Source organism: Pituophis catenifer, unplaced genomic scaffold, assembly GCF_029215685.1.
Source record: "Pituophis catenifer annectens isolate HBS135680 unplaced genomic scaffold, rPitCat1.0.hap2 SCAF_9, whole genome shotgun sequence".
Lineage (NCBI taxonomy): Eukaryota > Metazoa > Chordata > Lepidosauria > Squamata > Colubridae > Pituophis > Pituophis catenifer.
The window spans coordinates 1,475,798-1,581,585 of NW_027256889.1; the positions used below are offsets into that span (position 1 = coordinate 1,475,798).

The 105,788-nt window shown below is 46.6% G+C and overlaps 3 protein-coding genes across 4 annotated transcripts in view; 1 reads left to right on the forward strand and 2 right to left on the reverse strand.

Moving 5' to 3' along the window:
* Positions 1 to 13,653, reverse strand: part of NPAS1 (neuronal PAS domain protein 1) — a 31,018-nt gene extending 17,365 nt beyond the window's left edge. Inside the window, exons 1-5 of the mRNA XM_070949981.1 lie at positions 13,562 to 13,653; positions 11,934 to 12,172; positions 8,422 to 8,436; positions 3,636 to 3,709; positions 1 to 50 (exon numbers count right to left, since the gene is read on the reverse strand). The exon at positions 1 to 50 is cut by the window's left edge and continues 40 nt beyond it. Of these exons, the coding sequence (XP_070806082.1) occupies positions 1 to 50; positions 3,636 to 3,709; positions 8,422 to 8,436; positions 11,934 to 12,172; positions 13,562 to 13,653 (470 nt within the window). The remainder of the gene's footprint in view (positions 51 to 3,635; positions 3,710 to 8,421; positions 8,437 to 11,933; positions 12,173 to 13,561) is intronic.
* An 18,206-nt stretch (positions 13,654 to 31,859) lies between these two features.
* ARHGAP35 (Rho GTPase activating protein 35) lies at positions 31,860 to 80,873 on the reverse strand. Its single transcript, XM_070950176.1, has 7 exons — positions 80,633 to 80,873; positions 61,891 to 65,782; positions 52,866 to 53,010; positions 42,501 to 42,578; positions 41,406 to 41,537; positions 36,939 to 37,044; positions 31,860 to 36,541 (listed from the first exon to the last, which is right to left on the reverse strand). Exons 2-7 carry the CDS (start codon positions 65,581 to 65,583, stop codon positions 36,181 to 36,183), a joined length of 4,515 nt encoding a protein of 1,504 aa, XP_070806277.1. The 5' UTR covers positions 65,584 to 65,782; positions 80,633 to 80,873; the 3' UTR covers positions 31,860 to 36,180.
* A 1,827-nt stretch (positions 80,874 to 82,700) lies between these two features.
* AP2S1 (adaptor related protein complex 2 subunit sigma 1) lies at positions 82,701 to 91,085 on the forward strand. Of its 2 annotated transcripts, none has more exons than XM_070949259.1 (5): positions 82,701 to 82,799; positions 87,482 to 87,631; positions 89,090 to 89,203; positions 89,555 to 89,614; positions 90,407 to 91,085. In XM_070949259.1, the coding sequence occupies exons 1-5, from the start codon at positions 82,716 to 82,718 to the stop codon at positions 90,506 to 90,508; spliced, it is 510 nt and encodes a 169-aa protein (XP_070805360.1). In that variant the 5' UTR covers positions 82,701 to 82,715; the 3' UTR covers positions 90,509 to 91,085. The 2 variants fall into 2 exon arrangements, with proteins under 2 accessions (XP_070805360.1, XP_070805361.1); XM_070949260.1 differs by lacking the exon at positions 82,701 to 82,799 and adding an exon at positions 85,432 to 85,564.
* The last annotated feature ends 14,703 nt before the right edge of the window (positions 91,086 to 105,788 follow it).

Genomic DNA, 105,788 nt, shown 5'->3' on the forward strand with positions numbered 1-105,788 from the left:
TAAAGGAATTTCCCCTCTTGGTTCAGTGCAAAGACGAAGCCATCCAGGGACTGTGGGGAAAAGGAACACAATTCAACTGCGGTTGTGTGTCTGTGAACACAAACCCATCTCCCCGACAATGCAATTCCCTCCTTTTCCCCAGCAGACTTCAGGGAAAGTCTGCTGGGGAAAGTCTCATTAATGTGCTTTTTGGGTTGTTGTGTGTGAGTGGTTTTTATATTTGTGCCTAGTTGTGTGTGGCTTTTTAGATGTTGATTGGGGTGTTGTTGGCTGGCTAAACACCACACACAGAACAGCCTGAAGCACAGAGAGACCTTCCTTGAATATGGGCTCCATCCAGCAAGAGTCCGAAAGCTCAGAAACTCAAAACTTCTGGTCCCGGGGACCGACCCAGATTGGCTCCTGCAACATTTCTCTTGGGACATGTACGTCTTCGTTTATGGCCACTATAGCATCCTTACGCTTCTCATTCTTCTTTTTCTTGCTTTTCTTTTTTCCTAACTTTTCCCATGACTGTCATTTGATCTGTTTGAGAAATCCAATAAAGCTAATAAAAATAAATAAAATAAAATAAATCCAATAAAAAATAAAAACAAAAGGTAGTGATTTCTTGGGGATCCTCCAGAGAGGGGAACTACAGAGAAGCTGCAAAGAGAGAAGATGGAGGGGGGGGGAGGAATAATCAAACCAACACCCCTCCCCTTTCCAAAATTGTTCCGGAAAGCAGGAAATTGCTCTCTTGGGCGCCCCAAAGAGGAAGCCTGAAATGGCCCTTTGAATCTAACCATGGCAACTCATCCCCCACGCCAGGAAATTTGGCTTCTTCATCAACCCTCCAAAGCTGAGCCATGACCCTCCAAAGGCAAAGCCCCCCCACCCCACCTCTTTTCAAGGTATTTTGGGGAAGTTACAAAATCAGCCCCAGAGCAGGAAAGACGGACATCCTGAACTCAGAGCCTGAAGTTTTCCAAGTTTGGAGACAAACTCATCCCGGCACATATGGGGGGGGGGGGGTGTCTTGGCTTTGAAGGGTCACCTATAAGGGCACCTCCTTGCACAAGCAGAATCTGTGAATAAAGACAGCTGGGCACAGAACCAGAGGGTGCTGCTAATTCATTTCTCTGGGATCTGAGTTCAAATCTTCAGAGAGATGGAAGGAGGTGGTTTTTCTACCAATCACTTTGTTGGGGAAATTATCTCGTAAGGGACCTTTAATGCAATAAAATCAGTTGATATCTATCTATCTATCTATCTATCTATCTATCTATCATCTATCTATCTCTATATCTATCTATCTATCTATCTATCTATCTATCTATCTATCTATCTATCTATCTCTACCTATCCCATCCATCCATCCATCTTATCTCTCTCTCTCTCTTTCTATCTATAAATCTATCATCTCTCTTTCTCTCTATCTGATCATTTCTCGCCTTTATTGTTTTCACAAGTAAGTCAAGGCAGCAAACATATCCAACACACCTTCCTCCTTCTCCTATTTTCCCCCACAACAACCCTGTGAGGTGGGGTTTGATGAGAGAGAAGGACTGGCTCAATGTCACCCAGCCGGCTTTCGTGGCTATGAAAAGGACTAGAACTCACGATCTCCCATTTTCTAGCCTGGTACCTTAACCTGCTAGACCAAACCTCCTTCTGCTTCCTCATCTTCAGTCAATTTCTATGGGGCAGCCCCCAATCCCCTCCTAATAAAATGGGAGGGGGGGAAGCCCAGGGATCCCACCCACCCTTTTTTCTGTTCTCCTCAACAACCCACCGAGACGTTCTCTGGTGCCAACCATTTAAATGCTGCGGCAGTGACCTCCGAGCAGACTTGATGGTGGGGGGGAGAAGCAATTTTATCTGTCAGCGGTAATTAACACGTCTGAACATTAATTCCCTGCCGTTCCTCTTCCACGGCTCTACTGGGGTTGTGCCAAAGCATTTCCTCAATGTCACCTGTTGCCCGGGAGTCGGGACTCCTCCACTTCCCTAGAGCAGGGGTCTCCAACCTTAGCAACTTTAAGCCTGGAGGACTTCAACTCCCAGAATTCCCCAGCTGGGGAATTCTGGGAGTTGAAGTCCTCCAGGCTTAAAGTCAGGTGTGGGATTCAGCCGGTTCAGTAGTTACCGCCAGTGGCTGGGCCCACCCACCCGCTCGAGCACTATCCTGTCCTATACAATTGCCATGTTTTTTGATGCAGCACGCATGTCCGCAAGTGCACGTTTTTGCTTCTGGGCGAACCGGTTGTTAAATTATACGAAGCCCACCTCTGCGGTTAAAGTTGCCAAGGTTGGAGACCCCTGCCCTAGAGGCTGGGTGGTGGGTGACGAAGCAAAGGACCCCTCGTGGCCCTGGACAGACCGACTTCCGTGCAACCTACTTCCAAAGCCTGGCAGATAAAAGTAGCCAGAAAACCTCCGATTTCCTTTTTTAAGTGAAAATTTCTGGGAAGGAAGAATTGGCAGAGACGCCCAGAGAAATGTCTCACCACCCGAAACCAGTTCTACGGCACAGGAAAGTCCTCCAACTTACGACCGTTCGTTTTGTGACCGTTCAAAGTTACAACGGCCCTGAAAAAAAGTGACTTTTTCACACTTATGACCGTTGCAGGGTCACGTGACTTCCATTCAGATGGTTGGCAACTGGTTCGAATTACGGGGCTGGCAAAGGATCCAACGGAAAAACGGCAGTGCGAATAGAAACCGCAAACGGCTTCCAGCACCTTTGTAATAATTGGGGAGGGGTCTTTTGTGGGAAGAGAAGGCAAAAGTTTCCTGCCCACCATCTGTTCCCCCAATCTTCCCATACACACCGAGGGACAAATCAAATTGCTTCCCAATAAATCTGCATTAGCTCCCGAAAGGGGCTGGCGGAGGCGGCCGGCGGCACCAGGAGCCTGGGAAGAAATCTATTTCCAAAGGGGCTCCCACCTGGCCGAGCAGCCAAACCAGGTTAAGGCCTCGGTTTCCCTCTGTGCCGAGGCTGGAGCAAAGCCCCTAACTCAATTGGTCCCCTCGCCTGCCACCCCCTCCTCGCTCTCTCACACCTGCATCCAGCGCTGGCTAATTAGGTTCCCTCCAAGGGAGGGAGGGAGGGAGGGGTCCCCCCAAACCCACCATGGCTGAACCAGCCGAGCCCAGAGCCATGTCCTGAATGCAGAATTTCTGGGTCTTGAGAGAGAGGGAGGTGGGGGAGGGGGCTCAGGGGTAGGGAGGGATCGGTGGTCAGCCCCGGTTGCCTGTGGGAGGGGGAAGCTGGGTTGGAGAGTGGTAGGTGGGGGGCACGAATGGACCAGAAGACGAGGGAAATAAGGCCTCAGATCCACTTGCTTGTTTTCCTGCCAGGCCTTCACAATTTGCACACTTGACATGCACAGAGGCAACTGGTCTGGAGACTCATATAGTTAACTGGAGATTTATTTACTTTATTCAATTTGCACAGTCCTCAAGTTATGACTGGATGCTTAAAGATGGTTCAGACTTATAACAGGGGGAAGGCGGGAGGGAAGGGAAGAAGGAAGAAAGGGAGGCAGGGAGGGAGGGGGAAGGAAGGGAAGGGAAGGGAAAGGAAGTAAGTAAGTTGTCATGGGAGGAACCCTGGTGAACCCCAGGTGGAGGACACAGTGTGGACTTACCTGAAGGATGTGGCCTCCTAAGTGCTTTTCAAAGAGCTCCGTCAGCAGCCCGTTGATACTCCTCCGACTGGAAGCTGGAGAGAAACCAAGATCAAAAGGTCAGCGAGGAGGATCCAGTGTGGCAACCTCCCCCTCCAGTGGGCTTCTTGGGGTCGTGAAGCCTGAGAGATCCCTTGCTACGGGCAGGATCTGGCTAAGAGGAATCAAAGCTCCTGGGATATCTGTTCTGCTTGTTCATTCATTCATTCGATTTATATGCCTCCTCCATTGCTTTCCTTCTCCCAGGTAGTCCTGAGAGTCCAAACCTCAGCTCAGAGTTGGGGGATCTTAAAGAACAGATCACAGACTCCCTCAAATTCCCCACCCGTCTGAGATCCCGGATCTGGATCTAGATCTAGACCAAATGTTTCTTAATCTTTGCCCTTTTAAGATGGATAGACTTCAATGTCAAGGATAGATAGATGATAGATATATATAGATACCGGTAGATTAGATTAGATTAGATTAGATTAGATTAGATTAGATTAGATTAGATTAGATTAGATTAGATTAGAATAGATTAGATAGATAATGATAGATGAGATAGAGATAGATAGATAATGATTATCTAATCTATCATTAGATAATATATATAAAATAGATTAGATGATAAATATATAATATATATATATAATCTAATCTATCTAGATGATATATTTATTTATTTATTTATTTATTTATTTATTTATGATGATAGATTAGATATAGATAGATAATGATAGATGAGATAGAGATAGATAGATAATGATAGATTAGATAGGATATATAATGATAGATTAGATAGATAGATAGATAGATAGATAGATAGATAGATAATGATAGATGAGATAGAGATAGATGAGATAGATAGATAGATAGATAATGATAGATGAGATAGAGATAGATGAGATAGATAGATAGATAGATGATTTAGATAGATAGATAGATAGATAGATAGATAGATAGATAATGATAGATGAGATAGAGATAGATGAGATAGATAGATAGATAATTTAGATAGATAGATAGATAGATAGATAGATAGATAGATAGATAGTTGTTTTCGTAGATTTTCACGGGTAGAGGTATGCAAGTTTTGGTGTATTCAGGTCTTTTCTCGTGTAAGATTGAGAGGATCTCGTCGAAACGTCGCCAAAATACTCTCAATCTTACACAGGAAAAGACCTGAATACACCAAAACTTGCAAAGATAGATAGATAGATAGATAGATAATGATAGATTAGATAGATGATATATAAGGATAGATTAGATAGATAGGTAGATAGATAATGATAGATGAGATAGATGAGATAGATAGATAGATAGATAATGATAGATTAGATAGATGATATATAATGATAGATTAGATAGGTAGATAGATAATGATAGATGAGATAGAGAGATAGAGAAATAATGATAATTAGATCAATGATATATAATGATAGATTAGATAGATGATAGATAGATAAATAATGATAGATGAGATAGAGATGGATAGATTAGATAGATAGATAGATAGATAGATAGAGATAGAGAGAGAGAGAGAGAGAGAGAGAGAGATGTGGGTTAATTTGATCCAGGAATATCTAGAGAAGGAACAAATAAGCAGAGCTTTTGGCTGGCATCTGCAGAGGAGGGTCTCTGGCCAGGACCCTCACCTAGCACGGGGGGGGGGAGGGGAGGCGCCAGAGGTGAAGGAAGGTGCTGAATTTGGGGGAAGCCAAGGATAGAGCCGGAGGGGGAAGGAAGGAGGTGGGGGGAAGGACAGGACGCGCCATTGTGTCCTGCACATTCCTGCCAGACGAGAGGAGAATATTTATCAGCCCCGGCATTCACAAGAATCCCGGCCAAGCTGAAAAGCTCGCCAGCCCCTAGGTTAACCTTTCCTCCAGCCCCACCGTCCCCCTCCCCCACAACTGGCTGGGGACCGAAAAAGGGGAAGGAAGGTGGGCTGGAAGGGACCCACACGTGCGGGGAATGCCGAATGGGGCTGCATTGGGCTTTCCACAGTAGCATCCTGAGCTCTCTTTCCTAACGGCCTTTCTGATTTTTTTTTTTCTACAGCCCAACCAACCACCTGTTCAGAAGTTCCACAGAGTTTGTGGGCTGTTTTCACTTCTTATTTATCTCTCTTTTTTTTTTCCCTTAATTATTCATCCTTTGTTTTTATGTGGTTGAGGAGGAGGCCACACTCGGAATCCTGCGTCCGATTTTGGTCTCCAGGCTACCAAAACAAATGTTAAGACTCTGGAAAGAGTGCAGAGAAGAGCGACAAAGATGATGAAACAGGGGGGGGTCTCCAATCTTGGCAACTTTAAGACTTGTGGACTTCAACTCCCAGAATTCCCCAGCCAGCATAGCTGGCTGGGGAATTCTGGGAGTTGATGTCCACAAGTCTTAAAGTTGCTAAGTTTGGGCACTCTTGTGATTAAAGGGGCTGGAAGCTAAACTATACAATAAAAAAAAATTGAAGGAACTGGGAATGTCTGGTCTAACAAAGAGGAGAACTGGGGGGGGGGCATATGATAGCATCTTGTGATATTCGAGGGGCTGTCCCAGGAAAAAAAAAGGGGGGGGTTCCACCTATTCTCCAAAGCCCCCGAAAGCAGAACAAGAAGCAACGGATGGAAACTAATCAAGGAGAGAAGCAACCTGGAATTAAGGAGAAATTTCTTTAATTGTGAGAATAATTCGTCAGTGGAACACCTTGCCTCCAGAAGTTTGTGGGTCCTCTTAATGAACTTCAGCAACTCACTTAACAACGGTGGTCCGGAAGGGCGTAAACATGGGGCTCACTTCCCCAAAAGTTTCCCCAAACTTGCTTCCCAACTGTCTCGCTTAGCAGCGGAAATGTTGGGCTGAATTGGGGGTCGTAAGTCGAGAACTACCTGTAGCCAGACCCAGAGGCTAAAACCCCACCCCAAAAAAAGGGGGAAGACGGCTTGTTCACTTTAGGCAGCAAAACTGATTGGACATGGGGTACAAAGGGCGCCAATCTTTTGGGGAAACTGTTTTTTCAAGGAGAAAAGCAATAAAAAATAAAAATCATATTTTCCTCCTTCTTTCTCTCTCTCTCTCTCTCTCTTTCTCTCTCTCTCTATCTTTTTAAATCGCTGCGGCAGCTTCAGAGGCGCTGTTCAGAACGGCTGCCTCGGTTATCTGTACAAATTTACTTGTAACTAACAAACAGAGACCGACTTGACAGACAATCGGGAACAATACGAGCTCCGCTAATTGCTGCAATTTCCTCTGTCATTTTCTTTAATTCCTTCATTTTTCCTCTCTCGAAATAACCCCACAGGTCAGACAGAATGCTCCTATAATTAAAAGCATTTAATGCAAGAATTAGAAAGCTGCTCACATTATGGGGAAGGGAAGGGGACAGAAGCTGGGGTGGGGGTATTGTTAGCCCCCCACCCACCCTCTTTTCAGGTTTGCAACTTGCCAACTTTTCAAAGCCCTAAAACAGCATTCCCCCCCCCCCAAAAAAAAGAAAGAAAAAGAGAGAGAGGGGGAAAGAAAGAAGGAAGGAAGGAAGGAAAAGAAAGGAAGAAACGGGAAGAGAGGAAAGAAGAAAAAGAGAAAAAGAGAAAAAGAAGGAAGGGAAGGGAAGAAAGAAGGAAAAAAGAAGAAAGGAAGAAAGGAAAGAAAGAAGAGAGAGGGGAAAAATTAACTTGGAAAAGATGAGATTTCTTTTCCTTTCCTATTATTTTTTTTCTCAATTTTTTTTCAGAAGAAGCCCTAAAAAAGCAAAGAGGGCAGAAAAATGTTGGGATGAATCCCCCGGGATGCCAACCCTGCCTGATGATGTCATCTTGCAAAAGTTGCAGATCTGCATGACATCATCGGGACCCACCCCGTTATGATTGGCGTTGAAAGCCAATGAATTTGTCCGTCAATAAAATGCAACTTTTATCCCTGTTGTAACGAGACACAAAACGGCCAAAGGAGATTTTCCTGAGAGCGGGTGGGCTTTATTTGAAACCGGGTGGGGGGGGGGCGGATTTGTCTCCAAACTTGGCCACTTTAAGAGTTGTGGGCTCTGAATGAGGGTTAACATCACAATCTGCTGAGATTATCGTAGCTGCAACACTTCATAAGGACGGCTCGGCCTAATCACTGAATTCTTTCTCCAAACGCCTAATTACGTGGGAGAATAAAGCCGCCAGCAACACTGGGGATGATGGGTCCACAGCTGCAGCCCATTCTTCCCAGCCGGGCTGCCACGGAATTAGCTGCAGCTGAGAGGCCAAAGAATTCGCCCGTCTCCCTTGGGGTTGGTGGAGTTTGGGGGAATCACATCCGCTGCTTAAGCAGGAGATGGGGGAAAGGGAGTAGGATAATGTCAACTGTCCCAGGCATCCTAGGAATGGTTTTGGATGTAATAGGCGACTTCTGCTGGACTACTCAGAAGTTGCGTGTTGCATTCTCTATCCTTGCAATGCTCTGTAAGGGAACTGTGGTGGAATGGGGTCTGGATTCCCGGAGGGCAAAGTGGCAACGGAGCTTGGAAAGACGGCTAGGGAGAAAGGGGGTTCAAGGGCTTCCAGGATATATCTATAGTTATGCAAATAGTTTATTTAGGGCTGTGGTGTTCTCGGAGCTGGGTGGTTTTCTTGCAGATATTTCATGACCCAACTAGGGAACATCGTCAGTGCTAGAAGGGAGTAGGGTATGTGGAGAGGAGGAGGAAGAGGAGGAAGAGGAGAGGAGAAGGCGAACTGTGGGGTCCTTGGTGCTTTCTGAGCTTGCTTATTTTCTTGCAGACGTTTTATGACCCTAACTAGTAACATCATCAGTGCTGGGTTTATGGAGAGGAGGAGGAGGAAGAGGATTGTGGGGTCCTTGGGGCTCTCTGAGCTTGGTTGTTTTCTTGCAGACGTTTCATTACCAAACTAGGGAACATCATCAGTGCTAGGCGGGAGTGGATGGAGAAGAAGGGGAGGAGGAAGAGGAAGGTGTGGCACAGTGTGGCAAGGCAGGCTCCCCCCGTGGCACAGCACAGTCAGCGATGCCATGAAGCATGGAAACCAGCCTGTTTCTCACCCAACCCCTTTGCCGAACCTGGACAAAACCAAACCTTGTTTTGTTCCAGGTTTCCCGCCAGTCCTTGAGGCCTCCTCTGCCTGTCCTGTTCCACCTCGCCCTCCTTCTCCCAGACATGTCCTGCCCCCGGCTCCAGGTGTGACTTATATTTGCATATATTTATTTATTTACGTACATTTATTTATTCATACCCTGCCTTTATTATTTTGACATGTATTTACGACAGTTCAGTCAAATGTTGAACTACGAGCTCTTTGGAGTTTGTAGGCGGGGGGTATTGTGGGATTTTTTTTAATCAAAGGGGCGTGGCTTCATTGTGGGGCTGTGGACGCCATTTTGACTTTTTTGACTGTCCTGGCAAATGCCTCTGCTGTGCGGCACTTCACCAGGTCCCTAAAATGTCCATTTCAGCCCCAACCCCATTTCCTAAGCCTTTGCTTTTCACTCCCCCACATTCATGAAGTGACTCCGGGAAAAGCGAAATTAAAAATAAAATAAAATCAGGCTCCGTTTTCCTTGTCAAATTAGGGGCAATTTGAACAATTGGTCTCCCTCCAGAGGCTTCATGACGCAGCGACTGATCTACCAGCAGGACATTAATCGGGTTTTTTTCCACCTAACAAAGTCTCAGAAAGAGACTGAAACCCCCTAAACGAAAACCTGCTGCTAATTGTGCTAAAGCAATTGATTAGGGCCTTGCCCCCCCCCCCCGACGGAGAGGGTAATTGGGGGGGTGAGGACTCTCTGCAGCCTGTGTGTGTCTGTGTGTGTTGTGTTGAGGACTGCAGTTATGCAAGGTATAAAATGATGTTTTTTGGGTTCGAAGGAAGGAAGGAAGGAAGGAAGGAAGGAAGGAAGGAAGGAAGGAAGGAGAAATAAATAAAGAAATGAAGGAAGGAAGGAAGGAAAAGAAAAAAGGGAAGGAAGAAAGAAAGAAAAGAAGGAAAGGGAAGGAAGCATAAAAGGAAAAGGGAAGGAAGGAAGGAAAAAGAATAGAAGAAAGAAAAAAGAAAGGAAGGAAGGAAGGAAGGAAGGAAGGAAGGAAGGAAGAAATAAAGGCAGGAAAGAAGGAGTGAAAAGAAAAAGGGAAGGAAGAAAGAAAAGAAAAAGGGTAGGAAGGAAAGGGAAGGAAGCAAAAAGGGAAAAGAGATGGGAGGAAGGAAGGAAGGAAGGAAGGAGAAATAAAAAAATAAAGGCTGGAAGGAAAAAAGAAAAAAGGGATGGAAGAAGGAAAAAAGGAAAGGGAAGGAAGCATAAAAGGAAAAGAGATGGAAGGAAGGAAGGAAAAAAGGAAAGAAAGAAAGAAAGAAAGAGGAAGGAAGGAAGAAGAAAGAAATAAAGAAATAAAAGCAGGCAGGAAAGAAAGAAAAGAAAAAGGGAAGGAAGGAAAGGGAAGGAAGCAAAAAAGGGAAGGAGATGGAAGGAAAAAAGAAAAGAAGGAGGGAAAGAAAACCACCACCATGTACTAATGGAGCCAGGATATTATCCTTAAATACTACAAACATTCTCAGAATATTGGCATAATGGCAGCTATGCAGCCCCTGCCCCCTCCCAAAATACATCTCGAAAAACCCCTGCCCACCTCCTCTTGCGATAATGAATCATCCTGCCTGGCATATTTCCTTTCCACCACTCAACCAGTTAATTTAAATTGATTTTAAATTTTGTATTGGTATGTTTTTTATCCTTGGCTGTGCACTGCCCTGAGTCCAATAGGAGAAGGGCGGTATATAAATTGAAATAATAATAATAATAATAATAATAATAATAATAATAATAATAATAATAATAATAATAATAATTTAAAAAAAACCATGTTTCTAGTCCTCATTGCAAAACGCAAACTCATGAAGCTACAGACATCCTCCCCCAACCAAGCCCCACCTTTATGGGGCAAGAACGGGGGAGGGGCAAAACTCCTGAGCCATTTCAGACCCCAACCTTTTTTTAAAACTGGACGCCCAGATGCAGGGAACCGCAGCTTTTAAAAAGTTATTTGAGGCCTCCGTTTGGCAAAGGCAACCTTGACCAAGAGGAGTTCCCTGCAGATTTGGGGTGCCCCCCCAAGACACCCCCCCATGAGCTGGGGAGGAAGGAGAGAGTAAAAGAGGAACAAAATGCCTCCCCCCCTCCTCAGTGCTGGAATCCGCTGTTGCAGGAGGGGAGGGGGCTATGAAGGGCGGCCCCCCCACCCATCTCCCCCCAAACAATAGACAGATGTTATCAGCACCCTCGTTATGTGGCTGGTAATTACCCCACAGCTAATGATAGTAATCAGAAAATCCCACAAGCGTATTCTTCCCAGGCAGTTAATTTATTTAATTACAGACTTTGAAGCCGCATTATTTAAATGGCGATTTATTGCCTGGCTAATCAATGCCATTTTGCCTGGGTAAGGGGCTGCGGGCAGGCGGGCCTGGGGCGGTGGGCCGGGATGCCTCTGTGCTGGAATGGAGCCTTCAATTGGCCGGGTCTGGGCAGGGGGCTGGACTAGATGGCCTCCGGGGGCCCCAGCAAGTCTTCCGTCCTGGACGTTCTCTCCCTGCAACATCTACACATTGGGAAGAAAGGAACTGTACAGGGAACCCTCCACTTACAACCATTCGCTTAGTGACCGTTTGAACTTACGACGGCGCTGAAAAAAGGGACCTAGGACCATTTCCCACGACCGTTGCAACATCCCTTCGTCACATGATCAAAATTCAGATGATTGACAACTGACTCGTATTTATGACAGTCGCGGTGTCCCCTGTTGCGACCTTCTGACCAGCCAAGTCAACGGGGAAGCCAGATTCACTTAACAACCGTGCTGCTCACTTAACAGCTGCCTCAAGACAGGTCGTAAAATGGGGCACAACTCACTGAACAAATGCCTCGCTTAGGGACGGAGGTTTTGGGCTCAATTGGGGTCCTCGGTTGAGGACTCCCTGTAGTTTGGCCATTGCCATCTTCCTAAGGGCTGAGAAAGAGTGGCTGGCTCAGGATCACCCAGCTGCGTCCATGCCGAGAGGAGGATTAGAACTCGGGATCTCCCAAATTGTAGTCTGGAGCATTCCCCAACCTTGCTCTCTTTTTCGTTTTACTTGCAATAAAATTCGGGCTTTCACTCTGCCCCCCCCCACAGCTCCCTTCTGTAGCTCTGCAGCTCAGGTTGCCCACCGTCCACTCCAAGCCCCCTGCCTGTCCCATCCCGTCCCCTGCCCCTCTCTCCCCGCATGAGTCCCCTGCACCCACCGTTGCCCGCCGGGGCCGGGGCCTCTGCCCGCAGGGTCCAGGGGGGGTCGCCCTGGAGGGCAAAGGTGCGCATCTTCAGGTAGGTGATGGTGAGACGGACGATGGAGGCCTTGTCCAGCTGGCTGGTGATGGCGCCGGGCAGCGGCAGGAGCTTGGCCAGTTCGTAAAACTCGAAGTTTTCCTTGCCTCGGCGGGAACGAGCTGCGTTGCGGGATTTTTCCTTCCGTAGAGCCTGCAGGCTGGGGGAAGGGAGGATGGAAAGAAGGAAGGGAGGAGAAAGAGAAGGGAGGGAGAGAAAGAAGGAGGGAGGGAGAAAAGAAAGAGGGAAGGAAAAAGAGAAAAGGGAGAAAGAGAAAGAAGGAAGGGGGGAGGGAGGAAGGAAGGAGAAAGAGAAGGGAGGGAGAGAAGGGAGGGAGGGAGAAAAGGAAGAAAGAGGGAAGGAGGAAGGAGAAAAAGAAAAGGGAGAAAGAAGGAGGAAGGAAGGAGAAATAGAGAAGGGAGGAAGAGAAAGAAGGAAGGGGGGAGGGAGGAAGGAAGGAGAAAGAGAAGGGAGGGAGAGAAAGAAGGAGGGAAGGAGAAAAGGAAGAAAGAGGGAAGGAGGAAGGAGAAAAAGAAAAGGGAGAAAGAGAAAGAAGGAAGGGGGAGGAAGGAGAAATAGAGAAGGGAGGAAGAAAAAGAAGGAAGAAGAAAGGAGGATGGAGGGAGGAAGGAGGAAGAGAGAAGGAAGGGAGGAAAAGAGAAAAGGAAGTGGGCGGGGAGGTGGGAGGGAAGGAAGGAAAGAAGGAAAAGAGAGAGGCAGGAAAATAAGCTGAGCTAAGGGAGAAAAGGTCAGTGGTCCTCCAACACCCATGCACCCCAGTCAGCTCAGTCAGGGATGATGGGAGCTGTAGTCCAAGACTATCTAGACATATACCGGTCCTGGGAATTTAAACACAGCATCATAAATCGCTCACCTTTTTCTACCAAACAGCCGACCAAATGGGCCACCTTGAGATATGGAAAGATAGGAGAGTCGGGGGCTCTTTTTCCCAATGCCCCCCATGCCCCCTTTTGGGTAAAAATACCAGAACTGCCAAAACCGGGTGCCTCCAACTGCCCTTGTCCCTAGAGAAAGCCACCCAGGAAGGCGTACTCAAGCTTCCCTTGCAACTCCCCAAAATAAGATTTTGGGGTGCCCCCCCCCCTCCTGCCTCAATCTGGCAGCCCCGGACAGGGCTTGGGTTCGGGTCCAGCTTCCTCCCGTTTATCTCCCCCTTCCTTTCTGAGCTATGACAGCCCCTCCCCCAACCCGGCCCCTCCAAAGCTGCCCACCTCCCACCCCCATCGTTCCCCCCCGAGGGGTCTGTGCCCACAAGAAGGGTCCCAGCAGCCCTCCGACCTTCCAAACAGCCCTTCGAGGTAGGCTGAGAGAGCATGCCAGGGTCTAAGGCAGTGTTTCTCAACCTCGGGCAGGTGAAGATGGGCGGACTTCAACTCCCAGAATTCCCCAGCTGGCAACGCCAGCTGGGGAATTCTGGGAGTTGAAGTCCGCCCATCTTCACCTGCCCGAGGTTGAGAAAAACTGGTCTAAGGGGACAAAATACAAGCTCTCGGCCACCCAGCCCAATGCCCACCGGATGCCAACTTACCAGGGCACCGGCTGGTTCTTGACCAGCAGCCCCTGCAGGAAATCCCACTCTACGCTGACGCACTTGAGCTCGCTGCCGTAGAGGGAGGCCATGGTGCCCAGCGGGGACCATCCGACTGGCGCTGGACACACGAGGTCACTTAGAAGGTCCTCCGGTCACCGATGCCCTTCAGGGACGCAGCCTCCTGAAAGACCTGGGGGGTGGGGGAAAGTCCCTGTCACATCTCTTTCTCTTAATACAGGTGGTCCTCGACTTATGACCACAATCGAGCCCAACATTCCCGCTGCTAAGTGAGACGTTTGTTGAGTTTTGCTCCAGTTTATGACCTTTCCTTGACCTAGTGGTTAAGTGAAACATTGCCGATGATAAGTGAGTAACCCGTTGTTAAGTGAATCTGGCTCCCCCCACCCCATTGACTTGGTTTGACAGAAGGTTGCCAAAGGGGGATCACGTATAAGTATTTAATTTAATTTAATTTAATTTCCAATTTATATTGGAATTATACTTATAAGTATAAGTATAATTTTATTTCTATACCACCCTTCTCCTGAAGGACTCAGGGCAGTGTACAGCCTATTTAAAAACACAAGACAAACATCAATTAAAAATTAAAAATTATTAAATTAAATAATTATTAAATAAACGTGATCCCAGGATGTTACCACCGTCGTAAATACGAGTCAGTTGCCAATCCGAATTGTGATAGTGTGAAAAACCATCATAATTCACTTTTTTTCAGTGCTGCTGTAACTTTGAACGGTCACTAAATGCTACTGAACTGGAAACTTTGTGGACTTCAACTCCCAGAATTCCCCAGCAAGCATGCAGGGGTTCTGAGCTCCTGATCAAAGGGTGGGGGGGAACCCTCAAGTTTCTAGTCCTTATGCTTGGGAGGGGGAGAGGAAGAGCCGGGTGTTTAGAAGATGTTTTTTTTTTCTTGCTACATTAATTATTATCCTTTTTTGTGGGGAACTGCACGAAGAAAAATATTTTCTGATAACAGTCGGTGGCATTCTGAAATTGCTTAATGACCGGTTTCCAGGCCTCGCTTTTCCCAATTATCTCAAAAAGACCCTCCAGTCGAGATTTTAGAATTAGGCGCCTGTGGAAAGAAATCAGCAATCCGTTAAAATTCCGAGGATGGCTAATCAGCCTTTCTTTTTTAAAAAACAACAACAACAACAACAACAACAACAACAACAACAACAACAATAATAATAATAATAATACACCCCTTGAATTCCTCCCCATCAGAGAGCTGGAGAGTTGCCTTCTGCTTTTCACCAGCGGCAAACTGCAGAATTTGTTCCGTCTTTCGGGAAAATGGCATGGAAGGAGCAGCATCTTCAATTGTTTCGCACTCAGGACCCGTACTCAGCCCTTTTGCCCTCTCTGCTGCCACTTAGGAGTTTCCCCTTTTGCATGGCAAATGTGGGCAAGGGTTTTTTTTTTTTTTTGTGGTTCACAGAGGGAGGAAGAGAGTACAGGCAGTCCTCAATTTACAACGTTTCACTTAGGGACCATTTGAAGTTACAATGGCACTGAAAAAAGGGACACGTGGCCGTTTTTCACACTTGTGACCATTGCAGATTCCTGCGGTCACGAAATTCAGACAGATTGGCAACTGGCTCATATTTATGACGGCTGCGGGGTCTCTGGGGGGGGTGGGGTCATGTAATCCCCTTTTGCGACCTTCCCACAGGTAAAGTTGTTTATGGGGAAGCCAGATTCACTTAATGTCCGGGAGACTGACTTTTGGCAAGAAAGGTGGTGAAATGAGGCAAAAACTCACTGAACAAATGTCTCGCTTAGCAACAGACATGTTGGGCTCATCTGTGGTTGTAAGCCGAGGACTACCTGTATAAACGACGAGCAGCCATCGACAAAACTGAGCTTCCGGGTTCAGAAGACGTGTATCTGAACCCTTTGTGGGGTATGATTGCAAGCTTAAACGGGCTGCACCCGGATCTTCGTGGAATTGTTTGAGTTTTTAAGATGGTTTTAGATCTGTTCTTGCTAACTTTAAGACCTGGGGACTTCGGCTCCCAGAATTCCCCAGCCGGCACTGAAAAAAGTGACTTAAAAGTGACGGTCCTCACACTTATGACCGTTGTAGCGTCCCCATCATCACGTGATCAAACTTCGGGCACCTGGCAACTGGCACGCTGATTACAGAGTCACCTGATCACCGCAGCTGTCTTCCGACAAGCAAACTGAACACGGGAAGCCAGATTCACTTAACAACCGCATGATCCATTTAACAACCACGGCAAAAAACATCGTAAAATCGGGAGCAACTCGCTTAACAACCACCTTGCTTAGCAATGGAGATTCCGATCCCTGTTTATGATCGTAAATTGAGAACGACCTGTAAATCCTGAATCTGGAAACTCAAAGCTCCGGAAATTTAGGATACAAATTCAATGTTTCTCCCAAGCTTTCCCCGAACAATCAGAGGAGCAATCCAGAGACCGGCTCTTCGAGCAGCAAACTTCAAGGCAGAGATGCAATCGTCGCAATAAAATTCACCAACAAGAGTTTGCAGCCCGTCGAGACGCAAGAGTGAGCCAATTTTCCCCAAGCGACGAGGCTGCATCCATCAACAGTTAAATGCACTACAGTGACTCTTGGCTGAGAAGGCCCATTTCTCTCGCCTTTATTCCTGATTACAGAATAACAGAGTTAGAAGGGACCCTTGAGATCTTCTAGTCCAACCCCCTGTTCAGGAGGAAACCCTATAGCATTTCACACAGATGGTTGTCCAATCCCTTCTTAAAAACCTCCGGTGTTGGGAGTACCCACAACTTCTGGAGGCAAGTTGTTCTCCCTTTGAAAACAGGGAGACCCCCAATGGAAGCAACCTACCCTAACCTAATGGGTTTTTAAATACTTCGGGAAGCCAATTGGATTTAATTCTGTTTTAAATTATTTTAAATTTTGTATTGTATGTATTTTAATCTGGCTGTGCACCGCCCTGAGTCCTTCGGGAGAAGGGCGGTATACAAATTTAAATATAATAATAATAATAATAATAATAATAATAATAATAATAATAATAATAACCCTAATCTTAACCCTAACCCTAACCTGACCAAACTGCTCTTCTGAAGTTCTTAATTTGCCACCAAATGTGAGATCACAGATCCAGAATCAACATGTTTTAAGACAGCCAACCCCTGAATTTGCAGCTCCCACCGGAGTAGCTGGTTGCTTTCCGTCACAGATGTGGGGTCCCTTCGCCTATTTACGGTGTGGGTTGGATAACCAGAGGCTTCCCCCCTTCCCCAGCAAGTGGTAAGGCGGGAGGGGCAGCCTTCCTGGCTAAAGGGGTCTTTGCCCCCTGTTAGCACCAGGAAAGTGGGCGACCCAGACTTCAGGGCCAGAGATCTCTGCAGAATGGCAATGGACCGTCGGCCCTTCCTGCTTCTTCATCACTTCAATCGCAAATAAATCAAGACAGGAAGCGCCTGTCACTTACTTCTCAACTCCGAGAGAGAATGACATTCCCAGGACGAACGTTACCTAACGGAGCGAGGCCGTAGGAAAACTGTTCAACATCCTGACACGAAGCCAGGAAGATGGAAAGCCTGTTTGCCACGGACGGCTACACGCTTGCAACCTGCACCTGTCTCAGCCCGGCACGCGTACCAGACCCTTTTGCCAGCCGACGAACCCGCCACGGGCCACCCGTCCTCCCTCCGTCCCCCTCCCCACGCATCCAACGCGCGAGCGCCCACGCATACCGATCCGGAGGCACGCACAACTGCACTCGCACCCCGTCTCCCATACCAATACAAAACCCACGCCTCTTGCGCATATAAAATGGAGATCATCAATAGACACGCCGCCTGGCGCATACCAATGGGCAGCCTCTGGAGCTTGGCTAGCCACCTTTGCAAGCTCGGGCAGGGCAAAAGGGGGCAGGGGGCGAAGGCCCTCCTGGGCTTTGCGGAGTCCTGAAACTTTGCAAAGGCACGCTTGGGGAGGGGGGAGGCAGGGGCAGGAGAGCAGCGGGAGTGCTGTGGGGGGGAAGGCAAATTAGGGATTATAAAGAGAGCCTCAGCCCCCATTTGGAAGGGGGCGAAGGGGAAGAGATGGGGGGTCCACGCAGACTTGCCTTTCAGAGGGTGGCCACAAGGAAGAGGTTGAAACTTAACTGCAGTTGGCAGGATGCTAGGAGAGCTGTCTTGGTACCCCAAATCTGAAAGAATCTGGTTGCATCTTTCCAAAGTCTATTCAAAGACGGAGGCTTTCGCCCTGAAGCTTCTGTCTTTCAATAAAATGTGCCAGTCTGAAAAAAATTCAATGTTTTCCTGATCCTCGGCTGAAGGAGCAAAGAGAGGGGTTGGGTGGAACCTCTTCTGAAGCACCCAGATTATCTCCAAAAAGCACAGAGCCACATTTCCACGGCCCAGGACTTTCTCCCAGCGAACTGATCTCTCGGATCATCTCGTGGTTCCCAGATTTTCAAGGGGGGGCCGGGGGGGGAGAAAGCAAGGGGGGTGCCCTCAAACATGCACCGGGCAACTGCAGGCAGAGCTGACCCAAATGCCTGCAACTCTCTGAAAGTGACCTGCCAAGACACCCACCCCCACTCACTCCCCAAACGGGTCGAAAACCCCACAACCGTGGGGTTCACAGGAGCACTCCTGCTTCCAGCTGAGGATCGTGCCAACCCCACCCCCCCACCCCGACGAGGAGGATTCGAACCCACGCCGTCTACACCCAAAGGCAAGCAGCCTTTGAAATGAAACCTCCCCCCTCCCCCCTCCCAAATGGCTGTGTAAAAGAGCAAAGTAGCAACTCAAACTTACTCGGAAGTGGGTCGCCAAGTGAATGGGGGGCTTTGAAGTATTCCTGCTGCGACCCCCAGCCAGCCAGCCAGCCCTTTTGAAGGATACCTCCTTCCGTGCTCTCTTCCTTCCCCCCAGCCCCCGTCCATCCTCCAGCAGATTGGAAAGAGCAGAAGAGGGACGGAGTGTGTGACCACACAGCTCTCGCCTCTGCAGAATTTCGGCTCACCGGTGGTGACCACGTTGGTTAGCGTGGCTCAAGCCTGACCTCTCAGGCCTTCTCGGCTCCGAATCTCTCCTGTCCATCTCACTCCTCTCTCCTGCACAGGAGTTCCTGCACCAAATTCCTTACTCATCAGCTCCACCCTACAAATATTGGGGCCCAGATGCTGCAGGATGACCTTTTAGGTCTGCAGCCCAAGCCACCTGACCCCACAGGGGTTGAGTGGGGGGAGCAAGCAGGCTGCCTTCTGGCTCGTCCCTCCTTGGGGGGGGGGGCTGGAGAATCGAAGGAAAATGTTTCACTGGGGACAGACTTGCTCCTGTCAAATCCTCAGTTTTTTGGCCCTCTGAAACCGCTCGGCCAAGCAAGACCCCAAACCCATTTTCAATAGTGCTTAGCGGTGCCCGGATGGAGCCCCCCCTCCCCACTCGAAATCACATACAAAGAACCAAACCAAACCCCACTCACAGGACTGGACCTCCTTTGGGATTGGAGAGCTGGGTGGGTGGGTGGGATATATATCTTGCGGAGTTTCAAAAGCCGGCCAACCCCGTTTAACGTAAGAATTTGGGTGAGGTGGAAAGAAACAGCAGGCAGAACTAATATTTAGCCCTTCCAAGGTCCTATTTCAGTCTTGTGGGGCCTCCAACACCCATTTCACCATTCTCCCTGAGGGGCTTCCAAAGGGCCCTTTTTCAATGCAACCGCCTGCAAATCCGACCTTCTGCCCAAAATTCTACAGCCAAACACAAGTTCTTTCGGCTGCCCAGGCGGGTGAAGGAAGCTGAAATGGCACACAAAATTTTTGCAACAAAAAAAATAAAAAGAGGAATTTAGTGCATGCAACCTTGCGATTCAGTTTCAGGATATCCTTCCAAGCCGAAGATCTTTTTTTTTTTTGGCGGGGGGTGTCAGTGAACAATTGGGGATCTTCTCCCCCAAAAGAAATAAGTTTATTTTCCAGAAACAGCTCTAATCAATGGCAGCTCCCGAGGAGCCCCCTGAAAGGAGGAAGGAAGTGAGGATCTGCTTTGATCATCCAACCTCAACCATTTCCACCAATCCTTGGGTGGGTGGGGCTCAATAAAAGAGCCCACCGGTTCGGCGATCTCAAGGTTCCCCTATTTTGAGCTCTCTCCAGTTGTCACCGAGCTGCCACCAAAAACCGCATAACCAGCAGAGACCCATTTTTGCCAACCAGGGATCAGTTCAAAAAACTTGAAACCGAGTCTGCAAATTATTTCTTTCTTTTAAACCTTAAAAATCATTTCCTCCACAGACAGGGAAGGCTATTTCGAACTGGTTTCGCAAAAGCCCATTTCTTTGACCAAGCCGTGCCCCCCCTCCTCCAGACAAGCGCCCCAGACAGACAGCCCCCCTCCCCAATTCACCCCTGGATCTTCCAGAATGCGCCCCCCGTTAAATTGCACATCTGATTCACCTTTATCTGACCTGCTTTTCCTTTGGGGGTCAAGGCCATCCTTTCCCAAGGCCGGGGTCCAGGGTCTTTGCCAGAAGAAACGGTCTTGATCGAGGAGGGGCTGCAGAACCCCAAGTTTTGGCTTCTTCATTCATGCCCTGACAACTCCCGGAAGGGATTGTGGAAAAAGCTGCTTGTCATCCAGAGCAGCTGCGGTAGCAGGCGCTGCCTCAGTTTCCCCCCTCCCTTGGCCTTCAGCGGTGGCCGAAAGCAAGCTGGCACCTGTTGCCTCTGGCAAATTTCCAGCAAGGTAAAGAATGTCTCTGAGGGTATGCAGAGTGCCTTTCCCTGACCACTCAACCAGCCTAATCTAACTCTCCCACATCACCCAGTCAAGGCTGGCGGCTCCCAAATTTGGCCACAGAGTCATTTGCAATTGACCCCTTGACCCAATGGAGGGCATAGAGAGACCTGTGGGCAAGCGCCTGGCACCAGCAGAGAGAGAGAGGGAGTTGTAGCTTCTTCACCCAGTTAAATGCAGATTTCTAGTATGGGCAGGTTGCGTTGGATGCCGACACAGCCTGTGTTCCAAATGCATCCGTTGCCCAATTGCCAGCCTGGCACGGAGGAAGGTGAGGAGACCAGACCGCCCCCTCCCCTTTCCCAGGTATAATCAGCATGGGTGTCGTGTAGACAATGCAGGTGGCGGGATCGCAGCAAAGAGCCTGCAAGTTTACTACCACGCACGCACGCACGAACACACAAAGAGACACGCAAACAACCCCGAGGCACCGCCAAGCCCCGCTCCAACTCACCTTCCTCCGCCGGAGAGAGTCGCGCAAGCCGCGGGGAAGCCTCTTTGCCGCTGGGGGCTCCACCTTGCCTCCGAAGGACCAGCTTCCCCAACCGGGCGCCCGCCAGCTGTGCCAGGCTTCCCGAACCCACCGCTGGATGCCCGGGCATCGCAGAGGCCCTTCGGCCGCTCTCTCTCCTTCCTTCCCTTCCTTCCCTCCTTCCTCTTTCCTTCTTTCCCTCCCTCCCTCCTTCCTCCTCGCGGGCCAGGGTCTCTCTCACCCGGACTGACCCCATCGGCGGGGGGCAGAGCGCCCGACCCGAAGCCCCCCGACCCAGATCGGCGCCCGGCACATCCCCTACGGCCGCCGGAGCTGGAGCCGCATCAGGGCAGGAAGCGCCTCCGGGGGTCCCCGAGCCGCCGCGACCCCCGCCGCCTCCCCGGCAAACTTCCCCCGCCAGCCCGGGGCGCTCCGTCCGCCTCCCCGCAGCCCATCGCAGGCGCGCACTCGCCTCCCCCCCAGCCCCGGCCCCCTCCCCACAAAGGCTGCCGGAGGTGGGTCCTCCCTTCCCTTCCCTCGGGGGGGCTTAACTCTTCCCCCCCCCCGCCGGCTCCTCCTTCTCCCCACCGGCCGCCCCCCCCCCCCGCTCTGCCCGCGACCCCCGACTCTCCCGATGGCGCCCCCAGCCCCCAACTCCGCCCTTCCCGCCACGTGCTCGGGGGGCGCCTCCGGGCGAGACTCACCGCCAGCCGGCGCGACCCCCGCCTCCGCCGCCCCCGCCTGGGGCTGGCCGCCCACCGCTGCCTCCGGGCAGCCGGCGGGGCTCCTCCGTGACGGGTCGGTCGGGCTCGGCAGCAGCCCGTCTCCCCTCCTCTCCCGCCGCCCGGCTGGCGCTTTCCCGGGCGAAGAGCAGCGGGCGCCACGTTGCGCCTCCAGCCGCCGGTGGGCAGCCCGCAAGGGTGGGGGGGGGAGGCAGGCGGGAGGCGCCGGCCAGCCGAGCGGACTGACGAGGGAACAGGGCTGGAGGAAGTCCAACAGCCGCAGAGACCCCCGCCGGCATCCTGCACGCAAGAAGAGAGCGATGCACGTGTGAACGGGGTGTAGGAAACCCACCCGAGTTGGCAGGACAACAGGAAACTAGGGTGGCTTCAAAATCGACCCGGGTCTTGGAAGTGGAGGCGCAGGGGAGAACTTCTGCCTTCACCCAGCCAGCCCCCACCCCCCACTCTTTAGACCCAACTTGCAAAGAAGACTGTGCAGAAGGTGGGGAGGTGGGAGATCCAGGATCCCACCTGCACGGGTGACTGATTGCACTTTGCACCTTCCGTGGGTCTCTAAGCCATGGCTTACGGGTGGGCCCTCATCTTTGGGCCCCCGAGAGTGGTTCCTTGCAGCAGGGAGGCATTGATTAGGTAGGTACCTGGTACACCTCTGCTTTCCCAGTTCTGCCCCCCTCCCCATTAAAGGCCTGCTAAGAGTGGCCCCCATCTCCAAGAGTCCAGTCCACCTGCCTCTGAAAGCAGCCCAGACCCACAATATGTGTGACACTCATACTACACTCTGTGGACTGAGTGAAGCAGGACTTACCTGTTGCAAAGGGATGGCAACAAGGCGTCTCTTGAACCCAGGTCCGACTTTCTGCTTTGAGCCACAAGGCCACTGATTTCCCCACAGAAGGCTGGCCTGGATCGGAATATTTTTAAAAGATATATATATATATATATATTAAAAAAGGCTGGCATGACCCTTTCCAGTCCTCATGATCTGGCAAAGAAAGTCCACATTTTGTTAGAATCTTGTCACATTTGATTTTTTTCAAGGATTCTCAGGCGAACGTCCATCCAGATCTGAGAATAGACAGATTCTTCCTTGGTTAGCAGGACAAAGAATTTCATTTTCGGTTTTATGCGCAGCTCTTCAGATTCACATGCGTTGGCCATCATTCAAAGGAAAGATAAAACATTCATGGTTTTTCTTTCGTTTTCTTTTTCCTCCTTTCAGTCTCCTCCGTTTGATTCCCTCCAGCTCAAACTCCTTCTCTGAGCTAGGCCAAGAGGTCGGTCCACGGAGGCTCACGGGGCACAGGTCACGAGAAAATATATATATATATATATATATATATTCTTTTTCGTAGGCTTTTATGTGCATATTCTTTCTAGCCAGGTTTTACCTATGTAAACTAAGTTGTTAGTTTAACCAGGGCTGTAGAACAACTTAGGAAACTGGGCTAGGATGGCTGAAAACTGAGGCAACCGAGAGGATGCCAGCGTGGCTAAACAGCAGGGTCAAGTAAAGCCATTGGGAGCTAGCTTCAATAAATAGATGGCATGGCAGAGAAGATCAGCCTCTGTCCAAATTTGCACAAACAAATTATCTCAGAAGCAGCCTAGAAGCCTGGGTTTGCAAGAGATCTTAGAGGTCATCTAGCCCAACCCCTCTGCCCAGAGTAGAAATCCTCAGGCTGCCTCAGGCAAATGGCTGGCCCACCTTTGCTCAAAACCCTCCAAGGATGGAGCCCCTTTGACCCCTGGAGGCTCTCAGGTCAGGAAAACCCTCCTTATTTCAAGCTCAGATTCTCCTTTTTCCTTCATAGCTTCTCCCCCTCCCCCTTGGGAGCTTTGGAAAATAAATTTATTTGTTTGTTTAATTTCTACACCCACCATCTCACCTAAGTAACTATAGGCGCTTTACAGAGGCATCATAATTGCATAATAATATGCTGTTTATAACAGCCCAATTACGGCATAAAGTGCCTAGATTAGCCCCAAGGAGAAATGGGCAGCAAATAAATTTAATTTTATTAATTCAGTTTAATTAATAAGACAACCCTATAAATGCAGGAATCAAAACATAGCAGAGAACCAAAGTTAAAAACAAATTAAAATTTACAAGCAAAAAAAAAGAAAGAAAAAAAGAGCCAGTTTGGTCTAGTGGTTTAAGGCACCAGGTTAGAAAGCGGTAGTGAGTTCAAGTCCCACCCTAGGCATGAAAGCTTCCTGGGTGACTTTGGGCCAGTCCTTCTCTCTCTCAACTCAGCCCACCTTGCAGAGTTGTTGTTGCTGGGGGAAAAATAGGAGGAAGATGTGTTGGATATGTTTGTCGCCTTGTGTTATTTGTAAAAAAAATAATAAAGGCAGGATACAAATAAAGAGGAAGGAAGGAAGGAAGGAAACGAAGAACGGTTGCAGGAAATGGGTATGTCTAATTTAATGAAAAGAAGGAATAGGGTGATTGATAGAAGTCTTCCAGTATTTGAGGGGCTGCCCCAAAGAAGTGGGGGTCCACCTATCCTCCAAAGCACCGGAAGGCAGGACAAGAAGCAACGCATGGAAACCAATCAAGGAGAGAAGCAACCTAGAACTAAGGAGAAATTTCCTGACAGTGAGAACAATTAACCAGTGGAACTACTTGCCACCAGAAGTTGTGGGTGCTCCATCACTGGAGGCTTTTAAGAAGAGATTGGACAGCCATTTGTTAAATCAATCCGGTCGATGGTCTGGCCAATGGAGGCTGGTGAGATGGAGGCAGCTGGAGCCAGGATGCGGTCGGATTCAGGCTCCACCCGAAACCCGAAGAGCAGAGGGGAAGCAGAGGAAGGGGTGTCCTGCGTTTATCTCCCCGCCCCCTCCATAATTGGGCCTGATGCATGCAAGTAAGTGCATCTCCAGGAAGGGGTGATTGGCAGCCCAGGACATAGGAATGCTGGCAGATGAGCGGATAATGGACATCTGTCAGCCGCAATAGCCGAGGATGGCCCATCGTGTCATCCTGGGCTTGATTGACAGGTCACGGCTTCGGGAGGGCAGAGATCATCAGCAGCCCCATGGAGGTGAGCAGAGCGAGGGGGCAGATTAGATAGCCCCACTCCTTTGATGCCCAGGGCTGAATTCCTTCCATCCCCTTCCTCTCCCGGTTTGACAAATCAACATGTCAGGCGTGGCAGCTGTCAATTCCGAGGTGTTATTGTTTTTTTTAAAAGAATCTGTCTTTTCTTGATGTGCGGCACAAAAGGGAAATAAAATGGAATTGGCAAAGCTACCTTTGCTCAGATTATAGGAATTTCTTTCTTTCTTTCTTTCTTTCTTTCTTTCTTTCTTTCTTTCTTTCTTTCTTTCTTTCTTTCTTTCTCTTTCTTTCTTTTTTTCTTTTTTTCTTTCTCTTTCTCTTTCTCTTTCTCTCCCTTCCTTCCTTCCTTCATTTTTTTCTGTTCCTTCCTTTCTTTCCTCTTTCAATCTTTCTTTCTCTTTCTTTCTGTTCCTCCTTCCTTCCTTCCTTCCTCTCTTTTCTTTCTGTTCCTTCCTCTCTCCTTCCTTTTTTTCTTTTTCTTTCTTTCCTTCCTTCCCTTCCTTATTCATTTAGCAACCGTTCAAAGTCACCATGGAAGTGACTTATGGCTGGTTCTCACACTTACGACCGTCACAGCATCCCCATGTTCAAATGATCAGAATTTGGGTGCTTGGAAACTGGCAGGTACTGATGACGGTTGCAGCCTCCCAGGGTGTGTGTGTTTGTGTGTGTGTGTGTGTGTGTGACGTGATCGCCATTTGTGACCTCCCCAGCCGGCTTCCAAGAAGGAAAATCCACCGGGGAAGCCAGGTTCGCTTAACAGCTGCAGTGATTCACTTAACAACCAGGGCCAAAGAGGTGAGAAAATGGAATGCGATTCACTTAACAACCATCTCGCTTAGCAATGGAAGTTCCTGTCCCAATTGTGGCCATTTGCCGAGGACTATCCGTTGTTTTTTTTGGGGGGGGGGGAAATTAGTCCTTTTCTCCAAGCACTTTTCAGAGACCCAAATGGGGGTGGGAGAGAAAACGCCCACCCCCTTTAACCCCCCACCCCACATTCCTTCCATTTTGGGAGCTCCCCCCCCCCCCAGCCCCATCGAGCAACCGGTAGGATGGGCCACCTCCAGGTTTTGTATCTACCTTTTGGCTGCTGTAGAGATGGGGAGGGGAGGGTCCCCTTCCTTCCTTCCTTCCTCCCCCCCCGCCCCGCGATGCGACTTCTTGAGTGTATTTGTGCAAGTGGCAGAGCTCTCCTCCAAGCGGTGGCATGCATGCCCAACCAGAGAGGGGAGCGTCCGGTGATGCACGGGGGAGGGGGGGCAGGCTGGGTGTCAGGAGGCCCCCTCCCCATCCTGCCTGAGGGACCCGGCCCAAACGTGACCTGTGGCCCAGCTGGGGAGGCCTTTGACACCGGCTGAGCCGTAGCTGTCAGTCAGCAGCTTCCCGGCCGTGTCAGGGGGATCTCTTGGGGGGCTGTTTGGTTTCCAGACGCTGCCAGCTGCTGACATGCGCTTGACCCCCGTTAACTCTTGCGCTGCTGGGTGGGCTTGGCTGGCAAGCCAGCGGGCAGGAGAGGGAGGAGAGGGGCCGCGGCCGGTGGCAGCAGGAATTTGCTGCGCCAATCACTTACATTTGCAAAGAAGCTGGCTGCATCTTCCTCCATCCCCAGCCGGGTTTCTGTAGCCCAGGATAGTGGAGGAAGTTAGTCCATGTTGGTCTATGGTAGCCAAAAAGTTAGAGGGAGGCTTGCTGTAACACCTTTTTCCAACTAACCCTTTTTCTTAAAGGCATCTGGTTTTGTGAGTTACAGCTCAGAAAGGCCAGTGCCTGTCAGTAAAGAATTAACTGTAGTTGGAAAAGGTGTTACAAGCTTTTTTATTTATTTTATTTTATTTTATTTTATTTTATTATTTTATTTTATTTTATTTTATTTTATTTTATTTTATTATTATTTTATTTTATTTTATTTTATTTTATTTTATTTTATTTATTTTATTTTATTTTATTTTATTTTATTTTATTTTATTTTATTTTATTTTATTTTATTATTTTATTATTTTATTATTTTATTATTTTATTTTATTATTTTATTTTATTATTTTATTTTATTATTTTATTTCATTTCATTTCACTTCATTTTTTATTTTTATTTATTTATATTTTCTTTTGTTTTTTGGTAGTCCTCAACTTACAACAGTTCATTCAGTGACGTTCAAAGTTATAACAGCACTAAAAAAAATGGGATTTATGACCCTCGTAGCATCCCCATGGTCACATGATCAAACTTAAGACACTTGGCAACTGACTCATACTTATGACGGTCACAGCGTCCCAGGGTCACATGATCCCATTTTGCGACCACCTGACAAGCAAAGTCAATGGGGAAGCCGGGTTCACTTAACAACCGAGTCACTAACTTAAAACGGTAGCAATTCACTTAACAAACCTGGCAAGAAAGATCATAAAATGGGGCAAAACTCACTTAACAAATGTCTCACTTAGCAACACAGATTTTGGGCTCAGCTCGAGGACTTCCTGTATTCTCTTATTCCAATTTGGGAATAAAGAAAGAGATGGATGAGGTTACCTGTACACAACAGGTAGCAAAATTGAACAATAGCGCCATCTGCTGGCTATGGAAGCAATTACATGGCACACTACCAGTCCAAGTAATTTAAAAGCAAATCACCTCAAGGGAATTAAGGCTATTGTTACCTCATTTCATTGAGTTAATGGCAGCATGTAAACATCGATTTGGATATTCACCTTTTGCATGCAGGTAATTCGCAGGCAACGCCCATTTTCCTCCTGAAGATTTAAACCCGGAAATTAAGAAAATTAAGAAACTGGGAAAGGAGAGCTGGTCTTGCTTCATGTTTAAACAAACAAAATCTTGCATTAAGCAGGGGCTTAAAAAGCCCTTGTCCCACCCAAGATGTCACATTTACCTTCCAGAACAATTATTTTGCATCTGATTCTCACTAACAGATATGAAAATCCCACTAAAAGGGAGCAAAGCAAAGTCTAAAATTATCCAACCTTTGCAGTGTACTTTGCTTTTCCTTTGCACCAGGTAGTAGCAATGCAGCCTCCTTACACTCAAGGGCATTCTCCTCCTTTTCTAGCAGGAGAAGGAGGGATGAATAACACACTGAGAGTGATTGAAAAACATCAAAGGCTTCTGTACTCCCTGCCTTAAAGCACTTTGCCAAGTGAGTTTCGCCCCATTGTACGACTTTTCTTGCCGCGTTTCTTAAGTGAACCGCTGCAGTTGTTAGTCACACGGTTGTTAAGTGAATCTGGCTTCCCCGTTGACTCTGGTTGTTGGAAGGTCGCAACAGGGGATCACGTGACCCTGGGACCGTCTTAAATGTGAGTCAGTTGGCAGGCATCCAAATCAGAGGTGAAATGTAAAATTTGTTACTACCGGTTCTGTGGGTGTGGCTTGGTGGGGGGGGGGGGGAGAGGTTGCAGAAAAAAATGCTTTGAAAAGCCTCTGACGATCCCAGCTGAGCCGCACGATCATCAGAGGCTTTTTTTTTTTTTACTTTTAAAAGCATTTTTTCGTTGGAAGAGGTTGTAGAAAAAATGCTTTGAAAAGTTAAAAAAAAAAAAAGCCTCTGATGATTGTGCGGCTCAGTTGGGTATGGGGGGGGCGCAGGGATTTTTGCTACCGGTTCTCCGAACCACCCGCCACCATCACTACCGGATCGGGTGATCCGGTCCGAACCGGGAGCATTTCACCCCTGATCCGAATGTATCCAAGGGGGTGCCGCAACGGTACTAAGTGTGAAAAGTGGTCGTAAGCTACTTTTTTCAGTGCCTGTGTAACTTAAGGGAACTGCTGTAAGTTGTAATACTATCTGTACTCTTCTATACTCTCTAGAGAGCATGGCAATAGTCCAATAGAAGAGATGATCAGGTTATGAGTTAATTCAGTTCCGAGACTTGATTCCAGCACAGGAACTGTGAAAATGCATTTAGAAGCAAAAATGGCCATCAAGGAAAGCCCCCCTCCCCAAAGTCAGTGGAGTGTTAGAGCTATCAGCCTTTGACTTACGGAGGTGTCAGGCTCAAAGAATCAGGAACACTGAGTTCAAAGCACTAAAAGTTATTAAATTCTACTTGCTTACAAAAACCTGTCAACTAATGGTCAAAGTTAAATTAGCACTAGATAAGGGTCAAGGGAATTCACGGGAGGGAGGGGGGATTGGCAGACTTGAGTTGCTTGTGGCTGCACGACTCCAAACTTATGACATGTTTAACTCCGCCTTCCAGCTCGGACTCTTCTTCTCCAACTCTGGAGAGACTCCAGTGCCCCTAATCCTTAACCAGCAAAGTCAAAGAGTTGGCTACAAGCCCAAATTTTATCCTGCCCTTCCCGTCAATGTTGTGAAGGAGCCCCTCTGCCGAATTAGATAAATGGGCAGGATGTGTAATCAATTAAGCAATTAGCTACCTGCCCTTAAACAAACCACTTAGCTCACCATGATTTTTGCGGGCAGAGCAGTATATTAATAATAGGGTTGCAGCTGCTTAATTGTGACCGCATCCTTTTCTGGTGCACTGAAGCAAAAGGATCGCGCCCACCTCCATTCACTGGGGGTGGGGTGGTGGGGGGTGTGAGGAGAGAGGGATATAAGCTTCCTAATTGCTGGGTGCAATTCTACAAAGCAAAATATTTAATTAACTAAAAAGCCGGTCACTCAAGCAAATCACTGGGACTGGCTGAGATTAATAAACAGGGAAGGGAATGATGCAACCAGAGAGGGGGATCATAAGAGAGTAGGGTGAGAGGAGGGGCAGCCAGCAAAGGAGCAGGTTTGGCAAATGGTCAGCGGGGGTTAAGTCGGTCAGTAAAAGCAGCCCGAATGGATTTTAGGTGTGAAACTGGAACATTGTTTTTTAACAGCAGCAGAAAGTCCAACAGCTAATTTTAGGGGATTTCACTGAATTTGTAGCTTGCTCGGATTTGAAGTGGGTCAGAAGGACCCCTGCATTCTAACCTCTTCCTCATTTCATCCTCCTAACAGACCCACAAGAGGCAGGCATCTGCTCCCAGATCATGTGGAGCATCCACAAATTGAGAGGTCACCTCAGCTTTCTTTCAAACCAAGCTCACATGATGGTCGCACCCATCCTATTGAAGCCTTGCCTTTTTACATTGTGATTCCTCCCTTGCTCCTGCTTCCTTCTAATTAATTCAATCAATAAAGGAGAATATTTGTAGCTCAGGGTTGAAACGAGGGGTCCTTGGTGTCCTCCAAAGAGTTGGGTGGTTTTCTTGCAAACCTTTCATGACCCAACTAGGGAACATCATCAGTGCTAGTAAAGAGGGGGGTTCTGGCACCGATGATGGTTTGGGTAATGAAAATAATCTGCAAGAAAACCGCCAAGATCAGAGAGCACCCCACAAATTCCCCACAATTAATTCAATGCCCTGACAAGAAGCTTAAAAGCAGCGGAGGGACCGCTTGCAAACGCAGGCCCTTTCCAGTGTTCCTGCTTCAACAGAGGAGGGTCCTGGCCAGTGGTGGGTTGCTACCGGTTCGCCCCGGATCAGGTGAAGCGGTAGCGGCAGCAGTGGGAGACTCTGCCCATCCACCTGGACCTCTCTGCTCGTGCGAAGTGTTACGTGTACATGTGCGCATGCGCCCACAAGCAAACAGGTAGCAATGGGTTTTGAAACGCATCCCTGGTCCTGGCCAAAGATTATTCCCCTCCCCTTTATTTCCTTTCCTCTCCCTCAGATTCTGCAGCTTCATGATTCACAGGGTTGTCATTGGAGTTCACCTGTGCATATTTATCCCAAGAATTTGCTGGCAGTCCAAAGATGTGCAAAAACTCACGTCAACAAGACCAACCCCAGTTAGTTCTAACTTTGGCAAATCAGGTGCGGCTTCCTAAACTTAAAGTGGCTGCTGGTTGAGGCTTTCACTCTTTCAAAACTAAGTTCCCTTTTGACCTTCGGGCCTTTTTGCTTTTGAGCTTTGAACTCACAATGGGAGAGGGGGAGGGTTGTGATATTTTGGATTTTTACTGCTTGTTTGGGGGTTTATTTTAATGCGTTCCACGCTGACCAGAGTTGTAGAGTCTAAATTGGGCAGCCATAAAAATTCTTAATGAAAATAAAATAAACACCCACCTGGAGAGGTAAAGGTGATGCAGAGATGACTTGAAGCTAAAAAATGCAAGCACTCAACACTAGAGGGCAGCACTTACATTGCAGAATTCTTAAAAGTGTTTTTTTCTTTTGAAACTCACTGAACCTCCTGGTAGATGATGCACAACAGAGTTGATAGGAATCATGGAGACAAGGCAGGAGGGGAGCAGAAGCCAGAGGGAGAGGCTTTCATTGGGAATCCTGCACCAAGATAAGAGATCTCAAGCTCTCCCAGTCTTAGGACCACAAGATCCAGGTGGCCACGAGTGTCCGCATCAAAATCTGGATGGGCAAGTCGCCTGCCTGACTACAAACTTAGAAGTCCCAAAGATCGCCTTTTTCAAAAAGGCAACTGGACTTTGGTTTTTCCCTGAAGACGTTTCGCTTCTCATCCAAGAAGCTTCTTCAATTCTGGGTAGATGTTCTGGTAGAACTGAAGAAGCTTCTTGGATGAGAAGCGAAACCTCTTCAAGGAAAAATGAAATCCAGTGGCCTTTTGAAAAAAAGGCATCTTTGGGACAGCTATGATCTGGGTGACTTGAGAATCTCCATAGACACGAACTTTAAGAAGGCTCAGAAGGCGGGACACCCCACCTCGGGGGTCCCAACTGGGAGCCTGGCAACCAAACCGCAGGGTCCAGTTGGACCTTCTAACCTTGCCTGTGGTCTGCAGCTTCCTAGGTGGATTTCATAGACCCGGCTTGAAAGCGGACATGATGTATGGAGGCCTGTTAAGAAGTTCCACGCAATGTAGGCCAGTGTTTCTCCACCTCAGCCACTTTTGAGATGCGCGGACTTCAACTCCCAGAATTCCCCAGCCAGCAAAACGACGGTCCAGCCTGCTGGGGATGGCAGAGGGTTGGCAGTTCCACATTGCTGGAGCACAAAGTTGGAAGTCAGGTTCTTTAGAGCAGGTTCTTCTCCACCTCGGCCACTTGAAGATGGGTGGACTTCAACTCCCAGAATTCCCCAACCTGCGTTGCCACCCATCGTCCGTAGCCCAGGTTGAGAAATACTGAACAGAAGCCCACAAAAAGATGCAGGACGAGCAGAAAAAAAACCCACTTTTTTTTTTAACAAGATTGATTTATTAACTATGATACATATCACATAAGGCCTTTAAGTTTTTACACCATTCCCATTGAGACACATACAATACTCTGTAGCAAATAACATGATTTTTTTTCCTGTTTAAATTCAGCAAAAAAATGGGAGCTTTTCTTTCTTTGCCCAGAGATTTCAACAATTTCATGCACTAATTGGATGGGCTGAGAGAGGAAGGGAAGAGAAAGAACCACAAAGAGTTAAAAAGTCCTTAATAGAAGCATAAAAAGGAAATATAGTCTATCACCAATAACTAAAGGATGTCGTTAGGCTCCTAAAAATACAGAGAAATAACCATTATACTTTTTTTTTCCTTTTTCTTTTTTACATACAGGTCTTTTCGGTAAATTTTGCTTGCTTTTTCTGAAAAGTTTTTTTTTGTTTTTTGGGGGGCACAGGTTTAGCTGGAACTACCACCACGTTTTATCACCGTTCATCATTGTCTTCTTCAATTAAAATGTTAATCCAACATATATAGAGATAATTTTACAGTGTGGAAATACAAGTACCAGGAAAAAACAAAACAAACAAAAAACAAAACAAAAAGCTGAGTGCAGAATTAAATCCAACTTTTCAGAAGTTTTATTCCCATACAATTTGAGAAATGGATGTGGCTTTTTTTTTTTTTTTTAATATACACAGGAAAAAAAAATTAAGATTATTTTAAAACAATAACTTATGCCCTGCTTAAAACTACATTTTGGAATACAATCTATTGTATTTCCATGTTACCGAAAGGGAAGGGAGGGGATTTAACCTAACGGTTAGACTAGGGCCGAACAAGAGGGGCAGCGAGGGGCAACGTACCCCCACAATGGGGCCTCTGAAGAATACTGACCAGATGAGTTGGAGACAAATTGACCTTCTGCGTTAGGGGAAGCCACTGGCTGGTTAGAGAACCGATAAGGGGGGGGGGGGGGGACCAAAGCCAGAAGTGATCCACTTCTAGGAAAATTAAAAGAAAAGCTAAGCCAGACTTTGAACGCCGCTGCTAAGTCACCGAAGGACAAAGGATTCAGACGAGCAATTCAGAACTTTCCTTTTTCGAGACAAGGCTTTCAAAACGGAGCCTGCGTGGGAGTGACCAAACAGGAGGCTCCCGGGAACCAGAGCTGGAGAGCCTCAAGACGCTTCTGGTTTTTCACGGGGCAAGGGGGAAACCGATGGGCCTTAGTAAGAAAGGGAGAACCGCCAACCTGCCGGCTGTCTTGCTGCCAGAGAACCGAGCCCAGCAGTGCGCTCAAAGGGAGCAAGGCCGCAGTGGTGGGGCCAAGGCGTGTCCGTAAATTGTCCAGCGCGTACGGCCAAAGGCGCAGATGCTGCGCCGTCTTGGTGACGGGAGGGGGATGGAAAAAGCCACCCCTTTGCAGCCTCCAGCAGAAGAGGGACCGAGAAAAGCTGGTTTCAGACAAAGAAAAGGCAGCCCAGGGCCCCATTCGTGGGTGACCCATCGTCTGGATTGAGGAAAAACCCGCTGGACGATGAACAGGCATCGCCTCTGGACGGGAGAGGTGCTGCCCAAAACAAAAGGCCCCGGAAACTGAAAAGGTAGGTAGGTTGTTTGGAGGCACCTGGCCCAGTTTAAGGGCCAGCCAATGCCAACTGGTCCCAGAAGAGGGAATGGCGACGGGCGAGGGAAGCAATTGCCACTCTGCAGGGATGCTCCGATCTTGGTCCAGACACCTGGAAAACTGCCCCCCCCCCCGATCTTAAGGCCACAGGCTGACCTGTGCACGGGCAGAGCAGCCTCCAGTCCTTCCTTTCTCCTGCCAATTTGCAGCTCTGGGCTGGGTGTTGACGTCAGGAGCCGAATGGCCTGGCCCCAGACCGAATGCGAGATTACGGGTGGCTGCCTCCCCTAATTTCAAGAGCTGCTAGCAATTGCTAAGGGAGATTTTTTTTTTTTAGCACGCTCACAAAGAAGGCACAGCGGCACTGGACGTGTGCTTAAGGGAAGGCCCGTCCCAGGTGGGAAACAGGCGTCCCCCGCCCACGTCAGCCCTCCGTTTGGGTCAACAGCCCAAAGACTTCAGCTCAGGTGGGATTTCCACGTATTTTCCCACCCAGGAGAAAAGTCAGAAGAGAATTTTTTCCAGCCTTCTCGGCCTCCTCCCTACAAGCTTTTTCCCCCCGTTTCGTGTGTTCGTTTCACATGGCGCATGCATAATGGAGGGGAGGTGGGCCGATGCCGTGTTCCTTGTCAAAAATCGAAAACAAACCGTTTCCATTATTTACACAAAAGGCGGTGAGAGTTATAAAGAGGGAGGAATGCTTGCAAAGAGGGGCTTTCAAAGCACACGATTCTGACACAGATACAACTTTTAAATGTGGTTCTAAAATAAGGAGTACATAATTCAGCTTATTTATAAGAGAGAGAGAGAGAGAGATTGCGGAAGGAAGAGGAGGAGGGGGCTCTGGACACCAGGAAGCAGAATGGAAGTGGAAGAGAAGTTTAAGGGGCTGAGGGGGATGGGTGGGGTGGGAGAAGGACCAGAATTTCACTCCCACCCAATGAATGTAACACAAATATCCTTGAAAGGCTTAAAAACAGCAACAAACCACAGGTTTCATTTTAAAGTGCGAAAAGATAGTGAGGATGGCCGAGGGATCGCTCCCTTGTCCCCCACCCCCCCAGTGGTACCATGGAAACTCCAGTTAAAACTGCCCTATTGATGAGAACAACTCTACCCCTCGCACACTCTCGCACACGCACGAACACACACAGAGACACAAACAGGGCAGTTTACCAGGCACTGCTGATACACAATCCCCTTCACATCCCCCGTGCAGAAACCCCGATCGGCTCTCTCCATTGTGGTTCATTTGCAGCTTCTCCCGAACCAGGAAGCCGGGCCAACCTTCGGCTGGGAAGAGGGGGATGCCCCCAGGGCAAAGGGCTGACAGGGCAGGAGAGAAAATTCTCCTGGGCCACCAGCCTCTTCCGCCAAGGGCCCGCCATGCATCAGCAGTTGCCGCTTGGGAAGGTGCCAAGGGAAGTGGCGGCACTGAAGGGGGCACAATGGCAGGGATTCAGAACTGCCCAGAGGTTTCAAGCGTTTCCCATCAGCCTCTCTTTCCCATGGCAGGGCTGCCGTCTTCCTGGCGAGGCAGCAACCCCTGAACTCCCCCAAGGACTTGGCTCAGGGCTCCCCCGCAGCCCCGTGGTGTGGGTGGCACTTGCACCAAAGCGGCCGGAAGCAAAGCCTACTTTAACCCTCTCTTCTTAACCCATCTTCTCTTCCAGGGCCCTCGTTTATTCGGCTCCTCCAAGAGACTCCAGCGAAACAGCCTTCCGAAATACACCACACTTGTCACTCGCCTTATTTCTCCCCCCCACCCCCGTTTCCAAGGGGTGTGTGTGAAAGAAAGGGACGTCTGCAGGTTTGCCCTGCTCTCTCTTCACTAGCAATGCTTCTCCCCACTTGCTACCAACCAGACACGCACGCACGCAGCCACAACGAACAAGTGTGTTTCTGTCAGCGTAGTGTTCCAAAGGAGTCCAACCCCAGGCCCCACCGCAAAACAGCAAACCTTCTTTGCAAATGGACATGTGCCTCCCCTCCCCTCCTTCTCTCCTCTGCTAAGTGCTAACACCAATATCCCTCCAGGGCGGGCGTGGGAGGGGAGGGGGAGGGAGGGAGGGAGGGGAAGAGGGTGGTGAGAGATGCCGTGGTTTGTCCTAGGGAGACAACACAGCCAGTGAGATGGCCCTGCCTTGCCCTGCCGAGAAACTCTGGCCAGCCACCAACGCTCCAGACTCTTCCTCCCTGACGTTCCGGTCAAGAGGACGTGACATTCCGGCCTTCGCTTGAGTCGAGTGGATCCAGCTCTCCTGAGCCGCTTCTGGGGATGGAGCCAGAGGGTCTAAAGGAAAGGGGCCGAGGTGAGATGTCCAGCACTGCAGGATAGGCCTCCATCGTTCCTGGAATGTGCTCGGGGAGGGAAGGAGGCCCCCCCTTGCTTCACAGTCCTCTCTGTCCACGCACAGATCGAGGCCGAGGAGGGAGGGGTCCGGCACCCCGACTGGGCTAAACCTGCCTCTCTTGCTTGGGTCCGAGTCGATCCCGATGGAAAGGATGCTTGTCTGGGAAGAGGGCTCCAGACTCTCCAACCGCATCCTGCTGCTTGTAAGCCCAGGGGTGCCCTCCCGTGCCAGCCCCGAGGCCGAACCGGGCTCCAGAGGGGTCCGAGGCGCCAGCCAGCCCGCCGTGGCTCAGCCCCACAGAAGTCTGGAACCGAACGGCGGAGGCGAGGGTGGGCCAAAAGGCGCCAAGGTGGATCGTCCCGTCCTCTGCGTCGCAATGGAGGCCTTTCTTCCTGGCCCGGCCTGGGTTCACAGTGTGTGCTGCTCGGCCTGGAGCTGCGGCGGGAGCAGGGACTGGAGGGGAGACTGGGGCGAGGGGGGCGGCGTCTGGGGCGGGGAGGGCTGGGCGATAACAGGCGTGGAGGAGAGGAAAGGGGTGCTGATGGGCAGGGCCGAGGGGGAGTTGGGGGTGGCTCCGGGGGGCTCGACGATGGGCCGGCTGTAGAAGAAGAAAGAGCACTGCTGGATGAAGAGTTCGATGATTGTCTGGTAGATGCGGGTGGCGGTCAGGGCGTCCATGGTGCTGAAATCGGGGCGCATCAGGGTGGGCCAGAAGCAGATGGAGAGGTTCTCGCTGGTCATCAGGTTGGTGCGGTTGTTGTGGCTCACTCTGCAAGGACAAAGGGCGGGGAGGTGGGAGGTGGGGAGGGGGTCAGGCACGGGAGGAGGCAAGAGCTGTCACTCACCCCCATCCCTCCCAGAGGGGACCTCCCGCTTTCCCAGAGCAACCAGCGCTCCCTGCTCTGTGGAGGGGACGAAGTGGGAACGCAGAATCCAAACTGCAGGTGGTTCTCGACTTACAACCGTTCATTTAGTGACCGAAGTTACAACGGCACTGAAAAAAAGTGGCTACCAACCTTGCTTAACTGGGAGAAACGTTGGGGAAGGGGAGCTTCTGCTGTCCCAGAGGGTTTCTCCAATGAGCCCCATGTGTAGATTTTAAGGCCCATCTTGGGGGGGGGTGTCACGGAGCGGGCGAGGGACGGAAGGAGCCAGGGGGCACTTACTTGTTCAAGTGGGAGATGACGTATTTGAAGACCTCGTAATTCTCCCTGGGGAACTTCTTCAGCACCTCTTTGAGCGCATGCAGTTTCTGCTCTCGGTCATTGATCTCTGTTGAGGTGGAGAAAAGGAAGAAGATTGGAGGCTCTTTTCGCCCTCTGAGGTCATCCAAGTGGAATCATGAGCAGCTCCTGCTTAAGGAATAAACCTATTTACTCTGGTCTGTCATCCCCCAGTCCCACGCCCCACGCCCCATATCAGCCGAGGCTGCCCCTACAAAGTGGTCCTAGAGAAGGGGACGAGCTAAGAAGGCAGTTAGTACAAAAGACTTAGGAATGGCGATCAAAACATCTGAGGATTTTATTCAGTCAAATCTGCTTTATATGAACATTATGAGGAATATGTGGCCATTAAAATTAATTTCCTTCCCAAAAAAAAACTACCGTAAGAGGTACCAGATACTATAAACTATATAAATTTATCGCACAACTCTCTTTGCATTTTTCTTCCCCAAGTCCTAAGAACCTCAAATTGCTGGCAGAACTGAACTAGCATGAATAGCAGTAGCCCTTAGACTTATATATCGCTTCATAGTGCTTTTACAGTCCTCTCTAAGCGTTTTACAGAGTCAGCCTCTTGCCCCCAACCATCTGGCTCCTCATGTGACCCACCTCGGAAGGACGGAAGGCTGAGTCAACCTTGAGCCTGGTGAGATCTGAACTGCCAAATTGCAGGCAGCCGGCAGTCAGCAGAAGTGGCCTGCAGTACTGCACTCTGACCACTGCGCCACCGTGGCTCATGAAACTGGGCGCTCCAAGTTAAAAGCCTCACATTTTATGAAATCCGTTCTACTTAAACCAGGAAGGGGAAAATAGCTTTTCAGCAGTCTTCCCAAATGCTCACAGAAAAATCCAGGTGTAATATAGAATAGAGCAGTGATGGTGAACCTTTTTGGCACCGAGTGCTGAAAAGGTCAAGTGGAAACGTCACGCACGCTCGCGCGCTGGTCAGGGCCACACTCCGGGAAAGCCGAACTCCTGGGCTCTAGCATGCATGCACACCCGACGATCAGCTGGCCAGCACACATGCACAGGCCGGTTTTTGGCACTGTCACATGCGTGCAAAGGGCAGCTGATCATCACACACACATGCGTGCCAGAAGCCCAGAAGACAAACAGGCAAGGCGGCGCATGCCAGGCGACATGGCTTCGTGTGCCACTTTGGGCACACATGCCATAGGTTCACCATCACAGGAATAGAATATAGAATAAGAGAGTTGGAAGGGACCTTGGAGGTCTTCTAGTCCAACCCCCTGCTCAGGCAGGAAACACTCTACCATTTCAAACAAATGGTTGTCCAATCTCTTCTTAATAACTTCCAGTGTTGGAGAATTCATAACTTCTGGAGGCAAGTCGTTTTGTTTTGAGTAATGTAATGTAATGTTTTGAGCCACACACAGTCTGGCACAAAACTAGCTGGGTGATCTTGGGCCAGTCGTTTTCTCTCAGCCCGAAGGAGGCGGCAATGGCAACCCATTTCTGAAAAAACTTGCCAAGAAAACTGCAGGGACTCTCCGTGATCAAGGCACAATTGAACAGACGAAACACAAAGCACAGACACAGCCTTGCTTAGCAGCCTAGTATTAGTACATAAGAATTTGCATTTTTATTTACCAAGTCTTTATGACCCTGTTAATTAGTCTTAATAGTTAGGTTCCTTGGTATTCTATTATCTGCACGATAGCATGATGGTGAATTCTTCCACTTATCACATCTGTGCTTTTTAATTTGTACTTGCTAACACTTTACAATAATAGCCCAAGATCCTGACGGTAATAAAGTTAAACCACACTTCTCCAATTTTTGTTTGAAAGGGTTGCGTTAAAGACGTCTGTGGCAGCCGCCGCAATAAATATTACCGGAGGCTGTCTGCCCAAGAAGCCAACTCCTTAAGTCAACAGCAGCCTTTGCTTCGGTTCTGCAGCTTTTTTTAAAAAAATGCACCAACGTCACCAGGGTGAATCCATCACGGGAGAGGATGGCTTTCTGAGCTTAGTTTTTTTATTTCAAAAAAGTATCTTTTAGAGCAACAAAAGCAAAGGCATCTTTTGTCGGGAATCCCTCGGAGACGGCTTCTCAAGCAGAGACGCCAAACTCCACTTTAGATAGACCACACAGTTAAATATTTAAACAGCTCTCAGCGCCGTTCGGAGCTCCGACAATTTTAAGTGCATCTGCAGTGAAATTCAGGATTGTCAACAGCAGCATTGCTGGCTCAAAAAAAAAAAAAAAAGGGGGGGGGGATCTGTTTGGACTTTGGCACCGTCAGGGCAGCTTGAAAACAGAACAGTCACCAGACCAGGGATGCTCAATCTTGGCTTTTTTAAGATGGGTGGGACTTCAACTCCCAGAATTCCCCAGCCAGCCAGCCATGCTGACTGGGGAATTCTGGGAGTTGAAGTTCCACCCATCTTAAAGTGGCCAAATATATATTTTTACTGCTTTGAACCTAACAGAACAATGTTGGAAGCCTTTTCATATATTTTTAGAAACTGGTGTTCACTGGCTATTAATCGTCCCTTATTTGAAAGAGTCAGGGGGCACTACCTGCAATACCAATTTTATTTTGTGTAATTCTGTGACTGGTGGAAGCTGCACCATTTACCCCTGCCTAAAGAAAACTGAAGAAAACAGTTATATGGGTTTGTCTGAATTAAATAGCGCAGGGCTGCAGATCCCAATGGGTATTTCGCCTGCCCCTTGCAAGGCTGGCTGTATGCAAAAAAAATCAGGAAAGTGACTAGCATGTTCTATCCTTATTTGAAACCAGCGCACGATTCAAATAATCACGGTTAAAAACGAAGTGATCAGTAATCACAGAACAAACTAATAACCAACGGGGGATAGAATTAGAAAGCCAAGCCACCAAAACAAATTGGAACCCAAATCAATTAATTTAAAAATAAAAAACGAGGGGAGATAAAATGACTTCAGCCTCCCTCTCTGATTTTACGGCGAGGGAAGCTGGAAGCAACTCAGTGAAGGAACTGCTGCCAGGCTGCAGACAAATATGCTTGTTAAAAAGATTGTCATCTGTCTTCGGCTTTTTGAGATATAGTTCAAAGACAACTAATTTTATCTTGCTATATTTAAAATATGGCAAGTGGCCTCTCATGGGCACAGGTTGGTTGCAGCCCTGCCACTTCACTGAGGCCGCGGCCGCAAGGCACCATTCCTGCCCTATTTTTTACTGTGGCGGCCGAAGGGGGCCTTACGGCTTCTGGATGTGCCAAAATAACCTGGCAGGACTTCTGAAGAAGTCATCTCAGGGAGATCTGCCATGTTTTGGGCAGAAAAGATTTTTGGACTTGTTTCAGTTAGGTAGAAATGTATGAATGCCATGTGTCAATTTAGAACTTAGAATAACAGAATTGAAAGGGAGCTTGAAGGTCTTCTAGTCCAACCCTCTGCTTGAGCAGGAGACCCGATGCCAGGGATGTCTACCTTTGGCAGCTTTAAGGCCTGTGGACTTCGACTCCCAGCATGGCTGGCTGGGGAATTCTGGAAGTTGGAGTCCACAGGTCTTATAGTTGCCAAAGTTGGGCACCCCTGCTCTATGCCATTCTGGACAAATGGTTGTCCAATTTCTTCTAGAAAACCTCCAGTGATGGAGCACCCACAACTTATCAAGGCAATTAAACACTCTTCCAGTCTTGAATTGTTCTCACTTTCTCCTTAATTCCAGGTTGCTTCTCTCCTTGATTAGTTTCCAACCATTGTTTCTTGTCCTGCCTTCAGGCGCTTTGGAGAATAAGTTGACCCCCTCTTCTCTGGGACAGCCCCTCAAATATCGGAAGACTTCTATCATGTCACCCTTAGTCGTCCTTTTCATTTGAGGGGTTTTTATTAGCTTCCTCTTCATTTCTACGAAGTAGTCTAGGGCAGGGATTGCCAACCTCCGGTCCGTGGCATGCCAGAAACTGGTCCTTGCAAACAAGCAAAGCCCCATCCGTGGGATGCAGGCAAGCACATGAAACCAGGCCCGCTCCACTCCGTGGAAAAACCTCTGTCCACGGAACCTGTCCCTGGTGCCCAAAAGATTGGGAAGGCTGCTGGCCTAGGGAATTTCTCTGGCTCAGATTTCCTTGGTCTCCAACCCTACAGCCCAAACTCTGCCTCCTTCCTCCGTCGGATACGCCTTCGTTCCCTACCAGCAAAGCTTGTGCTGAAGTCATCTGAGTGGATTAACCAAGATAATAAATAAAACAGGGAAAAGCTTAGAAGATGCTGCTTCAGCAGTCCATGTCCAAGGAGACTCTTGAGCAATTTGGATGCTCAACAGCTCACAAGCAAGTGCTCTTTGTGGGTTCGGTTTCAAAAATGAATCTATCCAAAGGCTTCGCAAACACGAGCGATTCTCCCTTTGGCGTCCTAAGAAAGGCCAGCCTTTACGGCTGGCGGGCACATACTCACTGTGGGCCTCCACCAGCTCGATCTGCATGTTGTAGGGTACCAGGGGATCCGGCAGCTCTGAGAAGAAGCTCTTCATGGCTCCAGCTACAGCGTTCACAGTGAAATCCTTCTCGGCAAAGTCCAGGTTATGATCTGCGAGGAGAGGATTCAAGGGTTAGGTTTGCCTATCAAAGAGCTGCAAAGAAAAGACCAACAGAAGTGGGGTGGGGGTGGGGGTGGAGCCCCAGCTAAAAAGTTCGGCTGTCCTTCAAATGTCAATCAATTTAAAAAAGCGTTAGTAGTTGGGAGGAACTAAGGAACGCTAATGGCCACTCATTTCCCTTGACACTCGGAAAGGTGGAATGCAGTGCAAATTTAATACAAAATCCCTCAGCCTTGTGACTTGTGGGGTTGTGGATGGAAACTAGACAAAGATTTATGGACAGGAATGTCTCTCCGGAACAGAATCTCTCCAATTACAGGAAGTCCCCGACTTACAAAGGGTTCATTTAGTGACTGTTCAGAGTTACCTCACTGAAAAAAAATTACTCTTGTTTCACATTTACGTCCATTGCAGAATTCCCTTGGTCACATCATCAAAATTTGGCGACTGGCTCATGTTTATGACCGTTGCAGGGCTCCTGGGGGTCACGTGATCACCTTTTGTGACCTGCTGACGAGCAGAGTCAACAGGGAAGCCAGATTCGCTTAACAACAGTGCTGCTAATTTAACAGCTGCAGTGATTCGCTTAATAACTGCGGCAACAAAGGTCGTAAAATGGGGGGCAAAGCTCACTTGGCAACAGAAATGGTGGGCTCAAGTGTGGTCGTAAGTCAAGGACCAGGAAAAGCAGCTGGTTGTCCCCCTTTGGACTTTGGGGAGTGAGGGGGGGGGAGACGAAACCCAGGAGCAATGTTTTTCCATAAGGGGGCTGGCCCTCTGGAACGGCCCCTCAGTGGAGGTGCATCAGTCTCCAACTTGGCTGGCCTTCCAGAAGAAGTTAAAAGCAAGAGTCGCCCACACCCACACCAATCTGTCTCCCCGCAAACCCCGACTGCCTTCCTAAACGGCTTCTCCCATCTCAAGTAAAAGCACGGAGGCTGCGGGGGTCCTACCTTGGTCAAATTGCCGCTGCAAACTCTCCATCTCAGACTTGTTTCCACTCACCCGGTAGATCCCTTCGGTGCTCAACCCTGGTGGGGAGGGGAGAGAAAAAGATTAAAGCAGAGCCAAACGTGCAAATCACCAGGAAAGAAATATTTTATGGGAGACTGAGCATAGAAGCCTTCTGCCCAGAAAATGGGGGCACAGAGATGCAAGTCATGATTTCACTCCTTCGAGCACTGATGAAGTTACCTAATTTGGTAATGAAATGTCTGCAAGGAAGCAACCAAGCTCAAAGAGAACCAAACCCCCCCAGTCATTTTGATGATGTTGCATACTTGGGTCATAAAACATCTGTAAGAAAACAACCAAGCTCACACAGCACCAAGGACCCCAGAGTCCCTCTCCTCCTCCCTTCTAGCATTGATAACGTTACCTAGTTGGGTAATGAAACATCTGCAGCTCAGAGAGCACCAAGGACCTGACAAGTCACAATACTGAGGAAAATGTGATTTTGTATTAAGTTTGCACTGCGTTCCACTTTCAAAGCGTCAAGGGAAATGAGTGGCCATTAGTATCCCTTAGTTCCTTCCAAATACTAAAGATTTTTTAAATTGCTAAAAAGGCAGAAAGAGCTCCAGAGCAAATAAACTAGCAGTGGAGATTATAACTAGAAAAACAAACTGAGGAAGAAATGGTGATGAATAACCTTCTGCCTTTCTGTATCACATATGTATCCGTGTGGCTGTAACCGTTTATATTATACCTTTGTGGTGGATTTTAATTGCTCCGAGAAGCTGTGGGGAGATAATGATAGCGAAAAGTATAATTACTAGAACCCTGCACTAACCTCACGCCCCTGCAGAAATGTGTTGAAATTATATTTCCTAATTGCAAAGTGCTATAAAAGACCTGCGATGAATGGCTAAGGCAGTTTTTTTTGCAATTTGAGGAGGGGGAGAGGGTGGTATAAATCAGCTACCTGATCAGTGCACGTATCAAAAACTGGGCATCATCCATGGCACAAATGCTAAAAATATATGTCCACCAACTACTTTGACAGTGCCTCTGTGATTACAGGTAGTCCTCGACTTACAACCATTCCTTTAGTGACCGTTCCAAGTTACAACAGCACTGAAAAAAGTGACTTATGACCTGTTTTCACACTTATGACCACTGTAGCATACCCGTGGTCACGTGACCGAAATTCAGGTGTTTGGTATCTGACTCATATTTATGACGGTCGCAGTGTCCCGGGGTCATGTGATCGCCATTTGTAACCTTTCCAGATGGCTTCCGACAGCAAAATCAATGGAGGTAGTCCGATTCACTGAATGACTGCCTGGTTCTCTTAACAACTGCAGTGATCCGCTTAACAATTGTGGCAAAAATAAAAAAATAAATAAAATGGGCAAATTAACAATGGCCTTGCTTAGCAAGAGAAGTTTTGGGCTCAATTGTGGTCGTAGGTTGAGGACTACCTGTATATACCTCAATATGGGAGCATTTTCCTCCGAAAGAAAACAATCAAGCAACCTGACTCTGGTTTAAATCTTGCCCGTGCCAGAATCTCATCTGGTGCAAAGAAAGATTACAAGCTCCTATGAGGAAGCTTGACACATAAATCTCAGCATGCCTGGTTACTTTAAGTTCAAGAAAGTTTATTGGTTATTTTTTTTAAAAACGAAAAGCCACTGAGTAGAAAGAAAGCTGGCATGGAAATCTGGAAGCCATCATAAAGCTAAGAAACGAGTCGAAGATCACAAATTATCCTGCTTGGTAACTGCAGGAAGGTCTTCATAAATCTACATACTGACGAGCAGTTCAGCATCTTAGCATCTTCAAAGAAGCCTACTCGGGAGAAATGCGAAGGGCTGGCCTATCTCCCATTCAGGAAGGTATATTAAAAATAGGGGAATCTGCAAGATTTATTCTGAGGGCAGAGATCACCAATGGCATGGCTTTAAAAACTCCGAACTGCCAATTGCGATTATGCGATTGATCTCTGGTTGACAGGCAAAGATGCTGAGCCCATGTAAGGAGTTAAAATGAGGAAGGGGTTTTGTGGAAGACTAGATTAAGTGCAGCTGTACACAAGCAAAACAAGTGGGTTTTAGAATAGTTGTGCTTGTCAGGGGCTTCACTGGAGCCATCAAATAATGCGTGGAGCCCCCAGGGGTCTTAGGGACACCCAGGAGGAACAAAACTGGCTATCAAATCCAAGCCAGCAGCAGTTTCCCAATCGTACCCTCGATGGCAAAAGTGACTCTCAACTTTGCGGCGGCGAAAAACAATGTTTAGTAATATTTCCTGCAATCCACTTCCATGTTTATGTTATAAAATCCTGTTTTACACCCAATCCTTGTCACACACAAAACAAGGCAGGCGTTGTGTACTGAGAACAGTAGGTGAGCTGTGACAATAGAACCGTTTCTGTGCCAAAAACAAGCCTCTTTATGGATAGATACACATCAAATTCACAAGCAGGCAAAATATCGGCAACTGACCCATTCAGGGGTGACCCAAAATATGGATTATACAAGAAATTGTGAATGCAACTTCCCAGGGTTTGATTTGGGCTTAAAATTACATATTGTAAATTGTCCCTTTACACTACAGGTAGTCCTCGACTTACGGTCCCAATTGAGTATGTTTCTGTTGCTAAGCAAGACAGTTGTTAAGTGAGTTTCTCCCCATTTTATGGCCTTTTTTGCCTCAGTTGCTAAGTGAATCCCTGCAGTTCTTAAGTTGGTCACACGGTTGTTAAGTGAACCTGGCTTCCCCATTGACTTGGCTTATCAGAAGGTCACAAAAAGGGGATCACGTGACCCCTGGACACTGCAACCGTCGTAAAAATGAGTCAGTTGCAAGCATCTGAATTTTGATCACCTGACCACGGGAAGGCTGCAATGGTCTTAAGTGTGAAAAAACTGTCATAAGCCACTTTTTTTAGTGCTTTTGTAACTTTGAATGGTCACTAAATGAACAGTTGTAAGTCAACGACCAGCTGCACAGAGACAAAGCAGCATTAGGGCAGGAGAGGAGAGAAATCCCTCCCTTTCCTTCCCTAACATCCTTCTCCACCTTCACTTGAGAGCCCAGTCGGCGTCACGGATCATTTCTAAGGCCACGTCCTTTGAAGTTTAGACCTTGCTTAGGTGATGTTCGTGTACACTATTTCTTCAGATGAACAGAGTTGAAGGGGACCTTGTAGGTCATCTAGCCCAACCCCCCCCCCCCACCCAAGCAGGAGACCCTACACCATTTCTGACAGATGGCAGTCCAGCCTCTTCTTGAAAGAGCTCCCACAACTTCTGTTCCATGGGTTGATTGCTCTCACTGTCGGAAAACTTCTCCTTATTTCTAAGTTGAATCTCTCCTTGATCAGTTTCCATCCATTATTCCTTGTCTGGCCTTCGGGTGCTTTGGAAAATAGCTTGACCCCCTTCCTCCTCTCCGTGGCAGCCCCTCAAATATCCTACCTCCCCTGGTCCTTCTCTTCACTAGACTAGCCAGGCCCGGTTCCTCCAACTGTGTGGTTTCCAGCAAGGCGAAGAGAATGGGATTCTACGAACCCAGAAGGCCCAACGGAAGGCAGGCCCTCTTACATGTCGCCGATCCCCAGCGGCTTCCTGTCACCAGCCCACACGCTCCATTCATCAGAGTCATGCCCAGAGCAAAGCTGTGACAGGGCAGCTCGTGGGCTTCCGCCGGTGGAAGAGACAAATATAATAATGCCTCTTGGAACTGAGGCCTTCCTTTTTCCCCACTGCCCTTTTATTCAACAGAGAAGCCCACAGTGTCCCATCGAGTTACTCCATCGAACAGGGCCGTTTCCAGAATGGGACAATTGTGAGAAGCTGAACATTATGCAGCCACGCCTCCCCGTCCTTCCTGCAGACAGCAAGCAGGCTCCAAATAGAGCTGCTGCTGGGATGACGGGAGGACAACTGTTTTACTGTATATGCAAATTAACGGCCAGGTTTATTTGCCCCGGTTAATGATCGACAGAGGGAAATAAAGTTTAAATTGGGGGAAAGAGGTAGGAGCAGGAGGTTTTCAACGTAGGTTGAAAGGACCTGAAGGCAGAGCAAGAAGCAATGGGTGGAAGCTTATCAAAGACAGAACCAACCTAGAACTAAGAAGGATTTTGTGAGAACAATTAACCAGTGGAACTACTTGCCTCCAGAAGTTGTGGGCACTCCATCACTGGAGGCTTTTAAGAGGAGACCGGACAGGCATTTGTCTGCAATGGTATAGGGTCTTCTGCATGAGCAGGGGGTTGGGCTAGAAGACCTCCAAGGTCCCTTCTAACTCTGTTTTTCCATTATAATGTGAACAGCCAAAAATATCCAAAAGCAAACACATAGTAATCATTAATTAAAAAAAAATCTTAACAAATCTGCACGTTTCTGTTCAAATCTTATCTCAGTTGCTGCTCAGCTCTTTGTTCACCATTTCATAAAATGGGAATAATACCAGTTGAAGTAGGTGGACTCCATCTCAACAAACAAAATTCTCAGCTAGCAAAAACTCAAGAATGCAAGCTAGCTTATTTCCAAAGTAGGTATACATATATAGCCTGTTCTTTTCCACATCATGTCTTTCAAGGAACTTTAGCCTAAATATGGCAATAAACTACACCACAAATCTGTGTTTTTCTGTAAACATTTCATTTTCGAAAACAGATAATCAACCTTTCAACACTTTATTCGATGGCCGTCCTATATTTAGCATTCTTCTTGCAGTGTTAGAAAATATTTAAAATATTCCTGCAAAAAAATCAAAATGTTTAATTGATCCAAGCCTATAACTAAATTAGAAACATTTTAAGGTGCCATTTGCTATCAAAGATCTGTCAGCACAAACAGAGTTTACTTTTCCTCAAATGTGTGTGAAAAATACGATTAATATGAAAGTAGGTAGCTTCAGTTTCAGAGAAACTAGCAGAAATGCATTTAGACAACATCAAATTGTATTATCACCCTGGGTGTGTGTGTGTGATTTAAATGCATTAAATATGTCACAGATTGTATTATAAAGGAAACAAATTATGCACAAGTACAGTGATCAAAATATTAAAAAATACGCAATATGAAAATATGTATGGCTTTTTCCTCCCTAATCCATTAAAAATCAATAACAAGACAAGCTAAATTCAGTTAGAGATCAGTGAAAATGAAGATATTTTTCTTTCCCACTGAAGTTCATAGATTTCCTGAAATCTAACCCTGCTTAAAAACCTTGGCCTGCATTGTCCAGAGGTGGGTTTCACCTAATTTTACCACCGTGTCTTAAAGCTGTCAACATTGAGAAAAACTACCCCAGAAGACAAACTGTGCCTGGGTATTAGAGAGGTTTTACATCACCTCTACAATACAACTGTACCATTCCTTTGATAGTTGATGCCACTCTCCAAGAAAGAAAGGGTTAAATTCTAAAACGATCCTTCCACAGAAACACCTGGATTTAGTTTTCCTTCCAGTCTGCAATTTCTTAAGGGAAAACAACCACGTTGAAGCAATTCTTAAAACTGCAAATCTCCTGATTTTTTTTTTTTTTTTAAATCTGTGCCCTGGTATCTATTCTTGCCTTACCGCATTCCGAGCCCATGACATCAGCAGGCTGAAATTCTGACGGGGCCTTCATAAAAATGCCAGCTCCTTTTTGGATGTCAACAGCTCTTGCCGATTTTGGGGCCGATGTGGCGCAATCCTTCTATCCTAGAGCTATTGTTCTTTGATTTCAATCCTAACAGATCCAAGGAAGCCACATAAAAACGTGATGATTTTTGGGGACTGGGAAAAGAAACTGGTCACGATCGCCCTGGGCCTGCCAATCCGATTGTTTATCCTCTGTGTTTTGCTATCGGGTAGTAAAAAATTCCTCGAGGTTCACGTTTGCCTTCGGAGAAAGCTACACATGCATCTGTTTAGCAATGTGTCTGTCGGTGGCATCAGAAGGGCTGAGCCGTTGTCAAACACAATAGATGACAGTCTAACCGTCCTCCTGCCAAGCTAAGAATCGGATCAGCTCCAAGAGAGTTAAGAGGTTATGCTGCTTTAAATCTGCACCGTTTCTCAGTTCGGTGAGACCAGTTCCCAAAGGGTTACTATACCTGTCGATCCTTTATAGGTGTGCATGCCACAGATAAAAGAGTGGAACTTTAGTTACGAGCTTCATTATTTTGGCACTATGATTAATGACAGAGGCTTAGATTCAGATACGTATTTTACAAGCCCAAGATTATGTGATTGCATATCTCACACGTTTCATTTTACTGAAAATAAGAGTGTCAAAATATTTATTTTCCACTTAATATATATATATATATATATAATGAAATTATTTCATTTTGCACTTCTCATTTTTTATACTAATTCTATATAAGGTATCAGTTGAACTGAGTCTGGATTATGAGATATTGAAAAACTGTCTTTAAAGTTAGACAGAATAGGAAGTAGGAAATGAAAAAGTAAAAATATAGCATTCGTGGAATTAATCCAGTGGGGGTCTTTTTTTTCCGAAATAAAAGAAGGAATTTTACTAGAGTGGTTGGCTCCATCAACATTACTTAGTATGATGGCCATGACTCAACATGGTGAGTTTGGGCTTAGTTAAACAAAGGAAACATTGAGGTATTTTTCAAAGCAATCTTCCAGAGTTCACATGGTTACCATCTGCAAATGTCTTGGAGAACTTGGCAATGCAACTGGAATTCAGTCTTCTGCAGTGCCATAGAAAGATTGGACTGCAATACAGAACAGCACAGAGAAAATTTAACGGGGGACTTTCAAACCCTGGTTTATAAATGTGTGGGATGGCAAACTCTGTTTTGCTCTCTCCCTAAACTTGTCTGTAGTTTGACTTACCCCTAGTTTGGCATTCCATGAACTTTGGCACAATGATAGTTGGAGGACAAGCTTCTGGATCCAAACTCTCTGATCTGGTCTCTTGCCCCCACTATAGTCTTTGATATCTGTCTACAAGAGGGCATGAGTAGGGCACCAACTTTCCAATCAGCTGTGAGTAGTAGTAACAGTATAACATAGAACATAGGATCCTAGAGCCGGAAGGGACCCCCTGCTCAAGGAAGAAACCTATACTATTTCAGACAAATGGTTACCCAATCTCTTCTTTAAAACTTCCAGTGTTGGAGCCCCCACAACATCTGGAGGCAAGTCATTCCACTGATGAATTGTCCTCACTGTCAGGAAATTCCTCCTCCTTCTCTCCTGGATGAGTTTCCATCCATTGCTTCTTGTCTGGCCTTTAGGTGCTTTGGAGAATAGATTGACCCCCTCCTCTCTGTGGCTGCCCCATATATTTTAGAAGATAGCTAGGATTGCCCTCGACACCAAGCAATTTTGAGAAGGCCTCAGATTCGGTCAATTCAATCTGTTTATTGCTGCTGCCATCCTGAAAGACTTCTGCCATGGGCCAGCTCCTTCAAGCCTCACCAACCCCATCCTTGCGCACCAGCTGTTACTTTGCGGCTCAGGATTATTTTCAATTTTCCCAAAGTGGCCCATTTCCCTTTACAAGTTGCACAGTTGCTACAAACCATGGTTTGGATTTTTAAAGCATGGTTATGGGAATGTTCTTGTCCCACCTGTTATACTAAGCCAGTGTTTATCAACCTTGGATAAATGGCTGGGGAATTCTGGGAGTTGAGGTGCACACGTCTTAACGTTGCCGAGGCTGAGAATCTTTGGTCTAGAAATTGCTGTAACATTCATTCTGCCGGTCACACGCAGAATCTCTTTCGTTCTTTCCCAAAATATTCTCTGTGTTAAATTATACCGTACTGTAATCTGGGGGTTTATTAGCATTAAGGAAATAACATCATGGATCACTGTGTGAATTTAATATATAAATCATGTAGTATTAGTTTCATACAAGGGAGGAACTTATATGAAAGTGGCCATCTTGAAACACTTTTAACTGCTCTTGAGACCAAGTTGTGTGTGTGCATGTGTGTGTGTGTGTGTGAGAGAGAGACAGAGAGAAACAGAGTCACAGAGAGAGAGAGACCATAAATAAATAAAAGTAATCAAAATTCTTATTATTCTGCAGCATCCTTAGCATCTGGCACTGCTAACATAGCCACAATGTGCAGTTCTGTGCCAAAGTCCACACTACTAAAAGTTCCTATCTCTCGATGCAGCATTCAATACAAGCCAACTTATTATTTTCTGCTTTTTCCCAATTATATCCGCTAAGAGGCTTATTGCTCTGACATGCTTTCGAGCCCAGGAGAAAGAGATGTGCCTCTCAGGGTGACCAGGCAGGTAAAAAGGTAGGGGAGGAATAGTGAATGTGGGGAATAGATTTAACAGGAAGCATGTCAAGTATAGGATAAATTGCAGAGGGGGTTGAACTATGCAGGATACTCTGTCTGCAGGATATTCTGTTTGAAAATAACTCTCAAGAAGTTTCCCCAAAGAACATCCGAGTTATTAGCAGCACCAAGAGTATCTACCACCTTGCTTAACTCTGGTGGATTAGCAAACCAGGACTTCATCCAGCATCAAATGAGTGATTTCAACAAACAGCCCCTCCAAGCCACAAGCAAATACTACTTGTGCCCCAAAATGAAGGCAGCCAAAATCTATTCTCGTCAGGAGCCAGTGAGAACCAGGCTCAAAGGCAAACATTTCAATCCAAATAACTAACCTGAAATTCTTATTTTCGCTAGTAATAAGAGCAAATATTCCGCAGCTTTGCCGAGGGTTTATCCTACGGGGGATATGCATATACAATGCAAGGATGTCTTTTAAGGCTTCCAGATCAACCTGGCTAATAGTTAAATAATTAAGCAGCTGGCAGATGTTATCCAATTTCACCTACTGTAGCTGCAAGGGATAAAAAGATTCATATTCTGTTTGAACCTCCACCGTTAGGCACTGCTGTCAATTATTGATGGAATAAAGAGGAGAGCTGATAAGGAAAGAAGTTGGGAAGACTTATCATTTAGAGGGGAGAGGCCTTTAAAAACTGGTTCAAGCCTTCAGAGAAAAGCAGCATGTCCATTTTTATCCATGGGGTTCGAGAGCCAAGTGCAAATGATTTAACTATAATCATTATTTGAATTGCATATATGTTTATTTAGTATAAGTCTACTGATTTAATGTAATAGACACAGCTGAATGACCCCCTCTCTTCTCCTAAGAGTTTTGCAGCTTTTGGGATAACATCGAAAGAGTTTTCTACCTGCGTGACACACCAGTAAGAATCAGCAAAGAACAGGCATAGTTGTGATGCAAGATGCAGTCACCTAAAATTCTTCTGGCAGTTCAAAGGTTATCTCTACATAATTAACCAAGGGAAATACAGATGGCAGCAACATCGACAGAACACTTTGAAGTCCAAGTTCAAATCCTACCAGAATACCTAATGCCTTCCAAGCCGTTTTAGTTTAAACTGCATTCAATAGTTACGTGAACAAATCATTTTGGTTTCCTAACCAGTGTGCTGAGACTTTCGGATTTATTCCCATCCCGAATTCATTTTTTTATTTCTTCTGCTTATCCAGGCAGTGGATGTCCCAGTGGTTTTTGTTTAATAATGTGTTATTTGGTCACAAGACAAAGCGTGATAAAAACCCCTTTATTTTGCTCCTTTGCTGCAGGCTGTGAGAACCTGAAGTGAGGCAGAAACAGAGAAAAAAACCCATGCCAATTAGGAGCTCCTGACTTCGTCCTTAACTGTGCAAGCATTATCACAATTTAGCAGAGGGGGAGCACACGCTACAATTTCTAGCAACCAAAAATTGCGAAGTCCCTCTGAAAGCATGAGAAACTGAAGGAGAACGAGAATCCGAGATTTCCTCTGTATTACCAAGGACTGTAAACCTCAGGATAATAATCCTAAATCAACCATCTCCGATCCAGTGCCAGGTGTCTCCAACCAGAAGTGAACAACCCACCTGTGGCCCCACTTTGCACCCCTCAGAGCACCTCTTGTCTATGATTACAAAAAACAATAGTGGTTTCCCTTCATTATAATGAAGGAAATAGATGAAAACTGAAATGCATGTCTTAAAACAGGTACCAATAATGGAGAATATTTGTAAAGTACTGAAATGTGGCATCCTTGATGCTCTCTGACCTTGGCTGGTTTCTTGCAGATGTTTCATTACCCACACTAGTCGGACTGATGATGTTACCTAGTTTGGGGAATGAAACGTCTGCAAGAAAACAACCAAGCTCAGAGAGCACCAAGGACCTGTCATTGAAATAAGTATATCACACTTTAAAAAGGGGGGGGGGAACCCCACATTTTGACAGACCCAGCTGTGTCCAGCTAAGCAATGTGGCCCTGCCACTCCCCTTCAACACCAACTTTAACCATTAAAACATGGCCTTCCTGCTTACCTGTTGCTTCAATGTATTCGATGCATCTCTCAATAAAAATGGGAATGGGCTTCTCTGGGGTCACTACAGTGGTCAAAGGCACCCCAAAATAGTTGCTCTCCCACGTAGTCTTTGTGATAGATGGTCGAGGTTTAGGCTTTGGTTTCTGTAGAAAACAATTGATCGGAGTTAGTACGGCCAGGAATATATAGTCAGAAGGAAGGAAGGACTGTTTTATTGCCTAAAGATAATAGCCACACATTTCACTTAAAAACCTTGTATCTGATTAGACAAATGGGATCTATATGTCTGAAAGCACAAATTGCTAGTAAATCATATTTGTTTAAGTTATGCCTGTAATATTCAGTTCAGACTAATGGTTAAGGAGCTGGTCTAGAAATCAGGAGATGTGAGTTCTAGTCCCACCTTAGGCATGAATTTGGCTGGATGTCTTTAGGCCAATCACCAGGAGGCAATGAGTTCTAGTCCCGGCTTATGCATGATCATCAATTGGATGACTCTGGGCCAATCACCAGGAGGCAGTGAGTTCTAGTCCCATTTAAACCATGAAAGCCAGCTGGGTGACCTTGTGCCAATCACCAGGACACTCTTGAGTTCTAGTCGCACATTAGGCACGAGAGCAGCTAGGTGACTTTGGGCCAGTTACTGTATCTCAGCTCAACCTACCTTGCAAGATTGTTGTTATGGGGAAAAACAGGAAGAGAAAGGAGTATTATGTATATTCGCCACCTCGAGTTACTTATAAAGTAATAAAAGTTGCATAAAAATTCTAATAAACGAACATGATATGAGAGCCACTGTATAGCAGTGGGTAAAATGCCAGACTTGGCGCAGGGCCACCGAGATTCCAAGCCATCCTTAGCCACAGAGTCTCTTTGGTATCTCTGGGTCAGCTACTCTCTGCTCATCCAGCCCCAGCAGGCTTGTGACGGTGGAAAAATGGGGAGGGGAAAAGGAGCTGTGACTATGCCACCATGAGCTCCTGAAGGCAGGAACCTAACCAATAAATAATACCAGTTGGAAAACGTTATGTGAAAAAGCAGAAAGCCATTCAAGGGATATGTCACAACAGAAGCCACGAGAAAAACAGGCTCAGCGCAACCAAAACAATGATGAGCGTTATACACAGAGCAACAGAGATAATTCAAAAGAGGGCAAAAGCGAACGAGGAAGATTCTGTCCAGATTAAGGCAATGTGATGCAGATATCACATGGTTTTGTTTCTAAAACAATGCTGTGAAAGGTATTTTGTGGCTTAAATAGGGTTGGCTGAGGCTGAAACAACATGCCAAGACTAGCTTCGAACAACAATGACAAGATCTAGTAGATTCACACAGGATAAAGATGAGCAGCAGAGGATCATTAAACACTGAACTACAGTTAGTCCTCAACTTACAACAGTTCATGTAGTGACCGTCCGAAGTTACAATGGCATTGAAAAATGTGACCTATGACCATTATTCACACTTACGTCCGTAGCAGCAGCCTCATGGACACATGATCAAAATTCGGATGTTTGGAAACTGGTTCATATTTATGACGGCCGCAGGGTCCCAGGGTGATATGATCCCCCTTTTGCGACCTTCTGACAAGTAACATCAATGGGGAAGCCAGATTCACTTAATAACCGTGTTACTAACTTAACAACTGCACAATTGTGGCAAGAAAGGTCACAAAATGGAGCAAAATTTACTTAACAAATATCTCAATTAGCAAAGGAAAGTTTGGGCTCGACTGTAGTCGTAAGTCAAGGACTACCTGTACAGAAAAGAAGACAAATGAAAACAATCACAGATCAGGGACTGCATAAGAGAAGGATTAAATCCCCAAATCAGAATCCTGAACCAAGGCTCTCTTTCAAATATGAGAGAAAGAAAGAAAGAAAGAAAGAAAGAAAGAAAGAAAGAAAGAAAGAAAGAAAGAAAGAAAGAAAGAAAGAAAGAAAGAAAGAGAGGGAGGGAGGGAGGGAGGGAGGGAGGGAGGGAGGGAGGGAGGGAGGAGCGGAGAGGGAGAGGGAGAGGGAGAGGGAGAGGGAGAGGGAGAGGGAGAGATTGATTACTGGCTGAAACAGTCCTGGATCTTCCAAATCAAACACAGAGGGCCCATGACTCCCGTGGGATGGAAATTTGGCAAAGTTGATGTGCTTCAGTGCTCCCAAACTCCCAGAGTCACTTTTTGACTTGGAAAGTTTCCGACTAGCTTTATACAGGACAAGCCAATGGGGAAAGCCGGCAGGAAGTCGGAAGTTGCTCCCACTGCTTTTTTGCCTACCTGCGGTCCTTCTGCTTCTCTGTTTAGGTAAGGAAATATCGCTGAAACAATGAGCCAACAGGTCGCAAGGGGACCGGCTTCTCATAAATAGCTCTTTAATCCTAAAATTTGCCCCCCTTTTGCAAATCTCAAATCACTGAGTGACAGGAGCCAGTTGGCATCGCAAGTAGTTTTGTAGCCCCTCCTCCCCCATATACACACATACACACACACAACCAACCAACCAAAAAAGAAATAAATGTACGATTACTTTTCATCATAAACATAGTAATTTACATTTTTTTTTCCAAAATGAGGAAGTTGGCAGGAAACCTGGGAAGATGGACACACTGCAATAATTGAAAAGTAACAATAGGTGGGGTGTGACTCAATTGCAATGAGGGTCCCAACATACAAGGACAGATGTTTTGTTATTTTGAGCTCAAAAAAGAAAAAAGAAAGAAAGAAATCAGTGGCCTGGATGAAATACCAATCCTTGAGGACATCTCCTGAACCATGTGGCCCCAGGAAACTTCTCACCCTCTCCATTGTCTATTTCCTGTTTAGTCTATTTCCATACAACTTCCTCTTCTAAGGTTCTGGTGACAGAAGGATATTTTGAACAATACTAGCTTGTAACAACAAGTTGTATGTGTGTGTATGTATGCGTGTGTGAGTGTAATCATTTATTTTCAGACCACAGAAGAGAAAGAACGTTTCTGTACAAAGATAACCAGATACTTTAACAAGAAATTAAACCAAGTAACCGTAGCTTAATAAGAGCTTAAATTCTATTTAAGAACTTAAGATAAATGCAAGTAGTCCTCGACTTACAACCATTCATTTAGTGACTGTTCGAAATTACAACGGCACTGAAAACAGTGACTTACAACTGTTTTTCACGCTTACGACGGTTGCTGAACCCCCGTGGTCACGTGATCCAAATTCAGATGCTTGGCAACTGACTCGCATTTATGACAGTCACATGATCCCCTTTTGCGACTTTCTGACAAGCAAAGTCAATGGGGAGACTTATCAACTGCAGTGATTCACTTAACGACTGTGGCACAAAAGGTTGTGAAGTGGGGCAAAACTCACTTAGCAACAGTCTCGCTTAGCAACCAAGATGTTGGACTCAACTGTGGTCATAAATCGAGGACTATTTGCAAACTATCCATCAGCCAAATTATAATTCAGTGCAATTTGTTGACTCAATCGGACTTGAAGTGGTTGGAAACTTACATTCAGGCAAAACGATTCAAGGGATATTTACAATTGTAGCTGGCTTTATTGACTGTTTCCATATGACTATCATTAAGTGTTGTACCTTATGATTCTTGAGGAATGTTATCTTTTCTTTTATGTAGACCGAGAGCATATGCATATATATATATATCTACTCTACTCTACTCTACTCTACTCTATTCTATTCTATTCTATTCTATTCTTTACCGAACAAAATCTTACACTGAAGTCCTTTGATAAATGTGTACGAAGACTGAGTGTGTCTTTTTTCCTTATCTGCTCACCCTAGCAGATTATATTTCAAGATTAAACAAGGTTCACCTCTTAGGAAGATACTGGTACTTCTGCTATCCTACACTGCTTACCCTGCAGAGATTTATTGAGGAATAAATCCAAAAGGTAACAGAAGCAGCCATATATATTGCATCGTGACCGTAAGCAACAATAAAAGGAGCCAGCTTTTAAAAAGCCCTGGTGATTTACAATCAGCACTTCAGCTATACAAACTAAAAGAGCAAAGTATTATTAGGTCTCAATCAGTTGAAAAGCTTGCACAGGGAAAGGGATGCTGGATGTAAATCACGATGCTCGAATTTTTATGCTACTCGTGGATATTATTTCAAGAAATAATATCCACAAGGATTTTGGAGATAACCCTAGCTTCCCTGATCAGAGTGCTCTGGGACAACCTAAAAGCTAGAACATCTCAGAGAGAGAGTCAAACATGCTCCAGGGTAGTTTTTCCACCGCTTCATTCATAAACCTGAAGAGCGGCACAAAAACAGACATTCAAGGCCTGAAAGAGAATAACGGAAACACATTTAAAGGAACATACTCTGAAAAACTGTGTCAGCCCACAGATTTCTGCTTTGAGGCATAGTTAGTAAATAACCATTAAGAGAGACAGCTTGGTCTAGCGGTTAAGGCACCAGGCTAGAAACTGGGCGACTGGGAGTTCTAGGCCCCACCTTAGGCACGAAAGCTGGGTGACCATAGGCCAATACTAGATATAATCACCGCTTTGAGCTGTTTATAAAAAGATAATAAAGGCGGGATGTAAACAAACAACGAAATCCCAAAGGGGCAAGAGCTGGAATGAAGTTCAATGCTAGAGAATAGTTTTGTAGGCCGAAGTCACTTTGAGTCATTCCCCCATTAAAAAGATGAGCTAGCAAGTTACAAGGAAGACATTCTGTAACTGGAAGGCTGCGGGAATAAGGAAACAGCTTAATGGGCTCCCAATTAACGCCTGGCCATCCAAAGGGTTAAAGCGGCAACTTTAATTAAAAGTGGACTTCAACTCCCAGAATTCCCCAGCCAGCATAAGTTGATGTTCGCACGTCTTAAAAGTTGCCAAGGTTGAGAAACATCGGGTTAAAGAATTCAGGTTTCTGCAGGAATAGCCTTTGTTTCAAAGTTTGCCAGATGTCTAGCGGTTCAACCCACAGCCAGGCACGTGGGTGTCATGAGGGAACCATTAAACCGGCTTAATATTTGCAGCAGACACACTCAGTGAAGAGAATATAACACAAGGCTGATGGTTATCTTCATTCATTCAGTCTAGTCAACTCTTCTCTTGAAAAACACTTTAAAAAAATCATCTGTACTCCACCCACCCATCCAATTGCTGCGATTGAAAGATGCTGCCTAAGAATGACAGAGGAAGGTGTATATATAGCATTGCTTAGGTGAGATGGGCAGGACAGAAATATGAGAAATAAATTATTTTTAAAAATGGTCTCCTAAGGAGAGGGCTGCTGCAGCAGAGTTGCTTGTCCTCTGCCAGCTCACTTGAACTCTGGGCCATCTCTGGTCCGGAGGAACTAAGAAAGGAAAGACGAATGGAAACCTGCTCCAGAATCGAGACGAGATTTCCCTTAGGCCTTCCGTGGCCAAAGGCTGACCAACGGCATTGTTCTAATGAAAAGAGGAGTCACAGTATTTTACCTGGAAATGAGTCTTAATTCTGCACATTCCAATTAGAAAAACTAGGGTCAGTTGTGGCTAGAAATAAAAGGTGACCAGAAACAAGCTACCGGTAGCTCTATTACAGTATGTGGGAATTCTTTTAAATCGATTTTCTTTCAGATGTGAACCAATCTGAATAGCAAAATCTTTGGGATTTTCAATAATTCCCTTAAGTACCGATAGGGGTTTTATTTTGCTTGTGGGGTTCCCATAAATATCTAGTTAGCCATCCTTAGCTGGATACAAGCTTGTCATCTAGAAACACACTTCAATTTTTTGCTAGATTGGTCTTGTCTAATCACTGCTGTGTGGTTTTTAACACGGTTGGTAATTTAACAGACTGGCCACGTTCAACTGTCTTTGCCTCAGCAATGATCCAGACCAAATAATATTTGGGGATAATGAAATGTGTAAACTTTCTTAATTCTTTTCTACAGATGGAACTGACCCTGTCTTCTTCTTCTTCTTCTTCTTCTTCTTTTTTATTTTTGAGTCCAACACTTGTTAGGATTCTCCTGGTATATTTAAATGGGGAAAGTATAGTGGATTCAGTCATTGTTTTCATACAGAAGTGACCTCCACCATATGCTGAGTCAGCTCTTGAACTTAACAGCGCAGGAATGCAGATTAAAAAGCAAAGTTGATTTATCATGGAAAAAATCAATGTGACAGAAGCAACTAGAAATCCAGGATGACACAGTCAGTTGAGAACAGGCCTAATGAAGCAGCAAAGGCAGTGCAGATTTAAATGCCTAAGCCATATTAATTTTGCAATATGGCCGATAGCCATTATCTTGGCAAGCTGCCTGTATGCACATAGAAGAAAAAAGATGGACACAAAAGACTCATTTTACCTATGAATCAACTGCAAACCCCACTTTTATAAGGCATTTCTATCTATCAGGGAAATAAGCCCAAACTATAATTGAGCTACAAAGAGGCTTTCCCAACCCTGAAAGGTGTAAAATGGCTGAAGAATAAATGAAGACTAGCCATGCATTTTAGAGAAGACACAACATGGCAATGAATACCCTCCACTCTGAAATCTACTTGCATACAGTTGGTCCTCGACTTACGACCGGCTGCTTAGCAGTGGTCCGAGTTTCCGACAGACCTACCTTGGGGCTACCTACAACCTGGCTTAAAGTTCTGATGATCATGCCCCTTCTGTGATCACATGGCCGAACTTCAGGCCCTGGCAAAAGGATTGCATTTACGGCCATCTGCAGTCACACAATTGCATATTACGATGGTTTTGCCGAAAACCAGCAATTTCTCCCAGTGTTTGGCAAAAACACACCCATACTGAATCATGGCTTCACAGTGGCTGCTTTACAACTGTGGCAGCCGTTCAACAACCGACATGTTCATTGGTTTAGTGACCGTTCACAGTTACAACGGCACTGAAAAAAGCGACATGGCTGGTTTTCATGCACAGCATCCCCATGGGTCACCTGATCCAAAATTTGGAAACCTGGCATGTATTTAGGACCATTGCACTATCTACGGCCATGCAGACACCATTTGTGACCTTCCCAATGGGCTTCTGACAAGTGAAGTCAATGGGGGAAGCCGGATTCGCTTAACGACCTCACGATTCACTTAACTGCAGTGGTTTGCTTAACAAGTGTGGCGGAAAAAGTCATAAAATAGGGCAAAACTTATTTAACAACCGCCTGGCTTAGCCACAGAAATTTTGGGCTCAATTGTGGTCTTAAGTCGAGGACTGCCCACATCCGTATTTCTGGAAGAGCAATAGGTAGAAAAACCTTTCCGGTTATTTAAGCTTTCCCTTGCACCAGCTTTGAAATCCTACCCACTGAGCTTCATTGCCTGTCTGGGCTCCCTCTGCTGATTAAGAGGCAGCTCAGCAACGATTCCATCTCCCCACCCTGAATTTTCTAGTGAGCAGTTTTTTGTTCATGTCTGGATGGCAAGTTCGAATTTCTGCAAATCTTCTGCTGGAAGAGCTCTCTCGGCCATTTCCTCTCTCTTGACGCCTAATTTTACTCTCTTCTTTACACTAACAGTCCAAACAGATGGCCTGGTACAAAAAGGAGCCTCGAGGGTTTCCCCCCCCCCCCCCCCCCCGTCCCATAAAGGAATGGAAGAGTTAATAATATTCATACCCTTTCTAATCAAGGGCTGTTTTCCAATTAGGAGATGTAAGATGCCATTGTAGACTGGGAGGGAAAAGGGTTAGCTTTTTTCTGCTTTCAGCTTGCAATGCATACAGCCATCCTACAATTTTAAAATAATAATTTTAAAATAAAAATATAGTAGTTGTTGTTTTTTAAGTAGCAAGCTCTGAGTCATTATCAAAGCTTTTTCAAACAGAGGGCATTATAAAAAAAACCTATCTGGCTTGCTTTTGTATTTTTTCCCCTCCCTCTTCCAGTAACAGAGCTCTCCTGCCAATGCGGAGAAGTCCACCCTGCTGGCAGCAGGACAACTGCAGCAAGAATGAAATCACCCCCGTTTTGTAAAGCAGCCACAGCCTTGTTTAAAGAGAAAGGAAACCTTTCTGATGTCATTTCAAACTCCTCTACAAAACTATATAGATTAAGGGGGGATGGAAAACACATGAGAGATGAAAACATATAGACATGATCCGCCACTTCCTACTGACGTTACAATCTGCCCTTTTAAGGCGTATTTTTGATGTCTTATTACAAACCAGAACAGTAATGAGGTTCCCAGAAAATGATTTGAAACACAAAGTCCATATTGTGCACTTGATAACTAGCTCTTCAAAATTCATTATTTTCAAAAGGGCCAGCTGCTTATTTGAAAATTGCTTTCTGAAGCTGGATTTAAAAGGCAGATATGAAATCTTACATGAAAAAAACATTGTATTAATATCTGATTAGAATGCTTTTCTTATCGTTATTGAACAGACCCCTAAACTGTAACTCTGATCAGAGATTATTGGAGCACTGTTGGTGGCTACCTTCTCAGAATGCAAAGGGACAGTCTCGTGAGAATTTGCATACCAGAATAGCGTCCCATATTTCTGTGTAACTCAAGGCCATGTAAATAGTACTCATTCCTTATGTGTTCCCACCCAACAACCCTGAGTTGGGCTGAGAGGAAGAATGACTGATCCAAGGTCACCCAGTGTCTTCTGAGTTCTAATCCAGCACCTTAATTTCTGAAACCAAAACGGTTATCTTTAAATCAACACTGGAAATATTTCTTGCATCCTTTACATTTGTTCCCAATGTTTCTCAAATATAGACGCTTCTGAACAGCAAATAAACGGTCCAAGTCTTACACAGACATGCAGCCCTCTTTTCAAAAAATACAGGTACCCCTCTCCTAATTATTTTTCAATTGGACGACCAAACAATTGGATGACCCTCTAATGCAGGGGTGGGGAATGATGGCCCTTTTATGATTTGTGGACTTCGACTCCCAGAATTCCTGAGCCAGCCTGACTCAGGAATTCTGGGAGTCGAAGTCCACAAGCCATAAAAGGGCCCTGTTCCCCACCTCTGCTCTAATGGCTGTCAAACCAGACCATTTGGCGTTAAAGACACTCCCAGACGTACACACACATTACCTTGGTGGTCCTTCTCAAGCTACGCAAAATATTTCTTTTCCTGGGGTCTTCATCAGTAGTCTCGTAGGGAATGACAGCATTATCTCCTTTATAGCCTTGGGACATCTGATCTTCCTCTTTCTTCCTGATGGGCCCCAGCTCATCATCACTCCCTATACTGAAACTGGTCCTGAAACTGGCAAAGCGCCCAAGTCTCGTGCATCGGGTGCGATACAGCACTGGCTTGCTGGTCAGCGACACCTTGCGCCCCCGCTCCAAGGAGCCGGTGTCCATTTCGCTGTCCGACCCATTGCCGCTCCCGTTGGACTGGGTTTTGTTGATGTTCCGAATGGTGATAATTTTGCCTTGGGTGCTGTCGTGAGGCACAGAGTAGATATTCTCCTCCTCGTTCCTGGGTTTGACCACGGCGTCCATTGGCTCGGCGTAATCTGAAGGGTCGAAGCCGTCAGTAGGTGGCCAGCTACTAGAGGAGACGGGCTTCCGTTGTCCCTCTCGGTGTCCTTGCTCCAGGTAAGAGAGATCCCCCTTGGTAATATCAAAATGGACAGCGGGCTTTGGTTTCACCGGCGGAGGTACTTTGTTGTTCAGTTTGCTTTCGAAAGTGCTCATCACAGAGAAGACCGAAAGCCCATCGTTGCCCTCCAGCTCCATGGAGAGCTTGGACAGGTCTTTGGACAAGGTGGGCATGGAGCTGTCGTCTCTGAAAGGGCTGTAGCTGGGAGGCTCGGCGTCCTCTTCGGAATCCTGCAGGTTGGAATTGCAGAGAGGGGAGCCAGCCCGGGGAGAGTTGAAGACTTCCTCCGTGGTGCTGCAGGCTTCCGCAGCATTGTCATACATGTGGGTCGCCTCGATGATGTTCTTCCTCTCCACCACATCTTTGAAGAACAAGTGGAAGACCTCCAGCTTGTGCTGAGGCTGGCTGCAGGGGATGCTTGTGAATTTCCCTTCGATGTCCTGGGCGATTTCCTCCCCCTCCGTCAGCTGTTCTCGACTCAGGTCGTTGTCCAGGACGTCGATGGAGCCCTCCGTGAGTGCCACGATCTGAACGGGGATGATGTCCTGCACTTCGCAAAGAAAGGCACGTAACATAGCCAGAGATGCCTTGCGCTTGGCGGAGTAAAACAAAATGTAACCGTGGACCAGCCAGCTTTTGCGAATGCTGAAGGCGGAGTGGAAAGAGAGCAAGGAGAGTTCGATGCGCCTCTTGTGGGGTCCAATGGGGTATTCAAGTAACACAGAATTGCTACTTCCAGAAGGGGAGGGCCGGCAGGTTTGGGACTGAAGAACGGGGAGGAGGATATCGTCGGCGTTAAAAGGGTCTCCGCACAACAAGCACATGACAATCCGAAGGTCGATGTCGGCCAAATCTTTAAGGCTTGCGGTTGAGCTCATCAGGTTTAAGTTGCGCTTTGAATCCAGCAAGCCTTTCAGCACTTGGCTGATCTGCTTCTCATTAATGTTGCGCCCGTATCCTATGCCGGTGGAAGCCGGGTCGAGGAAGATGCACTGCAATTTACTCGCAATCTGCTGGCCTTGCTGTATTAAACTGTGTAGTGTTTCTCCACTGGTGTCCCCTCTCTTGTTCACCAGAATTAGGGTGAGAGGAAGGTGAGCGAGGTGGTTGTCCCTTCGGCTGAGGGTGGACTCTCTACTCTTCTCGATGCTCTCCACCACGTAAGACAAGGACTCCTTAGAGTTATAAAGGCAGAGGCAGCCATGGGGCTGAAATGTGGGTGTCTGGAAAGAATTAACCGGGAGCCGGACGTTCCCCTCGATGGGTCTCAAAGAGAGCTCGTACATTTTCCCGTCTATCACGTACTTGTCATCGTTCGTGCAAAGAGCTCGGATCTCGTTGGCTAGCTCACGGGCGAGTCCATCTTTCCCAAGAATGACTAAGTTGATGCGGTCGATGTTGGAATCGGAAAGCAAGTTTTTTTGATTGCGATCCGAGGGCCTGATAAACCTGGAACTTATTAAGTGCTCTATTTTAGCATCTACACAAGCCGGGCAGCTGGGACAAGTGTCCTTGGTGGGATGGTAGACGAAGTGAATGTGTTTCAAGATCAGGGCGTCTCGTTCGGCCTGCAGCTTTTGCAACGCTTTAAATCTCTGCTCTTCCCCCAAGACGTCCTGGATGACCCCCATTTTTTCTTTGCTGGGTTTGGCATCGAGCTCCAACTCGTAAAAGAGTTCCGAATACTCCAGGAGCAGTTCCTGGAAGTCCTCCTTGGCCTTCTCGATAATTTGTTTCTGATGCCGACCGTAAATATCCATGTACACAGATTCTTCTAGCCACATGTAAAAATCCTCATTCATGATGAAACTGCGAGCTTCTTCCCAAGGTTTTCCCGGGGTAATGAAAGGGGATGTCTCCAAATTCTCCTTGAAAGCCCTTCTCATTTCTGCCCTCTTCCTCTCATTCCTCAGCTTTTCCAGGTGGGTCTCGTAGAGCTGCTGGGCAGGCAAGGTGTCCATCACATCGAATGGGATGCGGTCGTTCTCCATGTTGTCAATGTGGCTGGTGGTGTCCCAGGGCGTCTCCTCAAGCACGACGAACCACTTTAAGAAGTCCGGCTTGGTCTCCAGCAGCTTCTCCACTTTGATGCAACTCAAGTGGTTGATTTCATCCAGGTTTGGAATCAGGGCATCGAAGGCAAGAGGCAACATGGCCAGGTACATCTTTTTCCTGCGTTCTATATGCTCTTGTTTAAGGCGAAAGATGTGTTGTAAGAAAAGCTTCTTTGCTTTCTGAGTCCCTTCCAAGTAGACATAATCCTGATATTCCGGAGAGGATTGCATCTTTCGCGAGACATTGGACCAAGTTTCGTTGTGGTTTTTAACAATACGGCTCACCAGCCACTCATACTTATCCTTTGCGGCAGCAATCTGTTGGCTCTGTTGTTTCAAAGCCTCGAAGTATGGGATAATTTTAGTCTTTCCCCTGCTTTTGTCGATCAGCTGCACCAGAGTGCTGAAGGCCAAGTCGACGTTCACGTTGGATCTGGCTGAGGTCTCCACCACCTGAAGGTTTTTCTTGCTGAAGACAAAAGTGTGTGCGTCTCGAATGTACCGCTCCACGCCTTCGTCGCACTTGGTCAGGACCACCACGGTGGGCTTCTTCGTCTTGGTGAGTTGGTTGTAGAGGTTGGAGACAAACTTGAGCTGCTCGTCGAAGTTCCTGTTCATGCCCCGGCTGACGTCGATGCAGAGCAGAAAGCCGTCCACCAGCAGCTTCCCGTCGGGCATCTGCTTCTGCTCAAAGTCCTGCTCCAGGCCGAGCTGATCGGTGCAAAAGTACATGAGCTTTTCGGCGGAGGCCAGTTTGGTCGCCGCGGCCCTCTTGATGTAGGGCTGCAGGGCAGTGCTGCGGTGCGGCTGGAAAGTCTGGTCGTCGATGAACTCGGTCTGTTCCACAATGTGCATTTTACATTCCACACAGTCCTCCAGAGAGCGCACCACTTCTCCCCAGTACAGGAAGTGGTCATTGTTAACCACCCGCCCTCCAAAGTCACTGGTGCTGAGAACGGAGGTGTGGTCCAAGTGGAAGTCGTCTGCTCTCGGCCGCACAAACCGATTGCAGAGGCAGGACTTCCCGATGCCGCACTGGCCTTTCTCCTTCTCGGTCCCGGACAAGCCCACCACACTGATGTTGTAGGTGGGAATGCGGACATCTTGCTTCCTTGCCATCATCATCGTCCAAACATCCTGTTTTGCGCGGGGCTGCTTCCTAGGCTATCGGGGTTCTCCCGGGCAATCCCAAAACGGCAAGGGGCACTACTGGCAGTTCGGATTAAGGACGGTTAGCACAGCAAAGACAACTGTCCCCACTCTTGGCGCGCCACCACAGCTCAGTTGCCACCGATACTCACAACTGGATGATCAGCATTTTTCCCTGAAAGAAAAGAAAAACAAGAAATGGTTCAGGATGGTTGAAATTTAATTTAATGTGCAGCAGATGTAAGTGTGAGGACAGGTCATACATTTTTTCAGTGCCATTTTAACTTTGAAAGGTCACTAAACAAATGATTGTAAGTCGACCTGTATCTGAAGAATCCCCCAACTCAGCCCCTTCCACGAGGACGGGCTTATAAATGCTCTTATCTTCTGAGTGAACTTAACACATCTGGAGGGCACCACGTTGGGGAACACGGATATCATGTTTCTTCTTCCCTTAATTACTGAATGGTTGATGTTTTTGTTTTTAAGGTTCAGGAATGGCACTTTGTCCTCCTTGTGTAAAGGGAACAAAGTGGATTATTCTATTGTGCTATGTTAACCGGAGCGTAGGTAGTAATACAGAGGTTAATTAAAAAGCAGTAAGCAATTTGTCTCAGCTCAAGCTATTCTGAAACATATTAGGCATGTTAATCGGCGGGGGTGTACTCTAAAATAGATTTAATCTGTTACTTATGCTTTAAAAGTGGGGATTGGCACCTGGATAACAAGGGTGGCCTCTGGTCTAGAGTTATGACCGATGGATGGCAGATCTTGAATCCGCTGTTTTGCTCCGATTGTTAAATAATGCTGCTTAACTAGTTCTTCATTCGGAATGGATTACGAAAGACAAAGAGTGGCTGTAAGTTTTTAATGCTATTGTATGTTTGAGTTAGAAAAAGAAACCTGGAACATTTGATCCCAAGTACATTCAGTTTAAAAATCAGCTGAGTCACCAGATAAAACATTCCGAACTCTTTAAAAAACTGGGAAGGAGGAACCAGCACAGAGTAGAAATTCAACCCTGCTCTGAATCTGACCAAGAGCTTATCCCAAGTACAATTACACCTCAAAGGTATGGCTGTTATTTAGAGCAGCTCCATTCCCCACAGAGGAATCTAGAAGTCTGGGTGTTTCACATATCCAAAAGAAATATAGAAATACACACACACACACAATTTTAAATACTAAAAAGGAATCATGTTATGATTTTGCTATCTCTGTACAACCAGCTTCCCATTTACAGAATTTTTAAAAACTATAAAACTGCTGTGATTAGAAAGTGCTAGACATTTCTACATTACAAATGATACCTCCCCTCCTTAAGGAAAAAGGCAGAATGGGGTTAGAAAAGATGTGGGGGGCATTCTATTAAAAGAAATAAAAATAACAGGGATATCATTTAACTAAAGGGGGACAAATAAGTTCTCCAATTTGGAAAACTACCAGTGAGCAATTCCCTGTTAAAATATTTACAGGAGATTAATGAAATGTTGCAGCATTTTTAGGCCTCAAACTTAGCAAATGCATTTTCTAAGCAAGAAAGTAACATGATTATAGTATGTCAGGTAGTTTCCTACCAAGAAAAAATTTAAAACAGGTGGGTGGGTGAGCGGGCATTGCAATACACGTATTCCAGCATCTAATACCCATGAAACCAACTAAAATCTGCTTTATCCCATCCTCATTCCTTTGACTCTGCAATCACGGAATTTTCCTGACCGCCGTCTACGTTCTGCCATCCTTGCTGCTCTCCTCAATCTTGCAGGGGTTTGCATAATGCCAAGTTTCTATTACTATTCAGCAAATGCAGAGAGCCTCTCTGTAAAACACGTTGTTTTACATTCAAATAGCTTTTTGAGGATCCATGCATGAAAAGCAGGATTCAAGTGTACAAAATACATTAAGCAGGTAATATCTTAAGCCATTCATTGAGATGATAGTACATTGAGGATTTCTGTCTATCTCCATTGGTATCTCTTGTCCCTCTCTTCTTCTCCCCCTCCCCCAAAGTATGGATTGGCCCCCACCAGCATCAAGAGCTTCATCCCTATAACCAGTACTTTAAGTTCTCAACATAGCAAATAAGCAACCCTGAAGAATCTGATGAGTAAAATACATCCATCCATCCATCCATCCATCCATCCATCCATCCATCCATACACACACACACACACACACACACACACACACACACACACACACACACACACTTAAGAGCAGTGTTTTTCAAACTTGGCAACTTTAAAATGTGTGGACTTCAACTCCCAGCATTCCTCCATCTGCAAGCATGGACTTCAACTCCCAGAATCCCCTAGCCAGTATATCCTTTACAAATCATAATGGATCAGGCTAAGCCAGGGACGGGCAAGCTTTTGATGCGCACGCATCATCGGGTATGATCGACAAGTTGAGGGCCCAATGGTTCTGTATCATGAACATCAGCACGGCAGGGAACTTCCACTGGGAGGAAGTTTGTGGGACTTTGTTTTATTAATTGTCCTATGCCTAATTTATGGCTCAGATCAGGGGTCTCCAAACTTGGCAACTTTTAAGATTTCTGGACGCAGCCATGCTGGCTGAGGAATTCTGGGACTTGAAGTCCACAAGTCTTAAAGTTGCCAAGTTTGGAGAACCCCTGGCTTACATAACAGTTTATATGCTTTCTACTTCAAACAAAGTAGGGATATGTCCTTAGTTTTCAGATGTCGGGATTGTGGGAGGACTCCAAGGGCTACTGGCTGCCTACCCTTATGTTAAATCCAAAGCAGATCATGGTCTTAGCATCATGTGCGCATCCAGTCACAAATGCATGTATTTTATTATCTCTGTGAAAGTTATTCGTTTGCAGGAAACAAGGGAAAATTCCTCAGCCCAGAAGATTACAGTAGTTAGATAGCTGGACAGTACCACAGAACGGCTGCCAACCTTAGTTAATCCTACGCTGATTTAGAGAAGTAGGACTCTGTATTATTTTATCATGTTTTATCGTTAAGGAACAAGTAACACTTCCCTACCGCATGCAGCTCACAACTAAATTAGCTTTCTTGTCTGCTGGATGCTCTTCTTAACCAAAAAGAAACACATCCCAACTGAGCCTGTTTTGAAACTCACCACAAATTAACTTAATTTAAGGGCGCTTGTTCGGCAAACAGTATCTGTGATATTTGTACTTAAGGCTCACTTTCGGCCTGGCATGGTTCAAGTGTTTGAGATGACATGCTGTTAAAAATCACTTTTAATAAAGCCAATGGCAAATGAGCCTGAAAGCACCACGAGCGCCAGAGGAGGGAGACGCTGCCTGACAATGGGCAAAGGAGTTCCTCGCAGAGCCGTAAATTTTCTCACTGCACTATGGCGGCTGAAGTGTAGAGAATCTCTGAAATGGGTCATTTGTATCTTTGGAAAGGCTGATTTAAGCTTTTAACCATCTGGATCCGAAATGTTTAATCTCAGGCAACAGATGGGCTATTCTTAGAGGCAGGGCATATAGGAGCTTTCAAACCAGGCCCCCTACCAAGGCCAAAGTCAGCCCATCTCTGAAAATTCAGAAGGGCGGGGAGGAAACACCAAGGGTAGGAACTGTGCTCACTGGTTTTGCTACTCCTCCATCGGATCTTCAGTCGTGAACTAGGGAAAGTACACGGAGTAGGAAAAGACAGATCATTATTAAGCCTTCTGAAGTATTTTGAGTTCCAAACAGGGGTTCTTATGGAACATATAACTACAGGTAAGTCCTCAACTTATAACCACTCACTTAGTGACCATTCAAAGTTACAACAGCATTGTAAAAAGTGTCTTATGGCCGTTTTTCACACTTACAACCATTGCAGCATCCCCATGGTCACACAATCAAAATTCAGACTCTTGGCAACTGACTCATATTTATGACCGTTGCAGTGTACCCGGGTCACGTGATCCCCTTTTGGGACCTTCTGACAAAGTCAATGGAGAAGCCAGATTCACTTAACAACGATGTTATTAATTGCAGTGATTCACTTAACAACCATGGCAAGAAAGGTCATCAAATGGGGCAAAATTCCCTTAACTGTCTCGTTTAGCAAGGGAAACGTGGGGCTTAGATGTGGCTGTAAGACGAGCACTATCTGGATTCCAAAGCTACTCTAACCATTCTGGAATTGTTCTAAAACGTAATGCAGCCGTTTATAAATTTAATAAACAAAACATTTATACATATTAATCTTCTATAGCACGTAATCTGAAGGAGGCAGCATGTGGCAGGTTACAACACAAACAGCTATACAACTGACACTTGTCCAGCAAAGTACAGCATAAAACAACAGGGAGAGACAGCCTGTCGGCTCCAATCTACACACCAAACAAGTCAATCCTATCTAGACAACGTGACCATTCAAAAGCCTCGCAGAAAACTGCTAGCTTAACAGCCTTGCAGAGGGATGTCAGGGTCAGGTACCAGAGGAAGGTTATTTCAGAGAAGCATCTTCTGGGGCAAGGGCCTCCAACTTTAAGCCTGCCAGACTTCAACTCCCAGCAGGTGGGCACCTGTGTTCTTAGAGAAGTAGAAAGTGCCCAAAAATCCTTGCGAAGGACGGGAGCTATTAGCCTACGGTAGTTAAGCTCCCGTTATCCCTGTGGTATCACCACACTTTGAAGCATCAAGCCGCTCGGATGGTGGAGGAACTGGAGACTCGCCAAGCAGGCTGGACGCCTTCCCAGCTGGGTCATTAAAGCCAACTAAGTGGAGATGGGAGTTGAGGAGAAATTCAAGCCCTTGAGATAAAGGGAGCCTCCCCGGTGGTGAGCCTGGGTACCTCCGAGAGCCAAGGGTACCAGGAAGGGTGGGCCCCTTCTGCATTCATCCTTGTCAACCGAAGGCCCTCTTCCCTGGAATAGTGATGATCCCACAGACAGGGAGTCCTTGACTTACGACCCAACTGAGCCCAAAAACTCTGTTTTAAGCGAGATATTTGTTAAGCAAGTTTTGCCCCTTTTACGACTTTTCTTGCCACCGTTGTTAAGTGAATCACTGCAGAGATTAAGTTAACAACATTGTTGTTAAGTGAATCCGGCTTCCCCCTTGACTTCGCTTGTCGGAAGGTCGCAAAAGGGGATCACGTGACCATGGAGATATTGCAACCATCATAAACATGAGCCAGTTGCCAAGCATCTGAATTTTGACTACGTGACCATGGGGAAGCTGCGACGGTCGTTAAGAGTGAAGAACAGTCATAAGTCACTTTTTTCAGTGCTGTTGTAACTTTGAATGGTCACTAAATGAAGTGTTGTAAATCGAGGACTATCTGTACTGGTTATTTCAACAGGTCTTTGAGATGGAAAGAAACTTATTTACATCCTTCGATGCAGTTAGTCCTCCACTTGCGACTATTCGTTTAGTGACTGCTCAAACTTATGACGGTGTTGAAAAAAGTGACTTGCAGCCAGTCCTCATGCTTACAACCGTTGCAAGATCCCCACAATGGCACAGTTGCAATCTGGGCACTAGGCAAGGGGCTGGCATTTGCGATGGCTCCAGGGTGACTTGATTGCAATTTGTGAGCTTCCCAGCCGGCCTTCCAACAAGCAAAATGGGGAAGACAGCAGGGAAGGTTGCAAATCACAATCCTGTGATATCTTGCTTAACGACCGCAGCAAAAAGGGCCGTAAAATCAGGCACAGTCACACAATGCCTCTCTTAATGACCGCACCATCAATGACAAATTTTCTGGTTCCAATTATAAGTCGAGGATTACCTGTAGAAGTGTATGCATCGGTGTTGTATTACTTGTTGGCTTTATATACAATTTCATAATTTTATTATTGGGTTCTTTTTCCATTGTTTTACCCAGTTTATCTATAGGAGGATTGTAAACCGTTCAAAACTGGTTTAAGATGGAATGGCATATATGACAGACAGACTAAATACAGCTCTGTCTTCTGCACTTCTAGGGGCATTTTTAGTGGAGAAAGATGTTTTCAAGAGACTGATGCTATTGAAAATATTATTTAGGACATCTGTAATTATAACCAAGAAGTAACAAGTAGAGCTTAGCTTCCCAAATGACAGCTGCTGAATTTAGCAACAGCTGAATTTAAAGAGAGGGGTAGATCCACTGGGGAATGTTACCTGCAGAAATCCCACTGAAATTAATAAATGCTGACTCAGGACCTCGTTCTTGCTTCCCTCCCATTTCAGAGGGACCCGCAATCAAGACGTTCCCAGGAGATGCACAACCCAATCTGTTAACAGGCTTCTTCTGTAATTCTTCTCAGCAAAATTATTACAGAGCTTAGGACAAAGGAACCCACCAAAATAAAACTACTTGGAAAGGATCCTCTGAAGATAGCACCCACCATTGTTTAATACACTGGCATTATTTCTATTTCCACACTCTTTGAAAGAGATACTATAGATAGTCCTTGACTTATATCCATTCGTTGAGTGGTCGTTCGAAGTTACGTCACTGAGAAAAGTGATTTGTGACTGTTTTTCACACTTACGAACATTGCAGCATCCCCATGGTCATGTGATCAAACTTCAGCTGCTTGGCAACTGACTCAACCTATGACCATAATGACTTACAAGGTCTACGCCTAAGGACCTGGTCCATTACCGCATAATACTATTCTAAGGCGCCTGTAACCTGCAAAACTCAGTTAAGATCAGACTGTCAGTTTCCCGGGGCATAAGATGAACAATGCATTTAATAACCCAACATCTTTTAATTCAACTACGCTGGTTCTTTTTCTAGAAGCTGAACACCTCGAATTACCAGCTCTTACAATTTTAAGAGAAGAAGCAGACAGTCCACAAAAGAGATCTGAATCTACTTCTGCTAACAATGATACTTAAAAGAAATCTTAACACACAAAGAACGCACTGAATTGCAAATGCTGAGTCCTGCCATAACATACCTTCACGCCCTACTTGAGAGCTATTCACAGGCAACCAGCTGTTCATTCTTGAAAAAAAAGAATATATAACAAATATGCAGACGAGCAGACCTATTGCTAAACCGCCACACTCTGCAACATACGTGTCAGGTGAACAATGGTCCCTGTTCTTTCTCCTAATGTATTTGCCTGGTGATGTGGCAAATGCTCTTTTTTATGAAATATGACCAACTCTCTGTATATTCTTCTCCTAACATGGCTTTTATCAGTCCACCGGTATCTTCAATTTTATTTTAAAAGATAATCAATACATTTCAAGTATTCAAGTTACATTCCACTAAGTAACTGTAATAATTACACCCAGAAGTAATCTTTGACGAGAAGCTTCTGCTTGCATCAGTCTCATCAGTTTAGAAAGACAATTAACACCAATGCATTTTCAGTACTCCGAGCTGGTGTAAAAAAAAAAAAATTGTCGAGAAATAAAAGCATCAGCGTCTGGACACGCTGTTCAGTACCTACAACCCAATTATTTTAGCAAGGGGTCTCTAACCTTGGCAACTTTTAAGACCTGTAGACTTCAACTCCCAGAATTCCCCAGCCAGCCTTGGCTGAGGAATTCTGGGAATTGAAGTCCACAAGCCAAGTTTCTTTCACTGTGCCTTGATTCTCAACCTTCATCACTTTTATCACCAAACTGCCAAAATTCCTTTTATACCTTTAAGAGAAAGCAAGAGGGATAAAAATTGATGCATTGATTTGGGTTTTTTTTAAATCAAGACTATTTTTTTAAAAATAGTTGTTGATTATTTCAGAGTTCCCCTTAAAATAATTTGGATAAATTTTTGTAGAGATGCAACAGAAACATATTAAAATTTAAAGCTACAGTACTGAAACAGTATGCAATCCTTCAAATTTAATTGCAAAAACTGTGGATTGGAATATATGGTGGTTCAAATGTTAACACTTTTTTTGGCAACTCTTTAAAGCAGCTGCGTCTTTTCCCAGGGTTGCAAGGCAGCTGCAGAAAGAAGCTTTTGAACTGATTTCTAACATTACATTTTGTATTCTATGCAGAGTGGAAATCCATTGTTAATAATTAAGGAACCAGCAGTCGAGAAATATGGCACAGACTTAGCATTTGGTAGAAAAACACTGAAAAGCCTTGGAAAAGATATTGAGATGCTGTGATGTGCCTATACTTACAAAGATCGGAATCATTTCAGACAATGTTTTCCCCTGCGACAGGCAATGGAAATTAAAGTTCAAATCGGAAGAACCAGGATTGAAAAAGTACTGAGGCTTTGAATTTTGGTGTTAAAGTCTCTGGAGAATAACAAGGACAGCGAAGAAAACAAATGGATCAATCAATCCAGACTTCTCACTTGAGGCACAAATGACCAGGTTCAGATTATATTTTGGACATCTAACACAGAAGACCTAGCTCCCTTGAACATTTATAATGCTGGCAAAGATGTCAAAAAAAGACAAAAAAAAAAAAAAAGAAGAAAAGAAATGGATGACCAGCAGCAGGAGGGATGGGATTCAATTACAGTGATGATTGATACACGGATGAAAGACCTAAAACAGCGTTTCTCAACCTTGGCAACTTGAAGATGTGTGGACTTCCAGAAGAATTCTGGGAATTGAAGCCCACACCTCTTCAAGTGCCACAGTTGAGAAATACTGACCTAAAGATTAGGTTAGAGATAGTTCCCTATGGAAAAATATCTGGTCGTTGAGAGTTACGGTCAACTTGACAGCACACAATCCGTCAATCAATGTACATCTCACTGAAGCCAAAATGCTCGCATTCAACTAAAGCTGAAGAGGCTTCTTGGATGGTAAGCGAAACGTCTTCAAAGAAAAACCAGAAAGCCCAGTTCCCTCTTGAAAAAGCATCTTTGGGACAACCTTGACCTGGATTGAGAATCTCTATAGACATCTAACTAATTCTCTTCAAAAAAATTTAGTCTGTTGAAAAAAATAAGATTGCAGGCTGAACAAGAGAAATAGCTATATTAAGAAATAACTGCTTCTTGCTTCTGGGAACCATATAAATTTATGCTGTTCAGAAGGCATGTGGGATAGATGGGGAGAGCTCCTGCATTATGCCTGGGAAATGTAAAGGCTCCAATTATCAGCAATAGAAATGTTTTAACTAATATAGCAACTAATTGGCAAGTGTACAGTATTTGTTCAGAAAATAATTGACTTGGAAAGTGAAAGCTTGATTTAAATCACTTGGTCCTGAAAAAAAATCTCAGCATGGCAGAAGTGTATTTTGAAAATAGAAAAACTGGATTCTTAGAAGTCTGCAATTTTCTCAAGCATATGTCTTATAAATTTCTATTCTTGTCCAGAACAAAACAAAATCAGCCCAGTGTGGCTATTATTGGATCTTTAAGGAATTTTATTGCATTTTAAGGCTACGAACTGGCCAGAAATTCCAGAGCTACTACTACTATATAAAGTTGGTAAGTTTTATAGCAAGGTACAGTATACGTCTGTGAAAGGCACAGCCTTTCAGATTTCTCACTAAATCAGAAATGAGATTTAAAAAAATATAATTTACAAATACCTGTTTCTTCAACAAGGTTCAACATTCACATATCTAGCTAAACTATATTTTCTTTTATTGATAATTTATTGAACGGTTGGTTAAAATATTGGGGCATATCCCTACAAAACACATTGTGGCTAGGTGCAAAGCTACTTAAGAGTCACCTCGAACCACAAGATAAGTGGCAAATAAATTAAATAATAATTAGCATGAACCCACATTGTACATTGCAAAGAAGCTTGTTCACATCATACCAAACCAAAGTGGCCTCACTTCTTTGAAATATTTATTTATTTATTTATTTTATTCAATTTATATCCCGCCCTTCTCCTAGTGGACTCAGGGCGGTGCACAGCCAGAACTAAAACACATACCAATGCAAAACTTAAAAATTTTAAAAGAATTATATAACTGTGGCCCAAAATTTAAAACATTCAAACTAAAACCCAATTGACAATTTAAAAGGCTAAAAAGGGGGGGGGGGGTTCACGCCAGCCCTGCTTGATGGAAAAGAAAGGTTTTTAGGGCACGGCGAAAAACCCAGAGATCCGATATCCTTCGTATCTCCGGGGGCAAATCGTTCCAGAGGGCAGGAGCTGCCACAGAGAAGGCCCTCCCCCTGGGGGTCGCCAGTCACATTGCCTGTGGAGTCCCTCTCTGTGGGAGCGTACTGATCGGCAACCCAAAACTTTATCAGGATGCTTTGAATTTAGTGGATTACACTGCAAACCATATGGATGGAAGTCGCAGTGCCAATGTTTTTGGTTTGACTGATGAAGCAATATGCTACAAAATACTTATTCATTACAGCAACACCCCTATTTGTTCCATCTATGTTATGCAACTTGAGATGCAATTTGCTAGCATCGTTCCTTTTTCTTACACTAAATGTGTGTGTTCTCCAAGGACAAGGTAGGTTTTAGTAATTATAGCACCTTTGCAGTACATATAAATTATACAATTTAAACTTCATGTTTATATTTAGCAGCAAATTGCACCAACTTGAAGCAGTAACAAAGAGAGCCGATTGCTTTGAAATGCGTAAGACCAAACAAAAACTTTGTAAGTTATCTGTCAGCACACAATGACTGAGTTATTTCAGAAAAAAGAAGGCCAGCTAAAAGACAAGTGGTTGCTTGATAAGCTTATAAGGAAGGAATTCAATTTGGCCAAAAGGAAAGGTAGGGAAATTGCCTAGGATCACTGGAATTTGAGTCATGGCAACTGGACTTTTCTTTTTCGGTTTGAAATTCGCTGCTTATCCCAGCAGATTCTTCGATCACATTAAAATGGCTCAGTTGTGCATTCCATCTCCATCAAAAGTAGGAAATTAATATTGGGATTAGGCTGCATGCGAAAATTTATCTGCTATGATGAGTAGCCAGTTCTATAGTTAAAAATAGTTAGAAACACTCACACCAAAGTGTTAGTTTGTTCCTGAAACACAATTCAAACTATTCATTCAATTGCTATTTGAGGACAAGGTCAAAATGACTCCATAAGAAATGCTGGCACTGTATGCCTTTTTAGACAGGTTTTAAGCTGCATCCTAAAATATTGATAATATTTTTACAAATGCACTTCACTTCCAAGTAAATATATTATTTAAAAAATGAGGCACCAATTACAAAAATACAGTTAGGCACAGATTGACTGAGCTATAATATAAAAATATAAACTCGTTCACGCTGTCCAAACTTGATTGAACAAAATGCAATGGAATTTCATCAGAATACCACAGTTCATTTTACAAGACAAATAATGAAACTGATCAAATCTCCTCAGGTTTCAGGTGAAACCCTAAACTACATTTAACTGAAAATTAGTGGGTTATATGTCTTTTCCTTATATCTTTCTCTCTTCAGCATCCCATTTTTTTTCTTCCAGAAACCAAAAGAAAAAGGAAAAAAAGAGCAAAATCTGCACCTCTGCAGAATACACAAAGAACCTTAGAAACAATACATAACAACTTTTAAAAATCTTGCTACTAAGGATCTTACAGCCATCAAAACCTGAAACATATAAAAATGTTATTTGTCTTGCATTTTCTCCCTCTCAACTTTCAGCATGGAAAGGGAGTTCCTACAACCACGTGGGAACCAGAAGGAAAATAAGCCATGGGTAAAGCTGCCTACTTAATGCATATAAAATGTTCTTACAAAAGAACACACTAACATTCCCTGCAAGAATGTGAATGGTGGTTAAAAGCCAGGTCTAAGGCTTCAGTCCATCCTGTGTGAAGGAATGGAAAAAAACAAAACTATTTACTGCCACATCCTGAAAATCTGCTGTTGGCAGTATTTTCAGATCTTACCAGAGAGAGAGAGAGAGAGAGAGAGAGAGAGAGAGAGAGAGAGAGAGAGAGAGAGAGAACAAACTTGATTGAATTCTACTTTGCAACTAAATGCTCAGATGCAAATAAATCTAAAATGGCCTTTCAGGATCAAAATTATTTCTTATTTAATCAGTTTACTCCCCAAAAACCTCATCCCTAAGTATCAAGACTGCAAATAGTAAAGCTAAGATTTCTCCAACATCATTTAGAATTAAAAATTCATGACTACCTCAGTGACAGAAATTATGATCACTGGCAGAATTAGTTCTGCAAAAGACTCATTGTTTAGATTGTGGTTGCACATAAAGTCTGATAAAATATATTATTTTGTATAAAAGGTTAGCAAACCCAAAAAGACCAATGGTTTTGGTATCCATATCAGTAATAAGAACTGATATCAAAATATGGTAAAACAAAAATCTCAGAAATTAGATTAGCTTATAAATATTAATGAACATTTGAACAAACTTTAATAAAAATATATATTTCCCATTCTATAAATACTATTTAAGACACCTGATGATTACTAACCACTCAAAAACACATTTATATAAATGAAAATATGGATTCGTTTTTAAGTGAGTGGCAGTCTTTGCACTTGCAGACAGAGAAAACAGAATGCTCATTATTCGTCATTTGCATATTCTAATTCATTTGCTATGTAAGGATGATGTTTTGATGATTTCTTGACAAAGACAACAAGGGGGAAACAAAGGAAAATTGCTGAAATGCTGTTATAATCTCAGATATACATTCTTGGAAAATTCTGTTCCGGTCTTTTAGGATAATAATAAGTTCAAAGCCTCCTAAAGTAAAAGTGATTCTAATTTTCCAGAAGAAGGAACCTGGATATTCATGTCATCTCCACTATAAAGACTACATTCCTCCAATTAAATTATTCAAACAGAACAATCAAAAGATTCTAAAGAAAAAGGCGATTGCTCTCGATCCATCCTTGGGGAAGACGTAATGGCGAGAGCACATGTGACCTGGAAGAATGAGCCTAAGGAGGCAAGCAGAGCCTTCACGCACTTCAACAGTATACTAGAGAGAGATGAAGAGAATTTAGAAGAAAAATCTAAAGAGCATGTTCCTTAATGCTGTACTGCCTTCTTCTTTTTTCCTCTGCTTAGGATGGCTTTTACAATAATAGGCCATTTTGTCTAGCCTTGGAAGCAAGGGGATGTCCTGTCCAGTTTGACTTGGATGGCATCGCAGATTTTCCAGGATTGGAAAATTGAAAAAAATATCTTGGAGAAGCATAACTGCTTCTGTAGTGTGGCCAAGAGAATTATATGGATACAAAGTCACCAGAAGTTGAGCATGACTTATATCATGACATTTCCCCAAGTGTTTTGTTGAAGTAACATCAGCCTGATAAATTCTACCGCATCGAACAAAATATCCCATTTGCATTTGCAGCCACTAGTTAAGGAAAGCCTCTTTTCGCTTCCTAAGCATTACTGACTTGCAGAGATGACGACTACAAATAGCCAAAGGTTGCTATTCTGCAGAGAGTTTGGAGATGTTGTTCCCAGGAGAGCCAGATGGAAGCAAAAAATGAGACACGCAGAAAACAGCACCTCAGTTCTCCCACAATTTTACCGCTCACACACACAGGTAGGCCCTAACTAAGGCTTATTTTGAGCATTTTAATAAATCTGTACAGAAAAGTGTGAAACCAATTTTGGTCTGGCCATTTTAGGCAACAGGAAATGAAGGTGGGGGAGACAACACACTCACAATGGAACGGTATGGACCCTCTCCCCCCAAATGCACCCTCAGTTCTGAAACTGGGGCAATAGATATAATCCCCATGGATTTCCCTGGAATCCCAACATTCATTTCAGTTCTGCAGCAACACATGATCTCAACGTACAGGTAATTCTTCGACTTGCGACCTCAATCGAGCCCAACATTTTCAATGCTAAGCAAGGAATTTGTTAAGTGAGTTGTGCCCCATTTTGCGACCTTTAGCTAGGGTTGTTAAGTGAATCACTGCAGTTTTAAGTGAATTGTATGGTCGTTAAAGCAAATCTGGCTTCCCCCATTGATTTTGCTTGTCGAACGCCAGCCGGGAAGACTGCGAATGGTGATCACGTGACCCCAGGACGGGGCAAATGTCGTACCTACATGCCAGTTGCCAAGTGTCCAAATTTTGACTACGTGGGGATCCTGCAATGGTTGTAAGCGTGAAAAACGGTCATAAATCAACTTTTTTCAGTGCCGTCGTAACTTCGGACTATCATGAAACAAATGGACGTTAAGTGTAAAGGCTACCTGTATTCCAACTTCTCCAACTTTAGGAGAGAGGAATTCCCACTTCCCTTGGCGAGCAGGGCTGGAGGAAGCCCTCCTTCCCAGTGGCAAAGTAGGGCCACTTGGAATTCCAGCTGTCCATCCAGGGGACCCAGGAACCCCCAATTGTGGGTTCCCAGTTCCTGTCCGGCATTCTCAGAGCAAGACCGACACCAAGTGGGAGCCTTCCCGGCCTCTCTCTGCTGCTCCAAACGGATCTCTGGCTGTTTTCTGATGGTTGACAGGTTAGTGGAGGCTTTTTCCCACCCCCCTCCAGCAAATGGTCCCTCCTTCCCAGGCCCCCCACCCCTAATAGGCGCTGTTGGCCTTTTGTCCCTCACACTTTCTCTGGCTCTTCCCCCCTTTTAACTCGACTCCAGTCCCCCCCCATTATGCCAAAACGGACTCCCCCGGCCCCCCCTCCAATCACAGCACCCTGGGAACTCCAGGCCCCTCATTGTCTGGGTCCGCCCAGCACATCCAAGCCGGCCTCGGAATTCAGGCATCGGCGCTGCCTTTGCAGGGAGGGCGGTATAAGGCTGGCGGGGGGGGGCGGGCTCTTCTGCCCCCACGGAGGGGACAGACAGACAGACATCCCCCCCCCCGAAAAGAAAGGGATGCCCCCTTCAGAGCCCGGGGGCGGGAGGGGCGACCCGTTTCCTCTTTCCCTCCTGCATCCCCCCCGAAGTGAATGTGTGTGGGGGGGGGGCTAGAGGACCCACCTGGCCCTCCCCGAGGCGGGGAAGGGTCTTCCTCCCTCCCTCCCCCTCCCTCCAGCGCCGAGCCCCCTCCCGCAGAGGGGCGCCTCCCTTTCCCCACCCCCCGCCCGCTGGCAGCGCTCCGGGGGGGGCGCGGTGGGGAGGGGTCTCCCCCCGGGGACCCCCGCCTCCTCCCCCCCCATTGTTCCTGCGCGGGGCCGGGCCGAGGCGGCGGCGGCGGCGACAGGCGAGGCGACTCACCGGGTCGGGGGCGGCGGGGCCGGGCCAGGCCGGGCTCTCGGGGCGGGGCGGACGAGGACCCGAAGCGGCGGCGGCGGCGGCGGCGAGGGCGGAGGAGGCGGCGCCATGTTCCTCCCTCCCTCCCTGCTCGCTCGCCCGCCCGCCCTTCCTGCCTCCCTTCACCCGGCCGCCGCGAGGGAGGAAGGGGGAGGCCGGGCGGCGGCAGAGGGCGGCGGGGAGAGGCGGCAGGGGAGGCCGAGGAGGCGCCCTCGCCTCACGCTGAGAAGAGGCGGCGGCGGCGAAACCATCGACTGAGGGAGAAGCGACAGGGCGCGGGGCCGCGTGCGTCTCGAGCTGAGGGAAGGGGGGGGATGCTAACGCGCACGCGCGCCCAAGCAGGCCGAGCCTTTGCGCAGGAGCCGCGGCTCGCGCCGCCGGCAGAGCCTGAGAGCGAGCGAGGGGGCGGGGCCGAGAAGGGGGGCGGGGCCGACGCTACGGGCCAAGCAGCAGCAGCAGCAGCAGGAGGAGGAGGAGAAGGGGACGCGGGCGCGCCCCCGCAACGCAGCGCCGAGGGAGAGCAACGCGACTGCGCAAGGGTAGCCCCGCCTCTCACGGTCCGCGCCGAGGGGAGCGGGGTGGCTATGCGGGGAGGGGGAGGGTGCGCGCACGGACGCGCGCGGTGAAGGGATGGGGGGGAAGAGAAAGAAGGATGCGCGCGCCGCCTGTCCCTGGCCTCGCGCGGGCCGGAGGGGCGAAGCCGGAGTCGGGAGCGCGGCGGCGGCGGTGGCGCGCGCGCGCGCGCTCGCTCCCGGGGCGGCTTCATTCTACCCAGGGGAAGGGAAGAGGGAAGGGGTGGTCCGCGAGAGGCGGGAGTCAGTCGGGACCGCGACCCCCGTGGAGCGTCTGGTGGTTCTCCCGGGAGAAAAAAGGGGCCTCTCTCGCCGCCGCTGCGCTTTTGTTCCGGGAGTGCCTCTTCCTCCCACCCCCCCCCCCGGGGCTGCTTTCCTGCCTTGGCTGCCTTTGGTGGGCAGCCCCCGGGGTCTCTGCCTTGGGAGCCCACCCTGAGCGAAGCCCCGGCTCTGGAGGCGGCTCCGAGGCTGGCGAAGGGCGAGGACTGTGGTCTCCGAGCTTGGTGGTTTTCTTGCAGACGTTTCATGACCCAAGGAGGGAACAGCATCAGGGTTGGAAGGGAGCGGGGTTGCTCTCTCATATACTTGTAGCCTGCCTTATACGTGTGGAGGGGGGGGGGGTGTGTTTTTTTTCTTGGTAATTAAACGTAGCAATCCCTCTCTCTTTTAGCACTGATGATGTTACCTAGTTGGGTCATGAAATGTCTGCAAGAAAACTACCCGGCTCAGAGAGCATCATAGTCCTCCTTCTTCTCCGTTGTCCAAGGTGCCAACTTGGCAATACTTGTGGGCAAATAGACACCCTCCTAGATAAAAACCTGGGCTGCACCCTCACCGGCACCGTTTTTATTTTCTATAAATTTCTCTAAAGTTTCAATGAGGCCCAGAGGCGTTTTTTATGAATTAAGATAATGGAAGTGCTGCTTTGCTCTGCAGTGAACCAGCTTCTCGTTTCATATTTCATGTTAATTAAAAACCTTTGCAAAACAATTTCAGATAGAACAGGGAACCCGTCATACACAAATAGGAAGGCTGCATGATTGGTCCCTGCCTGACTTAGGCTGGAAATCTTTGTGTAATATTTGGGAGTGCCACCAAAACCAGACACCTGGCTTATATTTTATGGTAAACTGGTTTGCTTAAATCAGAATTGATTAAATAAACAATAACAACGGAGTTCATCCAGCGTGTTAAACCACAACCAATTTCACTTGCATATTATCTATGGGCTAGATCAGTCAATCAATCAGAATAGACCTGGAAGGGACCTGGAGGTCTTATAGTCCAACCCCCTGAACAAGCAGCAGACCCGGTGGTGAAATCCTGCCGGTTCTGCCCATCTCGCATGAACCAGTAGCGGTGACAGCGCATGGTTCAGTGAACCAGTGATGGCAGTGTGAGGCTCCACCCATACATCATTGCTTTCTGGTTTTAACTAGGTTTTAACCAGAAAGTAACCCGTTTTTGACCTGTACATGCACAGGCTTTGCATATGCGCAGAGAGTCAACAAGTGGATCTGATGATGGTGTGTGCGTGCACTTCCAAACCAGTAGGGAAGGTAAGTAGATTTCACCTCTGAGCAGAGCCTATACCATATCAGACAGGTCTCTTCTTAAAGACCTCCAGTGATGGAGCAGCTACTGATGGCAAGCTTTTCCACTGGTTGATTGTTCTCACTATTAGGAAGTTTCTCATTAATTCTCATTAATTAAGTTTCCATTAATTGCTTCTCTCCTTGAATAGTTTCCATCCATTGTTTCTTGCCTGCCTTCTGGAGTTTTGGAAAATAGGTTGACCCCCTCTTCTCTAGGGCAGCCCCTCAAATACTGAAATACTGCTATCATGTCACGAATGAAGGCAAATATACATATCCCAGGATAATGTTGCAAGATCCAATCTGGGTCAGACACCAGGATCAGGGGTTTATTTTTCCGAGCTTTGGGACTCGTGCCGGAGCCCATCTTCAGGGATCTTCTCTCCTCTAGAATATGTTAGTTGATAAACTCATAATTCACCCATATTCCAGTAGAGAGAAATTCCCAAACCTCTTGTCCCAATGACTAACCCAGATTGGATCTTGCAGTTTGGGCACAGTTGTGAGATTAAGGACTACTTGTATTTGAAAAAAAAGGGGTGGGGGAGCGAGAGGAAGACCTACAGACATGTTTTCCACAGCAGGAAAAAAGCAGCCAAAAAGATTGACGACTTTTCAGCCAAAGTCCATGGTTTTGGGGGTGACCTTTTGGGATTCAAATCAATATTTCTTATCCCGACTCACAGACAGCTGGATTGAAAAGCTGCCTTGTCACAAACCTGAGCTTTGCCCAGAAATCTTTAAAATAAACAAACAAAACAAATATGGTTGTCCCCGTGGGCATTTTAGGGAGGGCAAGTGACATTCCAGATGGCACAGAGTTGTTGCTGGCACCCCAGGCTCTCTTTCCTGCTGTCCTCCAAAAGAGATGGGACTTCAGCTCTGGAATGGGATTTAACACATCTGGACACAGATCATTGTAGGTCCTTCCTTGGTCTTTTTAATGGCAGATGATGAGGACTTTGTGTTCTGCCATGAAGTGTGCTCTCTTCCAAACTCATTTCAGAACAGGGCCCGAAATCACCCAGAATTCCCCAGGTAATGCCAAGAATCACAATCTTGGCAAAGTGGTCATGATGCCCACTCCCATGCACCTAGCTTGCTACATAAGGCTGTAACCACAACATTTCAGGAAGCTGCACTCCATGTTTCTCAGAATGCTTAATTCAGGCAGTCCTCAATTTACAACCATTTGCTTAAGTGTCAGCAACTGGCCTACGTTTACAGCCATTTACAGTATCCTGTGTTCACATGACCCCGTTCTACAATGGTTTTGCTGGAAACCGACACTCATTTCCAGTTTACAGCAAAACTGGCTCATTGATTTGTTTAATGACTGCTGCAAAAAAATAATAATCGTAGAATTGGATCAGTCTGGTAGACATACGCCAAGGGCTACTTGTGATTAAAATATTAATTACAAGACAAAGTAATGTAGGTATATAGGTTGTTCCTACCTGATGTTTTGCAAATGTGCCCTCTAATGAAGGAAAGGAAGGAATTGTTGGATGGTGCCCAGAAGCAACTACAGATAATCCTTAATTTACGTCCACAATGGAGACCAAAATTCCCATTGCTAAGCAGGACAGTTGTTAAGTGTGTTTTGCCCCATTTTACGACTTTATTTGCTAATAAAGTTGTTAAGTGGATCCCTGTAAAGGTAGTGAATCACTGCAGAGATTAAGTTAGTAACGTCGTTGTTAAGTGAATCCGGCTTCCCCATTGACTTTGCTTGTCAGAAGGCCGCAAAAGGGGATCAGATGACTCCAGGACACTGCAACCGTCATAAATACCTGTCAATGGCCAAGTGTCCGATTCTTTATTACGTGATCATGAGGATGCTTCAATGGTCGCAAGTGTGAAAAATGGTCCTAAGTCACTTTTTTCTTTTTTTTATTAATATATTCTAAGTCACTTTTTTCAGTGCCGTTGTAACTTTGAACAGTCACTAAACAAGCAGTTGTAAATGGAGTACACAATACCAGGAGTGTACATTCAAATAGAAGTAATAATTAGTTGAAGCCCTGGTGATCCAAATTTTCCTTCTTGAGGCTGACAAAGAAACACCCTTTGCGGCAGGAGATGCTCAACAACTGTCCTCCATTATTTGAGATGATGATTATTATTATTATTTTGTTCTTTTGTATGGGGTGTTAAAAGTTGATGAAATTCTCAAGCTAGAAGTCCATCAGGGTGACATGTCTCCTATTCCCTCTAGACCACAGCACCCTCATGCGTTAGGGCGCAGAAACCTTGGGCCTACAAGGCCCGACTGAGCCTGGGGCTAAAGTCCAGGCTGGGCAGCGCCTGGGACATCACTGGCTCAGCTTCCTTCTGCCACACGAGCCCCCGGCTTCGTTCGAACATCGCGGAACTCGAGCTCCCCCTATTGGAGACAACCGGCACATTTCCCCCACCCCGCCCCCAAAACCAAAGAAATTACAGCTCCCAGCATGCAGCGCAGCCATGGCGTGGCCCGCCCGCCCGGGAAAACAACCCTATAGGCTCCTTGCTGGCGCAAAGCCTGACGGGACTTGCTCCATTCCTTAGGCGCTCTTCCGGTTCCTTCCCTCCTTTAGACTACAACTCCCGACGGGCTGAGCGCCTGGCAGCCGCCCTGTCGGATATCCCGCAGGAAGGCAGAATAGAGTCGGGGGGCCGCAGAAGCTTCCCGGGGGCTCTGCGGGCAGCAGTAGCAGCAGGAGGAGGGGGACTCGGGAGCCATCATGGTAAGGAGGGGCGGGGGTCCCTTTAAAGGAGGCGGGGGGGCTGTCAGGTGAGGGGGAGAAACCTGGGGGGGGTCCTGATAAACCCTAATAATGCCATTATTTCGGTCGGGGGGGGCGAGTAGAGGGTCTCAGCGTGGCCATAAGCCCCCCCAGGCCAGGCCATATTTCTAGGGGCCACCCAACCGTAGCTGCCTCAATCCCCCCCTTCTCTGCGCTTCCCCCCCCCACACACACACACTTTCCAGCAGGCAAAATATTAAATATTCTTCCTCTTTATCACAAAATCTGTCAACCAGCAGAGACTGGTTGAAAATCTGGTGGGGGGGGGATCTCTGGGGTAAATGAGGCTCAGAAGGGGGCCAGGGGCAAAAAAAAAAAAAAACCCTCCTGTCCTGGATCTGTACAACAGCCCTGTAAGGTAGGCTAATGGTATTTTAGGGATGTTGCCCCCATCCCCCCCAGCTGCTCTCATCCCCAACCAATGTGATAAAAAAAAAGAGGAGAAGCACTGAAATCCAACCTACAGGAAGTCCTCGACTTATGACCACAACGCGCCCCAAATTTCCATGGTTAAACAAGACAGTTGTTCAGCAAGTCTTGTCCCCTTTTATGACTTTTCTTGACCGGGTTGTTAAGTGAAATCACTGCAGTTGGTAAGTTAGTAACCTGGCCGTTAAGTGAATCTGGCTTCCCCGTTGAGTTTTGCTTGTTAGAAGGTCGCAAAAGGGGATCACGTGACACTGCGTCCGTCATAAATACAGGTCAGTTGCCAATCATGTGACCATGGGGATGCTGTGACAATTGTTAAGTGTGAAAATCATAAGACATTTTTCAGGGCTGCTGTAACTTTGAACGGTCACTAAATGAATTGTCGTAAGTCAAGGACTACCTATATTGTGAAAATTCCCTTGATCTCACACACACACAAAAAAACCCCTTTTTTTTTTAAATTTGGCAAACAAGCTGTTGCTGTTCTACTCTCTTGCAGTGCGGACGTTTCCTGATTAACCGGGACATGAAACTGCTTGTATTATTCCTGGAATTAAAGAAAAAAAAACCCTTTCTTTTGTGGTGGTGTAAGAGATCACAAACCGTTGGCCTTTTTGCTCTTTGTGCTGAGCTGGCTTTCTTGTTTAGGGTGGGCCACTTCCCTATCTTAGCTCCACACTTGCAAAGTAGAGCTAAGCAAAAAAACGGGGTCAGGCTAGCAACGTTTTTGCAACCCTTTGGGAAAAAAATGCCCCCTTCTCCAGTGTACAATTCAAACAGCAAAAGATGCCAAAAGGAAGCAGGCAGTAATTAGATCTGCTAAATGGAGACCAAAGAGGAAACAAACCGTTTTGTAGGCAGGCTCCTGATGTTAGTGTTAAATTTATGTTTTACTGACAAAGAAAGAAAGGGAGAGTAGTATAGATCTATTTCAAGCTATTTAGCTCTCATCAGCTAGCCATGCCCTATAGATCAGCAACTTTAAGACTTGTGGACTTCAACTCCCAGAGTTCCTCAGCCAGCTTTGCTGGCTGAGGAACTCTGGGAGTTGAAGTCCACAAGTCTTAAAGTTGCCAAGGTTGGAGACCCCTGCTTTAGATGAGAGCTAAATAGCTTGAAATAGATCTATACTACTCTCCCTTTCTTTCTTTTGTTGGTAAGAACATAAATTTAACACAAAAATGGTTTTGTCGCAAAAGCGGCTGTCTGCGAAGGCCCCTGGATTGAGGCTGAAAGGCGAAAACGGAAGCAGTATTCCCCATCCCATATTTGGATAGACCAGGTTGCCCTGATAGACTGCTCCCACCGGAGAAAAAAATGATGTGAGCGAGACTAGGATCCCGGTACCCACAGGAGTTCTGAGCTTCTCACTGCTTGCAGCTGAATGATGTTTGGATTCTGGACATGTTTCTTGGTCCTCTTTTACAGATCCGTTTTATCCTGATTCAGAACCGGGCTGGCAAAACCCGCCTGGCCAAGTGGTACATGCAGTTTGACGATGACGAGAAGCAAAAGCTGATTGAGGAAGTGCACGCCGTGGTTACCGTCCGAGATGCCAAGCACACTAATTTTGTGGAGGTAGTACCTTTTTTCCGGCCTTATTTACGAGATTTTTATCCTGCCTTCATTGTTTTTCCAAATAACTCAAGGCAATGAATATACATAATAATCCTTCCTCCTCCTGTTTTCCCCACAACAACAGTCCTGTGAGGTGGGTTGGGCTGAGAGAGAGAATGACCTGCCCAAAGTCACCCAGTTGGCTTTCATGCTTAAGATGGAACTAGAACTCACCATCTCCTTCTGATTGACCAAAATCACCCAGCTGGCATAGCCGGGTGAGGAATTCTGGGAGTTGAAGTCCATAAGTCTTAAAAGTTGCCGAGGTTGGAGACCCCTGCTTTAGAAGACCCTCATCAAGCCAGCAGACACTTGTAGACACCATGCCCTCCACCATGACAAAATACAATCCCCGAATTGTGACTGGGGCTGAAAATCTAACCTTCCAACACATAGTGACAAAGTGTCAAAATGGAGCCTGCAATGGAGATTTATTTCACTGATTTCTCAGCTGTGATAAATGAAGTAATATACATACATACATACATACATACATACATACATACATACATACAATTTACATTTTGCTGATAAAGAAATAAAGGGAGACTAGTATAGATCTATTTTCAAGCTTTTTAGCTTTCATCAGCTAGTCAAAGCCTTACTTGGATTCGAATTTGGGCTGCCTGCATGTTAGGCAGTTGAATTAACCCTCTGAGCCACAAGTTCTCCTCCCTTCATCAGCTTGAGCCAGGGGAAAGATTAAGTGAAAGGCAAAAGGGAGCAGAATGCCCCCTCCCACATGTTGGGGTAGACCAGGTGTCTCAGTAAACACTTAATATATAGATATAGATATATAGATAGATATAGATATATATTGACAACTTAGACACAGATTTTTAATCTTCCTGTTAAGATTTCGATATTCTATACGTTGAATTTTACCCCTGTGCTCCTTCTTCACTGAAATATGAAATATACGAGCCGAGGTGGCGCAGTGGTTAGAGTGCAGTACTGCAGGCTACTTCAGCTGACTGCTAGCTGCAGTTCGGCAATTCGAATCCCACCAGGCTCAAGGTTGACTCAGCCTTCCATCCTTCCGAGGTGGGTCAAAGGAGGACCCAGATTGTTGGGGGCCAGAGGCTGACTCTGTAAACGGCTTAGAGAGGGCTGCAAAAGCCCTGTGAAGCGGTATATAAGTCTAAGGGCTATGGCTATTGCTATATGATCAATAAAAGCCAGCAGGCAGAAGGATAGGAGTCTCTTAAGGCTGGTGAAACTGCATATGAGCCCTTTGACCAAAAGGGCTGATTGCGTAAAGATGTTTTTTTCTGCGTTGAGAAGAGGGTCATGGTCTGATGGTGGAACCACCAGATGAGGCCAAGCCTTCCCCCATCCTTGACCAGCATTGTTCTGCTTCTAACAGACACCAATGTTTGTTTTCCCTCCCCTGATGGTGGTTTGGTTTCCTTTCTCCAGTTCCGAAACTTCAAGATCATCTACCGACGTTACGCGGGGCTGTACTTCTGCATTTGTGTGGACGTGAACGACAACAATTTAGCTTACCTTGAGGCCATTCACAACTTTGTGGAGGTGAGTGTGGGCCTGTCCAGCTGCAAAGCAGGCCCGTCCCCCTTGCAGCCCCGTGAACATCTGTCTTGGCTTTGAAGCTGTGTCTGAAATACCTTCCTTCCGGATAAGTGGACATGAGAATAACACAGGCAGTCCTCAAATTACAACAGTTTGTTTAGTGACCATTCAAAAGTTACAAATAAAATGGGCTCAACGTGTATCTGGTAGCTCTCGCAAGAACAGCATGTGCTCTCCCTGCCAACAGCATACGCGGCAAGGTGTTCTTGGCCACTGGGGTTGCATCTCACTTCCCCCCCATTTCTTGTGCAGGGATGAGGTACCCCCTTCAACCTCCCTCTTCTCTCTCCTCAGGTTTTGAACGAGTATTTTCACAACGTCTGCGAGCTCGACCTGGTCTTCAACTTCTACAAGGTGGGAGCTCAAAACTTAACTCGTTTTTCAGGCAACCGTTTTGTGTCAGGCCTGCCCCAATCTGATCCCTTAGGAAAGAAAAACCCTCGACTCCCATTTGGTTAAAGCAAAGGGTTCTTTTACTAAGGATGTTGGTTGCAGTAAAGTCAAGCCAGCTCTGAAATCTATCGCGCTTGGTGGATACAAAAATAAGGTGTAGGTTTGTCCCCCCCAGCCCATCCCTTCCCTCCCCCCACAACCAGTCCGTTTCCAGAGCTCACCAAGATGTTTTGAAAACTGACTCATATTTATGACGATGGCGTGTCCTAGGGTCACGTGATCCCCTTTGCAACCTTTTAACAAGCAAAGTCAAGAGGAAAGCCAGATTCACTTAATAATATTGTTACTAATTTAACCCCTGCAGTGATTCACTTAACAACAGTGGAAATCAAGGTCGTAAAATGGGGTAAAACTGAACAACTCTCTCAGTTATTAGCATGGAATTTGGGGGCTCACTTGTGGTTGTAAGTGGAGGACTACCTATATCCCAGAGGGCGGGGGCCACAGCAGGAAAGGCTCTTCTGGACTCCCCAGCTGAAATTCTTCAGCAAACAGGATGCGAGATAGACCCGTTATTTATCAGATTTGTTTATTTGCCGCTCATCTCGTGATTCAAGGCCGCTTGGCTGGAGCAGCGAGTGGGACGGACTCCTGGTAGGCTGCTCTGAGGCCGGTGGCCGTCCTCGGTGGGCTGTTCCGCGTAGGAGCCTTTGCCCCCTCCCCATTTCAGCATCCCCCTCTGCTCCTTTGCAGGTTTACACGGTGGTGGACGAGATGTTCCTCGCTGGGGAAATCCGGGAAACCAGCCAGACGAAGGTGTTGAAGCAGCTCCTGATGCTGCAGTCGTTGGAATGATTTTTTGGGGGGGTCTCATCCGCCACCTCATTGGGGTCCTCTTCTTCCTCTGACCCTGCCGCTTCCTGCCAGCCCCACCTCTCCTCCTCTCCAGTGGCCCGAATCACAGACTTGCTCGCCCCATAACCCAGAGCTGAAGGCTGGCAGGGAGCAAGCATTTGGGGAAGGGGTGTTTCTTCTATTGTTCCCCCTCCCTGCCTGGAAAGTGGGGTCCCTGTGGAAGAGGGAGAGCTGGCAAGTTAGGGCTGGGTCGCCTCTTTGGTCAAAAGGGGAGGGGGATTTGAAGAGAAGAAAGCTCCTATCCTTCCCTCCCTCCCTCTCTCCCACCCACCCACTCATTCTTGCCAGTTGATCTCCCACTGCTCTCCACTCTCCGTGTGGCTGGTCTGCTGCCCCTCCCCATCTAGCCATCCATGTCAATATGTTGTGCTGCATCTGCAGAAGAGGGACCATGTCTCTGTGCGTGCGTGAGTGTGTGTGTGTGTGTGTGTGAGTACAGGCACCTGTAACAAGTGGATTTGAGCGATTCAACTGCCAGTAAAGTGATGTCTCGAAATAAACCATCCAACACTGAAAAGTGAGAAGTCGCTCATTTAAATCCTGGCCTGTTTCTGGAGGAACAATGCAGCACCCCCTCCCCAGCCCGTGTTTACCTTGATTAATCGAACAAATCCAATTAATTATTCATTTCGGTGTATTGTATGTGCCAGACCAAGAACTGCTACTAGACAAAAGGGAGCACCAAGTTGCCCTTTACCAAAATTTATGAACCCATTCTGAAAAATATGGCAGTCTGCTACTCTGTGCGTGCCTCTTTCCCCTTGCTGAACCCTAAAAGGGGACAAATAAACCAGGTTTCATCACCCTTTCCATGTTAATTAGTCCAATGCAGAGTTTCTCAACCTAAATTAAATTTAATAAGGAAACAAATGAACAAAACGTCAGGAAATTTTAAGCTGTGTGGGCTTCAGCTCCCAGAATTCTTCCAATAGCATGTTTGAGGATGTGTGAACTTCAACTCCCAGAATTCCCCAACCAGCATGAGGCAAGCTGACTGGGGAATTCTGGGAGTTGAAGAACTGAAGAAGCTTCTTAGATGTGAAGCGAAACATCTTCAAGAAAAAAAAATCAGTTGTTATTTGTCCCAGATTGGATCTTGCAACATTATCCTGGGACACGTATTGTTACACAGACCCAACTGGCTTCTTAGCTTAATAAATTCAATAAAAATATTAAATTTAGTTCAATAAAAATATTAAATTTATTTGCCACCCATCTCCCTGTCATGCAGCTTACAGTCTGGGAAAACAATATTATAAAAGATGAAAATAAGAGAAGAAATGTATTTTAAAAAGCAAAAGGGAATTAGATGGGCCAAACCCTGATCAGTTCACCATGGTTAGGTGGGCCATGCAGACACCTTTCAAGCTGTTTGGCTTTCCCCTGGCAAGACATTGGTCTTTTCCTAGAGCCAATAAATAAAATTTATTCAAAAGTCCTAAATAAAATTAAACTTCTCCCTCAGCAGCAGATGCCTCGGCATGCCACCTTAGGAGGAACCTGCTACTCTTATATTGTTCCTCATAATATAATATTGTGTGCCACAGACCAGGCAGGTGTGTATTTGTATTCGTATTTGTATTTATTGAATTTGTATACCGCCCTACTCCCGAAGGACTCAGGGCGGTGAACAGCCATAAAAATAAAACATGAAAGTACAAAATTTAAAATAGAGATAAAACAAATTAAATAAATTTGGCTGAACCATATTTAAAACCCCAATAATTTAAAACCAAATTTAAAATTCCCATTTAAAAGCGGAGAAGTTTAGGTCAGGCCGGCTTGCTGGAATAGGAACGTCTTAAGCGTGCGACGGAAGGTACGCAGATCCGGAATCCTCCGTATCTCGGGGGGGAGCTCGTTACAGATCGTAGGTGCCCCCACAGAGAAGGCTCTCCCCCTGGGGGCCGCCAGTCGACATTGTTTGGCCGACGGCACCCGGAGGAGCCCCTCTCTATGGGAGCGTACTGGTCGGTGGGAGGCTGTTGGTGGTAGCAGGCGGTCCCGTAGATAACCAGGTCCTAAGCCATGGAGCGCTCTAAAGGTGATAACCAAAACCTTGAAGCGCACTCGGAAGACCACCGGGAGCCAGTGCAGCTCGCGCAGGAGGGGCGTTACATGGGAGCGCCACGTCGCTCCCATCACCACCCGCGCGGCTGCACTCTGCGCCAGTTGGAGCCTCCGAGTGCTCCTCAAGGGGAGCCCCATGTAGAGAGCATTACAGTAGTCCAGTCTTTGCATGCAAATCCAGCAATTGTAGAACTGTTCCGAGGTTGGAATGATCCGACTTTTGCCTCTATGAAAGGTATTTTTCATCAGGAGGCTCCACTTGGCTGTAAAATGCCTACCTGGGACGGCAAATTGCCTTCCGTGTTACCTCTGCATTAGTAAGGAAGGTGGCCAAACCTAAGATGCCCTCTGGCTATCAGCCAGCTCCGTCCTTCTACCTGGCGACCGGCCACCAGGTTTGCTCAGGTGGAGGATTGTTGGCCACCAGGGGGCGCTTTTTAATTCTTTGCCTACCCTACCCGGAGCTGGAGGTATTTCAGCCTGCTTCACGCATCCCATCCAATCCCCACGATTTGAACAAGCCAAGATGGTCTAGACTAGGTTTAAGTTCAAGGCTGTTAGAAACAGTACGAGGTTGCAGGCGGAACTACTTGAGACAATAACTTGGAAGCAGGAAAGAATGTATTCACGTGTTTGCAAAGCTTTTTATCCTCCTTTACACAAGTTTGCTCCCCCCTTTGACACAGCATCCTATCAAAGACATCTACCTTGTATGGTACCTGCTTCCCCCCAAAAGCCCCCTCACCTGGGCCACGTCACCAGTTTAACCATAACCTAGTTTTTGCTAGCCTAAGCTCTATTTTTAATCTTTGTGTTTCCTCTACCCTGACATTTAGCTGTTAGCTGCTTACCTAGTGTCGAAACAGCTTATAATTTTCCATTTAGCGCGTATGTTAAGCATTTACTTTAGAAACGATAACAGTTCCATTTTTTTTTTATAAATGACAGGGCCAAGCAAAAGTGCATTTCCTCTTGGTTTGATGCATTATTCTATTTTATTTATTCGACTTTTATCCTGCCGTTATTACTTTGTAAGTTTTATGAGTAGCACAAGGCAGCAAGATTTGCATAACATTCCTTCCTCCTCCTGTTTTCCCCACAACAACAATTTTGTAAGGTGGTTTTGCATTGAGAGAGAGGTCCAAAGTCACCCAGCTGGCTTTCCTGGCTAAGGTGGGACTAGAATTCACCGTCTCCTAGCAATTGGCCAAAGTCACCCAGCTGGCTTTCGTGCCTAACATGGGACTAGAACTCATGGTCTCCTGGTGATTGGTCCAATATCACCCAGCTGGCTTTCATACTTACGGTGGGACTAGAACTTGCCGTCTCCTGACTGGGGAATTCTGGGAACTGAAGTCCATATATCTTAAAGTCACTGAGATTGAGCGATGCTGTTGTCAAGGCAGTGGGCCAAACACTCTGCAGGGCAACGAATTCAGGAAATGATCAGGGGAAGCCCCCAGCAAAGTCCCTTCCTAGGAAGAGGCAGCTGGGCTGAAGCCAAGGCCGTCTTTCGCTCATCAGCAGGGGGAAATACCCAATTTAAAGAACCAGTCACAGCTGCCGTGCATATAAATATCTTCATATACAGCATTGTTATTCTCTGTGGAGGAAATGGGCAGTTTTAAAATATAAATAGATGAGAGTGAAGGAGGGAGGGAGAGAGAATACAGATAGATGACACAGGAAAAGAGATAAATTATTGATAAATAGATAAATAACGTAGAAACAGATGAGAGAGATGGAAAATTGGTGATAGACATAGATGATAGCTAACAGAGAGAGTATTGGTAGAGAAACATGATGCAGACAGATAGATATAGGTTATAGATAAGAGACAGACGGATAATAGATGCATGCATAGGTAGCTCTTGTTCAGCCCTTGTCTGGGATCTAGTCTGTTTTTTCAAGCACCTCTTTTTAAAAAGCTCCCTGCATGTCTAGGGAAGATTCCCCCAAGGATGCTGCTAACAAGGGAGGGAGGGAGAGCCTGCACTGCCCCCTTTAATCCTGGCTTCTTGGCAAGGTCCACTTCCAGGTAACAATGTTTGTTGATCAGCCGGTTCTACCTGAAAACAGACGCGGCCTTTTATTGGCAAAGCAAACCCAGCGATGAGGTGGGAGAACAGGCCAGGATCTCGAGTGCATCCGCCAAGCAACGGGACAGCCTTTCCTAACTCCCCGATGCTAGAAATGGAACCACTCTTTGAAATCGTCTGTGAAACCGTGGCTCGTCAACCCACAACTGCCTGGGGTTGCAGGTTTGCTTCGCCGCCCGCACCAGTTTACACAACTTGCCAAGCAGAACGCAAACCACCAGCCTTCCTGGGCTCTGGATCACGAAGCTCTGTTTTGTATACGCCTGCAACGTTGCAGGCAACCTGTTGGTGTGGTTGCCCAGACTTTGCAAACCCCCTGATGGCACCCAAAGCCCCCGTCCCGAAGGCAGGACAAGAAGCAACGGGTGGAAACGAATCGAGGGGAGAAGCAACCTGGAACTCCTGACAGGGAGGAACCTCCTGACAGGGAGAACAATCAACCAGTGGAAGTTTTTAAGAAGAGATTGGAAGTTGTGGGTGCTCCCAACACTGGAGGTTTCCCAGAAGAGATTGGACAAACATTTGTCTGAAATGGCATAGGGTCTCCTGCTTGAGCAGCAGGTTGGACTAGTACCGGGGTCAGCAACCTGCGGCTCTGGAGCCGCGTGTGGCTCTTTCATCCCGCTGCTGTGGCTCCCTGTAGCTCAAAATTTAATTTAATTTAATTTAATTTAATTTAATTTAATTTATCGCATTTCTATGCCGCCCAACTCCCAAGGGACTCTGGGCGGCTTACAGCAAAAATAATGCAAACATAGAAAAAATATTTAAAAACATTTTAAAAACATTAAAAGCCCATGCACACCATTCATGGCCGGATCTCGCAAGATTGCAACAGCAAGATCAACGGCCCCAGGCCTGCCAGAAGAGCCAGGTCTTCACCGCTTTCCGGAAGGCCAATAGGGTGGGGATCGTCTGGATCTCAGGAGGAAACTGGTTCCAGAGAGCCGGGGCAGCCACAGAGAAGGCCCTCCCCCGCGGACCCGCCAGCTGGCATTGTTTAGCTGACGGGACCCGGAGGAGACCAACTCTGTGGGATCTTACCGGTCACTGGGAGCTATGCGGCAGAAGGCGGTCTCGAAGATAACCTGGCCCTGAGCCATGTAGGGCTTTAAAGGTAATAACCAACACCTTGAATTGTGACCGGAGACCAATAGGGAGCCAGTGCAGTTCGCGGAGAATTGGTGTAATGTGGGTGTACCTAGGTGCACCCACGACAGCTCGCGCAGCTGCATTCTGGACCAACTGTAGTTGGCTATGCATCACAACTGCCAATGTGCAACACTCACCGACACAATTTATTAAGCTTTTCGACCCCCAGTAGGCCAACCATGGATAAATCCAAGAAAAGAAAAGTTTCAGAAGAAAATGGAATCTTTAATTCAACCACATATGCTAGTTTTGTGGCCGCTGAGGAAATAGTCACGCCCGGGAAGGGTTTTGTGGCTCCCGGTGTTTTCTTTTCTGTGGGAAATAGATCCAAATGGCTCTCTGAGTGTTTAAGGTTGCAGACCCCTCGACTAGTAGATCTCTGGGGTCCTTCCAACTCTGTTATTCTAGAATTAAGGAGAAATTTCCCGACAGAATAATTAAGAGCTTGTCTCCAGGAGTTGCAGGTGCTCCCATCACTGGAAGTTTTCAAGAAGAGACTGGGCTTCCACTTGTTCGTAATGGTGTAAGGTGGCCTGCTTTGAGCAGGGGGCTGGACTAGAAGATCTCTCAGCTCCCTTCCAGCCCTACAATTCTGTGTTCTGCTTTGGGGCCACGATTTCGGCAGGCTGGTGATGCAAGGGGGGAGGACTCTGTCGTGGCCCTGAGCAAGCACCCCTCCCACTTCCTCGCCTGGCTGATGCAACCACAGAGAAAAATAACGGCAGCCGCAGCGGAAGAGAAAAGGGAAACCCTCATCTGCACCTGGGCAATCTCGAAAAAGAGGAGAGAGGCATTTTGTTGGGCTCCCCTAACCATCGGCCATAACCGGGCATGCTAAGGGGCATGGCTAAGAAACAGCGTCCATGGAGGCGCGGGATCTGTGCGTTGAATAAGCGTTCATTCCTTGAGAAGGGAAGATTGGCAGCTGCTCTGTGCATGGAAGCTAAAATGTGCCCACTTCCTTTGCCCCTCCTGGGAGCACCCCAAAGGAAAAATGTGGGTTGGGGAGATCCTTTTCTAGGCAGGGGGGAAGAACAGCTGCTGTTTTGCGAGCTGCTTTTTTATTTGTGCGGTGTGATTCTATAGCAGGGGTCAAACTCAAGGCCCACGTCCGGATCTGGCCCATGGAGTGCTTAGATCTGGCCCACGGGGGCACCCTGGAAACAGCGAAGGACTGGCCTGTGGTGCTTCTGCCAGTGAAAACAGGCTCCCGAGCTCCGTTTTCGGCCACCACGGCCTCCTGCAACCCTCTGCCAGTGAAAACGGAACTCGGGAGGGCCGTGCGCGGCCCTCCCGAGCTCTGTTTTCACTGGCAGAGGGTTGCAGGACGCCATGGTAGCCGAAAACGGAACTCGGGAGCCTGTTTTCACTGGCAGAGGGTTGCAGGAGGCTGTGGTAGCCGAAAACAGAGCTCGGGAGCCTGTTTTCACTGGCAGAGGGTTGCAGGACGCCATGGTAGCCGAAAACGGAGCTCGGGAGCCTGTTTTCACCGGCAGAGGGTTGCAGGAGGCCGTGGTAGCCGAAAACAGAGCTCGGGAGCCTGTTTTCACTGGCAGAGGGTTGCAGGAGGCCATGGTAGCTGAAAACGGAACTCGGGAGCCTGTTTTCACTGGCAGAGGGTTGCAGGACGCCATGGTAGCCGAAAACGGAACTCGGGAGCCTGTTTTCACTGGCAGAGGGTTGCAGGACGCCATGGTAGCCGAAAACGGAGCTCGGGAGCCTGTTTTCACTGGCAGAGGGTTGCAGGAGGCCGTGGTAGCCGAAAACAGAGCTCGGGAGCCTGTTTTCACTGGCAGAGGGTTGCAGGAGCTGTGGCAGCAGAAAACGGAGCTTGGGAACTCAGCCACCACAGGCACCCAACACAAGTGATGTTGAGCTGGCCACGTCCACCCTGGCCCCCACCCCACCAAGGTCAAACACAACCCTGATGCAGCCCTCAATGAAATCGAGTTTGACAGCTCTGGTCTATCGCAATCGTATCCAATCTTGCCCAGTTTAAGTCCCATGGACTTCAACTCCCATCATTCTGGGAATTGAAGTTCAGAAGTCCTCAAAGTTGCCAAGGTTGGACATCCTTGCTCTGCCGCCTTTAGGAAAACAAGCATGAGATGTGCGCAATAAACTTTTACTGGGATGTTTATCATCACAGCGTATTGCAAACTGGAGTAAAGGCTGAGCTTTACAGGGTGTCACTGGTTAAAACAGCACCGCCTACAGCAGCCTCGGGGTTGGGCGTTTACGAGGGATGTTTGGAAGCCTGAGAAAGTTGGGTGGGCGAAGTGGGAACTGACCCGAAACAACTCCGGGCAGCTCACAATGCATCAAACAAAACACAAAATAACAGAAACAAAACAGGCAATTTCTGTTCCTCTTTTTTTCAGTTTTCCACTCCTTCCTTTACAACAGAGGTCTTCAAACTTGGGAGCTTTTAAGACTTGTGGACTTCAGCTCCTGGAGAATTCTGGGAACTGAAGTCCACAAGTCTTAAAGCTCCCAAGTTTGAAGACCTCTGCTTTACGATTTTGTGCCTTATTTCTTTGCTTTTAGTGAATTAAAAATATTTTTTTTAAAAAAACAACCAGTTGGGCAACGAAAGGACAGAAGAACAAGATGGCGAAATCCGCATCTCCCAAAACTTCCCACCAATCAGCAAGAATGGCAGTAAATCACCGCATTGGCTTATCCATAGTGAGTTGACTCAGTTGTAACCGCAAACAATTTATGCTGGCACAAACCGGTGGGCCACCAAGCGATAACTCCATGACAAGATGTCCGGAGCACTCGGAGGCTGGTACAGCGCTTGACCAACCGGCCGGGCACTCTGCAAACCTTACCCGATCAACCTGTTCCCAGCAGAGGGGGAGGGCAGCTGGAGGCCAAGCTCAGGTAGCAAATACCTTTTCTGCAGGCAAAGGAGCCGGTGGGATGATGAAAGGGTGATGTGGCACAGCCTGTTCTCTGCCAGGCACTGACCTTTAGCGATGCCCTCAGGTGAGAAAGGTGCCCAGGTGAGTTTCGACTTAAGAAAGGAGCTGAAGGCACCCAAGGGCAGAGAAAGGCATTTCCTGGTGGTGCCCCTTCTACCATATACACAATTTTTAAAAGAAGAATGTCCCCAGCAGTATCACTGTCCTGAGTTTTGTTTTATTTGATGCTGTTGGTTGTATGGTTGTAAAAGATCGATTGAAAGGGCATTGTGGTTGGTTGAGAGGAGGAGGAGGAGAGGGAGGAGGAGAGGGGGAGGGGAAGAGAGGTGAAGGGGAAGAGGTGAAGGGGAGGGAGAAGAAGAAGAAGAAGAAGAAGAAGAAGAAGAAGAAGAAGAAGAAGAAGAAGAAGAAGAAGAAGAAGAAGAAGAAGAAGAAGAAGAAGAAGAAGAAGAAGAAGAAGAAGAAGAAGAAGAATTACTACTGCTACCACCACTGCTACTACTACTATGGGCCCCCTTTGCACATGCTCAGGGGTTCCACATGCTGCAAACCTCACCCTCCCTTCCAAACGAGCTGTATCTTCCATTACCTGCGTTTTATCCTATGATCCATCCATCCGCATTACAGATTATTACTGTCGGTTGCTGATGGGTGTTTTTTTTTCCATCTCAGGTTTGCTCCTTGCCGTAAGCAGCCCAGGCTGTTCCAGCACATCGGCGGTCTGCGTCCTTTGAACACCTAAGTCCAGGCAAGCCCGAGCCCCTCCCTGCCCTGATCTCCCCCCGGGGGGGCGGGCATGCCTTTGCTGCCCTTGCAAACAGCCCAGTGTTGAGGCAAAGCTGCACCTCTTGTCCAGGAGCGTCTCGCGCGGACAGGTGGCTGCGAGGGAGCGAACGGGTCTCGATTCGCCTGGGATCAAAAGGCCTGGATGAAATGTGAATTTCCGGCTCCTCTTTGCCCCCCCCCCCCAAAGACAAAGGCGCTCAAGAGAAGCCGGAGGGCTGTGGTGGGGGGGGGCATTGGCAGGCCAGCCACATTCCTGCAGTGATGAAAAAATACAAAGGATTCCTGCCACGGCTTGCCGAGGGAGAAAAAAATGTCCCCCAAGCGAAGGCAAAGCCAGCAATTACAAGACTTTGCGTAACTGTTGTCAGAATGCAGGCGGGGAGACACGCGGGGCCCTCCGGGGAATTCTGGGCCTTTTCCCACCTGGGCAGGATCTCTTGCAGAAGAGGATAAGATCTCCCAGGAAGATTACCCCATTTCGTTTCCTCTCCTCCTTTGGCCTTTGCAGTTTTCCCACCGACCTGGGAAACGGCTTCTCCAGGTAGTCCTCGATGTACGACTGTCGCAATGGAGACCAGAAATAAACTTACTATACGAAGAAGGGTTGCAGGGATTGAGAATGGCTAGTCTGACAAAGAGAAGGCCTAGGGGGGACATGAAAGCAGTCTTCCAATATTTGAGGGGCTGCCCCCAAAGAAGAGGGGGTCAAAATATTCTCCAAAGCACCCGAAGGCAGGACAAGAAGCAACGGAATGGAAACTATTCAAGGAGAGAAGCAACCTGCAACTAAGGAGGAAATTCCTAGCAATGAGAACAATTAACCAGTGGAACATCTTGACACCAGAAGTTGGTGCTTCATCATAGGAGGTTTTTCAAGAAGGGACTGGACATCCACTTGTCTGAAATGGTTTAGGGCGTGATGGCGAACCTATGGCACGCGTGCCAGAGGTGGCACACAGCACCCTCTCTGTGGGCACACGAGCCGTCGGCCCAGATCAGCTCCGCCGTGCATGCATGCGCGCCTCCCGCCAGCCAGCTGGTCTCTGATGAGCAGGGGGTGAGGCGTGTGCGAGGGGCATGCATGCATATGTGGGGGTGGGGTGTGTGCGGGGGGCCACGTGTGCATGCGTGGGGGGGCTGCACGCACATGCATGGGGCGGGGCACATGTGGGGCCCATACATGGGGGCCACACGTGCATTGCATTTTGGGGGTTCGGGCATGCTTTGGGCACTCGGTCCAGAAAACGTTAGCCATCGCTGGTATAAGGTCTCCAGCTTGAACAGCTCCATTCCACTTCTGTTTTCCTGTTATTTTGCTTTCTTCCCTCCTTCCCTCCCTAACATTTGAGGTTTTCAAGAAGAGACAGAGCAACCATTTGTCCGAAATGGCAGCGGGCAGGGATGTCCAACCTTGGCAACTTTTAAGTCCGCAAGTCCCAGAATTCCCCAGCCAGCCATGTTGAAGCCACTGAAGTCCAGAGGTCTTAAAAGCTGCCAAGGTTGGACATCCCTGGCACAGGGTCTCCTGCTTTGAGAAGAGGGTTGGGCTAGAAGACCTCGGAGGTCCCTTCCGTTCCAACCCTGTCCTTCTCAATTGGCCCGACCCAGGTTTGAAGGGCAGACTAGTCAGCAACCCAATCTGGGTAGCAAATTCCAAAGTTTGACCCGATGGCCTCGATGAACTTCTCCTGATGGGCTGCGATGGAAGGGATCCAGCTGGAGCCCAAACCTTTAAGCAGGGGGAGGAAAAATCAGTCTCGGGATCCAGATCGGGAAGTGAAGAATTCTCCCCGTCAGTTTTATTTGCGCATGGCTGACTTTGTGAGGCACGTGGTGGTTGCCGACTCATCTTTCCTGGCTGACGAGCCACAAAGTTCAGAGCCTCCCTGACCCGCAGAGGAACGCAGAGGTCAGCCTGTCAAAGGGTTGCCTGTGTCTGGAGTCGGCCAGCTTGGCAAGATCCCAGGAACCTCTTTTAAAGTAACCAACCCAGACAGGTGAATGCAGGTAGTCCTCGACTTACAACCACAAGGGGAAACCGGAATTTCCATGGCTGAGGAAAGCGGTTGCTAAGCGAGTCGCGTCTGATTTTATCGCTTCCCTTTTTCTTTTTGCCACGGTTGCTAAGCGAATCACTGCAATTGGTAAGTGAGTCACGTGGTCGTTAAGCGAACCCAACGTCCCCCGTTGACTTTGCCGGGAAGATTGCAAAGTTGCAGTCAGGTGATTCTGGGATGTTGCAACTCTTGTAAATATATTAGGCTGGTTACAAGCGCCTGGATTTTTATTGAGTGGCCGTGGGGAATTTGTGACGGTCGTAAGTGTGAGGACCAGGCCTAAGTTCCTTTTTGTCAGTGCTGTTGTAACTTTGAGCAGTCGCTAAACGAAAGGCTGTAAGTCAAGGTGGAAGGGACGCTGGAGGTCTTCTAGTCCAACCCCGTTCCCAACTGGTGCAATTCAGGTAGTCCTCCACTTACAACAGTTCATTTAGTGACCATTCAAAGTTACGACGACACTAAAAAAAGGACTCAGGATTGTTTTTCTCACTTACGACCGTTGCAAAATCCCCATCATGTGATCGAAATTCAGACGCTTGGCGACTGCCCCATATTTATGACGGTTGAGGTATCACGCGAGCCCCCTTTTGCGACTTTCTGACAAGCCAAGTCAATGGGGAAGCCAGATTCACTTAACAACCATGGGAAGAGATGTTGTAAAATGGGGCAACTCTCACTTAACTCTCTCACAGAGCAACAGAAATTCTGGGCTCAATTGTGATCATAATAATAACGTCTTTTTTCTTTTATATACACCAAGAGCGTATGCACCAAGACAAATTCCTTGTGTGTCCAATCACACTTGGCCAAAAAATTCTATTCTATTCTATTCTATTCTATTCTATTCTATTCTATTCTATTCTATTCTATTCTATTCTATTCTATTCTATTCTATTCTATTCTATTCTATTCTAATTCACGGGCTACCTTTTTTTCCTCAATCTTGGCCACTTTATGATGGGTGGACTTCAACTCCCAGAATTCCCCAGCCAGCATAGCAGAATTCTGGGATATGTGAAGTCCACATATCTTATAAAGTGGCCAAGGCTGGGAAAACACTGTTCTGAGCAAGTTTACTTTCTGGCCAATGACCAAGAACAGCTCTAACCTCGGTGAATTTCTGCAAACTTTTTAGTTTAAACCAACACAGCACAAACTTTGCAAACTGGGTTAAGTTTAGAAACATCTGCTACAAAATAAAACTTTGTGCCGTGAAGCCCTCTGCTTTGAACAAAGCCAGACAGATCCATCACCCATCCCATCTCTCCAAAGCCATCAATCATCATGAAAAGGACCTTCTGATCTATTCTCACCCACCCCCATCCTTGCTGTCACAACTCTCCCCCCCCCCCCCCGCTCCAGGCACCAGGTCTTATTCTCCAGGCATCTGCGTTGATGGAGAAAGGTCTCCATGGCAACAGGTACCCAAACTCCTGGTTCGCATCTCTGTGTGCTTTGTTCCTCTCTGGGAGAGCATCTCAGCAGCTTGGTGCCTTGGATTTGAAATGGCCCAGTCAAATCTGCAATGTCTCTTCTCATTCTTGGTGGATCTTCTGAAGGAACTGGATCCCATACCAGGAGATACCTTCTGCTGGGAAGAAGCTGTGACTGATGGTTGGGCAGGAATCAGGGGAGAGTGGAGGCACAGGAGATCAAGCTGTGGAGGTCTTTCCTTCACCTGTGGCTTCTCAAGACAAAAAAGATGAGGGGGAAAGACAGCGAGGAAGAGACAAAGCCAAAAGTAGAGGTTCCTCACCCTTGGTTGCAATATCTGTGAAGGCTTCCCTCAACTTGGAACTCTCCAGATGGGTTGGACAGAATAATAGCATGGGAAGGGATCTTGGAGGTCTTCTAGTCCAACCTATACCCTATACCATTTTAGACAAATGATTTCGTGAAAATCTCCAGTGTTGAAGTATCCACAACTTCTGGTGGCCAGCTGTTCCACGAGTTAATTGTTCTGATTGTCAGGAAATTTCTCCTTAGTTCTAAGTTGCTCCTTTCCTTGGTTAGTTTCCATCCATTGCTTCTTGTCCTGCTTTCAGGTGCTTTGGAGAACAGGTTGACCCCTTCCTCTCCACTCCAAAGGTCCATTGGATAATTTTTTTGGGTGACAGCCCCTTAAGATATTGGAACACTGCTATCATGTCTACCTAATCATGAAACTAGACATACCTAACAAGACATCGAGACGAAGTCAAAAGTAGAAGTTCTTCAGCTTTGGTTGCAACAGCTGTGAAAACCTCCCTCAACTTGGAGCCCTCCAGATGGGTTGGATGTCAACCCCCATTGTTTCCCGTCAGCAGGGACATTGCCACCGCAGTCATGGTCCTGCAGGATCAGAATTAAAATCTAGCACAGGGATCTCCAACCTTGGCAACTTGAAGACTTGTGGACTTTCATTTCCAGAATTCCTCAGCCAGCTTTGCTGGCTGAGGAATTCTGAAAATGGAAGTCCACAAGTCTTCAAGTTGCCAAGGTTGAGACCACTGGTGAAGCACATCTGTTTGCTTCTAGCCAAGGCAGACGAGCCGTTTTTGGAGGACGCCAATGGTTCTTCTGAACCAGGAGGAAATTCGTGAGAAGAATGCAAATGCACAAAGCCAGAGGCTTCGGATGGGGAGAGGAGAACGTTTCAGCCATGCAAAATTTTTCCGTCCACTTATGCAAAGGGACACCCAAGGATCTGGGGGTCTAAAATTACCGGTTACATAAACGAGTCCCTTATATAACCCAACACATGGTTTTAATACAGACAAAAATACTTGTAAACAGGCGAGAAAAGTGTCCGTTGTGGCTTCGTTATTTTGTTTGCTTTCCCTGAGAACAAAGAAGAAAGAAAAATAGTTGGGAAATCTAGCAGATTTTACGGAGTACAGCTAAGTCCTCAACTTACAATGGTTCGTTTAATGACGGAAGTTACGACACTGAAAAAAGTGACTTATGACCAGTTTTCACTCTTACAACCATTGCAGCATCTCCAGAGTCACGTGATCCAAATTCAGACACTTGGCAACTGACTCGTATTTATGATGGTCCTGGAGTTACATGATCCCCTTTTGCGACCTCCTGACGAGCAAAGTCAATGGGGAAGCCGGTTTCACTTAACAACGGTGTGACTAACTGAACTCCAGCAGTGATTCACTTAACAAGCGTGGCAAGAATGGTTGTAAAATGGGGCAAAATTCACCAGTTGTCTTGTTTAGCAATGGAAATTTTGGACTCAATTGTGGTCGTAAGTCGAGGACTACCTGTATGTAAATATTTCCTCATTTGGTTTAATTTTTTTTTTCCCAGACAGAGTTATTCTAACGTCTGAATTCCAGTAGGGGTAGGCAATCCAGAGAGTTTTTATTGGCAGATTTCTGTTAAAAGGTTACAGGGTTTAATATGATAACCGATCTACAACTCAATCACGATTGGTCCAAATTTTATTATGTTCTTTTATGGTACTATATGTAGGTTGCAGACAGCCTGTCCTTGACATGCGTTTCTGGCTGTGTAAATAGTGGGTGAAAACTCTCATTTTTCTGAAGTTGTTCACGCTGTGTAATCTTTTGATCACCCGCAGCGTGTAAAAATGGTTTCTTCTAATAGGCTAATTTTCTACTTCGAATACCGTCTACAGTTAATGCGTGGTTAAGGACAGGTGGATATACGACTAATCCCATTATTTTTGGTTCTAAATCTCTAATTCCCTTGGTATCCTAACAGTTTAATAGCCATTTATTGCAACCGATCTCCCAAATCTATGAGGTTTTAGATGCTTTGGGATTATCGATGCTGAACCTGAGAATTTGGAGGAGACAACCCCTAAAATCTAAACCAGTGTTTTCCCAACTTTGGCAACATTAAGAGGGGTGGATGGTGCCAGGCTAAAGGTGTCTGCAATCCCATCTCTGCATGCATTGGGGAAATTAAGGCAGAAGTCCACCAATAAGAAGGGACTCTACCTGTTGGACTTCTGCAGACCACAGCTGGAGCGTTCCTGAAATATAACCTCTGGCCAGAATGCCAGAGTCCACAGCTGTGGAGGACTGGAGTCTCCAGGTGGTGTATTCCAGATGTTGGTGCCCTGGCAGGGAATGAAGGGTTTTGTAGTCTACACCTCTGGCAAAAACGCCCCTTT

Coding starts and splice junctions, on each gene's coding strand:
- ARHGAP35 (XM_070950176.1), bottom strand. CDS start 65,583: ATGATGATGGCAAGGAAGCAAGATGTCCGCATTCCCACCTACAACATC. Junction 53,011..61,890: donor GCTTGAGAAGGACCACCAAG/GTAATGTGTGTG, acceptor TGTTTTCTACAG/AAACCAAAGCCTAAACCTCG. Junction 41,538..42,500: donor GCAGCGGCAATTTGACCAAG/GTAGGACCCCCG, acceptor CTCTCCTCGCAG/ATCATAACCTGGACTTTGCC.
- AP2S1 (XM_070949259.1), top strand. CDS start 82,716: ATGCACAGGCTTTGCATATGCGCAGAGAGTCAACAAGTGGATCTGATG. Junction 82,800..87,481: donor CTTCCAAACCAGTAGGGAAG/GTAAGTAGATTT, acceptor CCTCTTTTACAG/ATCCGTTTTATCCTGATTCA. Junction 87,632..89,089: donor AGCACACTAATTTTGTGGAG/GTAGTACCTTTT, acceptor TCCTTTCTCCAG/TTCCGAAACTTCAAGATCAT.